The sequence below is a fragment of the Macrosteles quadrilineatus genome, unplaced genomic scaffold, assembly GCF_028750875.1.
Source record: "Macrosteles quadrilineatus isolate MER2022 unplaced genomic scaffold, UCM_ALF_1.0 Scaffold_4__1_contigs__length_99947679, whole genome shotgun sequence".
Classification (NCBI taxonomy): Eukaryota; Metazoa; Arthropoda; class Insecta; order Hemiptera; family Cicadellidae; genus Macrosteles; species Macrosteles quadrilineatus.
In genome coordinates, this window is record NW_026542597.1 from 1,492,049 (window position 1) to 1,636,227 (window position 144,179).

Genomic DNA, 144,179 nt, shown 5'->3' on the forward strand with positions numbered 1-144,179 from the left:
TCAGGCTCTTTGGATATCTGGTCGAGTGCCGGGTGATTAAATCCCTTCCTATCATGGTACCGGCCTCCTGTCAATGACTTATTGTATTCCACTATGTTTCCATCCTTCTTAGTTCTGTGGTCATTCTCTTTCTGAAGCTCAATGTTGAATAGTTTCAACCATTCCCTTCCAAATACACTGTCTACATTTCCCCGAATAACGTATAGGTTGCCCACAGACATCTGATCTTTATAACAAATTTTGACTGTTGCAAAACCTACGGGGCGAATCATTTCTCCTGTATATGTCCCTAACCGTATTCTTGTTCTATTTAGAATCTTTTCTGGAAATAATTTTCGAAACAGATGTAAAGGTATTGTACTGACCGCAGCACCAGTATCCAACTCAAAATAGTTACGCTTGTCATCAATGGTGCATTCTAACATAATTTTCCTCGGCCTGTTGACAGCTTCTGGTTGATAAATACTATCACACAGTTTAGATAGTTTACTACTTTTTTTCTGTCTATCTACAATGGATAACATAGACATGAATGGTACATTTTGACACTCACCCTCATCGTCATATTCATTATCTGGTGAAGCGTCGTCAGTTTGTAGCATGTTTTGCTTCTTTCTCCAACAAACTTTGCTGAGATGTCCCTTTCTGTCGCAATTCCAACAATTTATGTCTTTAGGAATTTCACAGATACTAACGTGATGGTTTCCTCCACACCTGAAACAAGCTGTAGTACCCTTTCTTCCTTGCGAATATCCAGTGTTCCTCCTTCCTTGAATCTGAAATTGTTCTTCCACTTTTGAATACAAATTTGATTCTTGGATTTTTGCAGTTTCACTTTTGATCTGTTCAAAGTTACTAGCTATTTCAATACACTGGTTAAAGTTTTTTATTTTCATGAATTTCCATTAATCTTGACAACAACTTTTCATCATGAAGCCCCGAAATAAACTGCTGCCGCAAGTGGACGTCAGTTGTCGAAGATAAACATTGTGGACATTTGAAATCACATTTACTGGCTAAGTTTTTTAGGTCTTTGGCAAAACTACCCACAGATTCACAAGGTTTCTGGACTCGTTTAGTGAATTTGTGTTGCTCCGCGATAATACTACCTTTAGGCTCAAGTAATATTTGTAAAGTTTCACACAATTCATTGTAACTTTTATCTTCTGTGTTAGATGGGCTTAGTCTAATCCTTAGATCATGGAATACTTTAGGTGTTAACAAATTTATCAGATACTGCTTTTTCTTTACTTCTGATGTGATTTCATTTAAGTCAAAAAAAGTATCTATTCTCACCATGTAGGATGTCCATGTCTCATTGTCTTCATCGAATTTATCAAAATTAGAACAAAACATTGGTTTGTTCTGTATCACTATGCGTTCCTCCTCTAGTTCCTGATGTTTTCTACCGTTCTTCCTCATCCTCGTCGCCATTGTAAGTTGTTTGAAGATAAAATAAAACCAAGATAAGATCAACCCTGTTTTAATACCAATTTTCCAAAACTCATCACATAAACAAAAACAAACAAAAAGTCAGCTGATAAATATTACAATGAAATATGGTATTTAAAGACAGTACAGTCACCCAAACTGAAAAACAAAAGCAAGGTCAAACTGAAAGCAAGACGAAAGTCCAAGCTCAAAGCCACCCAAACTGGAAGTCCAAACTCAAAGCAATTCAAACTGAAAGCCAAACTCGAAGTCATCCAAACTGAAAGCCAAATGCAAAGTCAAACTGAAAGCAAACGAAAGTCCAAACTCAAAGTCATCCAAACTGAGAACCAAACTCAAAGTCGTCCAAACTGAAAGCCAAAAACAAAGTCGCCCAAAATGAAAGCCAAAAGCAATGTCAAACTGAAAGCAAGACGAAAGTCCAAACTCAAAGCCACCCAAACTGAAAGCTAAACTCAAAGTCATTCAAACTGAAGGCCAAACTCAAAGCAACCCAAACTGAAAACCAAACTCAAAGTCACCCAAGCTGAAGGGCAAACTCAAAGCCACCCAAACTGAAAGACAAATGCAAAGTCGAATTGAAAGCAAAATGGAAGCCCAAACTCAAACCCACCCAATCTGAGAACCAAACTCAAAGTCGCCCAAACTGAAAGCCAAAAGCAAGGTCAAACTGAAAGCAAGACGAAAGTCCAAGCTCAAAGCCACCCAAACTTAAAGTCCAAACTCAAATTCATTCAAACTGAAGGCCAAACTCAAAGTCACCCAAGCTGAAGGGCAAACTCAAAGCAACCCAAACTGAAAGCCAAACTCAAAGTCACCCAAACTGAAAGCCAAATGCAAAGTCAAACTGAAAGCAAGACGAAAGTCCAAACTCAAAGCCACCCAAACTGAAAGCTAAACTCAAAGTCATTCAAACTGAAGGCCAAACTCAAAGCAACCCAAACTGAAAACCAAACTCAAAGTCACTCAAGCTGAAGCCCAAACTCAAAGCCACCCAAACTGAAAGTCCAAACTCAAAGCCAGCCAAACTGAAAGCCAACCTCAAAGTCGTTCAAACTGAAGGCCAAACACAAAGCAACCCAAACTGAAAACCAAACTCAAAAAGTCATCCAAACTGAAAGCCAAATGCAAAGTCGAATTGAAAGCAAAATGGAAGCCCAAACTCAAAGCCACCCAAACTGAGAACCAAACTCAAAGTCGCCCAAACTGAGAGCCAAAAGCAAAGTCACTCAAACTGAAAGCCAAAAGCAAGGTCAAACTGAAAGCAAGACGAAAGTCCAAACTCAAAGCCACCCAAACTGATAGTCCAAACTCAAAGCCACCCAAACTGAAAGCTAAAACTCAAAGTCATTCAAACTGGAGGCCAAACTCAAAGCAACCCAAACTGAAAGTCCAAACTCAAAGCAACCCAAACTGAAAGCCAAAGTCGCCCAAACTGAAAGCCAAAAGCAAAGTCAAACTGAAAGCAAGACGAAAGTCCAAACTCAAAGCCACCCAAACTGAAAGACAAATGCAAAGTCGAATTGAAAGCTAAATGGAAGCCCAAACTCAAACCCACCCAATCTGAGAACCAAACTCAAAGTTGCCCAAACTGAAAGCCAAAAGCAAGGTCAAACTGAAAGCAAGACGAAAGTCCAAGCTCAAAGCCACCCAAACTTAAAGTCCAAACTCAAAGCAATTCAAACTGAAAGCCAAACTCGAAGTCATCCAAACTGAAAGCCAAATGCAAAGTCAAACTGAAAGCAAAACGAAAGGCCAAACTCAAAGTCACCCAAACTGAGAACCAAACTCAAAGTCGCCCAAACTGAAAGCCAAAAGCAATGTCGAACTGAAAGCAAGACAAAAAGTCCAAACTCAAAGCCACCCAAACTGAAAGCTAAACTCAAATTCATTCAAACTGAAGGCCAAACTCAAAGTCACCCAAGCTGAAGGGCAAACTTAAAGCAACCCAAACTGAAAGCCAAACTCAAAGTCACCCAAACTGAAAGCCAAAAGCACGAAAGTCCAAACTCAAAGCCACCCAAACTAACAGCCAAACTCAAACCCACCCAATCTGAGAACCAAACTCAAAGTCGCCCAAACTGAAAGCCAAGGCAAAGTCGCCCAAACTGAAAGCAAGACGAAAGTCCAAACTCAAAGCCACCCAAACTGAGAACCAAACTCAAAGTCGCCCAAGCTGAAAACAAATCGCTCAAACTGAAAGCCAAAAGCAATGTCAAACTGAAAGCAAGACGAAAGTCCAAACTCAAAGCCACCCAAACTGAAAGCTAAACTCAAAGTCATTCAAACTGAAGGCCAAACTCAAAACAACCCAAACTGAAAGTCAAACTCAAAGCAACCCAAACTGAAAGCCTAAGTCGCCCAAACTGAAAGCCAAAAGCAAAGTCAAATTGAAAGCAAGACGAAAGACCAAGCTCAAAGCCACCCAAACTGAAAGTCCAAACTCAAAGCAATTCAAACTGAAAGCCAAACTCGAAGTCATCCAATTTGAAAGCCAAATGCAAAGTCAAACTGAAAGCAAGACGAAAGTCCAAACTCAAAGCCACCCAAACTAAAATCCAAACTCAAAGTCATCCAAACTGAGAACCAAACTCAAAGTCGTCCAAACTGAAAGCCAAAAGCAAAGTCGCCCAAACTGAAAGCCAAAAGCAAAGTCAAACTGAAAGCAAGACGAAAGTCCAAACTCAAAGCCACCCAAACTGAAAGACAAATGCAAAGTCGAATTGAAAGCAAAATGGAAGCCCAAACTCAAACCCACCCGATCTGAGAACCAAACTCAAAGTCGCCCAAACTGAAAGCCAAAAGCAAGGTAAAACTGAAAGCAAGACGAAAGTCCAAGCTCAAAGCCACCCAAACTTAAAGTCCAAACTCAAAGCAATTCAAACTGAAAGCCAAACTCGAAGTCATCCAAACTGAAAGCCAAATGCAAAGTCAAACTGAAAGCAAAACGAAAAGCCAAACTCAAAGTCATCCAAACTGAGAACCAAACTCAAAGCCACCCAAACTGAAAGCTAAACTCAAAGTCATTCAAACTGAAGGCCAAACTCAAAGCAACCCAAACTGAAAGTCCAAAACTCAAAGCCACCCAAACTGAAAGCCAACCTCAAAGTCGTTCAAACTGAAGGCCAAACACAAAGCAACCCAAACTGAAAACCAAACTCAAAAAGTCATCCAAACTGAAAGCCAAATGCAAAGTCGAATTGAAAGCAAAATGGAAGCCCAAGCTCAAAGCCACCCAAACTGAGAACCAAAAGCAAAGTCGCTCAAACTGAAAGCCAAAAGCAAGGTCAAACTGAAAGCAAGACGAAAGTCAAAGCTCAAAGCCACCCAAACTGAAAGTCCAAACTCAAAGCAATTCAAACTTAAAGCCAAATGCAAAGTCAAACTGAAAGCAAAACGAAAGTCCAAACTCAAAGTCATCCAAACTGAGAACCAAACTCTAACCCACCCAATCTGAGAACCAAATGCAAAGTCAAACTGAAAGCAAAACGAAAGTCCGAACTCAAAGCCACCCAAGCTAAAAGCCAAACTCAAAGTCATCCAAACTGAGAACCAAACTCAAAGTCGTCCAAACTGAAAGCCAAAAGCAAAGTCGCCCAAACTGAAAGCCACAAGCAAATTCAAACTGAAAGCAAGACGAAAGTCCAAACTCAAAGCCACCCAAACTGAAAGCCAAATGCAAAGTCAAATTGAAAGCAAAATGGAAGCCCAAACTCAAAGCCACCCAAACTGAGAACCAAACTCAAAGTCGCCCAAACTGAAAGCCAAAAGCAAAGTCGCTCAAACTGAAAGCCAAAAGCAAGGTGCAACTGAAAGCAAGACGAAACACAAAGCCACCCAAACTGATAGTCCAAACTCAAAGCCACCCAAACTGAAAGCCAAACTCAAAGCAACCCAAACTGAAAACGAAATCAAAACGAAAGTTCAAAGTCAAAGCCGCCAAACTAAAAGCAACCCAACCTGAAAGCTAAACTAAAAGTCAAGCTGAAAGCGAAACGAAAGTCCAAACTCAAAGTCACTTAAACTGAAAGCCAAACTCAAAGCCTCCCAAACTGAAAGCAAAACTGAAGGCAAAACCGAAAGCACAACTTAAGGTAAACTCAAAGCCAATCAAACCGAAAGCCCAAACTTAAAGCTGAACTCAAAGCAATCTCAAAACCTCCCAACCTGAAAGCAACCCCGAAAGCACAAACTGAAAGCAAAACCAAAATCACAACTCGAAGCAAACTCAAAGTCACCCAAACTGAAAGCCAAATGAGCGTTATGTATATAAAATAGGTCAGTTGAGTAAAGACATTAGGATATGACTGTTGACAAAATAAACAGGCGATGAAATAAGAAGATGGCAATTTGAATTTAAAAGACACAAAGACACCCTTTTCAATTCTAATTTAGCATGTAGATTTTCTAACGTAAAAAATGTTAATTCCAATTAACCCCGTCATTCATAAAATGCAATCTATATAATTAATACGCTACATGAAAGTTTGTCGGTTGAACTCCTCCGCCATTTCTTAACCGATTTTATCCGTTGACGTCTCATTGAAAAGAGCGTGTCGCTTAGATTTGCAAACTGGCCTTACGTTTTTGAAAAAGTCCCTTGGGCTCTGCCCCAGTGGCTTTGAAAGTTCCCATGTTATCCTTATGGAGAACATAATTGTTTACATTTTGATCAGCTGTATAATTTAATTGCTGTTATTTATTATTCAATTCAATGAAACGCATTGAGTACATATTTGAGTTTGTGTAAACATAAACCCCAAGACGGACCGTGTTACTACGGTTGTATCTTAAATTTGTGTATTTATGGTTGTTTTGTGTTGCTATGACGGATCGTGTTATCACGATTGTAACTTAAATTTGTGCATTTATCGTTGTTTTGTGTAGCTATAATTTGTTTATTTGTGTTTTTTTTCTTTTAAATGCCTCCGACGCGACGACAACGAAACATATAGAAAGGAGGCGTAATCGTGATAACGACCGCAGCTACAAAACAGTGGCGCTTAATAGGCCTAACTCATCACAGTCAGCACCTGACCCTGGACAATCTCAACTACTATTAGGTTAAATGCGCCCTAACCCTATCCCAAAATGACTTTTCGTTCTCAATTGGCCCTCTATCAATAACCTGTGTTGCCTGTACAGCGAGGCATTTAGAGAAGGAGAAAACCGACCGGAATGCTTTAGGTTTACCAATAACGAAGATAAACATGGTCTGAGTTACACACCGGTAATATTTGAGTTAACTCTTTTAAATTAATTGTAAATATGACTGTTATTCGTTTTGAAATAACTACTGTAATACTTTGCATTTGCTCGAATCCGAGCAACATGTACACTAGTAAGTTATAAATATGCTTCCAAATGTTTAAATTTTGTCTTAAATTGTACAAGATCTTTAATGTTCAAAGATGACAAACTCGTCTACGACACAGATTTTTCTTATTGGAAATCTTTTGTGAACACATACAATGATGGTTGATTCACTATACAAATTCAACTATCTGTGCGTTCTTATAAAGGTCTCTTGCCTGTATTCGACAGGTGAGGACTGGTCAGAGAAATACAAACAGGATTTACCCATGCTTTTTATAGATTAAACTAACAAAAAAGAAAATAGCTAGAATAGATTGAACAGTTTAAAACAACTTTCCTATATGTGAAAATTGTGTAGGGTACATGTTTTATTTTTTAATTTGTTTTTTCTACTAAAAAAATGCTTTAATTTTTTTTGTCAATTATTTTTTTTACAATTAATTGATTTGTAAACATAAATTTTCCTCTATTAATATGACAAAATAGTAAATTGCATGCTGCATAATTCACATTCAGATAATAAATCAGTATTATTTGGTCACAACTCAAACATGCTTCAGATTCGAAAATAGAGCGAAAAGTTCACTTTCACAGTCCGTCAACTATAAATAGAATTGGATTTAATACCTTGTTGTACAAATCCCTGGACAATTTAACATTACGTAATATGATTTGTCAAGAAGTAATATTGACCTACGTAAAGTAATGGAACTGTGTAATCCTCACTTCACCATTGTGCGGGATCTGGTTCATATATCAACATGAGTAATGGGCGTTACTTCGTCCATTACTTTTTATCTGCATCAGTTGTAGCATGTGTTAAGTAATTAATAACGGTACGATTGTATAACAAGCATATACCATTTGTAAAATAAACGTAAATGTAAAATGTATTGAAAAAACTGAGTCACAGAACAAACATTACACTATTTGTCTGAATCCTACATAACACTTGTCTGCAAGAATGAACTTTGTGTATGATTTCTTCTATGTTCTTTTTTTAATTTTGAGCAAACCATTTGGAAACTCTTTAGTTAAAGTTCATTTTTGGTGATGGTATTTTTTGTTTCCACCAAGGAAACAAAAGGAATGTCGCGAAAACGGCCTTTTTCCGTTAATTCACAAGTACTACATTTTTATTGCAATTCCGTTTATTTACTACCAGAATGTTTTCATAATCACCAAATTTGGTTGGTTAGGTAAGCTTAGAATAGTTTCATTTTATAATTGATAAGTATATTCATATAGGCTAACTGTTAAAAATCGGAATTGCAATAAAATAGTAGTGGTAGTGAATTAACGGAAAAGAACCATGGTTTTTTACTGATTGTGTTGTGAAATGTCCATAATATTCCCTCAAATACCATTTGGGAACTTTTTATTTATTCCCTGAGATGACTTTACCAAAAGTACAAGTACTTTAACTAGTATTCATACATCATATAACCTTTAGGTATATTCTCTGATATGTAATTGTAATTTTCACACAACACACCCTGTTTAAATCAAATGAATAAATTCAAAGTACATACAAAATAAGTACGGTAATACCTTCACTCTTAATACGTGGAGTTATATTACAACATTAAAATACATGGTAAAGAAATGCTACAGTAAAACTCAATTAAGAAATTTAATAATTACTGGACTTTTCATTTAAATAGGTTTACGCTCATTGAAAAATTGTCTGAAGAAATATTTACATTTGACTTTCAAGTCATCCAATTTGAAAGCCAAATGCAAAGTCAAACTGAAAGCAAGACGAAAGTCCAAACTCAAAGCCACCCAAACTAAAATCCAAACTCAAAGTCATCCAAACTGAGAACCAAACTCAAAGTCGTCCAAACTGAAAGCCAAAAGCAAAGTCGCCCAAACTGAAAGCCAAAAGCAAAGTCAAACTGAAAGCAAGACGAAAGTCCAAACTCAAAGCCACCCAAACTGAAAGACAAATGCAAAGTCGAATTGAAAGCAAAATGGAAGCCCAAACTCAAACCCACCCGATCTGAGAACCAAACTCAAAGTCGCCCAAACTGAAAGCCAAAAGCAAGGTAAAACTGAAAGCAAGACGAAAGTCCAAGCTCAAAGCCACCCAAACTTAAAGTCCAAACTCAAAGCAATTCAAACTGAAAGCCAAACTCGAAGTCATCCAAACTGAAAGCCAAATGCAAAGTCAAACTGAAAGCAAAACGAAAGGCCAAACTCAAAGTCATCCAAACTGAGAACCAAACTCAAAGCCACCCAAACTGAAAGCTAAACTCAAAGTCATTCAAACTGAAGGCCAAACTCAAAGCAACCCAAACTGAAAGTCCAAAACTCAAAGCCACCCAAACTGAAAGCCAACCTCAAAGTCGTTCAAACTGAAGGCCAAACACAAAGCAACCCAAACTGAAAACCAAACTCAAAAAGTCATCCAAACTGAAAGCCAAATGCAAAGTCGAATTGAAAGCAAAATGGAAGCCCAAACTCAAAGCCACCCAAACTGAGAACCAAAAGCAAAGTCGCTCAAACTGAAAGCCAAAAGCAAGGTCAAACTGAAAGCAAGACTAAAGTCCAAACTCAAAGCCACCCAAACTGAAAGCTAAAACTCAAAGTCATTCAAACTGGAGGCCAAACTCAAAGCAACCCAAACTGAAAGTCCAAACTGAAAGTCCAAACTCAAAGCAACCCAAACTGAAAGCCAAAGTCGCCCAAACAAGTCGCCCAAACTGAAAGCCAAATGCAAAGTCGCCCAAACTGAAAGCCAAATGCAAAGTCGAATTGAAAGCAAAATGGAAGCCCAAACTCAAAGCCACCCAAACTGAGAACCAAACTCAGCTGAAAGCCACTCAACTGAAAGCCAAAAGCAAAACTGAAAGCCAAAAGCAAAGTCAAACTGAAAGCAAGACGAAAGTCCAAACTCAAAGCCACCAAAACTGAAAGCTAAACTCAAAGTCATTTAAACTGAAGGCCAAACTCAAAGCAACCCAACTGAAAACCAAACTCAAAGTCACTCAAGCTGAAGCTCAAACTCAAAGCCACCCAAACTGAAAGTCCAAACTCAAAGCAACCCAAACTGAAAACCAAACTCAAAGTCGTTCAAACTGAAGGCCAAACTCAAAGCAACCCAAACTGAAAACCAAACTCAAAAAGTCATCCAAACTGAAAGCCAAATGCAAAGTCAAACTGAAAGCAAAACGAAAGTCCAAACTCAAAGCCACCCAAACTGATAGTCCAAACTCAAAGCCACCCAAACTGAAAGCTTAACTCAAAGTCATTCAAACTGAAGGCCAAACTCAAAGCAACCCAAACTGAAAGTCCAAACTCAAAGCAACCCAAACTGAAAGCCAAAGTCGCCCAAACTGAAAGCCAAATGCAAAGTCGAATTGAAAGCAAAATGGAAGCCCAAACTCAAAGCCACCCAAACTGAGAACCAAACTCAGCTGAAAGCCACTCAACTGAAAGCCAAAAGCAAAACTGAAAGCCAAAAGCAAAGTCAAACTGAAAGCAAGACGAAAGTCCAAACTCAAAGCCACCCAAACTGAAAGCTAAACTCAAAGTCATTTAAACTGAAGGCCAAACTCAAAGCAACCCAACTGAAAACCAAACTCAAAGTCACTCAAGCTGAAGCTCAAACTCAAAGCCACCCAAACTGAAAGTCCAAACTCAAAGCAACCCAAACTGAAAACCAAACTCAAAGTCGTTCAAACTGAAGGCCAAACTCAAAGCAACCCAAACTGAAAACCAAACTTAAAAAGTCATCCAAACTGAAAGCCAAATGCAAAGTCAAACTGAAAGCAAAGCGAAAGTCCAAACTCAAAGCCACCCAAACTGATAGTCCAAACTCAAAGCCACCCAAACTGAAAGCTTAACTCAAAGTCATTCAAACTGAAGGCCAAACTCAAAGCAACCCAAACTGAAAGTCCAAACTGAAAGTCCAAACTCAAAGCAACCCAAACTGAAAGCCAAAGTCGCCCAAACTGAAAGCCAAATGCAAAGTCGAATTGAAAGCAAAATGGAAGCCCAAACTCAAAGCCACCCAAACTGAGAACCAAACTCAGCTGAAAGCCACTCAACTGAAAGCCAAAAGCAAAACTGAAAGCCAAAAGCAAAGTCAAACTGAAAGCAAGACGAAAGTCCAAACTCAAAGCCACCCAAACTGAAAGCTAAACTCAAAGTCATTCAAACTGAAGGCCAAACTCAAAGCAACCCAACTGAAAACCAAACTCAAAGTCACTCAAGCTGAAGCTCAAACTCAAAGCCACCCAAACTGAAAGTCCAAACTCAAAGCAACCCAAACTGAAAACCAAACTCAAAGTCGTTCAAACTGAAGGCCAAACTCAAAGCAACCCAAACTGAAAACCAAACTCAAAAAGTCATCCAAACTGAAAGCCAAATGCAAAGTCAAACTGAAAGCAAAACGAAAGTCCAAACTCAAAGCCACCCAAACTGATAGTCCAAACTCAAAGCCGACCAAACTGAAAGCTTAACTCAAAGTCATTCAAACTTAAGGCCAAACTCAAAGCAACCCAAACTGAAAGTCCAAACTCAAAGCAACCCAAACTGAAAGCCAAAGTCGCCCAAACTGAAAGCTAAAAGCAAAGTCAAACTGAAAGCAAGACGAAAGTCCAAACTCAAAGCCACCCAAACTGAAAGACAAATGCAAAGTCGAATTGAAAGCAAAATGGAAGCCCAAACTCAAACCCACCCAATCTGAGAACCAAACTCAAAGTCGCCCAAACTGAAAGCCAAAAGCAAGGTCAAACTGAAAGCAAGACGAAAGTCAAAGCTCAAAGCCACCCAAACTGAAAGTCCAAACTCAAAGCAATTCAAACTTAAAGCCAAATGCAAAGTCAAACTGAAAGCAAAACGAAAGTCCAAACTCAAAGTCATCCAAACTGAGAACCAAACTCTAACCCACCCAATCTGAGAACCAAATGCAAAGTCAAACTGAAAGCAAAACGAAAGTCCGAACTCAAAGCCACCCAAGCTAAAAGCCAAACTCAAAGTCATCCAAACTGAGAACCAAACTCAAAGTCGTCCAAACTGAAAGCCAAAAGCAAAGTCGCCCAAACTGAAAGCCACAAGCAAATTCAAACTGAAAGCAAGACGAAAGTCCAAACTCAAAGCCACCCAAACTGAAAGCCAAATGCAAAGTCAAATTGAAAGCAAAATGGAAGCCCAAACTCAAAGCCACCCAAACTGAGAACCAAACTCAAAGTCGCCCAAACTGAAAGCCAAAAGCAAAGTCGCTCAAACTGAAAGCCAAAAGCAAGGTGCAACTGAAAGCAAGACGAAACACAAAGCCACCCAAACTGATAGTCCAAACTCAAAGCCACCCAAACTGAAAGCCAAACTCAAAGCAACCCAAACTGAAAACGAAATCAAAACGAAAGTTCAAAGTCAAAGCCGCCAAACTAAAAGCAACCCAACCTGAAAGCTAAACTAAAAGTCAAGCTGAAAGCGAAACGAAAGTCCAAACTCAAAGTCACTTAAACTGAAAGCCAAACTCAAAGCCTCCCAAACTGAAAGCAAAACTGAAGGCAAAACCGAAAGCACAACTTAAGGTAAACTCAAAGCCAATCAAACCGAAAGCCCAAACTTAAAGCTGAACTCAAAGCAATCTCAAAACCTCCCAACCTGAAAGCAACCCCGAAAGCACAAACTGAAAGCAAAACCAAAATCACAACTCGAAGCAAACTCAAAGTCACCCAAACTGAAAGCCAAATGAGCGTTATGTATATAAAATAGGTCAGTTGAGTAAAGACATTAGGATATGACTGTTGACAAAATAAACAGGCGATGAAATAAGAAGATGGCAATTTGAATTTAAAAGACACAAAGACACCCTTTTCAATTCTAATTTAGCATGTAGATTTTCTAACGTAAAAAATGTTAATTCCAATTAACCCCGTCATTCATAAAATGCAATCTATATAATTAATACGCTACATGAAAGTTTGTCGGTTGAACTCCTCCGCCATTTCTTAACCGATTTTATCCGTTGACGTCTCATTGAAAAGAGCGTGTCGCTTAGATTTGCAAACTGGCCTTACGTTTTTGAAAAAGTCCCTTGGGCTCTGCCCCAGTGGCTTTGAAAGTTCCCATGTTATCCTTATGGAGAACATAATTGTTTACATTTTGATCAGCTGTATAATTTAATTGCTGTTATTTATTATTCAATTCAATGAAACGCATTGAGTACATATTTGAGTTTGTGTAAACATAAACCCCAAGACGGACCGTGTTACTACGGTTGTATCTTAAATTTGTGTATTTATGGTTGTTTTGTGTTGCTATGACGGATCGTGTTATCACGATTGTAACTTAAATTTGTGCATTTATCGTTGTTTTGTGTAGCTATAATTTGTTTATTTGTGTTTTTTTTCTTTTAAATGCCTCCGACGCGACGACAACGAAACATATAGAAAGGAGGCGTAATCGTGATAACGACCGCAGCTACAAAACAGTGGCGCTTAATAGGCCTAACTCATCACAGTCAGCACCTGACCCTGGACAATCTCAACTACTATTAGGTTAAATGCGCCCTAACCCTATCCCAAAATGACTTTTCGTTCTCAATTGGCCCTCTATCAATAACCTGTGTTGCCTGTACAGCGAGGCATTTAGAGAAGGAGAAAACCGACCGGAATGCTTTAGGTTTACCAATAACGAAGATAAACATGGTCTGAGTTACACACCGGTAATATTTGAGTTAACTCTTTTAAATTAATTGTAAATATGACTGTTATTCGTTTTGAAATAACTACTGTAATACTTTGCAATTGCTCGAATCCGAGCAACATGTACACTAGTAAGTTATAAATATGCTTCCAAATGTTTAAATTTTGTCTTAAATTGTACAAGATCTTTAATGTTCAAAGATGACAAACTCGTCTACGACACAGATTTTTCTTATTGGAAATCTTTTGTGAACACATACAATGATGGTTGATTCACTATACAAATTCAACTATCTGTGCGTTCTTATAAAGGTCTCTTGCCTGTATTCGACAGGTGAGGACTGGTCAGAGAAATACAAACAGGATTTACCCATGCTTTTTATAGATTAAACTAACAAAAAAGAAAATAGCTAGAATAGATTGAACAGTTTAAAACAACTTTCCTATATGTGAAAATTGTGTAGGGTACATGTTTTATTTTTTAATTTTTTTTTTCTACTAAAAAAATGCTTTAATTTTTTTTGTCAATTATTTTTTTTTACAATTAATTGATTTGTAAACATAAATTTTCCTCTATTAATATGACAAAATAGTAAATTGCATGCTGCATAATTCACATTCAGATAATAAATCAGTATTATTTGGTCACAACTCAAACATGCTTCAGATTCGAAAATAGAGCGAAAAGTTCACTTTCACAGTCCGTCAACTATAAATAGAATTGGATTTAATACCTTGTTGTACAAATCCCTGGACAATTTAACATTACGTAATATGATTTGTCAAGAAGTAATATTGACCTACGTAAAGTAATGGAACTGTGTAATCCTCACTTCACCATTGTGCGGGATCTGGTTCATATATCAACATGAGTAATGGGCGTTACTTCGTCCATTACTTTTTATCTGCATCAGTTGTAGCATGTGTTAAGTAATTAATAACGGTACGATTGTATAACAAGCATATACCATTTGTAAAATAAACGTAAATGTAAAATGTATTGAAAAAACTGAGTCACAGAACAAACATTACACTATTTGTCTGAATCCTACATAACACTTGTCTGCAAGAATGAACTTTGTGTATGATTTCTTCTATGTTCTTTTTTTAATTTTGAGCAAACCATTTGGAAACTCTTTAGTTAAAGTTCATTTTTGGTGATGGTATTTTTTGTTTCCACCAAGGAAACAAAAGGAATGTCGCGAAAACGGCCTTTTTCCGTTAATTCACAAGTACTACATTTTTATTGCAATTCCGTTTATTTACTACCAGAATGTTTTCATAATCACCAAATTTGGTTGGTTAGGTAAGCTTAGAATAGTTTCATTTTATAATTGATAAGTATATTCATATAGGCTAACTGTTAAAAATCGGAATTGCAATAAAATAGTAGTGGTAGTGAATTAACGGAAAAGAACCATGGTTTTTTACTGATTGTGTTGTGAAATGTCCATAATATTCCCTCAAATACCATTTGGGAACTTTTTATTTATTCCCTGAGATGACTTTACCAAAAGTACAAGTACTTTAACTAGTATTCATACATCATATAACCTTTAGGTATATTCTCTGATATGTAATTGTAATTTTCACACAACACACCCTGTTTAAATCAAATGAATAAATTCAAAGTACATACAAAATAAGTACGGTAATACCTTCACTCTTAATACGTGGAGTTATATTACAACATTAAAATACATGGTAAAGAAATGCTACAGTAAAACTCAATTAAGAAATTTAATAATTACTGGACTTTTCATTTAAATAGGTTTACGCTCATTGAAAAATTGTCTGAAGAAATATTTACATTTGACTTTCAAGTCAAGTGTAAGTTAAACAGCTAATTCAAAAAGGTCAATTTAGCTTTCCTTTCATTTAAACCAATTAGGCCCTACTGTTGTAGTAATGCAAACTAAATTATCTCTTAATCTCCGATATTTAAAGCAATAACACAATCATGTTTATTTGTGTGTTTGTATAAATATGTATTTGAATAATTCTTTAGCTAAACTGACTTGATAAAATCAAACATATTGTACTCAAGCTACCACATAGCAAAAAGCCTGGCCGAATTTAGCGATATAAGCCTAATAATACATGATTAACCTTGGCAAGAATGTGGATACAGTTTGGAGAATAAGTGTAATCATTTTCAAACGTGGTTGATGGATTGTACCCAGTCAAGTGAAATAACATATAATCTGTATAACTCAAAGCAATATCAAAACCTCCCAAACTGAAATCAAAACGAAAGTCCAAACTCAAAGCCACCCAAACTAAAACCCAAACTCAAAGTCATCCAAACTGAAAAGCCAAATGCAAAGTCAAACTGAAAGCAAAACGAAAGTCCATACTCAAAGCGGCCCAAACTGATAGCCAAACTCAAAGTCAAAAGTCATCCAAACTGAAAGCCAAATGCAAAGTCAAACTGAAAGCAAAACAAAAGTCAAAGTGCCTAAACTGAAAGTCCAAACTGAAAGCCAAAAAGCAAAGTCAAACTGAAAGCCAAACTCACAGCCGCCCAAACTGAAAGCCAAACGAAAGCCCATACTCAAAGTCATCCAAACTGAAAGCCAAATAAAAAAGTCTAAACTCAAAGCCACCCAAACTGAAAGCCAAATGCAATGTCAAACTGAAAGCAAAGCTAAAGTCCAAACTCAAAGCCGCCCAAAACTGAAAGCAACCAAACTGAAAGCCAAAAGAAAGTCAAACTTAAAGCAAAACGAAAGTCCATACTCAAAGCGGCCCAAACTGAAAGCCAAACTCAAAGCCGCCCAAACTGAAAGCTAAACTCAAAGCCGCCCAAACTGAAGGCCAAAAGCAAAGCCAAACTGAAAGCAAAACGAAAATCCAAACTCAAAGCTTCCCAAACTAAAAGCCAAACTCAAAGTCACCTAAACTGAAAGCCAAATGCAAAGTCAACCAAACCCAAAGCCAAACTCGAAATACCCAATTGAAAGCCAAACTCAAAGTCACCCAAACTGAAAACCAAAAGCACAGTCCAAACTCAAAGCCAAACAAACTGAAAGCCAGACTCAAAGTCGCCCAAACTGAAAGCCAAACTCAAATTCATCCAATCTGAAAACCAAATTCAAAGTCATCCAAACTGAAAGCCAAATGCAAAGTCATCCAAACTGAAAGCCAAATGCAAAGTCAATTTGAAAGCAAAACGAAAGTCCAAACTCAAAGCAACCCGAACTGATAGCCAAATACAAAGCACAAAAACTGAAAGCCAAATGCAAAAGTCAAACTGAAAGCAGAACTCAAAGCAATCTCAAGCCCTCCCAAACTGAAAGCAAAACCTGAAAGCACAAACTGAAAGCAAAACCAAAAGCACAACACGAAGCAAACTCAAAGCCAAATGAGCGTGTTGTATATAAAATAGGTCAGTTGAGTAAAGATATTAGGATATGACTGTGATATGACAAAATAAACAGGCGATGAAATAAGAAGATGGCAATTTGAATTTAAGAATAAGAAGTATAAGAATAAGAATATTTATTTTCTCCCAGTAATACAAGTATTACAATAATTAAAATTACAATGCACAACACAATACAAATAAATTGATATAATATTCTATTAAAACTAAATTTCCCACGTGTCAGACTGACTAAGAAGAAAAAAACACTGGCCTATTCACAACAATATTAACGACAATGATTATTGTTATAACAACAATATTAATCCTATTTAAAAGACACAAAGACACCCTTTTCAATTCTAATTTAGCATGTAGATTTTCTACGTAAAAAATGTTAATTCCAATGAACCCCGTCATTCATAAAATGCAATAAGTTACAAATATGCTTCCAAATGTTTAAATTTTGTCTTAAATTGTACAAGATCTTTAATGTTCAAAGATGACAAACTCGTCTACGACACAGATTTTTCTTATTGGAAATCTTTTGTGAACACATACAATGATGGTTGATTCACTATACAAATTCAACTATCTGTGCGTTCTTATAAAGGTCTCTTGCCTGTATTCGACAGGTGAGGACTGGTCAGAGAAATACAAACAGGATTTACCCGTGCTTTTTATAGATTAAACTAACAAAAAATAAAATAGCTAGAATATATTGAAAACAGTTTAAAACAACTTTCCTATGTGTAAAAAATGTGTAGGGTACATGTTTAATTTTTTTATTTTTTTTTACTAAAAAAATTGCTTTAATTTTTTTTTGTCAATTATTTTTTTTACAATTAATTGATTTATAAACATAAATTTTCCTCTATCTATGACAAAATAGTAAATTGCATGCTGCATAATTCACTTTCAGATAATAAATCAGTATTATTTGGTCACCACAACTCAAACATGCTTCAGATTCGAAAATAGAGCGAAAAGTTCACTTTCACAGTCCGTCAACTATAAATAGAATTGGATTTAATACCTTGTTGTACAAATCCCTGGACAATTTAACATTACGTAATATAATTTGTCAAGAAGTAATATTGACCTACGTAAAGTAATGGAACTGTGTAATCCTCGCTTCACCATTGTGCGGGATCTGGTTCATATATCAACATGAGTAATGGGCGTTACTTCGTCCATTACTTTTGATCTGCATCAGTTGGAGCATGTGTTAAGTAATTAATAACGGTGCGATTGTATAACAAGCATATACTCTTTGTAAAATAAACGTAAATGTATTGAAAAAACTGAGTCACAGATCAAACATTACACTATTTGTCTGAATAAGCCTACATACAACATATTTCTGCAAGAATGAACTTTGTGTATGATTTCCTACTATGTTATTTTTTAATTTTGAGCAAACCATTTGGAAACTCTTTAGTTAAAGTTCATTTTTGGTGATGGTATTTTTTGTTCCCATGTTAAAACGGGTCATTTCTGTTAACGGAAAAGAACCCTGGTTTTTTACTGATTCTGATGTGAAATGTCAGTAATATTCCCTCAAATTCCATTTGGGAACTTTTTATTTATTCCCTGAGATGACTTTACCAAAAGTACAAGTACTTTAACTAGTATTCATACATCATATAACCTTTAGGTATATTCTCTGATATGTAATTGTAATTTTCACACAAAACACCTTGTTTAGATCAAATGAATAAATTCAAAGTACATACAAAATAAATACGGTAATACCTTCACTCTTAATACGTGGAGTTATATTGCAACTAACTATTAAAATACATGGTACCCTAAATAAAACTCAATTAAGAAGTGTAATAATTGCTGGACTTTTCATTTAAATAGGTTTACACTCATTGAAAAATTGTCTGAAGAAATATTTACATTTGACTTTCAAGTCAAGTGTAAGTTAAACAGCCAATTCAAAAAGGTCAGTTTAGCTTTCCTTTCATTTAACCCAATTAGGTCCCACTGTTGTAATGTTTTTAACTAAATTATCTCTTAATCTCCGATATTTAAAGCAATAACACATTCATGTTCATTTGTGTGATTGTATAAATAATATATATTTGAATAATTCTTTAGCTAAACTGTCTTGATAAAATTAAACATATTGTACTCAAGCTACCATATAGCAAAAAGCCTGGCCGAATTCAGCAATATAAGCCTAATAATACATGATTAACCTTGGCAAGAATGTGGATACAGTTTGGAGAATAAGTGTAATAATTTTCAAACGTGGTTGATGGATTGTACCCAGTCAAGTGAAATAACATATAATCTGTCAAGTGTCATGTTTGGGTGTGACGTATAGTACTTCCCAAGTTTAAAGTGACTTAAAGATTAAATTCAACCTAACCACAAAACCCCTAACACTTATTTAATTTCCCCACGAAAAAACATTACTACGCTCAAAGTTATTTATTGAATGTAACCATGTCAAATATTAGTCAACTTATTCACTGTTAAGGTTGCGCTTCTTGGCATTTTAAATTAGTATGCATATTCTCAACTAACCCTTTGGGTTTTCTTCTGTAATAAACTTAAGTTCACCAACCACCATGTTTGAAATAGCAGTTTTAATTGAGCGGAAACCATTTTACAATGCATTTTAGATGGATAAAACAATTTTTTGCAATCACTATCTTTTGACACGGCCCTTAAGTTAATTTTGCAACTTAACAAAATTATTCTGAATACGTAAACATGCCAAGCTCCTAGGCTTAATGTTTACTGTATGTTTCACTTTAAATATTTTCTGGTAATGAATTTTCCAAGTAATAATACTTTTTTAACTAACGTTCATGAAATGTCACTAATATCTTCTTTAACATCCGGTGAAGAGCTGGGACAATTTGTGGGACTGCTGATGTTATCTCATGGTCAACTGGTAATCAGTTCCCAAACATTGTCCAGAAGTTTTCCTCCATTATCGTAGACACTGACACTGAGTCTACATGAGGACAAGTTCTGTAAGTATGTTTTGTTCAACTTGTATTAGCTCTGATTATACGTACTACCATAGAAAAAAGGAGTTAGTACTACCGTGAAACGCCTCAAAAAACGGCACCGATAACCTATACTACCATACATATACACTTGTATGGGTCAATAAATGAAAGAATTAGCTTTTTAGCTTGATTTCGGAAATATGTGATGATTAGTAATATTTATATGTAGGCAAAAATCTGGATTTTCGGAATTAGTGGCAAAAAATGATCCCCATGTTATTCTTATGGGAAAAAACGCCCCAAGTGCCGTCTCCTTCCTATATTGTATCTATGACACAAATGTCATAGATTTTTACTACCAGCCCAAATAATTGATTTAATAAAAATAGCTGCCACTTTTTATATCGATTGTTCCTTATTCGTAAAGTGGTAACACCCCTTTAAGGATAATGGCTGATCCATAATTATTGTAAATCCGTGAACAGAAAATCACAAAGAACTTTGTTTTTGTAGAAATTATAGTTTTCACATCACAGTTCACATGTAGTAAACTCCTACATTTCCTAATTTTCCATGTCGCTTTTATTTTACTTTTTTATCAATTCACAACAGAAAACAAGCTATATACTCCACATGACCGAAACAAAACTTTATTACAAAGCGTAAACGGTAAGATATCGCTGCATGTAAAAGATCGCTTGTAAACATTGTTGTCCAAAAATAACAAGGGACAAGTCCGTAACGCCACGTGTAGCATCCTGAATGTCTTACGGTCACCGCGTTCAAAATGTCTTCCATATCTTATCTTAGGGTGAATGTAGCTAAGGGGTTTTCGGAACGATTAAAACCACGAGGTAACATTTTCGTTTGTTAAATAAGCATAAGTTTTGAGGACTTGTAAAGAGTTTGGAAACACCCTCTGTAACACTAACTTGGGTGAAGTTAATGTAAACATGGACAAGGTTTAACACTTAGTAACTTGCAAAAGGCTTGACATCTGTAGTAGCGACACAAGTCAGTTTTGCAACATGGTTAAATTAAGTGCTACATAAGGTTGATTTAGATGTATTACAACAGTAAAATCAATTTTGAATTATGTTAGAAATTCATTACGGGACTTAAGAGTACGCTTTATATGTCAAAACTGTACTTATTAAAATAAATATGTTTGGAAATTGCTGATAGAGCCGCTCTTGATTGGTTAATCATGTGTTCGTGAGTTTCGTGTTCGGTGTGTGAAAATCATTTTATAACATCGAAATATAGATAACTTTAAGCCTGTGAAAGAAATTATTATGGCTTAAGAAGAGCAAAAACCCAGGTCATGCACTCAAGAACGAGTCAGAGATTTTACAAAAAATTTGGAATGTACATTTTACACAAAACAGCTATGGTGACTAATTACAATGAACAAATGAACAATAAATAATGAATAATACCCCCTTGAACATTGAACAACTTATGGTTGCTGAAAAACTATTCCAAAGTACGTTTCTGTCAGACAAATGTAGATTACCTTTAAATTTAGAAATTTATTAACATTATTTTTAATATTCGTTTCCTTGAACCGTTGACATTTTTTATGTTATCTAAAAATGGATGATCCAACCCCTAGTCTTTTCATTGTCTAACTTACCATATATAAGTTATAGCTTGTTCTCTGGTGATATAACCAAAATTAAAACGTAAACAATAACATTTTCCCCTTCAAAAGAACCTTTTTCGTCAATATCACTTCAAACAGACTTAAACATGACCTGACATTACAGGTTAACACTTTATAAAGTCTTTATATGTCGAGCGTTATTCATACAGTATTTTAATTCAATGCAATCGTGCAGGATGTTCTTTACCAGTTGTTAAAATATTAGGCTGCCATTAACAATTCAGCTCACTAATTAATCACCCTGGGTGTGTCTTGTTTGTGTTATCATTGTATCTAACAGAACAGCTGATGTCACTGTCACACCATGTGCTGGACATGTCACCGCCTCCACAGGGACCTTCCCCTCAGGCACCTCGAGGCTCAATCTCACCCAGCGTTGGTCTGGAGACCGAGCCAAGGGACGACCGGCGGAGAGGACGACTCAACGCTGAACTGCTAATAGAGGTCTTGGCTGGAAACACAGATTCAGTAAAAAGGTAAAGTTATTATTATTTTTCAGATTTTTTTGCTATTTACTGTTTGTCTTTTCATTACCGTAATAGTTTAATTTGTCATCAGTGATCATCAGAGCTGTTTCATATAGATGTTCCCTCATACAAAAATTTCTGTCAAAAGTGAGACTTGTTCTTGAAGTGGATTACCTGGGTTTCGGCTTCTTTAATTCCATTCTTGAATGCTATGGAAGTAATTATAGATGTTAACTTTTTCTTCTTGCTTTAATTAACTTTCAGCTTGGAATATCATGTCCGCCATGATATTATTCTTTAGTGATTTTTTAATAATTCATCTCACACACGACACAACACGAATATAGAGTGAATTGCTTGACAACATTGTAAGATAGATTTTGTTAAAGATCATAAAAAAATCTAATCTAAAAAAAAATTAGTTTCAAAAAGTGACATCCTTTTATTGTGTTTGGTTCAATCTGTGAAGGATCAATGTTTTAAATTAAGAAACATGAGTGGTCTGGTATGAGGCTACTCAGATATTGGAAATGAGTTTTTGATTGTAATTACCACCCTTGTCTTTTTATATTGTAACCACCCTTGTCTTGTAAAAGACTTCAAAATCTCACTCCAAAACATGATGTATGACCCCTAACTACGGAATTGTTTCCAGTCTGTCATCGTTCAATTCATTTTGCAGATGTCTAGAAACAGGGTCATCAGTCAACGCCACTTGTCGCCCAACCCTTACCTCCGCACTACATCTAGCAGTGGCTTGCAGACATGAGGACATCGCAAGACTGCTGCTGTCCTCGGGGGCAGACGTCCAGCGACGTGACCTGGAGGGTAGACAGGCCATCCATGTGGCAGCAGCTGTCGGCGATCCAGTGTTGTTACGTCTGCTGCTGCAACAAGATTCCGACATGGTCAACAGTCAGGTGGTGCCCTCATATGAGGCTGAGGACACACTGAGTCTAGACTGCTGGAGCCACGATCATAGCTCTGTCTCTGACAAGGTTGGTATGAATTGATTTATTATTATATTAATACTAATTGAAAACCATACTCCCAAATTATTGGTGGTTAAGGATCCAAAGCCAGATTTCCATCATTCGAGCAGTTTCGCTTAGGCTTTGAGGAACAAAACACAAAATTTTAAGCATTCAGTTTGAAGATGGTGCAGAAATTCCCTCGTTGCTCTATTAAGCCTTCACTTTATTATTTTATACATATAATTTGTCTTACCAATATTAATTGATTTGTATTAGGGAATTATTAATAAAAAGTTTTGGTTTGTACATATAAAAAAAAAAAAACAATATAATAGATATACAGTGTGAGTGTGTATTTGTTACTGACCACTACCATCCAGGACCATTTTTATGAAAAGTCCAATGATGAGGACGGTTGGGCTTTATTTTGAACTATTAAAAAGCTATCGAGTTTAGTCGTGGTTGAGCCAGACGCGTTTTGATTACTTAGCCTACTACCTGTAAGAGAAACGACAATTAACTATTTTTCTTTCAGGGATGTTACTCTACTAAAGACAGTGACACAAAGCCATATTTATGTGCAATCAATGTGCGAGGCATATGTAGATGGACAAATGCAAAGTAAAAAAGACCCCCAACCTCTTAAGAGAAAAAATATATGCCTGGTTATAGCTTTCTTTACACAATAAAAAATGTTTCTTTGGTTGAGGTAATTTACTAAAAATCCCAATTGTCAATAATAACTGGGCAAAGCTAAAACAAATGAAAGATCAATGACAACTTTGTTAGGGTTTAACTTATAATTATAGGATGAGTAATGTCTAATGATTCAGCTATCCACCCATCTATATTAAGATACTATAAAACTTTTTTAGCAAGATTGTATAGTTTGTTCAAATTTAATTTGCAGATTCCTCAAGTTGCACAAAAATCATCTCCTCTTCACCAAGCTGCTCAAAGAGTCAACTTAACTTGTGTAATACTTTTGCTTGAACAAGGAGCTAAAGTTGATGTTAAAGATGGAAGAGATTTAACTCCTTTGGATGTGGTGGGAGAAATAACAATAGGAAAGGCAGTTGGCTTGTCTAAGTCCTCAAAAACACCTAGTGACATGCAAAACATTATTAACTGCTTATTGCAAAAAGGTGCTAAATTTACAATACGGAAAAGCACTAAGTCAAGGAGTTGAAAACCAAGTTACAATGGAAGTTAACTGCCTTCACACTGCTGTATTGCAAGAGGATTCACAGCTAATTGAATTTCTCTGCTTGATAATGAAGCTAGTCTGAGTATTTTGAATGGTGATGGCCTTACACCACTTCATCTTGCAGTATCTAAACGTCTTCTTGAGCCCCTCAGAATTATATTGGAGAAAAATCAATCCGTACAGGTAACAAGTTTTAGAATTGATTGCTAAAGTGATTGTTTTATACTCCTTGAATAATATTTTTTACTAAGCTGCATCTAATAAATATTTTATAGCATTCCCTTTTAAAAAACAGCACAGGTAAAATTAACACTCTAATTAGGTCACTTTACATAAAGCCTTACGTTTCTTGCTAAAGTTTAATATTCCAAAAATGAAGTCCCTCTTTACATTAAGCGGTTTTTAGAACTATTCGAGGGAACCAGGGAACCAGTTAATTTAACTTGGAAGGTTTTAGAACAATTGAATACTTAAAAATTTGACTTAATTTTATGTATGCATTTCCATCACTAACTCTAGAAACAATCTGTTTCTTATCACTTTATCACCAGGTACTGGATGCCGTTGACTTCCAAGGGCGTACTCCATTACATCTCGCTGTTGCCCAGATGTGGTTGCCAGGAGTCAGTCATCTGTTGGAGGCTGGAGCTGATGTAAAGGTCACTTCTAGTGATGGTCAAACAGTGTTACACATGGCTGTGGCTACTCATCAGCCAGATCTGCTGAAGGAGCTACTTACAATCAGGGAAGCAGTCAATGTAAGTACCGTTCACCAATAATGTCACTCGATAGTTTAAATTGTGAAATCAAAAGTAATAACCATAGGTAAAGTTATTGGTTACTATATAAGAAGATGCAATAGAGTTTCTTTATTTTGTAGACATGGTTTTTACATTAGTTCAAGTAAACATTCATTACAATTTGAATTTAATTTCATCATCAAATCATCAAATTAATACACTGTGTACAAGTTGTTGTTTAATTTATGGTTTAAGCTTATGAGTTAAGGAAGAAGGGAGGATACTGTAACTCACATTAGAAAATAGTTTTAATCAGTTGATATCACACAAATGTTAATAAAACTCATCTTTTTTTCTCATGAAGAAGCCCCGTGGAGAGTTGAATGGGTAAAACATCAAGTTAATTGTGTTTTAATATGTTTGTGCGCTGTTACCACGTGGAACCTATATTAGGTTAGTTAGTAAAGTCGCTTCTGTTTCCGTAATTTTCTGAAGACTCGCTTAAAAACTCTTCCACAAAATCGTATGGAAGTACTGTTGCAATCTTATGTCTAAAGTTCCTTTTATCTGTCCAGATGATCGATGCACGCAACAGACACCATGAAACACCACTAAGCTGGGCTGTGTCCATGGGTCAGTTGGCCTGTGTGGAGGTTCTTCTTGCCAAGGGAGCAGACGTCACTATCAAGCTGCCTGGAAAGTGCAGTCTCATACACTTATGTGCCATCAGAGGTCACAGCTCAGTTTTGGCAGAAATCCTGAAGTACCCTCGCATGGCAATGTTCAAGAACTCACAGACCAACGAGCAGAATGGTGGCTTGACTGCCCTCCACCTAGCGGCTCTGGAGGGATCCACATCCTGTGCGGATGTCCTTTTAGCTGCAGGATGTGATGTGCACAAAGTGTCCTTCCAGTGTCCTTACCGCAAATCAACGCCCTTACATATCGCTGCCATGAAAGGGCATTCTAAGATAGTCCTAGCAATTGTAAATCACGATTTAAGCACCCTCAAGGCTAAAAACGAAGATAAATGGTATCCATTACACGTTGCGGCTAGGTTTTCAAACCATGAATGTGTCAAAATAATGTTACTCAACGGAGCGAATTTGGCGACAACCGTTTTGGATTCAGATTTCAAAAAAAGAACAGCTTTTGACATAATTGTTTGCAACATACTTGATCCAGCTGCCTTTGTTAATGATGTGTTTGACTGCTACATTCAAGTCAATGAATACCCGTTGAATAGCAACGAGTGTGAGATAAAAGTGAATTATGACATTCTTCAACCTCTCGGACCAAATAGGAAACAAATGAAAGTGTTAGACTCTTTGTTGAACTGTAAGAAATGTGCAGTGCAAGAAAACGTGCTGTTACACCCTCTGATTCAAACCTTTCTACATCTAAAATGGAGGAGGATGAGAGTTCTTTTCTTCGTCATAATGGCACTGTATATGATGTTTACCTTGTCACTCACCTCAATGGCAATGTGTTATTATGTTCTCTGGGGACAGATACATTCAAGATTCTTGTATTTGGTAACCTGTGGTTGTAGCTTCACTTTGGGAATCTCTCTCCTCATCATTACCATACAGGTTTGTTAGTTTATAGTAAACTAATATGTTGAATAACAACGTTCAACAGTGGCACTGCACTAATTCTTGTATACTCTCAACTCTGTGTCATTTGGGGCAAAGGGAATCAGGCTTCCAAAACTCTTCTTAGTCCTTTTAGTAATTTTCCTTTTCACTTTCTTTGGCACGATTCAAGAAGTGTTCTCTAAATATTCATCTGGGGGGGACTGAAGCTTCTATTCACCAAACAAGGTATACTTTTTAGACAAAAAAAAATATAAAACTTCTAAAAAGCTGAAACCCAAAATTAAAGTTATGGCTTTTATCAATCCTTCCTCCAAATGAATCATCCTTCAATCTTTCTTTACTTCAAAAGAAGAATCATGAAAATCTGTCAAGCTTTTACTAAAGAATACAGAAATTTTCTAGGTAGCCAAGTGGTTGATAGTGCTCGCCTTAAATCTAAAGGTCGCTGGTTCGATTCCAAGCGAAATCATTTCCACCCAGATGCCATTTGTCATCGGGCTAAGAACTAATGGTGCTATCCAACAAAAAGGATAATGTAGATAGTAACAAGACGAGGGTTGGGTCCGTTCCCTTTCAAAACGTAAAAAATACCATTGGTGTAAAAAAAACACTAAATAAAAAAGAATTCTTGAGTAAAAACCCCCTTCACGTTTTAATATACAGGACGGTTCAGATTAAAACCTAACTAGGTAATACACAATATCTAGTTTAGTGAAAATCAAATACAACAATTTATAAGTTAAAAATAACTGCTTTAAATACATTAAAATAAGTTTATTTACTGTAAACCATGTCTGTAATTTTTCATCAGGAGCTTCTCCAGGCGTTCAGAATGCAGCGTTACTACTTCAAGGACCTGGAATCCTGGATCAAGTGGTCTTCCTTCTTGCTGTCCTTCCTAGTGCTACTGGGCGATCATCCTGCCGAATGGCTGGCCCAAGTGTCGTCAGTTGCTGTGCTTCTGTCCTGGCTAGAGCTTCTTTTTCTTCTTTCCCGTTGGCCTTCCACTCTTGGATTCTACATCGTCATGTTCTTCACTGTTGCCAGAAATGTATTTACGGTATTGCACCCAATATCTTTACACACAGCATAAGGACTGAACAAGTCTTGTCAATACATAAGATACAATAGAAGATTGGACAGTACCTATGTGAAATTAAATTAAATTTACTATTTGTTTCTTGCAGACAACCCATTTTTCATTTGACATGCTGGTAGGATCTCCAAGAGATGACTGCACCCACTACCCCTTCCTTGCAGAGAGTCTCTCACGTTCTTGCGCCCCTAGGCCCTGGAATTGAATTTTGAATATCACTAAAATATATTCCTTTCACACATTTTAAGATTTGGCATAGCATAAATCGTAAACATATTTTGCAAGATGCACTAGTCCTATGTGTTCTGTTCTAGGTGTTGGCTACGTTTCTGTTTGTCATCCTTGGATTCATGTTCACCTTCATGATCCACTTCCGAGACTCCGGTCAGTTCACAGACGTGTGGGGATCGTTCACCAAGGTCCTGGTCATGACCTTTGAGTTAGACTATGAGAAGATGTTCCGGACAGTAAATGGTATGAATGCTGTGGTGGGCCGTGGCATCTTTCTGTACTTCATGGTGTTGATGGCGATCGTCTTAATGAATCTTCTGGTTGGTATAGCGGTCAGCGACATTGCCATGCTTCAGAAGCAAGGAAGAGCTAGACGGCTCGCAAAGCAAATTGACTTCCTCAGCATGCTGGAATCGTATGTCTACAATAGATATTTATTTGCGTTTTGCCCAAACAAACTTTCCAAAATTATTAGAAGATTTAGAGCTGTAGATCGGGTGCTAAAATTTTCCCCGGGTAGGCCACGAAAGAGAGGTAACCAATTGACTGAGGACTTGATACAATCATTGATTGACAATGTCGTAAGGCAACGCAGCAACTGCAAAAAGAAAAACTGTGAAGTTGGTTGCATCGGAGATGATGTCTCTGTACTGAGAACGCTGTAATTGTAAAAAAAGAAACATAGCTGTATATTAAAATATTTTTTTACTACATTATACATACTATTGTACAATAATAACTAAGTAATCTGGCTATGTAAAATTACTGTTGAAAAAGTCTTTAAATTTCTGAGAAAACATAGGTTATACTTAGAAAAGTAAGTAACTTTGGTATTATCAGTGGTAATCCAAAATAGTACAATTTTACCGATAATCTGATCTTTATATTTTATTCCAACATGCGCTAAAAGTAGGATCAGAATGTAACTAACTAGTGCTCAAAATTTTTATTATTTAAAAGATTAGCTTTCTCACTATGACTCTATCATTAATAATACTTTTATAAGTTCTATTCTTGTTAATTAATGAACAAAAAATTAGAAGAATAAGTGCTTTGGAATACTATAGCTTAGTAGATCTTTATTTTAAAATATCGGTAGGGAAGTAATAAAAAATAATACCTTTTGAAGAAACAGTTTATTAAATATACATAAAACAGGTTTTGTTTCATTCCACATACTTTTTTACAATAATTGCTATACAAGCAGTTATATAACATTAATCATAATACAAATATTGTAGGTACAACTAAACACTGCTCAATCGTTAGGGTTAGTTAAAAAAATCAAAATATAACTTAATTAAAATCTTAACACATTCAGCAATATATATGACTAGCTGTAACCCGCGGGCTTTGCCCCGTTTAACTTCTTAATTTTCAAGATTATCTTGTTCGCATGGCTCAATCACGTCCTGGTTGAAGTTTGTTCGCTACGCTAACTCACCTTTAGGTTGGAGCTCGTTCGCTGCGCTCACTTGCCTTCAGGTTAGCTCGTTCGCTACGCTAACTCGCCTCCAGGTTGAAGTTCGTTCGCTACGCTCACTCACCTTTTGGTTGCAAATTAGCTGTTGTCATAAATGTTAAAGAAATAATAGTGCTACAACCTGTTGGTAATCCTTGTAACTTTAATGCTATTGAACATCATAGAACAGAACAAACTTGTTTAATTGAAACAGCTGTTAAGATTCAATAATTCCATTTCTCATAAGGTTAACATGGGAAACTCCAGAGCCACTGGGGCGGAGCCCGAAAGGATTTTTGAAATAAGAATATGCCTATATGTTAATCGGGAATGTGAGCTATCATCATGCCAAATTTCAGCCCAATCCAACCAGTATTTTTCGCGTTCACTTGTCACAAACATACATCCATACATCCATACATCCATACATCCAAACTTTCTCATTTATAATATTATATATATATATATAGTAGGATTATACTTCTTCTTTCTGACTAAATTATGTTGTGGCACACAATTACTTTAAATCAGACATAAAGAATACAAGAATACAAAAATAAATTATGATAACCGATTCTTTTGGGAATTGATGATAATTTTGTAAAATCAGTTTTAGAAATTATTATACAGGGTGTTTTTTTTTAAACTTGCATCTTTATTTATGTAAAAACCGCAATAGATAGAAATATGCAGTTGGCGGGAATCATCTATTGACGTAGGGGGGCACAATTTTTTTAAATTCAACGTTACATTTACATTCCCCCCATTTCCCCCCCTGCCCCCAACTTAATTTTTTTAAATAGCAAGATACCCCTTGTGACATATCAAATTAAAGAGCATGAAAAAAGAAAACGTTTGATGAAAAAAAATTGAAAATCGGTTCATAAATTTGTGAGATTAATGACCAGATTAAATTCAAAGTACTGAACTTTTTATTCTCTCAAAGTAATTAAGGGGGTTCCCTACCTCGAACTGTTTTCAATTTTCTGCGACCCTGGTGAGTTTAGTTGGAACTACAAGACGACAAAATATTCCCTAGGATTGCTGTCTGCTGGTCCATTTAACATTATTGTGGTCCCTCCGCGAGACAGTAGTTTCGATAAAGGCCGCTAGAGTCCGTCAGAATCATATCACTTTTCGCCGTGCAAGGTTTTACGCGGTTTCATTTTGCACATACAAAAAATAATCTTTTCTTGAAACTAAAAGTGACTTGATATTTTTAGTTAAATTTCGCACTAATATTGCTTGATTAAAAATCGATAATTTCATAAAAAGATATTATTATTTAACTGTAAAGTTCACTAACTTTGACAAGTCGTTGCCCTTGATTGCGTAAGCATAGACATTTTTTAAAAAGCAAACTTAGTAGAACCACTCTTTATGTACAAAATAGTGTTTGGTTCATAATTTAAATGTTAAAACTAGAATCGCTATATGATACCGCGCGAAGCGGTTTTCTGACGTTTTTCGGCGGGGGTAGGGAACCCTCTTAACTGTTCTAACAACAATAAAACAATTATTATCAACAAACCTACTGATGAATGGCTGATTGGAAACATCTTGGAGGCAGCTAGAACTTTGAGTTTAAAATTCCCAAAAACGAATCTTCTTCCACGTAATTTATAAATCAATCAAAATATCTTAAAAAGATTAACTCTTAATACCCTTTAAATAAAACTTTCCCTCAAAAAAAACTCCCAGCTAAAGGGCCTAACCCTAAGATAGAGCAACCAGTACTCACCCAACTCTTCTGGGCACCCTGCCCTGGCCGACTGACCCCTTTCTCTACCTCTGGTGGCCTATTTATTGAACCCGATAGCTACTCGGTGCAAAACCCTCAGTGTTTACGAAAACACCTCCGGCACGCTTCCGAGGTAGCAAGGACTGACAACAGGTCATCAACCTAGCTTGCCTAGGCTACCCTCCATTGCAATACATATTATAACAGTATAATCTCATTGCCTGACGATAATTTATTCCTTGACACTATCAATTCAAATCAAGACAAGTTCACAACAATTTTCTATTCATCAACACCATAAATGCATATGTAAAATTTAAATTACCAGTATTTTTTACAGACTTCTTATGGACAAGGTTACCATATCCGTACTTAAATATGGAACACAGTATAAATTATTTATATTATTTTTTTAGAAAATGATTTACTAAGAGAACATTAAATTTTAGCCTCTGACATCTCAGCATTTAGACCAGATCATAGTTTCTCCACGTCCGCCAGATATTCAATAACAAATGTTAACAGCACCTGAACTCCAGAATTTAGTTTCGCCAAAGTCAACTTGTAAGATTCCTCAGGGAAAACTTTTGTGAATTACCCTCTAATATCTTCCCAGGGAAAATCCATATTTTTCTTTTTTACATTTTCAAAACTGTCCAGTGGTGTATTCAAAGCAAAAATAAATAGAAGCCAGTTTTCTTTTTGTTGCTGTCCCCAGTTATTTACCACTGATGCAATTTTGAAACATTTAAGTTAAAAAAATATGTGAGTCCTCTCTTGTGTGAATAATAGTAAGGGGATCTATAAACTAAAGCAATAATTTTCCTTGTAGTAACTCCGTATATATTTTCATTTTCAGTCTTCTTGCTATGGACCCCTATTGTTCCTGAATAAAGCTAAGCCCTCCTATTTCACCTAGCTATGACCTTGTAGAATTGATTATCTTGCAACTCCGATCAAATTAATCTAAGACTAGATCTTAAAAGTCTAAGTCTGCCCCTTTCAGAATTGGTAAACTTAATTATTCCAACTCCCTGCTTGTTCTCTGGCTAAACTTTTAACCTTTGGTAAACTTAAATCTGCTGCTAAAACTTCTACGGTAAACAATCCTCATCACAGTAGCAGCCTCAACAGCCTAGCCCGACTAAGCAGGTTGCCCATAGTGACGTAAGCGCCAGTGATAGTGCGAGCCCCAGTGTAGGCTGACCTGCCATGCAGCACTCTCCAGTTGTTGATGAAGACTACAGTCCCTGGCACTAGAGTGAGTCTCCACTGATCTGCAGGGTTCACTACTGCAGAGGTGAGGCTGCGGAGGGACTTGTAGAACTGTGATGTCTCACTACTTGGCTGAACCTGCCTGGCACTTCGGTCATACAGGTTGTATCTGTAATCAACCATGAATCATGCATATAGAACAAATACCCCCAACACAGCAGACCTGCAGACTAAGCGAATTTTCATTTAAATTGCTATATTTCCAATAAAATAGTCCTTTAAAATTGTCAGATTTATCTCCTATTTATATAACATTATTTTAATTAGTACTTCGGTTTGCTGCAACAGAGGAATGAGGTGTTTCTTCTTAATTAAAATTTTGATAGCTTAGTATGAAATAAACAAAATAGCCAAATTTCATTTCATCTATAAACAAGCAAACTACAAAAGTTTCCATAAGAATAACATGGGAATTATTAATAATTTACACTTTGAATTTAATCACAGCCACCTCTAATAAAAGGCCGCGACGTTCGAACTGGCAACGCCGCAATCACACCCCGTCTGGGTCTATCTTCACATGCGCTAGACTATAACTTAAATGGGAGTTTTGCTGTTTTCACTGCTCTATAGAATGAATGAAAGATATTTAAATGGCATATAATAGTGATTTTTGTACTAAAATACAAACATAATGTTTGTTTGCTTGTAGGCCTATTTATCGTATTGTAATAAATGCAATGAATGTGAAAAAGTCTTGTAAAACTTCCAATTACAAATGAAAGAGTAAAATTTAAAAAAAATTTGGATTGGTTGAATAAAATTATTTCAATTTTAAATATTCATAATATTGTTTTAGCCTACCTGACGAACCATAAGTCTAGATAGCTACGACAAAATTTGAAGTTTTCTTCACTTGTTTGAAGGCCTACTGACGGAATCATTTATTTTCTTTGAATAATTATTTAGCATTACGTTTGCCATTTATTTTTTTTAAGGTCAAGACTGGGAAACTCATTTTTACCTTAGAAACCCCTCCATAAAATCCCGTTCAAAATCGGTTAATTTTTGCTTGAGTTATCGCGACAATCATATATTCATTGATATATATGAATTTGAACGGAGGAAGTTTTTGGCCTCAGGGGACCTCAAATTGAAGTAAATCGGTCTAGGGTCCAGGTCTTACCATGAGACCTACGGTAATAGCTTCCCTATATGGAGCTTAGCTTTTGCTGTGAGAGTCAGTAGTTTAAATTATTTAAAAATATCTTAAAGCATTTTGTTCACGTTTAAAAAATAATAATAATAATTTAAAACTTACCTAATTTGTTTAATCTTTCCTTCAGGCCAATGGCTGATGACGGGGGACATTTGTGACAGGTGATAGCCCTTCTCTATGTACTGGTATTCTGTGTGAACAGTCTTCAAACACTCGTAATGTTGAGGATGCTCAACCTCAACTTGTCTTGCGGCTCTAAACCCATCCACCAGAATTGTTTGACCTCCTGAACAGTTCCTTTTGATACAATGGAAGATTATCAATCTGTAAAAACAGGGAACAATAAAAATAACGATAAGAACCCACTACCAAGTCCCCCTCAACTTCATAGAGGGTTACAAGGTCAAATGTACTTACTGTTCTGACTTTTATGAAGGACCCATTGGCCCATGAACAGAGATCCAGGGCTGTATTTCCCTAACGGCTGACACGGCAGTTGCGGGAGGCCTCAACCTAGAAGGGGCCTCACTTAGAGCCTAAAAATTTTGTATTGATAAATTTATTCCACCGATAATCTGTTTTGCCGTAATTGCAGAAGACATTGATGAAATCTCCGCAACCGCAAAAGATCTTCACTATTTTGCCGTAAATGTAGAAGTTGTCACTATTCAGACTACGTCTCAGCGCTCGCGCAAGATGCTAACTATTTCTCTGCGGCTACAGGAGACGTTCATGATTTGATTTCACTGAGATTGGAGGAGACAAAGATGATGATGATGTCTCTGCGATCGTGCAAGATGTTCACGGCCACATTAGTTCATGATTACGCCACGATCGGAGCAGACGAAGATTACGTCTACGCGTTTGGGCAAGATGCTTTTTCTCCACGGCCAAAAAAGACTTTCATGATTCCACCGTGATTGGAGAAGACAGATGAATATGATGTCCCCGCGATCGCGCAAAACGTTCACTGTTGTCTGCAACCACAGGAGATTTTGCCGTGATCACAGAAGACAAAGATGTTGTCTCCGCAATGGCGCGATTGTCTTTTAGTCTTTTTTGCCGATCGGATTGTTCAAACAAGAAAAGGTCAGTTCATAAAGTTGAAGCAATACCACGTGTATTTCTTAGCACTTAAGTTCCGACCTTAGAAGAATTAGAAAATAAAGAGGGGCCTCTCTGATGAGAGCCGCTCGGGGCCTCATAGATTCTAAATACAGCCCTGCAGAGATCTAAATTTGCCCAACTTGTCATTGACAAACATAATACCTTTGAAAAAACTGTCTCAAAATATTATTTGTATTTTGCCACCTGATGATGCAACAGTCGTAGAGAAACGTAAGATAATAATCACGGTAATAAAACGACAAGAGGTAAGTAGTCTAGTCATTAAAATTACATCTGGAAAGATTGGCAAGAAGGGCCTACCCTGCAGGCTCTATAAAGTAGCAAGTGTCAGTGTGAGGGTCTAACGCTAGGTTTGTGTAGGCTGTGTCCAGGTGATCCATCTGGTCACTGAACTCCCACATTGCTCCAAACAGGGTGTGCTGCGGAGGACCAACATGGCGGATCACTTCCTCAGTGGCAGCTACGCTCGGCTCCACCTTGGATCAGAAATGTGAATTTTAAGAAGATATTTAACAATGGCAAATTATGAGATATTCTTTATTAAATCGGCCCATTCAGGCCAGTGTAATCCGTAACAATTATCTGGTATTTATAATTACTTACTACAACCTAAACAATAATTCAATGAGGAGGAGTTGTATTAAATTTTCGTCAAAACGTCCACTGCACAAAAATCTACAAACCAAAGACTTCAATTCACTAAACAAACGAAGATACTTAGCTTTTTCATGATCAGAAACAAATTGTGTAAAAAATCTCTGGCTAAAATTAATTTCAAAGTAAAAATTTTATTTCAATGTAAAAAAAACTGTTTAACTAAAAGGTTGAAGGGATACATACAGGAAACATTTGATTTTTCTCTAAACTAATGTTACAACAATTAACACCCCCCCCCCCCCCCCCGCCATATCATTAAAATTCTGTATAACTGTAGGCTTAGTTTTTTGGAGTAAAAGCACTTAGATGAATAAGGAAGAAATTATGGATAAGGAACTAGCTTAGGTACCAATAAAACAGTTCCACACCGCTGACAGCTCACAAAAACTTAACAACACAATTAATTTTAACGACTACTTTCGTCTGAAGCCCCATTGTATCATTGTAGTCGTGAAATATCTAATTTTATCGTTTATTAATTTTATCATTAACTTTTTGAGTGCTGCTATCAGTCTGAACTCTGGTGCTCTTTTCTTGGGTAAGTTAGTTTGTGTATATTTTCCTAACTGTGCACTTTAGAATCTCATGATAACTTGCTCACATCAGTGACAAACCCAACTCCAAACCGCAGAAGTGACTTGACCAGCCTAGAAATGCCATGTTGAGACTTCACCTCATTGGCCGTCACATGTTCTACCTCTCGTGACACGTCCCCGGACCACAGTACTTCTTGAGGTCCACTTTCCACCTTGGTCTGGCTTGTGATCCATTCCAAATCATACACAGATTTATGTCCATCGCTCCCTGCGGGAAAAATTGTGAGTTTCACATAGGCATGTGGTTGAGGATTTGCTAGTTGGGTTTTCTAATTTTTTATTCTACAGAAATAGAAATTAAGGGTTTATTAACTCTGTCTATTTATTTTTACTACTACAATTTCAAAGAAACTAAGGATATAACTTTAATTTACATGACGAGTTAGTGTCTGTTTCAATTTATCTGCATGAACAGTATAACATAAATGAGTAAAAACTAAAAACTATACAGTGGATCAAACAAAAGCGAAAATAGTCAAAACAAGTAAAATAAAATAATTTAAAAAAGCTTTAGAACCATATTTGTGTAGGCCTATTTTTTTTTTCAAAGAGTTCAATAAGATGGGATAAAAACTTGTAGTTTTTCCTAACACAAAAGTAACAAGAAAATATTTATTGATTAATCAAAATGTTTGCCCAGCTAAATTATTAGGTACGGTTAGCTATCATATTTTAAAATTACAATATTCCAAAAATATCTTTAAATATCTTGACAAATACCTTGAAATAAAGATCTTATAAATATTTCTAAATTTTGTAAACAAATTCAGTTTAAAGTGTTTTTTGTTAATATTCTATTAGGCCTTTTTAATGTTTAATAAATATATAAACCAGTCATTAAAAATACAGGGCGATTCAAAAAGGACTTAACAACTTTTAAAATTCATATAAATCTTATTAAACAAGGTACAGAGCTGGTTTTAGTGTTGTTTTAAAGGAAAACACTTCAAGTTTTTTTACCTTAATCTAAAGGTGTTCTATGTGACTTCCGTTGTATTTGGGGAAAATAATTATTTAGGTATGAAAAAATAGTGAAAACCGCTAAAAATTTGAGAGAAATTTACAAAATTTTGAAAGTAGGGCGTTTTTTGACGGTGAAGGAGTGCGATTTTTGAAAAACGCATAGTTAGTGTCTTGTAGGAAATTTAATTCCGAACCTACGTTTTATCCTCAAATCTTTTATAGCTCTTACCGTTTTCAAGCTATAGCCGTTTGAAAAAAAACGTGTTTTGTCGTTTTCAGAGGTACGCCATTTGGATTTTTGGGGGGGTTGAAATTTGAAAATGCAACTTTTTGGAATTTTATGGGTGGTTTGGGACCAAGAACTACAAGTGTGCTAAATTTCAACTCCCTAGCACATCTAGAAGTGGGTGTATCGCAATCCTTCACCGTCAAAAAACGCCCTACTCTCAACATTTTGTAAATTTCTCTCACATTTTTAACGGTTTTCACAATTTTTTCATACCTAAATAATTATTTTCCCCAAATCCAACGGAAGTCACATAGAACATCTTTAGTTTAAGGTAAAAAAACTTTAAGTGTTTTCGTTTAAAACAACACCAAAACCAGCTCTGTACCTTGTTTAATAAGATTTATATGAATTTTCAAAGTTGTAAAGTCCTTTTTGAATCACCCTGTATTACTTCAAGTCAACTTGATTCATATGTGTCGGTTAATCATACCAGCTATGGTACTAAAACTTGTTTACTCACAGTTAACAACAAATTCTTTTCCACAAGTAGAAAAATTGAGCGGCTGTATACTGGGATCTATGTCAATAATTCTTATGTTACGTTGGTTGGTTATATTGTTGTAGCAAATATTGCACCTATAACAATGAATTGTTCAGACAGGTGAGGAGAGTGCTTTGAATACATTTGTGGATCTCCCAAAGACGATTCTCAAACAAGGGAGTTTTAAAAGGAGATGAGAGTTCAGCTGGCTCATCCATGTGTGATCCTATTGCAAGAATAATATCATAGACTATATTCAGAAGATTCAAAAATATATTTTTCCTCACATTGCATGTTGATGACACTGAGGATAACATTTTTTAAATCTCAACTGATATTTCTAAATAAAATACTACCTATGACGGCCAATACAGTAGACAAAAAATATCAGTGGTTTTGTTATCTGAATTTTACATATTTTTCATTAAAATACTCCCTAACATGTTACAATAGTGTTTGTTACATTGTTTTCCCTGCTATGATCTTACAAATCAATTTTTTGCTTTTTGAATAGCTTTTTATTTTATATTCCCATAGGCCGCTAAGTGATTAAAACCTCTCCAAATACATAATACCAGTATCAACATATGATATAGGCAACTAAAACAGGTTTAGCATAAAACAGTTAGGCCTAACGCATTTAACAGTTATATACCATGCTAAAATGCAATTATTGTCTTCAGACAGAGATGTCAAACAGGCTAGCTGTGCATAAAAATCATGTTTTTATGGTTCTAGCCAACTACCAAATCAAGGCACAGAATACATACAATATATCCTATAGACTTGCTATCAGCTATAGTCCGCGCACGATAACTTTGCACTTGGGATTTTTGGTGTTCCGTGTGAATTTTGTATCGGCAACGTCGCACCGCCGAGGCGAGCGCCCGCTTCTTGTCGCTTTGGCTCGATATGTGACAGGTATAGGATGGGGTAGCGAGCCCTGCAGCGTTGCCAAGTTGTGCAAGTCCCAAGTGAAAAGTTATCGCGCGCGGAGTATAGCTTCAGGGTTGAAGTAGCAGCTTGAACTACAACTTTTTGTTCATAGGTCCTACAGATCATATAAGGTAAACTCCATAAAAAATTTCTAATATTTTTGAAATGCATAATTAAAAATACTAGGGTCCATTTTGTTGTAAGAAAGCACACACGTTTATACAAAACTAAATGATCAAGTAATGAACAAAAATTATTTTAAGCTTGCTAATTTATTTTGATGGTCGACAACAGAATTTGACTAGAATATTTGAGTCATTTTCCGTAAGTTAGGACCTACCTGCAGTTTTCACGCAACCATTCAAAGCTCAGCTTGACCTTAGGATTTGACACTTCCCTTTTGAATTCAAAGAACGAGTCAGTTACTGAAATCATTTCCTAAAAATAAAAGTACAGACATTATATTGATGTAGGCCTACGCATAATACACTCACCTAAAAAACTGACACACATCTAATCTAAGTTTTAACCCATCCAAACAACCTGAACCAAACTTCTATAACAAGACCATCTGGATAACAATTAAATGGTAATAGACAAAACGATGGGAGAGAGTGAAAAACTACTCATTTTGTAAATAGAGGAGATTAAATTAATGAGCAGAAAAACAGTATGTTAGGCTCTCAATAAACACTTTACCCAGGGGATAATATGCAATGACAAACAACAAATCCAAAACTCAAAAATATTTTCTTACCTCCGTCACAAGCATTAAAATGCAATGGAAAGTAAAACGTGGGTAGGAGTTGATGAAATTCCTCCCGAAATGTTGAAGATAATTAGCCAATATGTCTAAGTTAGACTGTTATCTCACCAAGTAAACACAGCTTTGTCAAAGGGACATTTTGATTATCCCTGAAAGTAGTTGTTGTTAAATCATTTTTTAACAAAGGATATGAAACTATAGATAAATTAATTAATATAGTAGATCATCTATGATGAAACACTTTGCAATAACTATATTCACAACAGTTTGTCTTATAAAATGTTGAAAATGTTTTCAATAGCTGAGGAGGTGATTTTGAATTTCCTGTACTTCCTTGAAAAACGTAAAACTATTTGTCCCCAACTAACATGGATATATAAAAAACTAGCTGTGTAGCCTACCCGTTCTACAGACAGGGAACTTGTAGTCAGTTGAAACCTTCTCAGAACAGCAGTTGGTTTGCATATTTCATGTGAATTTTTCCAGATATGCAGGCACAACAATTATAGGAATACACATAAACCTATTAGGTAAATACAATATCTGACAGTTTCAAGCCAAAACAAATGCTTAGCAATTAAATGTCACCCGGATATAATTATTGTTAGTCTATATTTATATGTGATAGCTCAGTCTAATTGAGGCCATTGGAGAGGGAAGTATTCGAGTAACTAAGTATGAATATATCAGTAAAAACCGATACATCACAGCTATAGAAAATGTATGATGTTCCCGAGCTAGGAAGGAACCTGATGTCAGTCAGCACAACAATGAACAAAGATTTGGTTTCAACATAACTAGAGAAAAATGTGTCTTCATGAAGAATAACGTTGCTCAACTGTATGGACATTGTGTGTGAATGGACTCTATGAAATTGAAATTGATCATTCTGTTTGCAGAAGCTGAACCAGTAGCAAACAGAAAGAAAACCATCCAAGATTGGTCTGAATCTCTGGCTCATCGGCTCTTCAAAATAAGACACACGTTAAAGTATTAAAAGCAGAGGAATTACCGTATGTCAAGGCGGAGAATGAATTTGTGAAAGTTGTGTATAAGGCAAGCAACACAGAGAAACACGCCATTCTCGGACTGTAAAGCCAAAAATGGCAGGAGAAATAGTGGAGATCTATGCGGTCCTATCAATCCAGTCAATAAAGGGGTTGTAGAGGACATGGAGGGGGGGATTTTTTTGAGGGAATGTGTTTGGGGTAGTTAGAAGATAAAAATACTTACTAAAAGTCCCCGCCCCCAAGCCCTGCTGCTTCAGCAAAGAGGGGGGGGGGAAAGACACATTTTTTAGTTTTACTTCTACACTGAAAACTGTGCATCGTACGGAAAAAAATAAACTATAAAAATAAAGATGTTAAAATTTTCTACAAAAAAGGTTATATTCATTTCTTCTCCATCATTCATTTCTTCTTGCCTTAGTTTCCAAGATATTCTCAAATGGATATACTAAGAAATTCTTTCATAAATGGATTTGTCCGTCCACGCTTTTCGTCCAAAGCAAAAGACTGCTATGCAGTTCGTATGGTGGCACAGCATGTGACTAGTCCAACCATCAAAAACTTACACCAAGTCAAGAGAATTCTTTGTTACCTGCAAGGTTCTAAGGAATACCCTAAAAGCTTTTACAGTGTCCGAGGTTTTTTGGACTGGTGCTGGTAATAACCTGTAGGAAACAGTTTTACAACCTTATGAAGTAATGTATATTACTTTTATGTTGAAATGTCTAACGTTGATTGTATAGTATGGTTGATTTGGATTAATAATAATGAGTTGTGAGTAACCTGTTAACCTTTATGTTAATTTGTGACAGCACTTAAATTAGGTAAGGTAAAGTTTAAGTTATAATGAGCCAAGTTGATGGTTTATGCTACCTCCTGACTGTTTCTTGTACAATTAAAACACTGGAAAATAGAATTCCAAAATACCAAGAGCTACCTTCAGGCTGCTGGTGTTATTACAAAAAGTTACATGTTTCAATTACAATGTTCATGTTAGTTAACAAAGTTAGGTTATGTTTGTTTGTTATTGTTGTGAATTGTGATTGACATTGTGGCATTTTGTTGCCGCGACCGTGGCCTTTAATTCAAGTAGCTATGAAAATCTAGTAAGGCTTAGCATAGATTAAAAATTGCAAGCTAATGCGATTACCATTTACTGACGACACCAATCACCATTAAGTACCAAATTGATAAAACTATTTAAGAAACGGTCCTTCTGGTAAAATATTTTCAGGTAAAAATGTTCGTCTGGAATCTGGACAAAAACCTTGATACAAATTTCTCATATAGGGAATAAGGCGTTACCTTTTGACTGTATTACCGTAAGTCTCATGGTAAGCCATAGACCAAGGTGATAAGGGTGTAAGAACCAGGACCAATTTAATTTTTTTAATGATGGAATGGCCTCTAGATCGTCTGAATAAACTAATATAGGTTTAAATCACCCGTTTTCTGTCAAAACGATCGTCTTGGTAGTATGATTACTACCAAGACGATCGTTTTTACAGAAAACAGGTAATTTAAACCTATAGTTAATTTTTGTGTTAAATTTACCAGAGGTAAAAACACCATCTGTTCAAAAATCGATTTACAGAATACTATATTAAGTTTGCGTGTCCATTAGCATGGTTAACCGAGTACGAAATCTATTTATGGCATTTCTTTTTTGTAAAAACGTGTAAACCTATATCCTAATGAGTTTGCGGTGGACTATGGGAAATGTTAAATGTTGCAATATATTTCTAAACCATTTTGTAAAAGATTAAAAATGATATTGAAGCGCTGTTGTATGACTATTGGTTACAGAGAAAATAAAAATGTAAATTAAAAATTCTTATGGATAGGTTCTTATAAATAGTGGAAGGAATTCCACCATGATTCTTATGAATGGTAAATAAACTGCGTCCTCCCAACCAGTTGCGAAAGCCAGTATATACATATTCTTAATCTATGGCATCCGAAAAGGAGGGGAATAGAAGGAAAAGCTGCATAGCATTCAGTTAATGCTGTTAAAAGCAGCGAAGTACAAAAGATTTTTCTGTATTCTTTCACTTTCAGATCAGATTGGTTTGGTTTAAAGGTTATGTTATCCTATCCATCCAACAACACCGACGTCACCTCAATAAACAAAATATTATATTAAGGTAGGCCTACTTATATTACTTCAGCAAGAGCTTATTGGTTATTTAGGCATATATGTTAAAAACGTAACTTCTTCGCCAGCATAAGTCGAAATCAAGCTTGACTTTTTAGTTGAGTTATTTTAAGGCATAGGGTAGACTAGGCCTATTATAAACATGAAATAATATGATATTAACCATCATATGTTCAAGTTCTTTTTACCATAGCATCTGCTAAAAGTTAATTATACTTAGAATTTCTAATCCTGTTTTAGAAAAAAAACATCATACAGTACAGTAGGCTCTATTGACACACGTTTTATTTTCCCACAGGATAGGCCTATCCTCACACTAAGTTAGTCCAGGCCTAAGTTATCTTGTGTTAGTTTGGCCTTGTCTATTATTAATGGTTAGACTTCTATATCTGTTGGCACAAACAACCGAATGAAAATATCGATTGTTTCATTCGATATAAGTTATCGATCGATATTTTAATTTGGTTGTTTGTGCCACAGATAGAGAGTGGTACCTACATACTGGGACTAAAATATTAAAACATTTTTTTTCTTCAATATTAGTTGACTTAGAAGAAGAATCTTCTTACACAAAAGTAAAGCACACTTTTAAAACACTTTTAATTATATTTTTTTCAAAATTATTATCTTAGGCCTATATTTAAAAGGCCAAAAACCGTTTGTCCCGCTTTATACCACTTGTCCCAACATGTACCGACCCTGGTACAAGGTGGGACAGCAATATTTATTTATTTATTTATTTTTACGGCAAACGTAGCTGTAGAAAGTCACCCGACGGTTTTTAGGAGAATATGACCGTAGTCTACAGTGTGTTTTGAAATTCATTAATGCGATCGTCATAGTTTAATTTTTAAGATGTCTATTTGCTCATGACAAACAACAGGTGAAATGGGAGTTTATGGACAGTTGGGCACGGTTTTAGGTGTTAAAAATGGCTTTAGAAAGTCACCAAACGGCTTTGAAAATTCCAAATGCTCCACACCCCCCAAGCCCCCTGGAGGACCCCCATTTGTCCCCCCCAAAGTTTTGATGCTGACGACGCCAATGGGTGGGATAACAAGAGAATAGGCTGATGAACTCAATTTGGTACTTCCGTTTTATACGGAGGCCACCCTTTTATACAGTGCGCTGCGGCGGTTATGTTAGGTTGGGTTATCATAAATATGTTTTTAGGACTTTCCTTGTTTCGTTATGATCAAACGATGTCAGATGAGTCATACTTTTGCCCGCCAAATCTCCTAGACTTATCATTGCAAGTGTATGGTTTGTAGGGACAGTTCCACAACTTACCATAAATTATTGGATAAAATATTGGTTGTTTAAATTGGATATATAGTTTATATGTGATATAAATATTGATTGTATGTTTGGCGTATTATATATGTACATTAAAGATCATAGGGTCTTTCCAAAAAGACTCTTTCGCCATTGTGCTTTGGCAGGATGATTAGCTTAGTTCAGTTTCAAGCTAAGTTTAGATTATGATAATAACAAACAAGGTTAAAAATAGCTAATCATTTTAGAAAAACTGTAATTGATGAGTTAAGTCGCAAAGTTTGTTTAAGATATAAATTTACCTAAACATCAATTCTATTCATGTCTAAACTGAACTAAACCAACCAGCCTAACCTAAATGCCGCAGCACACTGTAAAAGAGTGGCCCTCTTTAACAGAAAATCAATATCTATATTTAATAGGTATGGATTGAATTAAAATTTCACCTTAAACATATCATAGGTTTGTTTGTAGTTATATCTGTGTTATTTTTAATGTTGATTACAACTAGTGACAAAACCCCTCCTATAGGCACAATGGAGGATCCTGTTGGGGTGTTGGAAGACAGAGTGCGGTTGTTGGAGTTGAGAGTGTTTGGGGAGAGCCAGGGAGAGGATGTAGCTCTTCCTCAGTCTTCTGCCGTTGACTCTTTGTTGGAGGTTCAACGTGTTGTGTCATCTGCACTGTCCGGCCGAGAAAAGATTACTGCTGCTGTCAAACGTCTGGACCAGCTTGAAGCCGTACTTGATCCGATGTTTGAAGACTCGGTAGGTTTTTCAGACTATCTTCTTGTATTGCTGTGCTTTAGACAGACAGCAAGTGATGGACTGTACCGCTTTATCTTGAATAAGAGAATGAGATACTTTCTGCTGAAAGTGTTAACAGTTGTAATGACTTCACGCAACTCAAGCTAAACATTTCACTTGATTAGTGAAAGTAGAGATATAGAAATGTTATATACAGGGTGAATAAAAAGTCAAGACCCCCCCCCTCTAATATTTTTCCAAGTAAATATACAGAGATATCCTTTTGGTGGTCAAGCAATCTTAGCAGGAAGTTTCATTTTATCATTTTGAAATTTTTGAGTGTCCCCCCAAAAGGGGGGATTTGGGGGGCAACTCAAATATTTTAAAAGTAAACCCCCTTCAAGTGACACCTCATTTTGAATTGTTTACAAAAACTTAAAGAATGGTGAAAACTAGAGGTCGCTATCTCTTCTCTATCCAAAATGGTAGCCCGTCAAATGTTGTGGAAAATCAATGGTAAAATTGTTAATATTGGCTTCCATTTTGGATAGAGAAGAGATAGCGAGCTCTGGTTTTCACCATTCTTTAAGTTTTTGTAAACACTTCAAAATGAGGTGTCACTTGAAGGGGGTTTACTTTTAAAATCTTTGAGTGTCCCCCCAAAAGGGGGGATTCGGGGGACAACTAAAAATGTTTCAATAGAAACCCCGATCAAGTGACAACTCATTTTGAAGTGTTTAAAAAAACTTAAAGAATGGTGAAAACCAGAGCTCGCTATCTCTTCTCTATCCAAAATGGCAGCCAATATTAACAATTTTACCATTGATTTTCCACAACATTTGACGGGCTACCATTTTGGATAGAGAAGAGATAGCGACCTCTAGTTTTCACCATTCTTTAAGTTTTTGTAAACACTTCAAAATGAGGTGTCACTTGAAGGGGGTTTACATTTAAAATATTTGAGTTGCCCCCCAAATCCCCCCTTTTGGGGGGACACTCGAAAATTTCAAAATGATAAAATGAAACTTCCTGCTAAGATTGCTCGACCACCAAAAGGATATCTCTGTATATTTACTAGGAAAAATATTAGAGGGGGGGTCTTGACTTTTTATTCACCCTGTATGATTTGTGTCAAGTTGACTCTCTTATCATAAACCACTCCCATTCGTGTATTTTATGTACAACAGTAATTATAGATAAACTCATCCACGGAAGAAAACTCTTTTATCTTGACGTTCGACAACCTAAAAATATGTGCCTCAGCGGCATGAAAAAGCTGTAGTTGATTTTAACTATATCAAGGATCGTTTGACACAAAAGGAAACGTAAATCATTTTTATATTGTTAAACTATTTTAGTACATGTACGTAGTAATTTCAGGTGACAATTTCTGTGTAAAATAGAGTAGCAGTGGTATTAAACTAATACAATGTAAGTTAGATAAATCACTAAGACATAATAAAATCAGAGAAAAAAATTAACTTGGGCTCATTGACATTTAAAATGTGTTTTTGAAGAAGTGCGTACAGATGATATGAATAGTTTTTTTGCCACCATGGGAACTGGTAATAATATTAACCCTGATGTTCTAAACTATTACAAATCTAACATTGCTAAAAACGTTTCTGGGACTTTTAGTTTCTCTGAAGTAAGTGAAGGCCAAGTAAAAATGGCCATGAATAGCATAACTTCAGCATCTGCTGGAATAGACGGAATCAACATTCATATGATTAAGTCACTAAGCCCTTACTGCCTCCCTGTAATAACACGCCTAATAAACATGTCATTAAGAACGGGTAGTTTCCCAGAATGTTGGAAACATAGCCTGGTAATCCCCCTTCCTAAGACGAACAATGCATCCATGGTTTCACACTTTAGACCTGTATCATTGTTGCCTTCGTTGTCAAAACTCCTAGAGAAGGTTGTTGTGGACCAGATAACGCATTTCATTGATGCAGAGCAGATTTTAGATGTTAACCAATCTGGTTTTAGAAGGGGACACAGTACATGCACAGCTTTGCTTAACATGATTGATGAAATTTACAAAGCCAAAAATAATAAGCTGTGCAGCGTATTGTCGTCGTTAGATTATACACAGGCGTTTGATTCTGTAAACCATAGCTTGTTAATTTCAAAGTTAAAATATTTTAGATTTGATTGTAAGGCTCTAGAGTGGATGACCACATATTTGAGTGGGAGATCACAGATTACAAAGGTGGGCAATCAGCTCTCATCGTCACTGGCAAAGACAGTCGGTGTTCCCCAGGGAAGTTGTCTTGGTCCTATCTTGTTCAATCTGTATATAGTAGGTATTGAATCAGTGTTGGATTTCGGGATTATGTATTCTTATGCTGATGACTGTCAAATCTTCTTATCATACCAGCCTACTTTGGTTGGGGAGGCATTACAGCATATGAGTAGTGACCTTTCAAAGGTTTGTGAATGGTCTAAGGATCATGGATTAAAGCTTAACCCTGAAAAATGTTCCGCCATACACTTTGCCAATACAGCAATCTATGAGCAGCTGGAAAAAAATAGCATAAAAGTTACAGTTGATAACTCAGAGCTTTCAACTTCCAAAAGCATTAAGATTCTTGGTGTGACAATTGACTCACAGCTGACATTCTCTAGCCATGTAAAACAGATAAGCAAACGTGTTGTTGGAAAATTAAAAGTGCTTAATAGGTTTAGAACATTGCTCCCAGCAAACATCAAGTTGAGGTTGGTCAAATCCCTGATTTTCCCTACTTTAAATTACTGCCTACCTGTTTTTGGATACAGCTTAACACAGGAACAGATCACAATACTTCACAGGCTACAGAATTGCTCCCTAAGGTTCGTATACAAACTTAAAAAATATGACCATATAACAAGTCACCGTAGGATCTCAAATACAATGTCCATCCGAGAGAGCTGTGATAAGCAGGTTGCATGTATCGTCCACAAAACACTGGTCACTCAGGCACCACAGTACTTGAAGGAAAAACTGAAAGCGAGGTCAGCCGTGAGAGAGCGCAGAACTAGACAGGACTTGTTGCTTGACATACCAAGGGTTGTTCTTGATGCTGGGAGAAGGGGGTTTTCTTACTTCGGGCCGGCTCAGTACAATGCACTTCCTTGCAAGCTAAAAGCACTGTCTTACAACAGTTTTAAGAATCACCTAAAGAGTTTGTAACTAATCTTATTTTGTTTCGTAGTTATAAGAGGTTTTATTTAGTTTAAGTCCTGACTTGAGTCAATTTGTAAAACAGTTTTGTAACTGAAATTCGCTCATGAATAAAGACCTTATTTATTTTTATTTTATTTATATCCAGTCTTGTAATTTGTCTGTTCTACAGGTTATAGACAGTGCTGCAAAAGTTGCTTTTATTCTCTCTATGGAGTCTCACCTGGAGGAAGTGACACGACAACTTGTCCGATTGAAGGAACTGAGCCCCAGCTTGGAGAGTGAGCAGCTGCGTAACATTCCATTGCTGCTGAGGCAACTTGCGAAACTGACCACTACGATGGTCGAGCAGCGAGAAAAGTATGAGTTGGTTGACGACGGGATACAAGACCTTGTGTCAAGGTAATTACTATTGAGTAGACTGTAAATAGTTTTCATTAACTTACTTATTCTCTAAGCTCAGTTATATAGACTAGTTATTTGTGTAACTAGTGCACGGTTGAATATATAAATTGGTGTAAATACCTGCTTCTATGTAATCCTAATTATAATATTTTTTTTTTTTATTATTTTTATGCCTACTGAGGCTTTTCTACACACTGACTATTGCACACTCAATAATTATAATTCTGTCAGTTTAAAACCTTTTACATCCCTCAGTGTATCATGTGATCTCTCTTCATATGCACTCAATTCCTGAAGCTATTACAAGAAAAGTGTAGCTCTTAAATGTCCCGTACTGCAAGATGAATATGGTATTGATTGTAGGTATTTAAGTTTCTTAAGTTAGGTTCATTTTAATTTCTTTGCCCCTATTTACCTTGTATGGTTTCCAGTGGCCCTATCATAACAACATAACATATTTATATGAGAATTACCATACGTTTTGATGACAAAATTTTGTTAAACCCAGTAAGAGCACTAGGACAAGTAGCCTACAACAGCTAAACTGACACTATTACTAGACCGAAGTAAAATAATTATCGTCAGTCATGCAGGTTGCATCAACTGTCCTCGTGGACTGTGTGAAGGCGCTATAATAGGGCCATATTTAAGGACCAATACGGCCCCAGGCCTAGGAGGATCTCCTAGGCCCCGCCCCGGCGGGTCAAACCAGAGCCCTGCTCTATAATGATTCAACTAAATGCAACGATGTAAAGAACTACATCGTTGTTTATATCGTTATAAAGTTGTTTATATAGTTGAATAAATGAACTTGACAATTTTTTTACGATAAAATCGGTGAATTAACCTAGGTGGCTAGGGCACTAAGCTAATAAATAATTTCTTTCTTTCATTGACGCAAGGAAGGATTTTCATTTCATTTCTAACTATTAGGAGTATGCACTTTAGATTTGTTTACTTCGAGTCAGGTAAAAAATGTTACCTAATAGGCCTCGAGCTCCATTAGATCGGTTCAAAATCGGTTGGCTTTGGATTTGCTTATATAATGTTGATTTTTAGGCCGAGCAGAGCCTGGCCTACAAGCTTGAGAGATCAAGCTCAAAGTCAGAAAATCAAGCTCATCAAGCGGATTTTCTCAGTACTCAATACAATGCCCAATTTTAAAGTCCCAATTTAAAGCTTTTATGTCCGCGAGGATCACACTCACGAAATTGAAAGATTAGGCCTACGCTTTTACCGCAATTGCCATGACATTGTCTCCGCGGCCGCATGAGATGTTCAATATTATTCCGCGATTGCGGAAGACGATATTCACGTTTCTTTTCCTGCAAGAGATATATCTAGGATTTTGCTGCGATTGCGGAAAAAATGATTTTCGCGTCACCACAGGTCGTGTAAAATATTAGAGATTGGGACGTGAACGTGGGAGACGATGATGTTTTTATCTGATGATGTCCTAGGTTTTGGTTGCAATCACGGTAGACTATGATAATGTTTCCATGACTACGGGAAGTATTCACGATTTTGCCGCAATCATGTAAGATGATGATGACGCCTCGGAGATGGCGTGCCAAGCTTAAGTGCAAATTTAGGTGGTAATACATGTGATAATATTTTTAAAGATTATTGGGAGAGGGGGGCCCAGCAAACAAACTTGCGGGGGGCGGGGCCGCGGGCTCTTATTGCCGCCACTGATGGTTTCTAAATCCATGATCTTTGACATGCAGTCTGATTTTACAAGTGTAGTACATTGTTACATACATGAATATTTTTTCAGGTATACGGAGGTGATCAATGGAATTACTGCAGTGTTTGCCACTCTGGATAATTTAGTCACAGAATTAGAAATAAAAGCTCTACCAAAACCTGTCATAGATTAAAACTCAGCGTTATACTACCACCTTAACCATATTTAATAAACTACACGTTGATAAATGTTTGTATTATTTAGCTTTTAATATTTATTTATGTAACTGTTTTTTAATAAACTTCTTCTAAATATATATATATATATATAATTTGAATATATTTCCCTGAAATACTAATAAAGGCTTAAATGTGTCTTCTGATAGGAAAAAATATCAGAGGACAACTGTGAACACGGCTAACGGACCAATGAGGTTCCGAGATTGGTAATGGGTGTTGGGATTGGTAGAGAAGAAGTAATATTGTAATGATTCGAACTTCCACTAATAAGTTGTTCAAGCCAATTTAATTGTTGAGTGGTGCAATTAGTGGTTGGTACAATGTTACATTGTATCACTGTCAGTGGCAGTGAGAGGTTATAAACAAAAACTTAAACCTCTCTTAGAAGTTAAGATTAGTGATTTTTTTTAGTAATTAAAACACTGTTGTAGGTAAAGTAGTGTACGCAACTCACGTAAATAGTGTTAAGGACACTCGTCTAGAAGTTCTTAAGGCACTCGCCATGGCTCGTACCTTAAATTTTCTACTCGTGTTGTTAACGCTATCTTTACGCAATTGTTGCAAAAACTACTAAATCAATTCATTAATTTAATTATTAAACAAGCCATTCAGTTAAAATTAATTACCTTATTGACTAGCTAAATTCATATCATTAGTACCTGGGGACCGAGCCATGGCTCGGTATAGTTTATTTCCATTGTACCCCTATATCGAATAATATTCAGGGTAATCTTAATTTGCTTAATAGTAACAACTGATGTTTTCCCTTTGTACTGTATATTGTAATTTGCTAGTATACTGTGGATGGCTCGTTATAAACACATGTATAACAAGTCTTTTTCCTACAGTTACCTAACAATGTACATGTTCTCTCACTGATTTGAGAAAGCAAAGTGGCCAATTCGCTCATCAGTGAGACAATGTTAACATTGTCTCACTCTAATTACTTTGTCTCACTCCAGATTTGCAACGTGAAGGCACGAAATAGTGAGCGCGTAACATGCAGGCAACGTCGTATGCGCGCGAAATACGTTGGCAGCACTGGCTGTAAATCAGCTGGTCAGCTGTTGTACTGTTGTATTTGTCACTTCACATTAAATGTTATATTAAAAGTTAACTTCTGTGGAAAAATAGGTAATGTTTCTTCACCAATTTATTTGTTTTATGGTAACTGTAGGAAAAATATAATGTGCAACTCGAGTTCAAAGTACAATTGCCTCACTCGAGAAACCATTCCTCACTCGCCTACGGCTCGAGAATAAGGATTTCTCTCGAGTGAGTCAATTGCTCACTTTTCTCACTAGTTGCACAAATAACTTTTGTCTACCTTTTCCTTGTTATTTTGTTCAACCAACATGGCTAACTTACTTGGCAACAAAGGCCAATGTAAAATAATGTTGACTTTCAATTTAATTTTTTTACGTAATTAGATTTTTGTTTGAGGAAATCGTCGAAGCCATTTTTGAGATATTTTTGCAAGCATACATACAAGCAAACATTGTTCATATAGAAGTATAGGATATTGTAAAAATATTCTAATGCTATCTCAGCAAACATTGTATAGTCAGCAAATGAGGTAGTTTGAAACAGATTCAGAAATCAGGAAGGTTTATTGTTTATTGTCTTTACACAACGTAGAATGTTGTGATTGACAAGGTCAAACTTAAAACTAAAGACTTATGCATACCTCTGATCAGTGTCCCAGTGAATCTCCATACCAAATAATAACTTCTACGGAAACTACTCTTTGAATTGGATCTAGTGAGAAATGTTACTTATCAACAGGATAAAAATAACAAGCCATTAGTGGTTAAAAAATGTTTTAATAAAAAGTTGTAGATAAAATAAAAAATCCTTAATTACAAGTGCTTTGACTAGATTCATGTAGTAGCACACTTTTAAACTCATTCAGCATTTTATCCTGAAACAAAAATATCAAGAAATAGAGGTAGAGACTCAGTAATCTGGCATAGATTGGAACAAAACCAAAAGAACGCTAATGGAACAAAGCTAGAGCAACGAAGGATTTCATTGAAATTCAATTATGTTTATTCATCTATAGACATTGTAGACATCCCATCTATATGGACCAGCTGTCAACACTGTGCAATAGACAGATACTGGTAATAACAAATCAGATATGTAAGTACAGGCAGAAATTGGCATAGAAAGCTAGGGTTGTCAGTGTATTATAATGGTTTATCTTACTCACCTGATAGTGTTTAGCAATATGCCTGTGCACTCGTACAGCCCAGAGATACAGCTGGTCAGGGGAGGGAGACTCTAGAGTAGCAGTCTGACTGGACAACCACACTTGACACATCTCTTCCAACATAACCTGTATACAAATAAAATACCTCAATACAAATTAATGTAAGAACGGTTGGCTCCATTATCATCAACAAAAGATAAGGGAGGGGGTGGACAAGGAACTGCAAACCTTGATAACGCCAGTTCAGACTAGCTCCTAGCACGCGTCGAGCACCAATGCCAGAGAAATGTTTGTGACTCTAATGTGTGTATTCGTTTAATGTTTGTGTCCGTGTCCGTGTTGTTTTCTCGAAGTTTCAATATGACGAATTCATGTTAACCCATTGGCATACTAATATTACACTACCTGACTACATGTGGGAATTCCTATTTTTCTGGCACTTTTGTAGACTTTTATAAAAACTGCTATAACTTTCTTATTTATTACTATAATGCCTTGAAACTTTTAGATGTTATTACTGACATTTTATACTTGACAAAATCATATTTTAAAGAAATTATATATATATATATATTATATATATATATATATATATATATATATATATATATATATATTACCAATTCAATTTTATTTTATTCATAAATCTTTTTAACTATAATAACCATTTAACTACATCAAATAAATAATCTTGTTTGATAAATAAATATAAAATCTATATATAAGCTACACGACAAATCTGCAAATACTAACAGTACCCATCACCGTAAAATAAAATGTTGGACTCACCATTGCTGGACTCCTTGGATGTTCTGTATACTTTTGTACTGCACTACACAAATCTCTAACAGTACTTCGCAAAACTACACTAATATTTACATATATACACTTTGCTACTGATGCCTTACTAATAGTTCATTACCGTGTGAAATACCTCAAAACACCCGTCCATGTGAAGAGGCACTTTACACTGTTTGCACTGAACTCGTACTTCCTTTCTCAATCCATGGTCACTGCACACCTTGCACTTCTTTGATGGGAAGGCTTTCTTGTCAGTAGCAGGAATGGTCTCAGGGAAATGTCGCCCTTGAAGCCTCATCGGATTCGACAGCGAAGGTCGGCCAGCACCTTTTTTCTCTGGGAGCGTAACTGTGCCCAGCATTTGCTCAGCAACAGCAACTTTGAAGTCTGAGAAATGGTATCTCTTAGGATTCTTTAGCTGAGAAAATATCACATAAGCGTTGAAGAGAACCATATCGAAAAGGTAAAAAAAAATCTTGTGATAACCCTTTGAGTAGCGCCGCATAATTGGGTTGTAAGCTAACACCTGGTCTTGTCTGTCGACCCCTTGCATTCCGTTATTATAATCAATAATCAACTTAGGTTTACAAACCTCATAGCTTGGATCATTCTTTGTAGGCCTTACACGTTTTCCTGTGGGCTGAAAGTCCAACTCACTATGCAAAGTGCTCAGTGTATTCACATTTTTCTTATCCACCCATGAACAGAATGCCCTGACTATTCTTCTGGATTGCTTCTCCTCTCTTCAATTCTACATCATCCACTTTTGGCATGTGTTTCCGGTTCATCTTTACAGTGCCTACAGCATAAGTATACCGCGATAACAGCCTAGAATACAAAGAAGGTGAAGAATACCAATTATCTAAATATATTGTGTATCCTTTGTCCAAAAATGGTTCTGCCAGTTTCATAACAATTTCTTCACTTGCCAGAACACCTTGGGGCATTGTTTTCTTGCCTGTGTATATTTCAAACGACGAACAGTAGCCTGTCTTAGACTCACAAAGCTTGAAAACCTTTATCCCGAAACGAGCTCGTTTTGTTCTAATAAACTGTATATACGAGAGTCTACCTCTAAACTTCATTAGACTTTCATCTACCGAAATGTCTCTGTCAGGAGTATAGTTCTTGAGAAACTTATTTTCAATGTATTCGATGATTGGACGAATTTTACCCAGTTTGTCACTTGGGTTGGCTTCTTCATTATTAGAGAAGTGTAAAAACCTCATTATAATTTGGTAACGTTTCAGAGACATGACCTCGGAAAATATCTTTGTTTCCAGAATTTTCCTTTTCGTCCAATAGCTCTGTAATGTAGGTTTCTCAACAACGCTCATTATTAGCGATAATAACATAAAAGCTCTCATTTCATCAACAGTGACGTCAAACCACTTGTCATCTGTTTTCAGTGTTTTTCTTGTTGGATCCTCAAAGCACTGTTGTGCATATATATTTGTTTCATTAGTTACCAACTCAAAAAAATCTTCCCCCAAAAATGTATAAAATACATCAAGTTCTGTCAGCAGTTCCTCTTTATTTGGTATATTTATACCAACATCTTTACCTGAAAAGACAATGTTATAGGGCTCATTAGGCCCACCTTCCCACACAAAGGGGCTTTCTAAGGACAATCCTATTTCCCCTCTAACAACCTGTTCGATTATATCTCTAACAGAATCATGCTCAATAACATTATCAAAAGGTAATTCAATTTCATCATTCTGTGAAGTAAGAGTTTCTACAAGGCTACTAGGCCTACTACTATTACCAGTAACAACCTGTTCGATTATATCTCTAACAGAATCATGCTCAATAACATTATCAACAGGTAATTCAATTTCATCATTCTGTGAAGTAAGAGTTTCTACAAGGCTACTAGGCCTACTACTATTACCAGTCGATCCCGATGTTGGTAGGTCGATTTCATCATCATCGTCGAAGAGATTATCAACTGTGAAGAGATGATCAAGTGTAGCACGATCTAATTCATCACTTTCCTCTTCAGATTCACTCGAGGATAACTCACAATTATCGAGAAATTTATCAATTTCACTAGATCTCAAACACGGACGCGTCATTTTTGCGGCGAACACAACCTCAAAACTACACACCTGTTGTTTACTAATATTTTTCGTTCTCAAAAGCAGGTTAGCCAACGAACGAAACTGAAAAAACCGGCAAAAACTAATGCAGATTCGTAGACAAACAATATCGATCCGACAAGTGCTGCGATCCCTCGGATAAACGTCGAACTACTAGCAGACGGAACGGTTCCGTCTAGGAATGCAGGAGCTCGTTAGCGGCGCGACGGATATGATCCGTCCAAGTATGCCAATGGGTTAATGTAAAACTTGACTTCCTTTGTCACCTGAAGAAAGCCCTCTGAGGGCTGAAACTGCAGTAGTGTATTACTACTCCAAGGATCACCAGACAAGTAAAGGTATATAAACCATTTATTAATTCATTCATTTTTTATTCGAGACCGCAATCTTGATTACCCTCACGTCCAAACTTTCGACCAATTAGGGATTTCTACTATTGTACATAGTGTGAGACTCATGTATCCCAGTCTAAATGTCCACAAGTAGGTATAAAACGCAAATGTAATGTAGGCCTACTGTTTAACTATTGAAATTTGAGTTCTGTAGTTTGCCACCAGGGTCGCTCATATAGGGTCGTAACCACCATGGTGCACCACAGAAATGGGGTTCCATAAGACAGATGTCAAAATTGTTCACAGTTTCCTGCGACTTCTATGTTGTGCCAAGATGTGAGATCCATACGGATTAGTGCTTGAGAATTAGAATCTTGGGGTAGACTCCTGCCAATGGCACATATCCGAGATGAGAATCGTGAGCTACAAGTTAACAACCAGAATCTTTATGGTAATGCTATCTAACAAAAGGAGTTTCCCTAACAGTTTCTCTGCAAAAAATGTAAAAAAAAACCTATTGCGTAGATAAACACAAATTTAAAAATTACCTTGAATGTGTGGCACAAGTGTGTGATGGGTAACAGCCTGAAGGCACAGCCGGGTGGAGTGATAGCTAGGTGAACATTGTGAGATGCTGCACTCTCAGTCACCGATGGGGTCATGTGCTTGTCAAAGCTGTCCAAAATAACCACTCCTGCACCTGGCCTGCAAAAGTATTTCATCGCCTCTGTATAGCAATTGGAGCAAAATCTGTGTCCTCTAGGCTAAATTAAAAAGTACACTGGTCTCGGATTTAGGTCTTATAAATTTTATTATACTGTCAGTAATATGTACTAAAACAATTTAAGACAGGAACAAACTCGTTGTGTGTTTCAAGCTGAATATGAATGAAGGGTGAGAGTAGAATGGAGTGAGATAATCTTGTGTATCTTTGTAACTGAGAAACCAGCTGTTTCTTGGCTAGGGCCATTTATTTACAATGATGAAGGGCAGCTCGGTCCAGTTCTGAACAATCAAAAAGCTAGGTACTTTGGTGTTATTTATACCGACCACACCTAATAATTATATCCACGGTGGTTAGGTTAGGTTAGGAAGATTGTTATTTTATCTAATTACAATCTAATTTGGAAGTCAATTTATCGGTGTGGTCTAGGGATGGTCAAGTCTCGAAATTTCGGGAAATTTTCGGGAAATTTTCAATCTCGTTACACGAGACGAGATTACTTTTTGGCCGAGATTTTTATCGAGACGAGAATAAAAAAAAAAAAAAAAAAAAAAAAAACGCCTGCAGAAAGTCAGTGCAATACCCGCAATACAGGAGCGTGTTGTAGTTGCGTTTCCTTTTCGAAGGCGTTCTTATTTAATTAATTCTTTTAATGTAAATATTACTTTAATTCTTTTAATGTAAATATTACTTTAATTCTTTTAATGTAAATATTACTTTCATTATTTTAATAATATTACTTTAATAACATTTGAGAAGTTTTGTTAAGTGTAAGCAGTGTGAGGAATGTTTTATTACTATAAAAAAGTCAAAACAAGTAACTATTTTATAAAAATTAATATTGCTTTTATTTTATGATTTATTTTATTTTAGGATAAGTTGAACTCTATCCTAACTGATATCACCATGTTTCCTAATCGTAGGCATTTTTAATAAGTTAGGCGTGATTAATAAAAAAATGTTATGCTGATGTTATTTAATGAAAGATTGTAAATATTCTTGCCTATTATCATTATTTTAGTATTTAAACAGTCATCTAACAATGTTACAAAATCAGGTAAAAATTTCGAACGTGCATTTCCCGTTGTGTATGAGAAGAGAAATCTCGTCTCGATCTCGTCTCGATCTCGTCTCGAAATTTTATGAGAAATAAAAAATCTCGTCTCGTCTCGTCTCGAACTAAAAATCCAATCTCGTCCATCCCTAGGTCAGTATAATACCAAAGTACCAAAAGCTACACTATTCAGGATCGCACCGGCTAAGATACCTGTTGATTAATAGAGAAGTTCACTAACGTTTAGAAGAATAGGATACTGAAGGCAAATTAGACACCGAGTAAAAGAAGAGTAAAGTAAGCACGCCATCTCAATCACATTATACTACATGGTTTTTTATATATTTTTAGATAGATATCAACATAATGTTACAAGTTGAAAGTTACAATTCTTATTAGATTAAGAAAATCATAAGGGTAGTTTTGTTTCTAGCTGTCTAGGCTGGTAACAGTTTTCAGAGGATATTGTAGAAAAAGAGTATTCTAACTCCTTTAGGGCAAGTAGTCCAAACCCATATGTTTTTGGATGAGCCAAGAATCCAACTCGTCCCTCCCACACCAAAGTCGGGGACGCTAACTACTAGGCTAGCACAACACTCGATTAGTACTAAGCGCAAAAACTGTGTTATCCTGCAAAGTTACAGATTTTTCTAACGGACTGACAACAGAGCGCTAAGAGTTAAAAGCAACAAGTCCAATCGGTACGGACATTGTCTGTTGGCAGAGAAAACTAATTTTATATTGTGAAAACTTAAAGATTTTGTAAAAGGTAAAAGCAACAATTTGCCATGGGGTCTGACATAATATTGTATTATTAGCACAAAAACTAGACTAATACTGTAAAAACTTACAGATTTTTGTTACAGACTGAAGACAGCCATTCTTGCACGACTGTGTCTGTTACTTGTCCAGTATCATTAACAAACGCTACCACTCGTGGATCACTGACATTGTTAGGACCAGGCCCAGACCCCTACAGAACAGGTCACAACTCTTTATGGACAAAATTTGACAGTAAGGAAACAATTGCTTTCTGGATTACTTTACAATTAAATATCTACAACAGGCTACGTTATTTTACTGTCCAAGGGACTCAAGAGTAAAAAGTAACTTGCCTCTTTTAGATAGTTACATTTTATTATTTTTAATTTTCTTCCACTTTATGTTTGTTAGGGTCATGCAACCGTTTTTATGCTTACAATAACTATTTATTTAATATATTCTCTTAGTTCAGATAGCATGGTTTGAGATAAAATCTCATTGTCAATGAAACCCGATGTGTTATGCACTATTGATGTTGATTTTCCAAAGAAACGTGTAACCTAAGTTTATATTTTGTAAATTAAAAAGTTACCTAAGCCAGGTAGGAGTTGATTGCTAATGTTTGTTTCAATCATCCAAAATTTGGTAGGCTATACAATTACTTTCAAAACAAAGTTTGCATTAACAACAAAACTGGATTGGCATAGAATTATGATAGCTATGTTAGTTAACTTGTTACCTCCATAATAAGCTTACAGTGTAGTCGTTCTTATGAACCATCAATCATCGGATACAACTGAATTATAATTATTATCTAAAGATAATTTAAGGTCAATACAGCAGATGAAGATGAATGAAGAATCGGTACTAAATTAACAGTGGGAATTGGGAATGCTTTGTTACAGACTAAAACCACTTATTACCATCATCAATTGAGATGAAGACACACCCTAGGCGCGTATTTTAACCCAAATATGAGTGAAGGATGAGTGTAGAATGGAGTGTGATGCCTTCTGTAGCTTTTGTTACTGGCTAAGACCAGCTGTGACCTTGACGAGCACTATAACTAAGCTACAGTTGTTTTAATGATTACCTTCAACACAATCAATGTTGGCAGCAGAGTTCCATTGGCCAGGCATGAGATCATGAGAGTCGCCTGGCAGGACTCGAACCCAGGCCGTCTTATTAGCAGCGGTTTCTTGGCTTTGTCTGCTTACAACAATAATTATTTTAAATCTACAGTAACTGATACAAAAATATTCCTCAGCTTTTCTAAGTTATCGAGGTTTTAAGCGCCTCTAAGTGATCGAGGTGACATTCCTACGAGTTCAGCAACATTGTGATAATCTACTACCTGACCGATTGTTCAAGAAGAGAAAAATTACCATTAGGTGTAAGCTGCGTAATCATAGACCCTACAGTACAGTGTTGAAAACATACCAAAAATGATTGATATTTCCCTTAAACCACAGAAATTGCTAAGCCATCTACTAGTGGGTAATAGCCCCCAGTTGGAAGGGTTGAGATAAAAAAATGTGTATCAGAGAAGTTCAAATACAAAATAAAATTATTTTACCAATATTGTATATCTTACCCTTAGGCAGGAGGTGCAATGGTATCTCGTCCAAGGCTATGATACAGTCTTCTGACAACTGTTGTCTGCTGATTAAGTCATGCAGTTTCTGCTTGTACTCGCTGACCAGCTGTTCGAGTTCTACTGGCAGAGGGGTCTCTGGCGCAGGAAGAGCTTGTAGTAAAGCACTGTACTTTTTGCAAAACCTGAATGTCCACCCCCGAGACATCTGGCAAACAACACTTTCATTACCAAATATTTTCTCTCTGGCTATCAGAAGTGAGTGAAATATTTTTGTTCATAGAGTGCAACATAACGTTGCCAAGCATGTTTAGGAAACATTCTTCTCCAACCAAATAAGGTTCAAAATAAATTCAATAAAATCAAAATGACTGTATTGTATAAGCTGGCTAAGTAAAAAACTTTTAAAAGTTTGAATTTTTGGGTAACAAAATTAAATGTACATGATTAATGATTTTTTTCACAGTCGGTGATTCAATTAGGTAGTCAACCTTTTAAGGAAATCATGCAGCTACGTTATAGTACACAAACTTGGTACCATACTCATCTAGATTGGAATTATCAATATTATTAATATCAATCATTGAGATGGGGTCGCCACCTTGGTGAGTATTTTAATTCAAATAATGAGTGAAGGATGAGTGTAGAATGGTGTGAGATGATCTGTGTAGCTTTGTTACTGGCTAAGATCAGCTGTTTCGTTAGCCTGGATCATTTATTTAAAGCCCAATGATCAGGAACAGCTGGGCCCAGTTTCATTAACTGGCTACTGACTTATCGCAGGATCAAACCAGCGATTGTTAGGCAAGCACAATAACCACTCGGCTACCCAGCTACTTATGGAATGGACTCGCTAACAAAACAAGGGCTACTGTGCTCCTGATTGTGTTTTTTAGTTCCAGAAAAATTCAAATTTAAATTATTAGTTTCCATTAAAATTCTATTTAGGTACGTATTCAATAAATTAATTAATTACGGTATTAAGTATCCGTTTACTCGTGAGACAGCTAAATTTAAAACAGTTCTTACCTTTTTAAGCCCAAGTGAAGCTGCCTGTGCTGCTAGTGCACTCTGACTGACAAATTTGTTGTTGTCCAACTGAAAAAGTAAATAATCATCACCATAACAAGAGTTTATCTATATATATATATAAGGCAAAGCCCTCACTGACTGACTGACTCACTCACTCACTCATCACTAATTCTCCCACTTCCCACTAATTTTCCTAGGAGGCTGAAATTTGGTACACTGATTCTTTAGGCATTAAATAGGAAAACTAAGTGGTTTTTATTCTGATCGGACTCTCGGGCTCCGCCCCAGTGGCTCTGGAGTTTCCCATGTTAACCTAATGAGTACTCATATTTAAATGGAATTAATGAATCATAACAGCTGTTTCAATTAAACAAGTTGGTTCTGTTCTATGATGTTCAATAGCATTAAAGTTACAAGGATTACCAACGGAGTGCAGCACTATTATTTTTTTTTAATATTTGACAACAGCTAATTTGAAACCAAAAGGTGAGTGAGCGTAGCGAACAAACTTCAACCCGGAGGCGAGGTAGCGTAGCGAACGAGCTAACCTGAAGGCAAGTGAGCGCAGCGAATGAGCTCCAACCGTAAAGGTGAGTGAGCGTAGCGAACGAACTTCAACCAGGACATGTGAGCGCAGCGAACGAGCTCCAACCTAAAGGTGAGTGAGCGTAGCGAACGAACTTCAACCAGGACGTGATTGAGCCATGCGAACGAGCTCACATATGAAGTTAAACGGGGCAAAGCCCGCGGGTACAGCTAGTTCCTATATAAATTTTAAAAGGGGATATAAGTAGGAATGTGTTAATTCACAGTACCACCAATTCCTGGACATGGTATCTGTATCAAAGATTGATTGTCGAGAATCGATACATGGCAGAATCAAATTAATTACAGCTTGGAGAATAATCTGACCTGCGACAGTGTCCAGATCAGCAGTGGAGTGACACTGGCACAGAATTGATCACGGGAAGCTGGCAGGTTGTGACGTGCGCGCCACCTATAGTACCAGTTGGCACCACACTGGATACCCTGGTGGCCGGCAACACGGTACAGTTCTACAGCCTTGTTGCGAACCTGTACAGAAACCATTAATCAAATTAAGTATATAATTACGTTACGTTGTTTACTTATAAAACACATTATTAGAAGTGTAGTTTTACAGTTTTAAAGCATGTCTGATTTAGTAACCAGTAAAACGCAGTAATTATTCTTAGCATAAATTTGGTGTATTGTGCATCTATGTAAATATCAAAGTTATTTTTTATTTTATAAACGTCCAAATCTTTCCAACTACTTTCAGTACTTTGCATGTGTTGTATACCGAAATCCACACAGTACCATGATTGTAATGAATGACATTTCAATTATCTTTCTACTTTGGCAAATCGTGATCAACTCCCATACTCGTAGAGACTTTATTATTGACTCACTTAGTCACAGAAATATCTTAAACATCTCCAGCCATTGCAGGGTTATCATTATCATCCCCTGCCATCAGCACAAAATTTAATATCTCCACGATTGAGACATCGTGAATTTTCCAACGTGAAATCTTGACAGATGCTTTCTACAACCGCAATAATATCGTAAGAGTCACAGGTCGGCTCAGCTCGATTCTCTGTATTGGTAGTCAATCACGTAACATTTTTAGGGTAGGATTAGCTTAGCTTAGTAATCAAGCCATTTGCACACCTCTAACAGCTTTGTAAAGAACGTTAATCTCACCTCTAACAGCTTTGTAAAGAACGTTTATCTCAGATCCCACATTAAAAAATATTTGTAATGTGCAGCAAAGCTATGATACTTTTTTATTTTTAACAAATTTTGTACGTTTAAAAAGTGAATTACTCTTACCTCTCTGCTGGTAGGCGTAATCTCTTGTTTACAAAACCATTCATAAACTTGTTGATCAACTGTTCCATCAGTAACATTGTAGGCATTTGTGGACTTTGATGATTTTGTAACGTCACCTGCAAGGATGAAGTTGAAAATATGAATAGGCTATTAACAACTTAGGCTAGGATAACAACTCTTCAAAGTTCATAAAGTTTGTACTTCATTAATATTCTTTAAAAAAATCAAGTTTTATTCACCACTATGCTGGGCAGGCCATGTGTTAAGAAAGGAAGAGGGCTCCTTAGTGAAAAACACCCTAACCAACAACCCCGAGGGTAGAAGGCCTCCTGGAAGGCCCAAATTGAGGTGGAGAGATCAAGTGAGAAGAGACCTGAGAAGAATGGGAAGAAGAGAGGAGGAAGCAATGGATCGTGGAATCTGGAGGCAGTGTGTTGGTGAGGCAAAGTACCACCTTGGGTACCAAGAGCCACGGCAGTAAGTAAGTAAATACTATGCAAGAGGTAACATAAACTAGCTGAATTGCTGCAGTGTGTTGTATTGATTGGTGTCCCAACTAATAATTATTAGGCAGGCACTTGAAAAAAACAACACAACTAGCTTTATATTTTCAAATGAGCCACTGCAATTAGACTAATTAAGGTCTTAAAGAAAATTTAAATTATCGGTAACAACAACTGTTGGGCCTATTTGCTGCATTCTACTACATTAAATTACATTTACATTTTATATTTACAAAGGTTTCGGGTTCTAAAATCGGAGGAAGATCAGTGTAGAGTTGCAATGATTAATTGATTAAATCACAATTTAAAATAGTCTTCTACTAAAAATACTGTACATAAAACATAACTATTTAACAAATTAATATTGCTCAGACCAATCCTGACTTACTTTTCATTTCGACATTCAAATTCTGTTGCCACTCAATGACCCGCTTACGAGCAACACCAAACACTCGTGCTGCTGCCATGTTGGAATGTGTCTGTGCATGAAACACAACTGCACGTTTGAATGCTTCTGGATACACAATGTAGCGCTTCTTCACACCAACACTCTCCATACCATTCAATCTGCAATCAAACAAACAAGTCATAATGTAGGGAGTTGTATTTTTCATGTTTATATTTTTGCAGCACAGTGCTGTACTACAACCATCCCATTGGGCTATCCATTGTGAAACTAAGGTCATGTAATACAGGGTGGTCATAAATTATTGGACACATTTTTAGATTAATTAAATGACAACATAGAAAAATGGGAATTGTTTAATTAAATACCAAATTTAAATCAGTTTCATACAGTAACTGCAATGAAATAATTAAGAAATTGTCAGTAGTTATATAAAGTGGTTATAAAAAGTCTGCAAAAATCACCTAAATTGTGAGTGTAAGTTTTATTTTCTTCTCAATGACTTGTGTTGTGACATAGTCAGCTGGCCAACAATGGACCTTTCTATACCAGCTGTGTATGACATTTGACAAACCAAACGTTAATATAATAATTTAATTACAACTTACATCAATCAATCCAGTATATCTATGGTGGACGCACGTTTCGACCTTTAGGTCATCTTCTGCTCAGCTGTTGCACTAGGTTACTCCATACTTAGTTGCATTTATGGTGTAGCAACCGCATCAAATATTTTACATTGAGAAACATAGTCTGACGTAAACATTAAAACACAAAAACACGACACTGACGAAAACATTTAGTAAAACTATCATCGTGCGCACGGCTGAACGGGCTCGGGACTGCGGCGGCACTGACTTGTTTAAGCACCCTACTTTGGACTTTGAACCGTGACGTCACTCACTCCTTCTTGCATTATCTGTCAGTCGAATAATGGTGTCATATAGGATTGGCGTCTGAATGAATTTTTTAATTTAAAATATTTTTATTTAGCTTGAAATCCTTGTATATGGCCATTTCCTCTAGTCTGTCAAGCCGCTGTCCTTTCTTTTCCCTCGCTAAGATTTCCAAGTTACTACTTATATTTGTATAAGTGTGCCCCTGTTCACTTAAGTGCTCCGCATATTTGGAAAACGTTAAACTAACCTCAGGATAAACAATTAAAACGACCTCAGTATCAAAATGACTAGTGCACAAGAAAATGCAAAGTGTGTTCTAATTAGTTTCATGAAAGCAGATCTGTAATAACTGTTTGAAGAAGGCATTTTTAGAGTATGGCCGTAATTCTCCAAGAAACATCTCTATAAAATGGTGGTACGAAGGGGAAGTGTCCATCATATAGTCTAAAAGGTCCTCACCTCAGAAGTAAACATAACTTACAATAACAGTTTAAGTGATTTTTACAAACTTTTAAAACTTATTTGATGAGTAAAGGCATTTTTATAATTATTTTTTTGCCGTTACTGTATAAAACTGCTTTTAATTTGCTATTTAACACGTTCGCTGCTGACAGCTAGATGCCGGGACGGCGCCAGGAGCTGAACTAACGCTTGTCGCTGCATAAACATTGCTGCCGACACACTGATTTACAGTAAAAACAACAGTAGTTATACTGGATGGCAATGTTCTGCAATAAAACTGGCTTTGGACATAGTACCAAGCGATTCTGATAGATAGTAGCGTTACCCAGGTTGCAGTCGGTAAAGTAGTGTCGCTATCTAGCAGAAAAGAGGTGGGGACAAAGCCCTGTTCTAAACGACCCTGGTGGGGATTTTGGGAAACTATACTTTTTATTGTCAGAAAAGTACGTCCCCACGAGCTGCAAAGAAATATAGGACGCTCGTGACAAGCTGGCTGATCCATGGAAACGTTAAACAACAATGACACAGCGTTGTATATGTACAACGCTAGCTCCTGGCGCCGGGTAGGCACGTTGTAAAAATACAACGCCAGCAGCGAACGTGTTAACAAAACAATTCCCATGTTTCTAAGTTGCTTGGTTATTCATTTATTTAATAGTAAAATGTGTCCAATAATTTATGACCACCCTGTACTACTAAGTTGTTTTTGGGATTCCATAAGCCTAGTAAAGCAGTAAAAGTTTTACCAAACATAGGACCTTACTATAAAGACTACGATAAAATGCTAATTTCCAGTGCCAATTTTCTAGGAGAAAATTTACCAAAAGCTTACTAGAAATACTTAAAATTGCGTCTGACCTGTGAGCGTACATCCACAACCACCGACTCTGCCGACAGTTGGTGTGATCAACGGTGTGTAAATACTCCAAGGCTTTCTGTTTTACTAATTCATTAGTCAGGTTGAACTTTGATCCCTCCAGCCAAGCCAGAAACTCTGAATCACTTGCAACCACCTGAAGCAGTATAACGAATGCTTGGAAGTAGAACAATCTTCTTCAGATGAGCGTTTTATTTCAAGAATAATTATACAGTTACTGTTAGTCTCATATGACACCTTATTTAGCAATTTTTTCACATTTGACCACCAAACATGGAAGACATAAAATGTGTATTAAAATCAAAAGCTGGTAGGATTGAAAAATATATACAAAAACAGATTGTTTTGGGTTTTTGATCCAACTAAATTACAGTTTTATACTCTGTTCACAAAATTTAGGCGGTTTGAGGTGAAGTTCCCCACCACTTTGTGTCCTTAATGTATGCTTAAATCAGCTGTTGAGCTACTATCATATATATCAAAACGTGACAGGGTTTTTTTATTTCACGATTCTGAATCAACCACTTGACGGATTTCATGATTTTGTGTTGAAAGAAAGATAATTTTCAGAACTAGTTAATGTCGAAGCCATTATTTTAGTTTAGTTTTTTAGAAATTAAGTTTAAATTTTTTTTATCTAGCAGCCAACGCTAACATTCTAGCTTTTGGTATAATACAATTTGCTTAACTTAACAGCTGTGAACATTCAGCGTTTATGACACAAATTCAGCATTTGGATAAAAATGAAATGACTTACGAAGGGTTGACTTACTAATACTATGTGCAATGCTATATAATCATTTATACGCTCATTTATTCAGTAAGAATATGACAGATTATTTAAATATACTAGAGATTCTAATTTTTTTTTATGTCTTTAAAATCTTGGGTTTGTTTTAGTGCAATATCATTGACTATACACAGAATAGACTTCCCATGTGATATAAAAGTTTGAAGCCAAGAAAATAGATTAAGTTCAGGACCATATCACCAGAGTTTACTAGTGTATTGGGTAAAATCTATATAAATAAAATTAGAGTTTTGCCTGTACATTGCTCAGAATCATAAATTTTTAGGTTATTTTACGTTTTATACATTAAAGAAGCCGAAACAAGTCTCATCTAAATTTCTGTCTGTCTGTCTTTCAGTCTGTCTGAAACACTCAAGACGGCATTTTACGCAATCTTCTCCAGGAAAACGAGAGTACCTATCAAGATCCAAGTCATTTTAATGTATTCACTGGATTGGCGAGGGTGTCTTTAAGGAGATACAATAATGATTTCTACACGGCCGAGAGGAATGATCAGAATTATGCAGCGATCGCGCAAGACTACGATAATGTCCACATGGCCCCAGGAGATGATTACTATTTTGCCTCGGGAGGCGATTACTATGTCCAAACAACCGCGGGGCGGGGGACGATATAATGATGTCTTCACGGCCGTGAGGGGTGAATCAGAAGTTTACAGCGATCACATGCAAATACAACCACCAATTTGCTATCCCGATTTTTGGAGGCCCCCCAAAAAAGCCAATTGTCTCATGCCCAATTCGGTAAATCAGCCCTTATTTCTGGTACAACATACCAGAGCTGAAAGGGTACTGTTGTCCCATAAAATTACCTCTGTACTTTACTTCTGTGTGATTAAGTCTAATTGAACATTACATAGTTAAATTTTGTTGTCATAAAAAAACCTACCTGATTAACATGTTTCACTTCAGCTGAATATCTGCTATGTTCAGCAAGCCATTCTGCAATGGTGTTTCGATTGACTTTGAACTTTTCCCCTGCTAGTTTTACACTGTGTTTTAAGGCATAGTTTACTACTTGATTCTTAAACTGCTGTAAATAGCGTTTCCCTTTCGGCGCCACCACACTGGGATTACTGAGTTGAGAACTTCCAGTGTTGATTCTACTGTTGGTTGAAAAGCTCCCACGTTTTATATTCACGCACGACAGACTAGCAACAGAAACTGATTCTTTCTTTTCTAAAGCACAGCTCAGCAGAAAATTATTTCTCATTTCTTTCTTTTTTTTACAATCTACGTGTGGACTTTTTTGACGAGGATGGAAGTCTTCGCAAGAATCACAAAACAATTCATGATCATTTTCACTGAAATTAATTTCATCATGTTCAAATATTGAGGACAATATAAGCAGATCAGATGTTGTTTCTACAGTTTCCCTTGAAGGTACAGAGATTCCACTGTCAGCTTGAGAACATCCTGGATTGTCGTCAATCAAACTCGTACCAACTTGGTATTGATTAACAAATGTCCACAAGTTTTCCACTTCATCGTTTTCAATAACCTCTACTGTTTTTTCTACACCATTTACGTAAACATGTTCATCTTGATTGAGATTTGTTCTCACTTGTTCACCAGCCGAGACCACAATAACTTTGTCAAAGTCAAGTGTAGTAGGCCCACCTATACAATTCTCTGCTCCTGATAATTCATCTTTCTCACAAGAATTTGTCGGTAATGTTTGTTCTGAAGTGACTGTATTTGGATTACTAAAAGTTGAAGAGTTAGGAGATAGCGGATTACAATTCAGTTCTTTTGAAATCTTGGGTTTTTGAACTTTTACAAAATTCATGTTTAATATGAATGTATCCGGATTAGATTCATCTGATATCAAATTATTTATTTTTGCATCCGCAACTTGTGTTTCTTCTTTTTCTGATTGGCATGAGGTGGTATCATCTGGTAACACAAATGAATATTGAGGATTTTTTATAAGTTTTTCTGTTATTCTGTTATTTTTGTTGTTTTCCTCAATTTTCATTAGTTTAAATGTTTTTTGCTTGTTAGTTTCAGGGCACTGTCTTTTTTTTGGAAATTTCTGTATTGCAACTTTATCTCCGGTGCTTGTTGAGGCTGTTTCATTTTCTTCATCCACTTCAATTGGAGTTTTGTCCTATAAAGATTAGATTTGTTAAATAGCTTAAATTGCAAATAATTACAAACATTATTGATTTTAATGGTCTTGTTCTGTATTGTTAATAGATAAACAGTTACTAATTTATTAAATAATTAATAAGAACCCAGCCTAGTTAAAATATTGTTTGAATCCTATTAAATCTTTTAGGAACGTAGGATATTAACTCAAAATATAAACATAAAAATAACTGTGAAATAAGTTTTGAATTGGTTTTTAGTTATGAGATGGGATAGTTACACAAAACTCATAGACTGATGACTAGATTGTGTGTACCACAATATTTTCAAAATTGACAATCAGTCATTGTAAAATAGTCTATTATGCAATATTAGGCCGAACTGAAGGATATTTAATCATGTTTCACATGTTTTTCAAAAATATGAACCACAGATGTATTTTAACACTGGGGAAAACATTGATTAGATTATCATAGCAATGTATAGATCGTTAGTCACTGAGATATGCTAAAAAACTTAAGGGACAAAGGTCTGACTTATGGATAATACGACGCATCTTCCTAAACGTTTTATTTTACATTAACAACAGAGGTGCATCAGTGGGCCTTAAACCTCAAATCAGAACACCAAACAACATTCAATTCAACACTTACATTGTTTATATTTGTATCAGAGCTTTTCCATCTTTGCCGCCACCTTCTGTACCATCCGTCACTTGCCTGAAAATATAACCAGGCTTAGCATATTCCAAGACTTGATTGGTAAATTGAGGACAGGCCTGAGCTTTTGGTTGTCTTCAATCAGTGTTGTAATCATGTCATGTCATCATGTCTTTGTTGATGTACCTATTTATTTTTGTTTGTTTATTTGCAAGTAATCAATATTGCAGAAAACTCTGGAAACCTTTGCCTAATAGCTGAAAACTGTATTAAAGAATGTTAAGTTTAAGAAAGTAGGATTATAGAGCTAAGTTAAGAAAAAACTAAAATTATTCACTTTGGCCAAAACACTAACAATAGATATATAAATTTCAACATTGCTAACTATTCAATAAATTGTGTGGATAGCTTTAAAAATTTAGGAGTTACTGTTAATAGTTCAAATTCTGAAGCTTTTGAGATTCGTAGTAAACTAGCAAAGACCAATAAGAGCGTTGGGGCCTGTACAAATCTTTTATCAAGATGCTCAAAATTAAGATTCTATTTTTTTATGTTGATCATAAGGGGGTGGATGTGGTTATATAGGCTACAGCCAGTGTTATTGTATGGATGTGAAACATCGGTTCTTTCCAAAAGAAATTAAGAACGTTTGATGTTGTTTTAAGAAAAAGTTACCGTACTTCAATAAATACCTATTCGGCCTAGTCAATGAAGGAGTTTGGTGCATAAGAAAAAATAGAGAGCTACATGCCCTATACAAAGAGCCTGGATATAATAGCCCTTATAAGAGCCAAAAGAATTAACTGGTTAGGTCATGTACTTCGGAGACAGGAAGGCACAAGACTGAAGGAGGCAGGACTGAAGCACCTTAGAAACTAGCACCTAGACACCCTGACATAAATCAACACCAGTCTGTCACAATGAGCAAAACCTTCTAAAAAAAATGTGATCCAGTTTCTCAGAAGGACTTCAAAGGATACACTTAAGGCCAAATTGCAGAACTTAAATAGTAGCTGAGTGGTTGTAGTTGCTCGTGTATTATAGAAGGTTTGATCTTGAGATAGGTCAGTAGCCTAGCTTTGAATTATCCTGTTAGGGAAACATTTGATTGAATTGAATGATTTTTTTGTATTTTTTTCTCTATATTTGCATGTGCAGAGGTAACCTGGAGGGTGGAGGCCCAAAGCCGCTATGTACTTGATGGTACGCCAAAAATTCACATTTAGCAATCTAAATACTAAATATAAATTGCACATGTAAGTTAGGGAAATAAAACTTGTGTAAACACCTAACTTTTCATAAGTTTACTATACCCTGGTCAGTGCAAAGTGTCGATTCATCCACCATGTTACCATCGGCTATGAGTGCCGCCAAAGCCTGAATGTGGCACCAAATTTATTTTTTTTGTTAGGGCCGGTAGGTCAATTTAGAGGCAGAGCTACTGAACTGGATGCTACAACCTGAAGGTTTTAAGCATGTTGTGGAGTTTAATAATAGTTTTCCCTACAAATTTCTTTTACAAACCAACTTATAAATTAATGGTAATATTAATCTCAATTACGTTAACTACCTAGTAATATTATAGTACCTGTAGGAAGAAAATATAATACAATCTAGTTTACCGATTTCAATAACTTCTACAATATTAATTTACTAGGCTATCAAGTTTAAATATTTTTTTTAACTTAAGTTAGGGCCTAATTTACCACATACCTTAAATTTTTCAATTCCAGCTAACTTGTAAGATTCCAAAGCGTAGGCCTGTACTTCATTTTTTGTGACTCTTTGAGAACCATTTTGTTCCTCTAACCTGGTCTTCCATTTCCAAACCTCATAATCCAAAGCTGCATGTTTCTTAACAAGTCCTCTCCTACTAATAATTCCTTCCTTTTCTCCCATTACGTTAGAATAACTTTTCGAAAAGCTGAAATATGTTTACAGACTACACAACTGTAATGCAATGTGTTTCCAAAAAAACAAAAAAACGATAAGTGAGCGGAGCGAGCAAAGCTCTAATAAGTTAAGGATGTTTTCAGAAAACAAGAAACATAAAATTCAAGCCCCGCAAGGTTAGGTTACGGTAGGATAGGTTAATTCACACGATAACAGTTGCTTGCGGGAGACGCGCGGAAGGCCAGTTGTGACAGTAAGGCCTACTGTTATGTTAGGTTGGGTTAGGTTAAGCCTAAAAAATGGGTTAAGTAGCAGAAAATAGGATCTCAAAAGTCATGACAAAAGCAGGTAACTTAGTTAAGCATTTTTTAAGATAGGTTAGGGGAAAATTTTAAACAAAATTAGGCTAGGCCTAGGCTAGTTGAAACCAAAGAAACACAAACCTCCCTTCCAACACCTCAGGACCATTACCCACCAAAGACCCCTCATTTCCCCTCACCCCCCCTTTTTACCTTCCATATAAGCTTGCACATAGAAAAAGGAAAAAAAAAAAAAAGAAAAAAAAAAAAAAATGGTACGGACAGAAAGTGAAAAATCTTTGGAACTAAACCCAGAAACCCTTGACGACTCTGAATCAGAGCTAGCCTCCTGCGCTGTATGTAATGTGTCGATAGGAAAAAATGACAAGGCAGTGGAATGCGACTGCCCAAAGTGGTATCATATCAGATGTGTAAATATAACTGACAAACAGTACAAAGCTATGCTATCAAATACCTTTATTTTGACTTGGGCATGCAAAGAGTGCCTGAAGCTAAACACCAAACAAACAACAAACTCTGTAAAGACCAATGTAAATAAGGACTTGCAACTAAACGGAGTTATAGAAATTCTTATGACTGATATAAACGATCTTAAGGAACAGCTGGACGGAAAAAATGCAGAAAACTTAAAGCTCTCAGAAATAATTGCAAAAAAAATGCAAGTCATATATAAACTCGAAGAAACTTTTCAAGACCTAGTTAAAAACACAAACATCAAACATGTCCCACTTAAACCACTAGGCCTATCACCTCAAAAATCTACAATAGACAAGAACAAACACTGTGTGAAAACACAGGACAAAGTGAACGGCAAACCTGAAGAGAAACCCATAAACCCAAGGAAACACATCGGTACTAGTAACCACCCGCACGAAGAAAATGCACATACGCCTACAGAAAATGAAATACCATCCATAGACCTAACTGCAACAAACCCACACAAATCAGATAACCCAGCTTTATTGCATCAAACTCAGCCACTTGATCCAAGCCGACACTACTACAAGCATAGGCCTGAAGCCTTATTTGTAAGTGATTCACTGCTCCGTGGAGCTACAAATATTATGAAAACCCACCACAAAGCTAACATAACTCCGAAAATAATGCCTGGAGCCACAACTAGTGAATGTAGCCGCTACCTACACTACCTCAAATACCCTCCCCCCAAAATAATACTGAACATAGGATCAAACAACACCACCTTTTCTAAAACCCCAAATCAAATCATGAGACCAATATGGAAAATGATAGAGGCAAAAATGAGCCAATTCACCACCACAGAGTGGTATATCAATAATATCCCATACAGAAAAGATGTCAGGGATAAGTTTATTGACGATGTGAATGAAGCTATTAAATTCATGTGCTCAGAATTAAAAGTAAATTATGTAGACATCAACAGCCTACTCACAGATGACTGTATGGGACTTGATCAGATACACCCAAATAGAAAAGGAGCGCACAAACTAGCTAGCAGTATCCTGAACCTAACCAACATAAAACACCACCAAATCGGACAATCAGGACAATCGGATAACAACAGCAACTCATACAACTTTCCTGGGCATAACCATTGATCAACACCTGACCTGGAATAACCACCTGGAAAAACTTGGGAAAAAATTATCATCCTCACTTTTTGCCATACGAAGAATACGCTCTATAACTGATAAAAATACTTCTAAAATAGCCTACTACGCACTCTTCAAATCTCACTTACGCTTCGGAATAGTAGCCTGGGGGACAGCGGCGGATTGTTACATCTACATAATCCAAATTCTTCAAAAAATGGCATTAAGAATCATTGAGAACCTACAACCACAAGAGCATTGTAAACCATACTTCGTTAAAAACAAAATCCTTACCGTTCCAAACCTATACATCCTTGAAGTTGTAAACCTCCTAAAACTAAACCCCCCAAAGCTTAGGGAAAACTGCCACAAATATAGCTTGAGAAACACAAAAACAAACTTCGATATCCAACAACACAGATTGTCAAAAACCAGCAAAATACCCCAAATCATGGGGTCAAAAATCTTTAATGCTCTCCCAGAACATATAAAACAAATCAAATCTCCAAAACCTTTTTTTAAATCACTCAAAGAATATTTAGTCCAGAAACCATTCTACAAATTAGATGAGTTCTTTGAAGAGCACACTGCTCACCACAAAGATAGGCTTTAAAATAAACCCACTTTACACCATACACACACACATTAACACTACAATAACACAACAAAAAAAGAAGATGACGATTCCCTAGTCTCTACGACTACGGAGAAGAGGACCAAGGTAAAAGGTAAAAGGTAAAGGTAAGGCTTTTTTCTTATAAGATTTAAGTTAACCCGACATATTATATACCAAAATGTTCGGCTAGGTGTGTAGATTTGCAAACTGAACTTACATTTTTGCAAAAGTACCTTGTGCTCTTCCCCAGTGGCTTTTAAAGTTCCCATGTTTTCCTTATGAAGAACATTTTGTTTACATTATGATCAACTGGATACTTAATTTAATTGCTGGAACATTGTAGCCTACTTAGTTGCAAAGGAAACATGTGCTACAAAGAATAAAAAAATTTCTAGATTTTATTGTAGGCCAATATATGCGTATCTACCTATTTATATGAAAACAAAAATAAAATAAATTCTATAACTACTTATACTTATACATTGTATAATTTTACCCGGGCAAAACCGGGTTTTGCTGATAACTTAATATTTATATATCCACATTAGTCTAACTTAGTTCACAGCAGCGGTTAAGGGTTAAGTTGAGAGAAAACTGTTAGTTTGAGTGATATATGGAAGAAGTTAAAGTAGGCCTAGGCCTACTCAAAAGCTAGCTAGGATCTAAGTTATAGCCTAATTGAACAAAAATGAATTTTATTGCAACAAAACCTACCTTATCTGTTGGATACTCTAGAATGTAACTTAATTAATTATTATCATAACGTCTGGTGATAATTTAGCAAACTATAAAACAGTCTATAAGTTTAGGATGCCTAGCCTAGTAAAAGTTTTGTCTTAAAATCGTGTGCAGAGACTTTCCTTTATCACAAACCCACGGAGCCTAGGCCTGGTTAAATTTTTACGCGCTACCGGTGATAGTAAGCTTAATTCAATTAATCATAAAGTTTACATAGATGTACACAGTCGTTATGTTTAAACACTAATATAAGAATTAATTTTCAAACTTTATCAATAAGTATAATGCTAAGTATTTATAACCTGCTAAACTGTCAATGTCTATATTTTGTAAATAAAATAATTAACTATGACAGTGTCTGTTATTTCTGTACTGTAACCAAACCGCATTGGCTGGTGATTTGTAGGTGGCTAAAGTTAGTCGCCATGAAGCTGCACTAACTAAATTCAGTTTAGTTTTCTAACTTGTTTGTGGTTTATGGCAATGGATGGCAATCTGTAATTTATTAAGGATAAATTTAAAATATCCTGCATATTGACCCAAAAAAGTTTTTATAAATTTTAGCTATGCCACCAAATTAATACTTAAATACTTTTCAATGAAATGGCGACCATACAAAGTAGCTGTATTTTATGCCAAGTGAGGTGGTCCATTCCAAAACTCACTTTATCCATTTTTTTCGAAATTGAGTTGTTGGTATCACTGCAATCAGCAGAAAAAGGCGCATTTAATGGTTATAAGATACCGTGTCAAAGCTTGTGTAATCCTACTAATATTTAATGTTAAAAAGTGCGTGTGTCATTTCCAAAACTCATTTTATTTCGGTTGTACCATTCGAAAACTCACATAATCAATCACATAGCAGGAAGGTATGGGGGTTTAGTGAGTGGGAGAAAATTTCGCGCCGTTCCGGCCAAACCTCGCATGCGGGGTTGGTTCGGCAGATTGGCCACAACCTAAACCCCAACTCTCACTTGTTAACTGCGGAGAGCTACCTTCTGCCACTGGGTGTTGGTCCACCTACAGAACCAAGTGAGGGGGGCCCTAGACTAAGGTGTAATGCGATCCGTGCCAAGAGTCTTGTGGCACTGGGGGCCTAATATTCAGTGTCTTAACGGAGCCTTCTGGGAACCAGGGGTAACCCAGTCGTACACACCCCTTACCTCTCTAATCGGGTCACTGGGGAGGTGGACTTAAATACCCGGTATTCGTGAGAACAATGTAGACAGTCTGACCCAAATGGAGGAGGAAGGTCTACTGAAATTTGACGATGACAACAAGCTCGCAGAAACCGGAAAGGAACGAAAAACGACTTTCCAGGGGCGATTTGCAAAGATGGAGGATAGCGGATGCTTTAGCCAAAGGCGAAAAGATGCTATCCAGAAGTGAGAGGAGGCTGGTGTGGGCTGCCAAGCACCCTAACTCTGCTGCCTGCAAAGCCAGTTCCTCCGGGAACTAGGATGGTGGGAAAAAGCAGAGCAAGGGTGGTACCCCCAAAGCTGACTCTAATGAAGCCTCCAGGAAGAAAGGTGGAGGCTGTGCTGACGCAGCCACAAAGGATTGGCTGGTCAAGCAAGTTCAGGAGCTGAGACCTTTCAGGGAAATCTCGCTACGGCTTGCCCCAGCCAGAGACCTTGTGAAAGCTGTGAAGGTATATCTATGTGCCCAGCCCTACAAGGTCTGCGTATGAGATCCCTCGTACGAAAAACGACTTTCCAGGGGTGAGTTGCAAAGACGGAGGATAGCGGATGCTTTAGCCAAAGGCGAAAAGGTGCTATCCAGAAGTGAGAGGAGGCTGGTGTGGGCTGCCAAGCACCCTAACTCTGCTGCCTGCAAAGCCAGTTCCTCCGGGAACTCGGATGCTGGGAAAAAGCAGGGCAAGGGTGGTACCCCCAAAGCTGACTCTAATGAAGCCCCCAGGAAGAAAGGTGGAGGCTGTGCTGACGCAGCCACAAAGGATTGGCTGGTCAAGCAAGTTCAGGAGCTGAGTCCTTTCAGGGAAATCTCGCTAAGGCTTGCCCCAGCCAGAGACCTTGTGAAAGCTGTGAAGGTATATTTAGGTGCCCAGCCCTACAAGGCCTGCGTATGAGATCCCTTGGACTATTGATGGGGGATCAAAGGGAAGAACAGGTCACCATAGTCAAGAGGCTCTCATGGTTCACCAAGGACCTGGGATTTGACGGAGAATGAGGACCTGTGAACGAGGGTGCACAATAAGCTGTTCTAGCTGCGATGCAATCCCATGGTAACTTGTAAGCCTGGCCCTCTGTTAAAAAAAAAAAAATCACATAGCAAATAGGAGGCTGTATTTTGTGTTTTTTCCAAAACCATCTTTATCCTCTTACCCATCGGTGGGCGGAAATCGGCCAAGTGACTTTGTTGTCATCATTTTGACTCTGTCGTCTGACTAGTGGCTGAGATCTTCATTCTTTCAGTGCAATAATGCTCAGATGTCAGTTTTGTAGTTTAGAAGGGTGCTCATGCTCTTAAAGTACCAATCAATTAATTTGAAAGATGTTAAAATAAGTAATTTTCTCACTTTTCATTTTAACATTAGTCCAGAGAACGTCTAATGACCTGTACTTCTGTATGGTAATTCTTTTACTGTAAAATACAAAAAAATCATGAAACTGTAGTATGTTTATAATCTTATAACTTTTCCAGTAAGTACCACCCACGATTACTAGAAAAAACCCGGTATGGATCATAAACATCAACAAATTACGTTTTTGGCACGAAAATAAACATGATTTAACATTGGTTAAATGGAACTGCTAAAACATATGTTCAATGCTATTAGTATTGGACTCGGGCCAACAACGTCATTTTGTTTATGTTTATGATCCATACCGGGTTTTTTCTAGTAATCGTGGTACCACCTCAATTAGAAAAATATACGAGAACATAAGGTTAATACAAGCCATAGCATTAGGTCTATTATCTTAATATTTTGTTTTATTGTTTAAAACCAATAACCAAACTGATTAGTGCTATGCAATCCTAGTGAATACTGTCTTTCCAAAACCAACTTTATCCATAGGCGTCAGAGCAAAACTAACTTTATCCATTTGTGTCAGGGCATAACTTACTTTATCCATTCTTAAAACTTATTTTTCTCAAAAACTACACATATTAGGACGTAAAGACATGCAATAATACACAAAGACACATATCTTTCACTTAGGATGAAACAAAACATAATAATTCACTGTCAGGATAATTAATGACACGTTTTTTTATTTATCTTGTAAATTTTAAAGATAAGGACAATGTGAGTTTATTTATTTATTTATTTATACATGCCAACGGCTAGCTGAATTTTTATTTCAGGATTAGTGTTGCCTACAGTATTATTTTGAGGCTTCTGATTGGCTGAGGGAACATCTTTACCGCAACGATACGGTTGATTTTCAACGGCCTCGGTGGTGTAGTGGATAGAGTGTTGGGCTGATGATCCGAAGGTCCCGGGTTCGAATCCCACCCGTAGTACTATTTTTTTATTGGATTTTTTTCATTATCAACAAGTTTGGTTGGTTTGGTTAGGTTATGACGGTTTAATTTTATAATTAAAACATTATGAAATTGAATTTGACCCATTTATAGTTTTATTTTATGAACAGAAATATTTTTTCGGTTAAACCTTCATTTGACTTTTCATTGTTAGCAAGTCTGGTTAGTTTGGTTAGGTTATGATAGTTAAATTTTATAATAAAAAAATTATAAAATAGGATTTGATGCATTTATAATTTTATTTTATGAACAGAACTATTTTTTCGATTAATAAACCTTCATTAGATTTTTTCATTGTCAGCACGTTTGGTTGGTTTGGTTAGGTTATTACGGTTTAATTTCATAAAAAAAAATATAAAATTGAATTTGAGGCATTTATAATTTTATTCTATGAACAAAAATAATTTTTCAATTACTAAACCTTCGTTATAGTCAATCAGAAGCCTCTAAATGACACTGTTGGCAAAATTAATCCTGAAAAACAAATTGTGCCAACGGCTAAGCCAATACATAGATGAAAAACAAGCTGAACAATAGTCAATAATTCAATCAAGGCCCCACTAGGAATTCAATACTCAATGGAATACAAAATATACATAGATAAAAAAAAACAAGCTGAACAATACAATACTAAATAGAATACAATAAATAATCTGACAATGAATAAGTTAACAATAATAGATATAATAATAAATATAACAAAGAGCAAATACAACAATAAAAATTGTTTAACAAAGAATATATATAACAATAGAGGCGTTGAGGCTAGTCCAACATCTCCACCAGGGTTGCTTCGGTTGTCCTCCTTATGGAGGTGTAGCTGTCGGCGAAGAAGTTGACATCACGAGCAACTCTGTTGCCCAGCCTGAGGATTCTTGCCAGAGGTACTATGGGATGTCCCTGGGATAAAGTGTGCTGTCTGGGACTATAGTTTTCCCCTTAAAGTTGATTCTATTGTTGAACCCATATGTCCCATAGTAGTCCCATATGTCCTGAGAATGTCTCGGGATATGTACGCTATCCTCAGGATATCCCGCAAAATCCCGGGGCGAGTACGAAATCTACAGGATATCCTACAATATACCGTAATGTCCCGGGATTTGTAAGTTAACCTCAGGATATCCTGTAAAGTCCCGGGATATGTACGAATGCCATAGGATATCCCAGAATGTCCCATAACATCCCGGGACATGTAAAAAATCCACTGGATATCCTGTAATGTCCCGGTAACAAATTGAAGAAAAAAAATACTACCACTGATGAAATGTATATCTAAATTTAAATGTTCAACAAGGCCAATATATAATAATTTGTTTTTTTCACTAGCGCTTTCAGAAACTTGGTTTCCATCTTCAGGCTGTGTTTACAGTAGTACAAAAAGTAAATATTTACTTAATAAATTAATTTCCAACAAAGTTAAAACAGATGATTTAAAGTATATTGGAAAAATAAAAAAATAATATTCGAAAAATTAATCTTTTGAATTTTGGATATATTACAGTGTGTAATTATTTTCAGTAATTCCGAATTTATAATTGGGCCGTCTTCATTATTAACAAATAATTTTGGTCTGTTTTTTTTCTCTAAAAATAAGATTTCCACGCATTAAGATGTTGAGGTTTTATAATTTGTTTTAAAAGTTTAAGGTTTCCCAGATTGAAAATATGTCTTGTTAATACTGTGGCTAGCAAGGGCTGACTTAACTTTACTGGCATATTTCTACCACTGAGTTCAGAAAAACTAGAGTTCTATCATAGTTTTGTGAAATGCGAATTGAATTCTAACTTTAAATTAATAAAACAACCAAAAACTAATTTTAATCATATAACAATCAATTATATGAGTGCTAATCTAATGGTATTTAAATAATCTATATTCAAATACCAGTATCCTCTCCAACTACCAGAAAAACAATTCAACTACTTGAGGCCTAAACAGATTAACAGAATCATATTATATACTGTAGTATCAAAAATATTTTAAGTATTGCGACCATTGCAACTGTCGGCTACTCTTTCACCACTTGAAAACACCTATAATCATCAAGCGCAGATAGCTCAGGAGGTAAGGTAAGAGGCTCATAAGGTGAAGGTACCAGGTTCGAGACCCATCTGAGCCAAAAACTTTTTTCTCGTTTTTTTCTTCAAAATTTGTGTTTATTAACTATTTAATCAATTTACTAAACTTATAATTAAGCTTTTCATACTAAATCTATATTATTTTGTGTTTTTTATGTTCAGGCCCAGACCACACTTTATCCCAGGGACATCCCATAGTAGTCCCATATGTCCTGAGAATGTCCCGAGAACTACCCTGGGATGACCTCGGATGTCCCACGGATATGCGTGTGAGCTTATCCGTAGGACATCCCCGGGCGGGGACATTACGCATTCCTGTGGATATCCTGTGATATCCCAGGTTGACCATAGGACCACTATGGGATATCTTGCATATCCTGTCGCAATATCCGTGGGATGTCCTGAGGAGAAAGTGTGCTGTCTGGGAGTGATAGTGATAGGGCGGTAATATCACTGTGATCACCAGATTTAGGAAGGGGAACGACATACCCATGCTTAAAGGCTGCAGGAAATATGCCTTCGGCCAAGGACTGGTTGAATAATAATTGCAATGGTTCAGCTAGCAGATCGCAGCCGAAGCGCAACAATGAAGGTGGTATGTTGTCGGGGGCCGCACCCTTTGAACCATCCAGTTGAGATAACTTGAGCCTGACCTCAGCGAATGAGAGACTAACACTGCAGATGGTATTCACTGAGTAAAAGTCAAAAGAGGGGGTTGTGTCTGATGCAGTAGAGTAAACCGATCCCAGATGCTTCGCAAATAGTTCGCATTTTTCCTGTTCATCCTCGGTGAAATCAGCTGATTAATTCGCACATATTTGATTCAAATTTAATGTATGAATATACATTTACTAGCTGTACCCACGGGCTTTGCCCCGTTTAACTTCATAAGTATTCGCATGGCTCAATCACGTCCCGGTTGAAGTTCGTTTGCTACGCTCACTCACCTTTAGGTTGGAGCTCGTTCGCTGCGCTCACTTCTTTTCAGGTTATCTTGTTTTTCGCTACGCTATTTTTTTACTACGCTTGGAGTTAAAGGTGGCCGTGTATGATATGGTATCAGGGAGAGAAAGTGGAAGTATTAAAAAAAGTATGTCTCTATAGGGATTATGCTGCGCACCTCTTATATGGTCCGGAGGCTTCGGCTATCAATTTCCTGTCTGGCCAAATAGTGCGCATACTAAAACTATAAATATAAGAGGTAAATTTACCTTTTATTTATATCTTTAAGTGATCCGATACTACACAAAAACGAATTGATAAAACTGTTTACATACACAAGTTTCATACTTTTTGGAAATGTTAAGTATAAAAATATCGCCTATTATAAAACACGCAACCTCATAAAATATTATGCTGATTCCATAATTATTCATTAAATGTGTTGTATACTTGTATATCAGTAGTGTTCCGCCGAATCCTTCTTTATCGTCTTCTCCACGCAATACAACAGTGACAACGAAAACTGAAAATTAAAATGGTCGTGTTCTATTACCTCACAGCTGATTTAACAAAAAAGTAGTTCTTAAAAGAATGTAAAATACTCTATGTTTTACATGTTTCGTTCATCAAGATTGTAATTTTTCATTACAAAATATACTTCAAATTTTCAAATCTCCCTAAAATGTCATGTGAAGTACTTGATCTTAAATTTGGTGAAAAACGATATTGTATTGTGATTCCTACGCCCTTGTCCGCCGGCTCCAGTGGCTCCACCACACCAGTTAGTTAAGTCAAAAGAAAAGTTCCTTTTGATCAAGTGTTTACAGTGTGTTAGTAACGTCAAATATACTTTTATTTAATGCTGCTGATGTGTTAAGGTAAATTTTAACGCATTTGTAACTTATATTATAACATTTTATTGCTTTGTACTCAGAGTTATTTTCATTTTACGCACCATGATCTATCCAACAAAGTTTCAATTTTTGTATTAATCATCTTAAGTAGCGGCCATTTTGTGTGGGCTCATCAATATTATTGCAGAAAAGATTTTCTTATAATTCAATAAAAGGCGAAATATACACCTGGATTGAATTTAATTAACACGAATTTACTTCTAAATCAGTGTTTCCACAAGAAGTAGCGTGAAAATCTTAATTATATCAGGTAACTTAGCACATTAGTCATATTCCGACGGTGCTGAAAAAGGTATTTTAAGCCATGAACATTAAATAGGTATTCTTCCTGGATTGTATCTATCACCGGTGTTTGCATTACTTGAAAAAAATCTTCTCTTCATGCTTAGACAGCTTGAAGATCCATGTATTTACAGAATTATAACGTGGATAGCCTTAACTTACTTAACTTATTGAACCATTTTTAAGCTCAGGCCTACCTAGGCCTTGGCCTATTGGATCATGGTGTAATTGGATTATTCATGTTAGCCCTATGAATTCTAAATATCGATGTCTTAATTTATCTTGATCTGTCTAGTCTAAATCAGCTGTAACTTAGGCCTCTTCTTAGCTCTAGGCTCAATTTCTGAATCTTAGGTTAAGTTAATAAGTTAAAAATAGCCTAGGCATAGGCCTAGGCCTACTTAAACAGTTTAAACTTATCTGGTAAAAGCTAATACTTTTTTAGGCAAATAGGCTATTTACTGTATTTACATTGGGATATGATGTAATTTGGTACGGTATTTATTGCGACGAACGTGACCATGGGAACCTATAGGCCTAGGGCCTATAGATTTATATATCACTAGAAACTAGATTTTTAGCTGAAAATAATGGTGCAAAAATTTTTCCGCGCTCTCAAATATTAACAGAGTGCCGGCTGTTTTAAGTTTTATTTACCGGTACTTTGTTTTTTTGACCTAACCTATTTATAAGCCTATGAAATGTTCTCTCCAGATACTTGATATATTACGTTAATTGTAAGTAATTAAAGTAGAAGACTCACTTTTTACCAGGAAATAACATAGCAAAAATGTCTCCGAGGCCACGAATATTAACTAAGGTAACTTAAGATAATTTGTTTTGATTTCCTTTATCTACCTACCATCTATTCTAACTTAGTCTGCTACTGCTTGCCGCATTACGTAATTACGTAACGGACTAACTGTTACTTGTAAAACTATAGGTCTACTGAACCTGAAATGAAAATGAATATACGAAATTGAAGAGAAGAGAATAAAAATAGGCCTAAGTCAATCAAGTCATTTAAATTACATACGTGCTACAAACATCTAAGAAACAACACGGCACTGAATAGGCCTAACTTATTACAGAATGATTTTGTTTAGGCATGTGTGGAAGGAAAGTCGGGCTTATGCGGATTCGTGACTGTAGGCCTATTAAGTGTTTTGAAGTTAGGTTAGATTAGGAAGGTAAAGTGTAGGTTATAGTGAACTGAGTTGATAATTTATATTACACACAGGCAGTTAGTTGTTGTGCAATTCAAATAGTGTGTTAAACACAATGAAATAACGATTTCAAAAATGCGATTTCAAGGTCCTTGGGGGCTACAATGGGAATTTCTTCATCCTGGGAGTCACTGTCACTGTCATCTTCTGGTGCTGTTGTCGGTCGTTTGTTGATTCTTCCTTCTTGTTTTATCTTTTTCTTAACTTCGCGTAGGCCTATCATTCGCCGCCCTTCCTTTTCTTCTTCCATTTCCCTCTTCTTAGCTTCTTTTTTCTCCATGTAGGCTACTGTCTGGAGCTTTCTCCCGTAACCACAGCTGGGTCTCTTTTCTTAATTTTTTCTTGATTGATGTTGGGGAGGGATATTGCAGGCACCTTTTAAAAGGTGATGGCATACTATTGGAAGGACAGCATTTTGATGAAGTGGTGTACGTAACTTACATGTTGCTGCAGAGGCATTTATTTATTTATTTATTTATTTATTTATTTATTTATTTATTTTCCAATAATCACATAACATCATATTCAGACAGGTGATTTGTCATTGTTACAATATTTTATAGTCTCTATTATACTAAAATTATTCTAAAATAAATTTCATTGCTGAGCCTTAACATCTACATAGCTTCCATATATTCCTCCAATGAGAAGAAGGCCTTCTCCAAAAGAAAGTTTTTTAACTTCTTTTTGAATTTAGGGAATGAATCAGTGTCCCTAATTGAAGAAGGTAATTTGTTATATATTTTTGGGCCCATGTACTGAGGAGATAAATGGAATACTTTAAGTCTGTGTTGAACTGGTTTTATATTGTTTTTAAATCTAGTGTTGTGAGGATGGGCATGTTGATCTTCCATGAATGTGTCAAAATCACTTTTAACCATTAAAGCTAGTTTAAAGATATAAGAACTATACAAAGTAAGAATTTTAAACTGAATGAAAAACTCTTTACTGTGAGTAATTCGAGACACTTTCGCTAAGACTCTAACTGCTCTTTTTTGGAGGATAAAAATTTGTTCGGCATGACTAGAAGAACCCCATACCGTTAAACCGTAATTCATAATGGAAGAAAAATAAGCGTGGTATACTGCTAATTGTGTGTCTAAATTTGTAGTATGTCGAATTACCCGAAGAACAAGTATAGCTGATCTGAGTCTCTTTGATAGATTCTTAATGTTTGTTTGCCAATTAAGTTGCCAATCTATATCAATTCCAAGGTAATTAACTGAGTTTTGAGAATATATTGATGTTTGGTTTGAATTTACAACAATGTCTCTATTCTCATTAGCAACTGAAAAGTGAATTAGTTGTGTCTTTGACACATTCATAGATAGACCATTTACTGTGAACCAGTCCCCGAGGAGTTGAAACTCATTAGTAATTAAGTCTTGCTTAAAATCCAATGTTTTTTGTTCGGTGCAGATTAAAGCAGTATCATCTGCATATTGAAAAGTATGCATTTTTGTAACATTACATAAATCATTTACATAAATTAAAAATAAACAAGGTCCAAGAATGGAACCTTGAGGAACTCCGTAGGTTGTGTAACCCCACTCTGACTTATATTTGGTTTGGCATTTCTGTAATATAATTCTTTGTTTACGGCTTTTTAAATATGAAATGAACCATTTTAATTCCACATTTTTTATTCCATGTCTACTTAATTTTTCTAGCAATATATCATGATCAACACAGTCAAAAGCCTTGGACAGGTCACACAGCACACCTATTGTGCGCTGCGACCCGTCCAAGGCCTCCGCAATGCAGTTAATCATCCTGGTAATAGCCTTTTCAGTACTGGATTTTGAGCGGAAACCAAACTGAGATGGATTTAGTAAATTATTTTGTTCCAAATAATCTGTAAGTTGAGTTTTCACAATTTTTTCAAAAACTTTGGAAAAACAGGGCAAAAGAGCAACTGGTCGGTAGTCAGAAGGATTGTTAACATCACCCTTTTTAAAAAGAGGTTTTATCTCTGCATATTTAAGTTTTTCAGGGAAAATTCCTTCCTCAAGGGACTGATTCACTAGTGTGCAGAGAGGTTGTTCAATAAGTTTAAAAACTCTACTAATAATAAAGGGGGGAATTTCGTCCCAACCTGAAGATTTAGTATTGCTAAGACTGGTAAAAACTTTTCTTAGATCCTGAACTGAAATTTTCCTAAATTTAAATTGTAAAGCAGAATTTTGAAGTCTAATTAAATGTTGACTATTGTTTAGTAGCTGAATGGATTTATCTTTATCTGTCATTTGGTTAGCAATTTGTGAAACATTTATAAAAAAATTGTTAAATTTATTTGCTATTGCCAATGCACTACCATATTGGTCGTTTCCATCATTCAATTGGATCTCAACCGGTGTGTCCGAGTTTTTTCTATTTAATCCAATTTCTTGTTTTACGACTGACCAAGATGCTTTACTTTTATTTTTGGACCTTTTAATAAAATCATCATTTGCCTTTAATTTAGCTAATGCAACGACTTTTTTGAAAGTTTTCCTGTAATTGTTGTAGTAAGTTAAAAATTGTGGGTTTCTATTCCATTTAGATTCCTGGTGCCATTTTCTTTTATTTTCTGCTGAAATTTTGATTCCTAAAGTAATCCAATTTTTCCTTTTTTGTGTTTTATTTGATCTTGTATTAACTGTTTTTGGAAAAACCTCATTAAATATATTTAGAAATGTATTAAGAAAGTTGTTGTAGTTTGTATTTACATTTGGTGTGTTAATATCATAATGTGCATTCTTTAAAGCCATTTCGAAAGTTTTTAAATTTTGTTCTGTAAATTTACGAGTTAGTTCTTTGTTTTTACATCTAAGTAGGCCTATTGGAGAAGACCTTTTCTCAAATGACAATATCAATACTTTATGGTCTGATGCACCGATGTCTACAACTAAGCTACTAGTATTCTTAGCTCCGAGGTTAGAAAATATATTGTCAATGCAAGTACTAGAATTTTTAGTTACTCTTGTAGGTATAAATACATTTGGTACAAATCCAAAACAATCACAGATTTCAAAAACTTTACAGGTACTAGCTTTGTCAGATAACAGATTAATATTTAAGTCAGAAGATATAAAAACATTTTTAGATTTTGCCTCCAATGCCAATTTGTCGAGTAATAACTCAAATTTTTCTAAAAATATTTTATCAAAATTATCTCCAGGAATTCTATATATTGATACAAAGACCGAATTCCACTCCTTAACTTCTATAAATGACCCTTCAAAACAATATGGTTCATTCAGAAATTTCAAGTCATTTCTAATTTTGAAACTTACATTTTTATCTATCATTAAACATGAGCCTCCTCTCGATTGATCAACTCTAGCATAAAAATCAGCAATTTTAAAATCATCTAAACTGTTTAATAAATTTATACATGTTGAATTTAGCCAATGTTCATTTAAAGATATTACCTGAACCTTTCTTTGTTGACTTTCCAGGAAGAAAACTAAATCTAAATAATTATTTAAGAAGCCCTGGATATTAAAATGTAACAAAACAAAACTGTCATCAAGATTCTTTCCTAACTCATATTTTTTCTTGGACTCCTCAACCTGAACTACTTCTCTAAAAAACATTCTGTATTATTCCTAAGACTACTATTTACAATTTCACTCTCAAATACCATGGAATTAATATGTACAGGGGACTCATCTTCATCTTCACTCTCCATATCTACACTCACTTCACCAGACTGACTTTTTGCACTGCACAATACACTTTCTAGTGGTTTGTTGGGCTGCATCGATGCTTCAGGCTGCATCATCGTTTTCGCTGCTGCAACATTCAAGACGTTAGCTGCATTGTGTTCCTCCGTTGGTCTTTGCCATTCTTCAAGTTGATTTGAGATTTCATTATGTAATGCTGTGACAAACGCTTCATGTGACCGCCCCCTCCAAAGAGTTCTTTGTGCTTTTTGGTCATAAGAAACTATGCAGACCTCAGCACCAGTAGCAAAATGAAATCTTACTAGGTTTTTAATGAAGTGACGAGGCTCAATCATATCCCTAACGCAACCCATTGCAGAGCAAAATAACTTTTTTAAACCATTTCTTTTGAAATCTAGTTCCAGGTCACTGAAGGCTGCATCATAGTCCTGATTTCTTGGTTTTCCACAGTAGGAGTCTTTAGTTACCAAACTGTACACTAACGGGCCATTTTCCACCTTCTGGAGAGCTAGATTTTTTGTGACACAGTCAGAGATCTGAGGTCTGCCGTATCGTTCCCTGAAAGCCACTGCCACTCCCGCTGACATGTGTCGGGGGTTGTTAAAATCAGCAGAAATTGTATGAGCCAGTGCTACAGAGGTGTCATTTTGTATTTGATCAAACACAAGTCTCATATCTTTCTGAAGAACTGAGATTTTAGCATTTGGTGGTTTAGCATTTGGGTTGACTGTCTTTAATGAAGTTGAAGAAGAAGGCAGCAAAGGGAAGGCATTTGTGTCTTGTATATTGCCATTAAACTGCAATGTGGCTGGCTCAATACCAGGAGAGTCTGATGTATCTGGGCAGGTGAAGGACGGAACAAAGTTCACCAGTTTGGAGCATGAACTGCATTCCTGAAATCAAAAGTAATAATCATTGTAATGTAAAATAAACGGTATCAGCATTCTGACACATACTTTCTCTATAGTCTATTTTTGAAGCGACTAGTCGCTGGTAGCCGAGAAACTCATTGAATTTGGGTTCTATTTTAATATTGTAGTACGATTACTCGCTAGTTCTTTCATAAGTGTCTCCTTCCATACTATCAAATACCATACCCACTTCATTCTTCTTATTCCTTGTGTTACGAAGCAACTCCTCGGTCCTCACAAATTTTTCTTACACCTAAAAACAAGAGAAGTCGTAAGGCCTGTCGGCTTATCCCTTTTGATGACATGGCAATGCTTTAAAACACTAGAAGCTCAATAGAAGCATTTCACTGTAACTCGCTACTACTAGTCGCCTAGTGTGACTGCAACGATGAAATTACTGGCGAGTGCGTACGTGTGACACGGCCTTTAGCAACTAAGTGTTGCCCCGACAACACCCACATGGGATACATGTGTGGTGCCAGGCTGTCGTGATGGCATGTTGTCAGGGTGGCACCTTAATGCGCTCCCCGTAATGGTAAAAAACTCATTTAAAAGTGGTTCTAAATTCAAATTCTTATTTCACCTATCACTACGGTAAATATGAACTTACTGGATTATCTTTTAAAGTATTTCCCATAAACAATACTTATTATTTTTAAGCCTCCCCGTGGATGGCTAATTTACACTCTACAGTAACCATGTCATCTCTATATTCATAGTTTCTCCCCCCTTAATGGACTAAAAAATCCATAATATATTTGGATAGGCCCTACATCCTTATGAAACATTTTGAGTGGACACTAACTAAGCAACTTCTTGATAAGCATTGTACGTGTTATTAAATTTACGAAAGTAAATAAAAGAAACGTTAACCACTTACCATCCGTTTTGTATATTTACCGTCTTGTGAGTAACAGTATAAGCGTAAATATATGTTTTAAGTGTTATAAGACGTTTCTTTTATTTACTTTCCGTACTAACTAAGCCTACAGATATTCATTCAAATCAGTCTTAATTGTCACACAAATACAAAACATTGATAATGCCACATTTCGAGACATTGCAATATGTGGTGCAAATTGTTAGCAGTAGATTAAGTGCAAGTTACACTTAAGCTATTTTATACAGTATTAAAAGTAAATGACTGATCAGAAGTTGTGCAATTAAAAAAGTCCATCTCCTATTAACATTCACCTATCATGTATTAAAGGTGGGCATCTTTTCACCAAGTTTTTTTAAGTAATGAGTTGTACACCATATCTGACTGAGATGAGATTTACCTTAGATCTTTGGTCAAAGAAGTTAGATCATTAGACTGCTTAGTCATTGATTAGACCAAAACAGTAGCTTACTGTCCAGTTGACAGTAGGCCTAGACTGGCTAAAACCCAGTGTCCTACAATACATTTTAGTTAGGTACTCACTTGCCTGGCAAGCTACAAAATGTAAGTTTACGGGTACCTGTAGTTTTGTAGAGCTATCCACTCCCATTAAGTTAGGAAGGTTTAGTCGTATTATGCCTACTCATATTTGTGGTTTATTTTAAAATAGAGTACAATAGATTCAATACTAATTTTGTATGTCCAAACAAATTTTGGGAAAAATGTAGGCTAATTGGGCTGTTCCCATAGTTTTAGGACAGTAAATATACAGTAGAGCTCGTGTGTTTCCTGGTGGAGCCTGGAGGTAGGTGGTTAGAGTTGCTCTGAACCGGTTTTTTAGGGGTGGGGGTACGCCAAAAATCAGTCTGTGCTCTCACCCTGACCAAGCAACATTACGGATACACTCTTTTTAAAAAACATTCGGGATGCCAGTTTGATTATTTTAAAACTTAATTAGTTTATTTTTAAGTTTACAGGGGTGTGAAAATACAATTTCTTAGGTATGTTTAAGCCTTAGTTTTGCATAATAGTAGTGCATAATTTGTACTGGTTTTTGCCCAAGAAAAATCTCTGGCTCATTAAAGAGTAATTTTGGAGTAGGCTACCTATTAAAAATAGCCTAGGCTAGGCCTACTCTAAATTTTAAAATAGAGAATTTAATAAAGTAGTAAATGCTATCCTCCGTTCATAAACATTTTCATATTCCTCTTAATGAGGTAAAAAATTATATATTTAGGTATTGAAAATACTCATTTTTGTTATGGCCTTAATTAGCCTACATTAATATGATCACACAACTCGTGCAAGCAAACTGAACCACCTCCGCACCGCGATCCCAACTCCGAAAAATGCTGAGAAATGTCTTTAATCAGACTAGTAGCAGAATAGGACGACGACGTCAACTTCCCCTCTCGCGCTCGGCTCCCCACTTGCCACTACAGCGCTTCACACCAAGGCTTCACGAAGAAACGCACAAACTCTAACTAAACACACCATAGCCTAGAATAACAAGTGTAAGAAATGTAAATCCTAAGTCATATTCTGAAAGATATCACATTTAAATCTAAAACTATATTGTCATTGAAAGTTTTCTTAACATTGTAAGTTATGTTGTAATTTAACACTAGAAAACTGTGTCACCTAGCATGCTGAAAAATGTCTGGGTAGTCATAGTGTACGTTATCAAATTTATCTTATCTGCATGTTGCACTATCAATCTGAATATTTGGTAGGTACAGAGTTAAAAGCAATTGCTGAGCTTGGAATAAATAAAGGTATTGATCCATCTCAATGGCTTGTTTGTCAAATATGGTTGCATCTGTTACCTCTCTTTCCTTTGAATGTTCCGTTTGTTTTGAAACGTTCGTGATTTTCTTTAGATTAATTATTTAAATATATTTTTGATTACTGTATTTATTTTATGGAAGTTGTGTCGTTTGTTTCTTTTAAGGAGGACTATATTTTCCTTGTTACTGTAGATGCCATATTATAAATTAATACATATAGGCCTAGGCCTAGTAGACCGATTTTTAAAACTAGGTACTGGTTAGGTCTACTTGATTTTCCTAAGTTTTTAAATTGAAATCTATTATAAATAGCACGATTAATGTTTTCTGCCAATTGCAAGATTTTATATTTAGTGGAGATTTGCATGCTTGAATTAACTGGTCTCATAGAGAACTTTTTGTTTCTGTTGATGACATATCTCAAACTGGTAAAAACTTTATGTGGGTTCAATGTGTTATTTTTTTGCAAAAACCAAGACTTCATTATTTGACAAAGTTAAATGAAAAAAATGTTAATAAAAAATAAAAATAAAAGTCTTAAGTGTCCAGAATTAGCATTTGCCCATTTTATCTACATATTTTGTCTTTAAAATGATGAATTGTATATTTAATTTAAAAGCAAAGTTATTGGTTAATCTCCACAAAGTGCCAGCTAAAAATGTGTGTTTGTTTTTGCAGATGCCATAACCATAGGGTACTGTATTTAATTTTCTTATACTCTTTGTAGGGGAGTTTTTGTACCTGATTCACATTAAAAACCCCAGAGATTATCTTATATTGTACACTCAACTTTTTGTTTACGAAAATTGTACAAACTCAACTTTTGTTTACATGCAGATAATTAAATTTAAATTGTTATCAAAGTGCTAGAATTATAAGAAAAGTTGTTTTAAAACCTTTGATAAAGAAAAAAAAAATTTAAATTGTTCCATATTATAAAAGTGTAGTTTTTAAGTTTCACATAAATAAAATTTAGAGTTTGTGAAATGAGTTATGAAATGAAGTTAATCTTCTTTCTTCTTCAGGAAAATAATATCTGTCCTCAACAAAGACTTTATTTCGGTACTCTTTTCAATTGCAAAGGTTTTAGGCTTCTTAACCAGTCTTTATCTCTTGGGATAAAGATTTGTTGCGATTATGGATATATTTAATTAGGAAAATACTGCCAATTTTATTATTTTGACCTGTTTAGCTTACGTCAATATAAAGGGTTTAGGACAATACTTTGATTAACTAAGTTTACGTCAGGGAACCACTACAGTAGACTCCCTCTCATCCGGACACCTTTTAACCGGACATCGGTTTAACCGGACTACACCCGACGGAAATGAAATATCTTTAACGAGAAAATTATTATCAGCACATTGGTTTAACCGAACTAGATCGGCAGGAAGTGGGCGGTACTGTAACGACAGTTCTCGTGGGAAAGATTTGAGACCAGTGATTACATGTCTAAATACAATGCTCTCCTAAATTTAAGTTGAATATCATCGTAAACGGTCCATTTTATTGAGTTTTTGGGGACGTCGGCTTAACCGGAAAAACCGTTATCTGGACTGGCCTCGGTCCCGAGGAGTCCGGATATGAGGGAGTGTACTGTAGGTACATTCGTGTTTCAAAATTTTCATGTTATTAGCCTAAACTTTTTCTTCTTAGCTAGGCCTATTTTTTTTATCTATTGTTTTTTTCATACAACAAACAAACACAAAATTACATTTACACAAGAAAAAAGAAAAATACCCCCGCTGCAGCAAACCTGCAGACTAAGCGAATTTCCATTTGCCTGATTGGATTTACACTAAAATGTCTCCTTTAAAAAATCACATTTATTCCCTATTTAAATAGAATTAGATTAACGAGTACTTAGGTTTGCTGCAACAGGGAGGGTAAAAAGGTGTTTTTTGTTGTAAAATGTTAATAGTTTAGTAAGAAATGAATGTATTTAACATATTCTATCAAAATATGTTCATAAACAAGCAAACAAGGAAAGTTGACTTATTCTCCATAAGAATAACATGGGAAATTTTAAATTTACAATTTTTTGGAATTTAGGCCATTCCAACCATTAACCATTAGGCGCATAATAACGCTTCAGTAAGCCCTGTGGAATGCCATGTAATACAGTTCCTTGGTCACTTATCACGCCGTTCGCCCGTGTACGTTGAGTACGTCCAGTGAGATGTAGCCTACTCAAATTTTAGGAGAATTTGAAACATTGAAGGCATATAGGCTAGTTAGAACAAAGGCGGTATCATTGGATAAAGGGGATTCATTACTGAAAATAGTGAATAAGTTACTGTATACCAGCATTTCCTAAACTATGGGTCGCAATTCAACGGTGGGTCGCGGGAGGAGGCAAAGCATTAAAAATGTTTTTATTACTGGGACTCGTAATTTTTCATATAGCCTACTGGGAGCGGTCTAGTGAGCACCAGAATAGGACCGAATGCGTATAGGGTTTTTGAGCAAGAATAACGCTGCTCTAGAATTGTGATCAAGGAAAATTTCTTCAAAGTTTTAGTTTGACTTTTAATTTAGTACCGTACTAGTGGCTTGTAGAGACATAAGTCCCTAAAAATCTCGAATGAAAAAAAAAATTATTGTAATATTTAAACAAACTCAGAATCAAATTATCTATGTGCCAGAATAGGTATCCCTGTACAACATATCTTTTGTGTAAAAAACAGTTTGTTGTTTTTCTTTGTTTGCTTTTTGTTGATGTTATTTTCAATGAATAATTCGAATGCCTCCAGAGGTTTAACTTAACTGCAATAAGCATTTTATACTAATATTCCAACCCCGTACGAAGGACGGGTACTCTGCTAGTTTACAATAAGCTCTTGTAAATAGTAGGCTTAAAACTTGGTGTAAATCATTAAAAATTTCTAAAGCAATAGTGTTTTGGACTAGATTTTTTGCTAGCATTTTTTTAATAGCATCATCATCGTTACAGTTTTTATTTAGTTGTATGTTTCTCAGTTTCATGATAATAATTAGGCCTATAATAATAAATATTTATGGCCTAATATTATTATTTAATAGGTGGGTCGCCAAACCAAAAAGTTTGGGAACAGCTGTTGTATACAAATACAAATTTTAAAAGTTAGATTGGATTCCCATTGTATTTTTTGTAGGTTTATGTTTTTGTGATAAAAAATTGTTTAAATTATTAAAAGTAGTAGGCCTATAGAAAAACAAGACTACTAGCGTAATATTTGTAGTATGGATTTCACCTTCTTTATCCTTATTAAACAACCAACAATTCATTTGCTTCAAAATGCAGTTATCCTTGCTCAAAAAATAGTCATGAGCAATCAAAATAGGTCTACTTCACTTTAAGGTCTAGATACTTTTACACATTTTATAACCTCATTTTCAACAGTAATATGGACATAGGGTAATGCAACCTAAATTCCAAGAAAACACAGGGAACATTTTGAACCCAATTTTGTTTAGAAAAATAGGCTTATCGATTGTTTTGTTGAAAAACACAAATATTACAAATTTTTTTTAGAATCGTGTGTTAAACTTATCACAATCAGCACTTTCAGTGTATGCAACACTACACTGAGGATTCATTGTTTGCATATCACAGTTAAAAATCATAAAGTTGAATATATTTTCTTAAATTATTCGTAGAAACAAAAGCTCATTAATTTAATGAAAAGTTGTCTGAAATATTTTTATTTAAACAGTAGGACAGCATAATTAAATTTACTTTTTTAGCTCTTGTCCTCTTCATATCAGTACGAAAATATTTTTCTCCGCTCAATTTAATGGCTATGATACCTAGCCTACAATTAATAATTACTCTAACACAAAACAATGAAAATCTTAACATAGGCCTACCGGCCTACCTTGAAAAATGCACTCAAGATGTAAATATGCACTTCCTCTTCGAATAAGTAGCCTTACATGTTTAATTTAACTGTCTCTTCACTATAGGTTTTATCCAAAATTGTAAGAACTTAGTTCTGCTACTGCTTCAAAAGAGGCCTGGTTCTGTTCACCTATTAAAAAAATGTGTTTCTTAACAAAAAATTGACTCTTGTATAGTGTTATCATTTGTATTTTGTTTCAGGTGTGATGATGTAGAGTAATATTAAATACAAGACTTGATTTGCACACTAGAAAACGTAAGAGACTCACGTGTTAAGCGGATGGTATTTAGAACTGGGGTGTAGACACCATGACTATTGCTACGAGAGGACAGGGGATCGCTGTGGACCCGCCTCCTGATGGCCAGAATAATGTACAGGTAACTTACATGCTTACTGTCAAAAACTCTTTAACATAGCTCTAAATAGTTTTTAAACATCTCACAAAATGCCTTGATGATTAAACATAATCTGCATGTATAAGTTGCTGTTTTGATCATTGTTATTATTATATTAATAACATTAACTTGATGTTGTTACTAGATCAATAAATGGGAACCACCTGCAGTAGTTGCAGGTAGTTTTATCGCCTTTATATTTAACCGACCTCAATTTTTTAAGCTGTATCAATTAGGGTACATAAAGGAGATGGCTGAGATATATTTGTTATGACTAAAGCAATAAGTTAGATGTAGTCCCAAATTAAACAAAATAATTCAGTTTTAAAAATCTTTGTACAACTAAATCTAGGGTTCTACTGGACCGATTTTATTAATTAATGGGTCGTTGGAAAGGTTAAGTCGTTTAGATTTGCAAATAATTATAAAAGTTTGTTTTTGTTATGATTTTTGGTGAAAAGTTTAAAAAAAAAACATGTTTTCCATAAGAAATACATTGAAAACTGTATTTTTCACACTTTAGCGTGCGACTTTTAGGTGCCATTTTTGAATATTTCCAAGAAGTGCATGGTAACAATTTGTAGGAAATTTTATTCTCTTTCAGAATATCACCTACCACTTTGGTCGATTTCCTCGAACCATTTAGGTAAAAGTTATTTGCAAAAAATCCAAGCAACCTCCGAATTCGACAAGTAATGAGAAAATATTGAGTTTGGGATATTTTTGTTAAACTTTGTACAACTAAATCTAGACTTCTACTGGACCGATTTGGTTAATTAATGGGTCATTAGAAAGCCTAGCTCGTGTAGATTTGCAAATAATTATAAAATTATGATTTTATTAAATATTTGTGGTAAAAAAGTAAAAATAACAAAAATGCATTAAAAACTGCTTTTTTCAAGTTTCTGTTTTCAAGATTCTATTTGTAGCCAGCTTTTGGCTGCCATTATTAAGTATTTTCAAGAAATGCATAGTAGTTATTTGTAGGCCTAGTAAATTTTATTCTCTTTCAGAATATCACATTCAGTTTGGTCGATTTCCTCTCCATTTAAAAGATATTGGCAATAAACTAAGTGATCTCCAAATTTATAGTGGTGAGAAGATACTGAATTTGATATATTTTTGTTAAACTTTGTACAACTAAATCTAGACTTCTACCGGACCGATTTTGTTACTTAATGGGTCGTAATGGAAAGCCTAATTTGTGTACATTTGCAAATAATTATGAAAGTTTGATTTTATTAGATATTTGAGGTGAAAAAAATAAAAAAAAAAAATAATACATTTAAAACTTCTTTTTTCCAAGTTTTTATTTCCAATTTTATATTTGTAGCCAACTTTAGGCTGCCTTTATTGAGTATTTTCAAGAAGTACATGATAGTAATTTGTAGGAAATTTTATTCTCTTTCAGAATATCACCTTCCACTTTGGTCGATTTCTTGGCCATTTCAAAGGTATTTGCAAAAACGATAAGCAACCTCCAAATTTATAGTAGTGAGAAAATACTGAATTAAAGATGTTAAGCTTTGTACAATTAAATCTACAGTTATACTGAACCGATTTTATTAATTAATAGGTCATTGGATAGCCTGATTTGTGAAGATTTGCAAAAAATTATGAAAGTGCTGTTGAGGTTGCAAGCAAGATTGTTTGGCTATAAATTGATGATAAATAACTCAATTTTTTGAACAATTTGTGTTGGTCGTGTATTAGCTGTGTGCTTTAATGAAATGGAAGCTGGTATTTCAATGAAGGTTCTTAGGTCAAAACAAATAGAATAACGTAATTAGAATTAAGTAAATATATCTATAAAACTAAATTCCATTTCAAGATATAGGCTAATCAAATTTATATTTTCTGATTGAGCGATACAGTATCTTGAACTGATTAAAACTATCAATATCTCAAGTGAAAGTCTTTGAAGTATTTTAAGACAAAGACATATAAAATAACTTAAATAAAAATAGAGTTGCGTATCATGATTGCAGATAGGTACTAAAACGATTGTAATTATTGTTTATTTGTGATTCAGCAGTGTGCTTTAGGTAGTCCGATCTTAATAATCAATAGCTCAAATTGAGAGCTGGTATTTCACTTAAGGTTTTTAGACCAAAATGTATAATGTAATTCGAACTGCTGGAATACATCGTTAATTGAAGTGAAAAAAAAATCTTTTGCCGAGTAATACATTAGATAAATTAATGATGATGCTTGATGACAAATATGAGCTTGCATAGCTTTAAGACCAAAATTATAAAAATCAGGAGGGTAGAAGAGCCCTCCTGTAAACCATCGCCCGCCTGCGAAACATTGAACTCGAAAAAAACCAAATTTAACTCCCATAAGAAATGTACAGGGAGGCAGTTTGTGCATAACTCGAATGATACGTCAAAATGAATGCCGATGCTTGATGGCAAATCTGCGGTACGTCCATACCTTTTTAAGGCCAAAATTATGAAAAGCGGTCGGGTAGAAGAGCTAACACGACTCGGAAAATAAAATCCATTTATTTTTATAGATGGCAATAATTAGTTTACCAGTTTGCATAACAGCATTAATTTTTTTTTTATTAAATGTTGTTGTTAATGCCATGTGCTTAAACTGTACCATTAATATTAGTGACTAAAGTGGTGTATGGATTTCATAACCATTATTTTACTAGAGACTGTTTTATTTAAACACAACGGGCACTGGTGCTAGTAAGTTACATAATTTGAGTTACATGTTGAACTACAACTGTTCCAAAAGAAACAAAAAATCTTCGCCTCGTTTGTAAACTTATTTAGATCAATTTAGTTACTGACTTAAAGATTGGTCTGTTTGTCTGTGTTACAGCCGGGTACATTGGGAGTGGGAGTGGGGGTGGGGGTGGGGGTTGGTGTTGAAGGAGAAGGAGTAGAAGGAGAGGCTCCACCTTCTGAAGATAAGAAGGAGCCATGCACAGAGCCGTACTGCTCGTGTCAAGAGCCAGACTTCCCTCATGCAAAGTTGGCGATGCTAGATGAGAAGATCAGCAGTCCTCGGTGGGTGGTGCCTGTACTGCCTGAGCAAGAACTGGAGGTCCTCATGCAAGCTGCTATCAATCTGTGCAGAACTGGTAAGAATCATAAAATACTGTACCTTATGTTGAGTAACTTTTGAAATGTCCTTCTTTCACATCACAGGACACTAGGTACTAGCTAGAGCCTCTTGAAATTTTCTTTTAGCTAAAGCCTTTAAAGCTATTTGATCTCAGGACCAAAGCCCCTATAACTAGACGATCTCGCTGAAGTGGATTGGAAATGAACGACATAGGCCTATTTGATTTCTAACATGACTCAAGTGAAGAAATGTTATCTTTAGTTAGTCATTAATGATTTGGAAGTTCTTTAGTATAACATATAAATATGAGAACTTCACTAACATTCTATTTAAACTACAGTCTTAGCACACATCCAATGTTTAAAGACACTTATTTTACTATACTAGCCTACCACAGCTTGGTATTCCTGCTATAATTTGAAAATTATTTATTGCAATTTTGTTTTAGTTTGAATTGTAATTGGTAAATTCTAAGTTAGACAGTAGGTAAGGAATCCCCTCCAGTTTTCAACTGGCCCTACATTTAACCATCTAATCAACCTACCCAGCTTCCTGATTCGTTGTGTGTGACGTTAAAAACACTTAGCAATAAAAGAAGTTAAAGTAATTTACCTTAAATACAAAATAAATAGGGCCTATCCTTAAAAACATCGAACTTTAAAAAGTATTATCTTATAAATAGTAGTGAATATTGTAGTAGGCCTATTTTAATAACAAATATCAAATCCTTGTTGCAGGACAAGATGTCCGTAGTGAAGCGTGTCAAAGGTTTTTCCGTGAAGGGCTGACCGTTTCATTCACCAAGATCCTGACAGACGACGCAGTCAACAGCTGGAAGCATAACATCCAGCTGTGTATACTGCAGAACTGTGAGAGGCTTGTGGAACTGTGTGTCATTAAACTTAGCCAAGACTGGTTCCCACTGCTGGAACTGCTAGCCATGGTCTTTAACCCAAATAACAAGTAAGTTGTGTGCAATTTGTCGCTACTGTAGTTAATTACCTCCATCATCTTAGTTGGAACAGTAGATCAATCTATCTATATAATTAATACGTGAACACGAAGTTTGTCGGTTGAACTCCTCCACCATTTCTTAACCGATGTTATCGAATGACATCTCATTGGAAAGAGCGTGTCGCGTATATTTGCAAACTGGCCTTACATTTTTGAAAAAGTCCCTTGGGCTCAAGTGGCTTTGAAAGTTCCCATGTTATCCTTATGAAGAACATAATTGTTTACATTTTGATCAGCTGTATAATTTAATTACTGTTATTTATTTTTCAATTCAATGAAATACATTGAGTATACATTTATTTATTAGGTTTGTGTAAACATAACCCCCAAGACGGATCCTGTTAGCATGGTTGTATCTTAAATTTGTGTATTTATCGTTGTTTTGTGTTGCTATGACGGATTGTGTTAGCATGATTGTAACTTAAATTTATGCATTTATCGTTGTTTTGTGTAGCTATAATTATTTGTTTATTTGTTGTTTTTTCTTTTAAATGCCTCCGATGCGACGACAACGAAATATAGACAGGAGGCGTAATCGTGATAACGACCGCAGCTACAGAACAGTGGCGCTTAATAGGCTTAACTTATCACAGTCAGCATCTGACCCTGGACAATCTCAACTATTAGGTTACAAATGCGCCCTAACACTACCCCAAAACGAGAACAAAATTTTTGTTCTTAATTAGCCCTCTGTTAATGACCTGTGTTGCCTGTACAGCGAGGTGTTTTGAGAAAGAGAAAACCGGCCAGAATGCTTTAGGTTTATTAATAACGAAGATCAACATGGACAACCTTTTATAAGTCAGGAAATGTTTGTAGAAAACATTAAAAAGCAATATCAGGTTATGAAATATGATACAATATTTACAGGAAATGTTGATTACTGTTCTATACAACGTGAGTATCTCCATGAGTTGCAGACCGGTAATCTTTGAGTTGACTCTTCAAACTCATTGTAAATATGATTGATATTCGTTTTTAAATAACTCCTGCAATACTTTGCAATTACAATTGGATTAAATTAAAATTAAATTCAAGCAAAATGTACACTTAGTAGAAGATAAAAGTAATAGGCCTACTTAAATTCATAAACAAGAAATGTATATTAGATTTGTTCCATTCAGTTATTTAAACTTCAATTGTTGTCCTTTTTTCCAACTATCCAGATCACCCTTAGGAGGAAAAAAATCTGACTGAAGAAATAAGTTAATTGTCGTGTTTTTCTGGTTTGAGGTCATCTGTAACGTGTTTGAAACATGTGTGCCAAATTTTGTGTCATCTGTGCAGACGCACCTAGGCCTATTGTAGCATTGAATGGAACGGCCCGAAATGAGTCATCTGCCTAGTTCTACTGTCTTATAATAGACAGGATGTCTCGTAGCCTGGAAAAACGGGAAAGTCGGAAATTAGTATTGAATTTAAAAATGGTTTTGAAAAGTCAGGATTTAGTCTTTATTTAACTGTCGCAGTCGGGATTTTTATGGATCATGTAAAATTTAAACAAAATTTCAATGTTTTGCCACGATTGCGCAAGACGACAATGCCGTTTTCGTGACCACGAGAATCGATGATGATGTCTACACAGCTAGGAGAGATAATTAGAATTTTTTCGATTACAGGACATTTTCATGATTTTGCCGCAACCTTGGGACGGTGATGATTTTTACACGGCCGCCAGAGATATTGAGATTATTGCCGCAATCACTGGAAACGATGGTGATGTCTATACGGCTAAAGAATTGTAATAAATTTGCCGCGATCTCAATGAAAAATTGTGCAAGACGAAGATGACGCTGGCTTCCAATATCGCGGGAGATGATGATTAGGCCTATGTCCACATATCCATAAGAGATGTTCATGGTTTTGTTGCGATTTCGGGAGATAATGTCCATATGTCCGTAGGAAATATTCTTAAATATGCCACGATCGCATGAGTGGTTGATAAAGTTTTTGTGACCACAGGAGACGATAATGGTGATTCTGTTCATTTAGGATTTTGCAGTGATCCCAGAAATTGACGATGATGTCTCTATGACCGCCAGAGATGATCACAATATGGGGATAGCACACCGCTAGTTATAATAAAATTTATTTTTTGACGTTAGATCTTTACTTACTTTTGATATGGTAGTTATTTAATGTGTTAAGAAGAGTTTAAACCCAAATTGGTTAGTTAGAAATTTTCTTCTGTATTGTATTGTTGCAATAGTTTTTTCTTTAAAGGAAAAACACCCCATTATCTCAAAAATACTTCATGATATAAAGACAGGGGTTGGTGTAGTATAACCAATTCATTTAGAAAATTTGGTAAAACTAAAAAAAAATTATCGGTATCAAGAATTGAGAAGATTTTTCAGATATCGGTAGCGATCAATTTTGGTATCGACACTTAACTAATTGTTAGAAGAACTAGTCTTGAATAGTCTGGAATCAGTCTTGAATTTTAAAATGGAAATAAACTAGACACCCTGGCTAGAAAGATTTTCTTGAAAATCCGATTGTCCAGTTTTTTATTAGGCTATGGAGGTATGACAGTCCCAATTAATTAGGATAGTAGGAGTTCTAATGTATTTTACCTAACCCGCCATGTTAAACTTCCCTATCCCAAGCGTGATGTATACAACTTCTATATTTCACGAGCGATGGAAAGTTGAAAAAACTCACTTGGTGAGGTAATGAAACCAATTTAAATAACATCGAGTGGTTAACTTTAAAAATATACCTCTATGGAGCCAACGACGTTCAACCCTAGAAATCAGCTATGCGCTTGAATGTTATTGTTATGCTTTGAAGAATTTTCCAAACCTAGTTTTTGCTTGTAAATGAACGTTACTGTTAGAAGATGAGTGAAATGGATAATGACAAATTTTGTTCGTAACCTCCTGTATATTGTCGGGTCAGGTAAAATCTTGTGCGTTACACGTTACGCAAGAGCTTGTTTACATCACTTAGGATAATTATGCAACTCGCTTCCGCTTGTTGCACAACATTCACCTGCGTGATGTAAAAACGCTCTTACTACACTTGTAATGTAAATAGCTATTAATCAGGTTCTGCTTTACTAAGCTTCTACTTGTATCGTCTATGATAACAAATAGTTTAAATGATTCTGTTAATAAAACTATTTAAGATTAACTATTTAACAATTGGTATTTGGATACACCTTATTTTACAACTGATATAGGTTGAAGCACTTTTATGTGAAAACTATCTAGGCTATTGTAAATGATTACACTTAATCTTTAAAATATAAGATAAAATTACTAACTTATGTTTACCGTTAGTGTTAGGTAAATACAAACTTAATCTTATAAACTAATCAAATTAGCACTATGATGATAACATATATCATTTATATATACAGTAGACTCCTTCTTATCTGGGCTCCTCGGGACCAAGGCCAGTCCAGATAACGGTTTTTCCGGTTAAGCCGATGTCCGGTTAAAAGGTTCCCGGATAAGAGGGAGTCTTCTGTATATGTTAAATATTTTTATGTTATGACCTAAACTTAACCAAAAGGATAATAATAAAATTGATTAAACATTATACATCTGCTTGGTAGGTTCCACTCGTTCAATGCTTCTCGAACGTCAGAGTCAGTTCCGCCCAACTCCACTGTGCCAGATGAGGACATCTACGCTAGACCTCCACCCGACTCCCGCACTCCCCGCGGGTGGCTGGTCGACCTCATAAATAAGTAAGTAAACAAATGACAACGTACTTTTTGTGTTTTTTTGGTCTTCACAATATTTTATTATTATTGCATCAAACCCGTTCTAATTATTTGAAGTGTATGTGTTCTATTAATGCTATACTAGAGATCCAGTGGTCAAAACTCTACCAACAGTTTTTAATGTACAGACTTCTCTATTTTCACCCCACGCTGTAAATAAAACATGAGATTGGAATTTCCTCTTTTTGTTTTGATTTCCTGTTAATATTTCGTTGTTACTTTGTCACCAACCATAAGACCAATTTTAATTTTTTTAAATTTTAAATTCATTTTTTGTGTTTATTTTTGAGCTTATCTGAATTTATAAAGGGGTTCTGCACATCTACAGGAAATTATATTTCTAACAATATGCGTACATTTTCCCTGCAATGTACGTGAGCTGAGAAAAAAGGTTTCAAAGAAATATGCGCTTGCCTATTAATATATAGATATCTTATTTTCTTTTTATATAGGCAACATTATTATAATAATCTAACTATATTATGACTAAGGTACAATCATATTTTTGGTAAGGACTTGGACTACCAAATTCGTCAAAAGTGTAAAATTACAAAAATGACCTTAAATAACAGGTATGATTGAACATGAAGACTTTGAACACCTATAATAAATTTTACCACATTTCCAATTACTATTTTATTGTACGCTTGTAGCATTTAATACCAAATAGAGCTTGTTCAACGTGAGCTATTGTTACCTGTAGATTCGGCAACCTGGGAGGTTTCCAAATTCTACTGGAAAGGTTCCAGTCCGGCAAGAATCTGACAGTTCCTGTGATCTACGCGTTGATACGTCCCTTCGGCCTGTGTCATGAACTGCTCACCGTGCACACAATCATCAAGTACCTCATGCCGATAGTGGTGAGTAGGCTACAACCACCTATTAGCGTTGACTTGTGTACGTAGTACGTAGTTGTGTAGTAGGTCGTATAATTATTGACCAGCTAGTCAAATTTTATTTAAAAATAACATATTTGTTGGTGGGGCTCAATTCTACTAGGAATACGTTCATTTTTTTACTTACCAAAGTTCGTTACCAAAGTTTTCCTAGTTAAATTTGTCTAGCATACCCCCTAATGTTGTCTTTACTGTATGTCTTATCCGTTGTATGATTAATTTCTTGTTTTATATTGCAGGAAATGGTGCCGGATATTTTGGATAATTTAACAGATGATGAAATTAAAAAGGAGGCAAAAAATGAATCCAAAAATGATGCAATATCAGCTATTATAAAAGCAGCAAAAGCATTAGCGTCACGAGTTCCAGATCAAGAGGAAACAATAAAAAATTTGGAGATTTTTAGATTAAAAATGATTTTAAGGTAATAAAATCTTGAGTTGATCTCTGTGTATTAAATAACAATAAATATATTTTTATAATAGGTAAGTATTTAAGTAAACAAGATTTATCCTTCCTAGCATTATCACATTAATCAGTTCTGGTGTTTATTGTTTACTCATATTTTAATATCAAATCAAATAATTTTTATTGTTGCACCAAATGTATCTAGCATCATTACAATAAATGTTTAAAAATATAGACCTAAATAAAAAGACCTTTTACATCATTCATGTATTAAAGTTTTGTTTATTATTTGCTCCAAATTATTGTAACTTAAAAATATAGGCCTACTCTTTTGGTTGTGTAAGAATACAATTCTGTAATTTCTTAGTTTATAATTTACTAAGTTTGTTTTACTGCCAGTTTATTTAATAATTTATTTTTGTAAAAAAATACGACCGACTTCAAAATGCTCTAAAAAGAATGAAATAATTTCAATAAAGTAAACTTTTGTATTAGGCAAGCTCACGTATTTCAAGTCGGCGCGGCTCAAACAGCAAATATGATTGAAATTAAATATTGTGTGTGTATTTTGAAAATCAATAAATTGTAGCTGGATAACATAAATATATAAAAAACATACTGAACTGTTTTGTTTATATATTAAAGGAAATATTTTCTTGTATTTTATGTTTACTTCAGAATAAATGCATTATGAAAATAACACACACAAATGTTCTATATGAATAGAAAAATAATTTAGTTTGATATTATGATAGGGAAAAGAAGCTAGTTTAGTATTAAAACGTTACTTTTCCAAGTTAGAAACATTTAAATGCGTTATAATCTTTTTAAAGATACTCGTTAATACCACTATAATGTCGATCTCTGATGACGGTAATAAAATAACACTTAACGCATAACTATGAAAAAGACATGCAGATTAACACCTTTAGTTATAGATAGTCACCTGCAATATGGACACACTCTTTCAATTTTGTATCAAAAATCATCATAGAGCCGCGCCGACTTAAAATACGTGAGCTTGCCTAATACAAAAGTTTACTTTATTGAAATTATTTCATTCTTTTTAGAGCATTTTGAAGTCGGTCGTATTTTTTTACAAAAATAAATTATTTCATGATTTTTAGTGACTGTATAATTTGTTATATATTAATTACTTGAAGTTTTTTGATAAGCAAAACTGCATGAAACAATCAAAAGTGCCACAGAACAATCATTATTTTTAAACTGCTTGAGTCACCTGTTCAGTTTACATAATCAATGGGTATAAAAATTAACATTTTTGGATTTTCCTTTAAAAAAACAAAGAGTTGTCCATTACATTAGGCCTGATGAAAAAAGAATGTCTTTCCTAGAGACATTGAAATGCCAGACATCGTTTCCTGCAATTGGTGTACTTCTACATTATAAAACGAAATACAGTAATGTCTCAAGCCTTTTGGAACAATAAGAAAGTTATTCCTCAGCCACCAGCACTAAAAATCTCTTAAAAGTAGAAAATTGGTTGTTATCACGTATATTACCTTTGAAAAATACGTGTATGAAAGATTGGTTCAGCTAAAAGTGGTGTAAGGGGTAGGTGGTTTTGTTTGCTCAAGATGTAGTCGAAATTAATTGCAAATCAGCTTCCCATTTCCGAAGCAGGCATAATATTATAGACAGTGAAGAATATTAATAAACACTCCACGTCTTCAAATGCATGTTTAGTAATAAAAATATTTAACACTTTTAAGACGATTGACGATTATGCAATCTCACACCTCTTATGTCGTTTAAGGAATAATTGCATCTAATTTATGTTTAGACCTCTTTTACGAATGCTTTGGTTTTCACACCTTAAATTGTCAATATCATACAGCTATTCACTATGTTTTTATAAGTCAGAACATTCAATACTCAAAACAGAATCATACACAAATCAGGTCAAACGTTGAAATACCTTTTTTTATAGTCACCAAAACAAAATGCATTTTTTCAATGTAACTTATTTAGTCTCCATGGCAAGAAATAGTTTATTAATCAATATGAAGCAACTGTTTCATGAAGAAACTGTCTGTAGCTTCATTTAAATGGTTTTAACTAACAGCTGTAGGAATGTTATTATTATTTATTGCCTTCTCTGCACAAATGTAAACAATCTGCACAAATGTAAACATAATGAATGTTGAATATTTAAGGTTTTCAGAATTTTTCACCGAAACAAATATTATACTTAAACATAATATATAAGGTACCAAATAGAAGCTCTCCTGGTTATTTTGGTGGTGGAACCACACTGATCGGTAAAAGAATCACAGAGAAATTGGTGAACATACATAGAAAAAAAAACATCGCCACAAACAAATTGAGAACCTCCTCCTTTTGTTGGTAGTGGGGAAGTCGGTTAAAAAAAGGTTCATGCGATTTGTGAATAATCCGGTGTTTTCATAGTCTTGATAAATTTTCAAAGCTGTATACAAATTAATCTTTTTCTTCAATCTTTTTTTCTTTGATAATTTTTTATCTACACTGGATATTTATTCTTGATTGGTGTTTAATTTTTTTCAGATTATTACAAATATCATCATTTAATGGTAAAATGAATGCTTTAAATGAGGTAAACAAAGTAATAGCCAGTGTTACGTATTATCCTCATAGACATTCTGGCATAGAACAAGAGGAAGAGTGGCTAACACCAGAAAGAATGGCAGTAAGTATCGTAAATAGATAGGCGTAAGTAATCGTTACTGAAATAAGTGATTAAATATGCTTGTAAGGTGAATCACTTCAATTGTTGGAAACTTGAATTAATAAATAGACCTACTTTCCTAAAGTTGATTGGTATGGCTTAATAAGTATTGGAAAATCTCTTAAGCATAAATGAACACTGACAACAGCTTAAGATTTTGCAATTTAGCTTAATAAAGAGGCTATACTCCAGGCAAAGATTCGTGGTGGCTGTGGGATTAGGGTGATCGAGAGGTGCCCCTAACCCTAATATATCATCGCAATTATTTCAAGTTTAGTCTCAATGTTCTTGTTATTTGATGCAGGTTGAAGAATTACGTTATTGAATACAATTTATAGTGAAATGAAAAAATTTTACCAACAATGCATTGAGCTCAGTATTACGTGATACTGGCTACTCATGGCCAAGACCCAGAGCGGAGGCTGACCAATGGCTAGGACACTTCTCGACCGTCCAAATCCCTCAGCAGAAATGAATCTTTGTGCGGAGTATAGCTACAAAAACATATTGTAATTTTAGGCCTATAAAAATAGTCTCATAAATTCTAAACTTGTTTTTAAAATGTTTTTGTTGGTCTAATATGTTTTAAAAATTCAGTGATTAGATGTTATGCTATGTAATTTGTTCCATAAATATTCTCTTTCTATTATGCTTACAACACAGTTTCCTTGATTCTCAATCTCTTATGATATTGTTTCAGAAATGGATCAAAGATAATAATGTGTTAGAAATAGTGCTTCGAGATTCCTTACATCAGCCGCAGTATGTAGAAAAATTAGAAAAAATATTGAGGTTTATAATAAAAGAGCGGACTTTATCGTTAGAAGACTTGGATGCAGTTTGGGCAGCTCAGTGTGGAAAACATGAAGCAATCGTCAAGAATGTTCATGACCTGTTGGCTAAACTTGCCTGGGACTTTTCACCTGAACAACTGGACCATCTCTTTGAGTGTTTTCAGGTAAGAAATGTTAATTGAAAAATATAGTGTTGATTATTATTTAGCCTTAGCATGTCTCACCAGTTGGAATAGGTCTACTGGATATTATGATAAAAACGCTAAACATATAGCTGGGTCTGGGCAGTGCAGTGCATTTAAAGGCGCACTACAACAAGCGAAAGCCCAACCACGAAGATAAGGATCCTCCAGTGCAATGTAGATCGATCCAGGACGGCTGACGCGCTTCTCAGTCAGCTTGCCCTCGAACACGGTGTTGACGCGCTCTTGGTCAGCGAACAGTACCAGTACCGGGACAGGGACCCATCTCTTTGGTTTCCCGATACACTTGGTACTGCTGCGTTCTGGGTTCGTAATACAGCTAAAGTGCAGGTAAGGAGTCACGCGAAGGGCCGAGGATTCGTTTGGGTCCGGTGCGGGGATGTCACTTACTTTAGTGTATACCTCACCCCCAACGAGGCTATCCGTGACTTTCGTGGAAAGATAGACCGCCTGGAAGAGAGCGTGCGCGATACCGCCGGGCACGTTGTCGTGGCGGGGGATTTCAATGCTAGGGCTGTCGAGTGGGGAATGACTCTCACTAATTCCCGGGGGAAGTACATCCTGGACTTTGCTGCCAGGGCTGGACTTGTTGTCATAAACGAGGGCAACACGCCAACTTTCCAGCGTCCCGGAATGAGGGGAACGATCCCAGACATCACGCTTGCATCTGAGTCCCTCTTGCCGAGGATACGAGCCTGGAGAGTCCTAGAGGATTATACGGCCAGTGACCACCAGTACATCATTTTTGATGTCATGGATAGTCATCAGAGACAAGCTACCGTGTCTCGGCAGGTGCCCGTTCGGTGGAACACCAAAAAGCTGGACGTGGCCAAATTCACCGAAGTCATACTACGGGGAGAGCCAGTGGTACCTGCTGCATCTGGGGTGGCTCACGCAGAGACATCAGTTACATCATTGATGAGGCTGATAGTCTCGGCCTGCGAAGAGTCAATGCCTCGCAGGAGATCCCGGTGCGATAAGCGACCTGTGTACTGGTGGACAACCGAGATCGCAGAACTACAACGGGCAGCATTGAGAGCCAGACGTCTTGCTACCAGGGCCAGAGAACCTGAAGATAGACGTCTTAAGTCTGACGCTTATAAGGTGGCTAGGAAGTCTCTTCGCCGGGCCATTAACCGGAGCAAACGCAGTTGCTGGGAGAAATTAAGGGACGATGTCGATTCCGATCCGTGGGGCCTTGGTTACAAGATAGTAACCAAGAAGCTTGGCACCCGCTCTCCACCTTCCGTTATGGACGGGGCCTCTATGGAGAGGATCGTAAAGTCCCTTTTCCCGACTCACACACTGCGCCCATTGCGGGAGTTCGGAAGGGTGGACGACGTACCGCTTTTCAGTCTCGAGGAGTTGGAGGCGGCCGTTCTGTCCCTGAAGAACAACAAGGCTCCTGGACCGGATGGGGTACCTGGTGAGGCCCTGAAGAAAGTCTTTTCAATAAACCCACAAATCCTTTTGAGCACGTACAATGCCTGTCTGGCCGAGGGGAAGTTTCCCTTCTGCTGGAAAACAGCTAGGCTTGTGCTCGTGGGGAAGGGAAAAGGAAACCCAGACCTACCCTCCTCTTACAGACCTCTCTGTATGTTGGACACTGCTGGGAAAGTCTTGGAAATGTTGATCCGTTCCCGACTGAATTCAGCCGTGGTTGCTGCAGGGAATCTATCCCCTCGTCAGTACGGTTTCAGGAAGGGACGGTCAACGGTTGACGCTATTGAGGAGGTAAAGCGAGCCGTAATGAGAGCGGAGGAGTTTAACAACTATTCTCGTCGGGTTGTGCTGCTTGTAACACTTGATGTGCGAAACGCATTTAATTCCGCGAGGTGGTGCGATATGCTCGACGCACTGGAGAACACTTTCCACGTCCCGGCATACCTCATGCGCATGATAGAGGACTACCTCCGGTACCGCCTCATCATTTACGACACTACAGAAGGCTCCAGGACGATGGATGTAACTTCTGGTGCTGCTCAAGGATCCATACTGGGCCCGGACCTCTGGAACGTCGCCTACGACAGCCTCTTGAGATCCGAGATGCCTGAGGAAACTGTCCTAGTTGGGTATGCAGATGACGTTGCGGCTTTAATAGCTGCACGTAGCATTGAGCTTGCCCAGCTGAAACTAAATCGAGTCATGCGAACCATTAACGCATGGATGGCAGAACATGGTCTCTCGCTCGCTCTGAGCAAAACTGAGATTGTCATTCTGACTAAAAAGAGGATTGACACCATCGTGCCTTTGATGGTGGGGAACGTTGAAGTCCAAACCACTCGTGCCGCAAAGTACCTTGGGGTCATGGTGGACAGCAAGCTCAGCTGGCGAGACCAGATCACCCGTACGGCGGACAAGGCCGCTAAAATGGTTTCTTCCCTTAGTCGGTTAATGGCCAATGTCGGAGGTCCACGGTCCAGCCGCAGAAGGCTGTTGATGTCTGCGGTCCAGTCAGTGCTCCTGTACGGTGCGGAGGTCTGGGCAGACGCTCTCAATAAGGAGGTATATAGGATGCGGCTCGCCCGAGTGCAGCGTCAGGCAGCACTAAGGGTAGCATCTGCCTATCGAACAGTGTCCGAACCCGCCGTCCTGGTGGTTGCTGGAGTCATCCCCGTCAAACTTTTGGCGGTGGAGAGGAAGGCAATTTATCAGCGCCGTGGGGAGGACCAGGCAAGTATTGAGGAACGCACCCGGACCTTCCAGCTGTGGCAGGAGAGCTGGGAACAGGAGACAAGGGGGCTCTGGACCAGGCGACTGATACAACAGGTCCAACCTTGGGTTAATCGGCGGTGCGGAGAGGTGAACTTCTACCTCACCCAATTTCTGACGGGTCACGGCTTTTTCCGGTCGTACTTGTTCAGGATGGGCAAAGCCGTGTCACCCGATTGCATATACTGCCCAGGCATTCCCGATGACGTGGAACACACTTTCTTCCACTCCCAGCATTGGGAAAGGCCCCGCCTAGAGGCTCAACAGTTCGTAGGACTGCTGTCGGTGGACACGGTCATACCGATGATGATGGAGGGTGAGGACAATTGGACCTGTGTGTCACTTTACATCCAGGGTGTTCTCCGCGCCAAGAAGCTTGACCTCGACCGGGATGCGGTGTAGGTCAAAAAATAAATAATGCCAGAAACGGTGCGAGCCCTGTGGGCTTAGGTCACATGTTGGCCTGACTTGAAGTAATGTGACAAACAATTCCAGGTCTGTGTCCAACAGAGTAGAGGGGTTTTTTTAGTGAGTAGTCTGTGATAAACTCAGGAGTCTCACACTACAGGCTGGCTACCTGTGTGCGTAAAAGCATTTTCCCTCCTCACCCTAAAAAAAAAAAAAAAAAAAAAAAAAAAAAAACTGGATATTATATTTGTGAATTTGTAAAGTATTTCGTTCAGAGTCAAAACCATGTGGACCGATGGCATCTGCTTAAAACTTACTAAACGCTAGGAAGTACTAAACGTGTTACATGCATTGCCTTGACAAGAAAAGCTTCACCATTAATCCCTCTAAATATTATACTTGAAAGCTAAAGAGGATGTCTTGGTAGCTTGATTGAAATGGTTGATTACTTTTACAGGCAAGTTGGACTAATGCAAATAAAAAACAGCGGGAGAAGCTTTTGGAGCTGATCCGTAGGCTGGCTGAAGATGACAAAGATGGTGTCATGGCACATAAGGTGAGCTATTTCCACCATTTTTATTTAGTGACAAATCATTAGAGATGATTTATCTTAGTAGTTGTGAGAAACTTGGTTGCAAAAATGTGCAAAATCTGTCTTTAACTCTCAACAATATTTATTTAAGGTTTGCATTTTTCACTTAAATTATCTGTGTTCACATAGGTAACAGTTTTACGTATTAGCGAATTTCCCTATAGGGAAGTAGCTATTACCGTAGGTCTCATGGTAAGACCTAAGCCCGGGACCGATTTACTTTTTCATTTTGATGTCCCCAGAGGCCAAAAACACCATTCGTTCAAATTTTTATATATCTATATATAGAGAGAGATATATATATATATATATCTAATATATAAAATTCTCGTGTCACAGTGTTTGTCTGCAAACTCCTCCGGAACGACTTCACCGATCGTTATGAAATTTGGTGTGTAAATTCTGTAGGTATGCGAATAGGAAGTAAACTATTTCCCGTTTCGAAATTCTTAAAAGGGCTCCGCCCCAGTGGCTCTGGAGTTTCCCATGTTAACCTTATGAGAAATGGAATTAATGAATCTTAACAGCTGTTTCAATTAAATAGCATTAAAGTTACAAGGATTACCAACAGGGTGCATCACTATTATTTCTTTTACATTTATGACAACAGCTAATTTGCAACCAAAAGGTGAGTGAGCGTAGCGAACGAACTTCAACCTGGAGGCGAGTGAGCGTAGCGAACGAGCTAACCTGAAGGCAAGTGAGCGCAGCGAACGAGCTCCAACCTAAAGGTGAGTGAGCGTAGCGAACGAGCTCCAACCCAAAGGTGAGTGAGCGTAGCAAACGAACTTCAACCAGGACGTGATTGAGCGATGCGAACGAGATCATCTTGAAAATTAAACGTAACGGTACTTTCTTTCCATCGGTCTGTCTTAGGGGAAACCTATAACTTAGGCGATACGAAGTTCGCTGGGTCAGCTAGTATATATATATATATGTGTCCATCCGCACGATAACTTGAGTAATTTTTGTCCGATTTTGATAAAATTTGGTTTGAAGGTGTAAGGTGGGATAAACTTGAATGAGTTCGCGAACCAGCATGATCGGACTATGGGAACGGGGGTTTATGGGGGGTTTTATGGGGTAAAAATAGGTTTTTCCCATTTTTGACCCTAAAAACACAAAATTTCACAATTTCTTTTTAAACCATTTTGTAGAGCTTAAAAAAACAAATAATTTAGTATATTGAAGCGTTATTATGCGCCTAATTGTTACGGAGAAAATTTAAAAAAATTGTAATTTTAAAATTCCCATGTTATCCTTACGGAGAATAAGTCAAATGTTGTAGTTTGCTTGTTTATGAACATATTTTGATCAAATTTGGAAAATACATTAATTTCTTACTAAACCACAGTACCTTTTAACATTTTACATAAAAAAAAAACTTTTTTACCCTTCCTGTTGCAGCAAACCTAAGTACTCATTAAACTAATTCTGTTTGAATAGGGAATAAATGTGATATTTTTAAGGAGACATTTTAGTTTAAATCCAATCAGGCAAATGGAAATTCGCTAAGTCTGCAGGTTTGCTGCGGCGGGGGTATTTTCTTTCTTCATTAGTAACGAGTTTATGAGACATTTGTTATTCCAATAACCTCAGTAATCCGTGATATCTACAATACGACTTAAATTTTGGTCTCTACATCAGATTATGGTAAATATATTGTAATTTTATACTAATGTGTTTTTTTATTCATTGTAACATGCTTAGTTTAAAAATTCTTGAGTATGATTTTTTCTCTTTGTGATGGATTTAAAAATAAATACGGACAGTTCTACACCGTGTGGATACACTAATACAATACAAGTGATTTATAAGGATGCTCTAAATTTAATGCGTTCTTTTATTTTCAATCAAGTTGTAGATCAAATGAGTGGCTCTATTCTACGATCTATACTACCTATGTCAAACTAGGGGTCTTGGAGCCCCCATATTTTTGGATCGCAAACCTTACAGTTTTCCCAAGAGCTCAGTTTTTAAGCCAGAAATAATTTTCAGACCAAGTTTGGGTCAGGTCGTAATGCTTGAGATGTGTGAGCTGCTTGATTTTACGAGCCAAGCTTTTAACCTTCTTACTGAAAGGATGTATGATAGAAATCGGGATGTGTTCGAGGTTATGGCAGGATCCCATGAGACCATGATGTCCCTGCGACCACAGGATATGTGTATTAGCCATCTGATATTTCAGGACATTTCTTCCGTATATTGATTAATATGTATTCAATGTTTGTCAATGATGTCGACAGGTGTTAACGCTGTTTTGGAACTTGGCACACTCTGAAGATGTGATGACGGACCACATGGACCAGGCACTGGCAGCTCATATTAAGATCCTTGACTACAGCTGTTCCCAGGTAAGTCCGAGTACTTGATTTTAATTTTTTAACTTCAGTTTCTCTAATTTCTGGTTCTCAGAAAAAATAGTCTGATAACAAACCTAAAAACATTTGATTTAACAAGACAGTGTAACGTTGTCAATTTTTCCATCCGTTATCACTGACGAATACATTTGTTTGGCAGGAACGAGATGCCCAGAAGACAGAATGGTTGAACAGATGTGTAGAAGAGTTGAAGACATCAGAGACGTGGGTGCTGCCTGCGCTGAAGCAAATACGGGAGATATTCTGTCTGTATGAGCCAAACCCCACAGTGAACCATGGCCAGAGGACACACCAAGTCTTCTACAGGTAAGCTATGTTGAATATAATATAAGAGTTGAACTGGTTAAAAAACCTTTGAATGTCAAATATGGTTTTAATTTTAAATAATCAAGTTTTGAATTAGAGTTGTAAATTTGGCTATAAATAGAATGATAAAACTAGAGATTCTGATTCTACTTTCATGTCAAAATTGTAGCCAGTTTTAGGAAAAAATTGACACACCTATTAGGATATTAAATAAATCTCCCAAAAGTTTATTTTCTTTCCACATAATCAAATGGTATAATTAGAAATTTATAAATCTGCAGAATAAGTTGTGTTGTAGCTGAAATGAACTGAAACGAGGAGTACAAGTTCAGTGTTTACAAAAATAGGGATACACCAGAAAATCAATAAGTGGGTTGTGGAAGGAAGTGTAACAAATAGATCAAAACTATTCAAATCTATATTCCGCCCTATTTAACTGATTCTTACGATTAAGGTGTCATTTCAAAGCTTATCAGTGCCGGATTTACCACTAGGCCGATTGGCCGCAAGCAAAAGGGCCGCATTGAGAAAAGCACTTTTTTTAGATAAAAAATAATTTATTTTAAACCACCATTTGCCGCTATCACAGGTGACCATAATGATGTCTCTGCGAACCGAGGGAGATGTTCACGATTTTGCCGCGGCGGCGGGTGTCGGTGAGGATTTCCCCGTGATTGCGGCCCGCGGGAGACGTTCAAGAATTAGCCATGGTTGCAAGTGTCGATAATGTTTCGGAATTCCGGCTTAGGGAGATAGCCTAGTAACAATTTCGCCGCGGCTGGGGGTGTCAATGAGGATGTCTCCGTGATGGCTTCCCGAGGGGGATGTTTACGATTTGGGCACGGCCGCGGTTTACAATAATGATGTCCTCATGATCGTAGTCCACGGGAGATGTTTTTAACACGACTTTGCCGCGATCGCAAGTGTCAATGATGATGTCCCCGTGATTGATGCTTCGCAGGAGATGTTTACGATTTTGCCACGGTCGTGAGTGTCGATTATGATGTGATTGCGGCCCACGGGAGATGTTCACGATTTTACTGATGCAGTCGCGGGTGACGGTGATGATGTCCTCAAGGTCACAGCTCACGGGATATGATCACGATTCCGCCGCGGTCGCGAGTGTCGAGGATGATGTCCCTTTTTTGCAGCCCGCAGGGGATGTTTCCGATTTTGCCGCGGTCACGGATACCTATGACGGCTTTGACTTGGTTTAGGAGAGATGTCCACGAATTCATCAACGATCACGGGTGTCGATGGTGATGACCCCTTGATGCATAGGAGATATTCATGATTACTTCCACTATCGTAAGGAATTTCCACCACAGGAGGAGAGCCGCTCAAGTAATTTGGCCTAGGGCCGCAAGTACCCTAAATCCGGCACTGAAGCTTATAATCTAAGAGATAGGAGCAATGTTAACTAAAAATAGCCCCGCCGCAGCAAACCTGCAGACTAAGTGAATTTCCATTTACCCGGTTTGATTTCTACAAAAATATTCCCTAAAAATTGTCAGGTTTGTTACCTATTTAAATAACATTAATTTTAGTGAGTACTTAGATTTGCTGCTACGTGGAAGATATTGAGGTGTGTTTTTTTATTGAAATGTTGATAGCTTAGTACAAAATAAACAAAATTGCCAAATTTGACTAAAATTTTTAGTTACCCATGTTACCAACAGGGTGCAGTGTTATATTATTATTTTTTTTTTTTTTGCATTTATGACAACAGCTAATTCCAACTAGCAACAAAAAGCTGTGATAGAATAAGACATTTATATTTTTATTGTTTAGGTGCAATGGTAGAACATTATGTCTATGGTAGATGTGCTATATTATAGCATACCGTAAATCAAAAGAACCAAATTTGCTTAAACCGTGTCCTCTCCCATTGCAAACGTAAAGCCAAGTATAACTGCAATAACCATTTTATACTTATACGCCAACCCCGTACGAAAAACACTCTGCTAGTTCTCCATAAGAATAACACGGGAATTTTCAATTTACAGTTTTTTTTAAATTATCCCCGTAACCTTTGGGCATACGACAAAGCTTCAATATACAATATTATTAATTTTTTAATCTCTTACAAAATAGTTTATAGAGAAATTATGAAATTTTGTGTTTTTATGGTCAAAAATGGGAAAATCAATTTTACCCCATGAAACCCCCCATAAACCCCCGTTCCCATTGTCCGATTATGCTGGTTCGCAAACTCATTCGTATAAATGTCTAGTTTTACACGTTTGTACCAAATTTCATCAAAATCGGATCATTTTTGCTCGAGTTATCATGCTAACGGACACATATATATGTCTAGACAAGTGGAAATTTCAGTAGCCATGGAGCGTTGGAGAAGTGCAGTTTTTTTTTTTTTTTTTTTTTTTTTTAGGACGCTAGGCACGAGCCTGGGATTGTTTTTCACATTACTAGACCTAGGGGCATTATCACCTAGATAAAATCCATTGGTGGCTTGGCGGGGATCGAACCCGGGACCTCAGGGACTGAAGTTCCGCGCTCTAACCACTACGCCAGCTCGCTCTCCCCAAATGGAGGACAACAGGAGTTTGCTGTAAAGGCATATTACAAAAACGTGGATATTATGGTTTGTGCTCAGCGCACTTTCCGTTATGAGTTGAGTCTATCGCTGCGGGCTCCCGTGCCATCAAGCAAAGCTATCCACCTTTAGGTGAATAACTTTGAAGAAACTGCTAGCAAGACAAAGCACTATAAAACGATTGCAGATGTTATGCAAACGCTAAAAAACGTCATGGGCTGATATAAATTCATAATTCAACAATGTGTAAAAAACCAAGTACGCCATTTTACTGACACTTACAAAAAATTATTATTTTTAAGGTGAAACATTAGTTTCTACTCATGTACTTTTAGGATTTATGTTAAAACAACCATACATTTTTTCTAAATGAATTATTTGTAATTTCACTGCCTCACCCTGTATTTTTGATGTAATCTTATTGTTTGTTTCAGACAAGAAGTGATAGATCGCTTGCAAAACCAACATGGCCTTGTAGTTTTAGTGACCACTAGTCTTACATGTTACATGGACAAAGTCAGACAATTAGTTAAGGGTAAGTAAACTGAACTTTGCTCGGAAAATAATTGCAGTGTATTTTCACCACTTATAGTTACATTAATAAGTTCAATTTGTATGATTTCAGGAGTTTTATTCCGTTGGTTAACAGAAGAAATCACATCCTATGTATTTAAATTAAAATAAAGCCTTAAGCAACAAAATATAATATCGTTCATATATAGGTGATAATATTTGTATTTAATATTCTTGCATGCAGTAAATTCTTGTATTTAATATACACTTATATTTTTTTATACAGGGTGTCCCGTAAGTAAACAGCCAAACTCCGGGAAATTGTTCTATGGGTCAAAATTAGGGGTGTGCGATGCATCGAAAATGCATCGAAATTTCGATTCGATTCGATTCGATGCATCGAATCGCGATTCGATTCAGTGGTGGTCAAAAAACGATTCGATTCACGAGGGAGTCAGTATCCATATACGAAAAACGCCTGCAGAAAGTCAATGCAATACCCGCAATACAGGAGCGCGTTGCTGTTGCGTTTCCTTTACGAAGGCGTTCTTATTTAATACATTCTTTGCATTAAATATAGCTTTAATTGTTTTATATTTTTTTGTTTTGACATTGCAAATGATTAGAGGTTTTGTTTTTTGTCTTGATGTAAGCAGTGTGTGAAATATTTTACTACTGTGAACCTAGCCAAAACAAGGTAGGTTACTCCAAAATCATTTTAAAAATAAGTCTGAAAAATTGTTACTTAATACTTAACTAGTAAGATCAATGTTATAGACTGATACATTTGGTATTTTTGTTAGGTGTCTGTCGGTCCCCGTCCCCGAATTTTTGTTGGGGCAAAAGAAAAAAAAGAATAATTTATTTCCAAAGAAACACTCTTATATTATTATATCTATTACAGAGGAATTAAAATGTTCAAATGAGAATTAAAAATTAAGTTGGCTCACGACCTTTAAGAATAAAGACACAACAGAGCAATTGCCGCACTGCCACTAGCCAGAGCCAGGTCTAGTCGTCTACTGATAAGAGTAACAAGACAAAAGCCGTGACGCAACACTAACAGTGCAAAGAAAACAAAGTCAAAAGAATAGAAAGACTATTTATCCAGACATACTAGTATAATCATTTATTGTTCATTCAATACCTAATTAAAAATATATTTTAGTATTTTACATAATAAATTATAAACAAAAGAAATATCTGATATAGTGAACAGATCTGTATCTTGGTTAAATAGGGTTAAAAAAATATATTTCTAAGATCCAATACAATATTTACAACTCACAAATTACATTGAATTAATTTCTTTGAAAATAATCTCTAACAGTTTTGTGTTTTTGAATAAAGAAATATATTTCTTTGTCTCTACTTCCTTGTTTCATCACTTGCATTTTGTCAGCAATTGAAGCAACTGGGTAGCAACCGGGTGGTGTAAGAGGGGAGGGGGAGGGTCTATGACCTTGAATTCACACATCGTTGCCCGGGCCTGGCTGGTGAGACTGATTCATTGTTTTTGTTGACATACTACTACCCTTCCTTAAGAGAAAAAGGCCCTGCTGTTCCAAAAACATTGAGGGTAGTTTAAAAACATTGACCTGTGTTGCCAAGGGCACTAGAAGATAGCATTTAACTTTCTTGCCTCTTGATTTAATATTATTTTAATCTTCTATATATTATTTAAGAGTTACTTTTCGGGTACCTAATTAGTTGTGATATTGTTTAGCTTCATTTTATGGATTTTTAATTCTTTTCATTCATTAGCTATCAAAATCAGTTGTTTTAGGATTTTAATCTCTTGCAGTACCGGTAGGTCTATACTACTGTATGACATGATATGCATTTTTTAGTCCTTATTAATTATACCATAAACAATGTTTGTATGTTATTTACTGTTTTTGAGTTTTATAGGAAATTAGTTTACACAATATCTTTTCTTCAATGAGTTCTCCACTTGACATGTTGCTTCTAGCCTATTACTATTTTAGGCCCTATAAAAATAATGCCTATGTAAAGCTGTAGGCCTACTGATGCCAATAATAATTCTTTATTTATGATGATGTAACAAATAATGTAAGTGTGAGGTTATTATACTAAGGAGGTTAGGAGGCAGGGAATGAATGATACATGTTGCATGGTGGAAACATATTATTTTTATTTTCTTCTTGCTTGCAGTCCTGAAGCCGGTCCACAGGCCCTAAACTTGTGATATGTAAATTTATTTCTTAATGGTCTTTTTATATTAAGTTCCATTCAAATTTGTTGTAATTTAGCTACCGGCACCTATTTAGTTATTTAAACAGTTATTAAAATGAGAATGAATGTCTTGATAAAAAAAATATTTTCTTCTTTCTTGCAGTTGAGCCAATTCCAAGTAAAAATTATGAAACAGGCAAGTAAAGCAGCTCACTGGTATTTCCAGCAGTTATTCTAATACATATGATTGAAAATAAATATTTTTTCACCTAAAATTCATATGTAAGTATGAATAGGCCTAATACCACATCAACAAAAATTTGTATTACACAAATGTGATAAATTTTAATTATTGTTAATCCACTCAATTGACAATTATGAATAGAAAAATACCGTATTGCTTCGAATCGAGTTGCATCGAATCGAATCGAAAATCTTTTGAATCGAATCGTTGCTTCGAATCGAAAATTTTTTGCTGCTTCGCACACCCCTAGTCAAAATAAAGAGAAAATCAAGAATACAATTTTTTTTGTAAATGGATTTGTTAACCAGATATTTGCCATTTTGTTTTTTCACATAACATTTTTATCTTTAAAGTTTTTCAACCGATCATTATGAAACTTGGTATGTATGTTAAGGTAATAGAGACCCATGTTAGAAAAAAAATCATCTTGATTCATCATAAAATTTCAAAATGGCGGCAATTTTAATTCTTTTACCCTAAATTACAAAAAATGGCTGATTTGATAAAAAAACTACAAGAACACTTTTATTTGGTATTTTTAATTCCCTATCAAACGATACCAAGTGCAAAAAGATCGAATAAGAAATAGCTAAAATATTAAGAAAAAGGCTAAGCTACAGACACACTAGGTTTTCCCCATTTTACAACTAAAAATCTTAATATTTCAGCTATTTATTATTCAATCTTTTTGAGCTTGGTATCGTTTGATAGGGAATTAAAAATGCCCAATAAAAGTGATCCTGTCATTTATTCACAAAATCGGCCATTTTAATTTTGTAAATTTTTTTGAATTTTTTTCTAACATGGGTCTTTATTACCTTAACTTACCAAGTTTCATAATGATCGGTGAAAAACTTAAACGATAAAAACATTAATGTGAAAAAAACAAAATGGTGAATATCTGGATTTTGGAAAAACTGTTATTCTCAATTTTCTCTTTATTTTGACCCATACAACCATTTCCCGGAGTTTGGCTTTTTATTTACGGGACATCCTGTATAGTACTTTCAACTACAGTATGTTTATGTTGTTATGTTTTTGCAGTTTCCAAACTTTAACTTTACCTTTAAACATTTTATTGAATAAGTGTAGGTCTACATTAAATTTAAAAAATTTGATTTTTGTCTTTTTTGCTGTATGAGTAGGCATAAATAAGTTTACACATGTTTTGTTTTAATTTTTCAGATAAGCCTGATTTGGATCCTAATGCTTACTTCCCAGATAAAAGATACAACCATGTTGCACAGGTCCAAGAAAGGCTGAATTTCTTAAGGTTTTTGCTCAAAGTAAGTAAAGATCGTAAACAATGCCTTGTAGTGATAGTTACAATAACAATTTTACCTACAACTGTTTTTAAGAAGCCTTAAGTTGAGCTTTTAAGAAGCCTGATCAGCTCTTAGAATTGAAAAGTTTCACATAACAGCATAGTTGTAAACAACACGGGTAACGGACCAATGAGGTTCAAGGATTGAGAGGGAAGAAGTAAAATTGTAATGATTCGAACTTCAACTAATCAGCTTTTCAGGCCAATTTAATTGTTGAGTGGTGCAGTTAATGTTTGGTACAATGTTTTTTTACATCACTGTCAGTGGCAATGAGGGGTTATAAACTAAAACATATCCTTTCTTAAAAGTTATGAGTAGTTATTTTTAGTAATTAAAACACTGTCCAAGGTAAAGTAGTGTACGCAACTCCCGTAAATAGTGTTAACGACACTCATACAAGTTTTTAAGGCACTTGCCAAGGCTCGTACCTTAAATTTTCTACTCGTGTCGTTAACACTAACTGTACGCAATCGTTGTGTAAACTACTATAAGGAGTGCACACGGCTGTATGATTGTAGAAATGCTGAGTAATAGTTCCTTTAACAGTTGGGAGATTCCATGCTCATTTTACTAAGTAACTGTTTCTGTTACTTTGAAACAATATCACGCTTCCAAAGTGTCCCACTGGATTGATTATTTGGTTTTTGTTAAGTTAGGAAGTCAAGTAATTAATTGGGTCAGGTTAGGTTAAGTTAGCCTATATCATTTTTAAAATTTCCAAAGAAAGGTAAATTTGTTTATTACATTCATCAAATAACTTTTCTTATCAACCTAACTTGATATAGCATTTAAAGGGAAATTAGAGGCATGTGACAGATTTTGATCTGATGAGTATTTGTTTAAATAAAAATACTAATTAATTACTCATATAAATTACAAATTACTAATCCAATCCTAGTAGTTACTTACTTAATCGTGTAACTGGAGGCACAACTGTGATTATCAGCAACAGTAACACAACGGACTTAACAGTTGCATAAAGTAAATATGCATAAATAATCTATTTTTATGAATAAAAAATGTGTAATAAATAAAAATATGCATAAGTTAAATAAAATTAAAACTGTAATGTGCCTTAGTTTGCATGCCCAGCATTCCTGCACGCAGTCAGTCATATATTTTTGGAAAATGGTGTTAATTTTTCAATTTATTACTGTTCACTATTATAACCTTCTGTTTGCTTTTTTAACCTTATATTTTGTTTTTGCTTATTTTTAACATTACATTTATTTTTATTTAACATATAACTTGCTTTCGTTTTACATTTCATTTGCTTTTGTTTAACATTGAATTTGCTTTTGTTTAACACTGTGTTTGCTTTTATTTAACCATGCAAGTCTTTTATATTATAGGAAGGTATAAAACAACATGACATGTTGTGTCAGGAGGGGCAACTGTGGCTGTGTAAGGACCAGGCTCGTCAGATCTGGCAGTGTCTCGCCGAGGACGCAGTCTTCATGTCCGACCGTGAAGCCTGCTTCAAGTGGTTCTCTAAACTGATGGGAGAGGAACCAGACCTGGACCCGGCAATCAACAAGGAGTTTTTTGAGAACAACGTCCTACAACTGGACCCCACGCTGTTGACTGAAAGTGGAATGAAGTAGGTTATGTTATCTTTAAACAGCAGTGACACATTAATGCTGATTTGATGATTAGTGAAGGATGAGAGTGGAATGAAAATAATAACCTTGTGTTGCTTTGTTACTCACAGCTCGTTTAGTCAGAAGCATTTATTAAAAGCCCAATGATCAAGGACGATTGGGTACAGTCTCAAACCATTATTAAGATAACTTAGACCAGGATTGAACTAGTAACGTTTACTGATTACTAGGCGAGCAGTATATCCACTCAGCTAACCATCAATCTTGATGGTTTTATTTTACGATCATGTTCAAAACATCGTCACAATCATAATTTTTAAAGCTTTTGACCACATTTTTCATTCTATTAGCCAACAATTGTAATAACTGGTAGATAACTTAATGTACCAACAAATACAAGATAAGTTACTCATTAGTTTAAATATTTTGTTTACGTGATTATGAGGTACAAAACAATGTCGTAATGCTTGATTCATTTACAGGTGCTTTGAAAGGTTTTTCAAGGCTGTGAATTCAAAAGAAGGTAAACTGAAAATGAAAAGAAGAGCTTTTATGATGGATGATGTTGATCTTGTTGGCATGGAGTATATTTGGAGGGTAAGTTTATTTGGTATGTCATAGCTGTGTTTGACAGTGATAATATTCCGTAATAACATGTCAATCGGGGATTTTATTACCACCTTCTCTCGTTATTGAAAGGCCGAAAAATAGATGGCTAAAAAATACTATCATAGTTTATTGAAAGGCCTTAAAATAGATGGCTAAAATATACAATCATAGTTTATTGAAAGGCCTTAAAATAGATTGCTAAAAGATACAATCATAGTTTATTTAAAATTACTTGTGATATTCGTAAGAGTTTGCATAAACAATCTAACTATATTATTGTTTGGTTCACAACCCCCAGTTTTCAATGCACTTCTTTGAGAAATGATGGGACACTTAGATTTTGGTTGCATTTATAAAACTCAAAATTAAATAACCAAGTATCACGGTTTTCATTTACACTTAGTGTCGTTGTGCCTTCTATTGTTATTTTATACTGGCAGAAATTCATGAAAACCTTTTTCGGACATATATCTTCACTGCTTTTAAGCTGTTTTTTCTCATGGTTTCTTCCAAATAAAATAAAAATATGTGTTGTTATACGAAACTTACCCTATTAAAAATTAACAATCAGGTTTTAAGTTACAGCTGAAGTGTAGTTGAGTTAAAGTAAAGTTTTAATAGAAAATTACAAACTTATGTTTTCACATATTCCACAATCACAAGTGTGTGTACCGTGTACAGGTAGTGACCAACACAAGTGATGAGATAGCCAGCCGAGCCATAGAGCTGCTGAAGGAGGTGAGCACCAATCTGGGGCCGAAGCTACAACAGAACTGTGTACTATTCCATGAGAACTACATCTCCGAGTGTCTGGACCGTCTCAACGCTCACTACAGCACGGTGCGCATGTTGCACTCACAGACCAACAACGTCCAGCATTCTCCTCACAGGTAAACACTCAAGCTTCTATGTGTGGGCATCTGTAATCACTTTCTACATTTGAACTATAGAAATGGACATTCCTTTTCTACGATTAAGTCTAAGGGTGAAAAAAGAAACCTTTGTTCATTTGAACCATTGACTGGCTTTAAAGTAAATGACTGATTCCTGTAGAATATGTTAATCAGTAGGATCAGATTTCAGATCTCAAATCGTTGTGTATTGTATTTTACCATTGTGATTTAAAATGCCCGCATTAAATCTTTAAATAACATGAGCTGAAAGCACAACATATTTTCAAGTTTAACATCTTTTATGTCACAACAAGTATCAAAGGAACAAAAACCAATTAATACAAACACTTTAAGAAACGCAATGCCTTTGTAAAAAATTCAGTCTGGAAATATTTGAATGTTCTATAGTTCCCGCGGCGGCCGCTAGGTAGACTATCGCGAGCACGCTGCCAAGTCATATGACTGATTGAGAGAGTGAGACAAAGAATTGGCAACTTAAAAAGAGAGAGAGATAGAGTAGCGCGGCGGATGCGCGAGCAATCGTAGCGGCGGCCGAGCGAAGCTCATTTTGGCAGTAAAATTCCAGTCCGACTATTCAATTCAAAGATACTTTATTCTCCACAAGCATTTTGCTTCTTAAAGGGTTTGTATTCATTGAAAAAACTAAGGTAGAAAATATAATTAAGGACTGGAAGTGTGTTGATATCCTAAATTTATCAATTCTCGACACCAGTACAATTTTTTTATAAATCTGACAAAATTTTCTAAAATTATTGGTTATATTACACAAACCCTTGTCTTAATGCCCTTATAAAAAGTCATTTTGGGGTAATGGGACGCAAACAATTAAACAGGCCAATTTAAATTTAATGGTCAGTGGAACATCATCATCAGCTTTTTTCCAAAAGCTCAGCTCGATCGAAAATCTCAAGTTTGCTCACCTCTACTTTCAAATACAATCCAACAAAAAGTGCCAGTTATACAAACACTACTGTGTATACAACAGTAATAAAAATAAAATGTTCAGTGAAAATGAGTGAATTTCTCCATCACCCGCATTTATGTATGTTTCAGTTGTTGCCGGCAATACCAACAAAAGTCCATCACCATGTGTCGGGTCATGAAGGTCCTCCAGGAGTACATCAGTGAGTGTGACGGCGAGTTCTCAGGGGAGAGAAAACTGCTACCTTTACATAGGTAAAGAAGCAAAACTTTATCTTGAACTCTCTTACTTTATCTGATTTAGAGGTTTCATTTGATGTATTTTGGCTAGAGCAAAATACTGTGCGTTAAGAGTACAGCAAATTGTTCATGTTGTAAGAAACTTAAGTTATAATAAAATGTGAACTGGAGTGGAGTGATTGATTATATTATCTGTGAGTTTTGACTCTTTTAAGTCATCAGAAATTATAACTGTGTGTTATTCGTTTTGAAATAACTCCTGTAATACTTTGAAATTGCTTGAATTCGAGCAACAGGTGCAGTAGTTTTTTTTTTATATTTTGCCACGAATCAAACTTTAAACTGATTTCCCATCCTTATCTGATTTTATGTTCTTGTTAACTAAAAGTGCACCACATCAGATCCTAATATAAGATTGTCTGTAGGGCCTGCCGAGGCAAGCATCTGGGTCTGGTGGTGAGGTTCACCACGCCAGGCCGCCAGGGAGGGGATGATGTGGATGTTCACACTCACAGCAACGACACTGTGGGCTCAGTCAGACGACAGGTGCTCAGGCGCATCAAGGTAAACCTGCGAACTAAATATGGTGGAATCGCATAAAATGATTATTCCAGTTACACCTTTAAACTGAAATTTGTTAACAGTACTAATCTTTTTTTAAATCAACTTTGCCAGGCGGCACCTTAAGTGAAAATATCACAAACACTTTTAATAGAAAGCAGTCCAAACCCCCTCTAAGAGTTTCAGTATGTTGTGGATTGAACAAACTAAACACGCTATTGCGCTATTGCACCCAAGTCTGGACGATTACTATTAGGCTAGCAGCAACACGGACCCACTTTGACATCACTTTTTGACAATTTATTTCCATTAAAATAAGCTGCAAGCTGATAAATATGTGAATTATTAAAAAATTTGCTAAAAAGGAAAAGTGAGTGTCAACATAAAAATTACTTTGATAACTTTACATTAAATAATGTTTAGTTACATTTTAAAAAAGCGTTTAAAAACATTTAGCCTAATTATAATTATTTATTTTTATTTTGATCTGCTCAGAAAAATATGAAAACTATTATAGCTGATCAACTCTTTTAATAATAATATATCTTACTTTATCTACAGCTCAGGGTTATGGTAAACTATGTTATGAAACAAACAATATGACAACATTACATACAACTTTTATTGAATTCTTTTGCCAATCTACAAATACTTCATTTTATACTAAATTTAAGATTGGAATGCATTTATAACTGTGTTATTCCATATGAATTGATCAATATTGTTGTGGTGAGTATTTAGTTGAGTTGAGGTAAGTTAAATATTGTGGATGGTTGCAGGCAGCAGGGTCGAATGTGAAGCTGGACCTGTACAACAATGGAGACCTACTGGATCCAGGGGACGACCGCCGTCTGCTCTCACAACTGCCAATCAGAGACAAGACGGTAAATATTCAATAGATGCGTCTGTCTGGCCAATCCTTTTTGTTTAACATTATATCAGTTAATTGAAAATAACCCGAATAATTTAAAGCAAAAAATTAAAAAAAATGTTCACATCAATTAAAAGTAGGTAGTGCTTATTTTGGATTCTTTAATGACTAGTGACTTGGTAAATAATATCACATATTTAATTTCTTTGCGCAAAAGAGCAAGTAATTAATCTAATTTCTAAAATATTTTCATAATGCATCAATGGATCTTTCGAAACACCAAAATTGTCCCAAAGAGTCATGTTAAAACTTTTTTTATTTCAAATAAACCCACTTGATTTTTTTTCGTGTTATTGTACACAGAAAAATACTCATCTAAAGTGATTTTCCCATAAACGATTTTTAAGAATTTGCCTTGTTCATTCAACTATTAAGGTAGATTTAAAAGAATATTATTTTTTTTTAATTATACAAATAGGTACATTAAACAAATTACAATGAGTTACTATGAGTGTTGTGATGGCAGGTGTTGTCAGCCAAGCTGAGTCAAGCCAATGCCAACATGGCCAGTTCTCCTGACAGCAGTTCTGACAGTTCCACCAGTTCTCCTCAACACCCGTATGACGGTCCCAACTTGGAGGCCGAGAACACACTGCCTGGAGTGGTACTGTACAGCTTAGTCACTATCACTAAAGACGTTCTTAGAAACTTGTATTCCCAATCGTATGTAATTAGTACAGAATGCCTTACACTTTACATTTGATAATTGATAATGGGACTTCCAGTATTATCATTACTAAAAATGTCTATATATTCCTGCTTGTTAAGATTTTTTTTTATTGAAAACTAGTGATGGATCGGTACCACTTTTTCAATGTCGGTACCAGACCCCGTTCCTAACAAAAATCGATTCTCGGTTCCGATACCATCGGTACCTCATTTTAAATTTGGTTACTTAATTGTTTTATGTTTGGAACAATACATAATCCCTATTTCAATTTTAAAACTGATATTTTTTATTTGTGTAGGTTTTAGGGTGTCTAGTAGTTGGGAAAATCGGGAAAGTCGGGAATTAGTATTGAATTTCAAAATGGTCTTGAAAAGTCGGGATTTAGTCTTAAATTTGATTTCAAAGTCGGGAATTTACATGTTTTGCCGCGATCGTCGTCTTTCGTTTACGTAACCGCGAAAGCCAATGATGATGATATCTGCTCGGCCGCAGGAAATGTTCATGATTTTGTCGCGATCGCGGACGACTACGATGACGTTTCCGTGACCGCGGGAGATGACGATGACGTTTCCGTGACCGCAGGAGACGACGATGATGTCTACTACAGGGCCGCGGGAAATGTTAATGATTTTACCGTGATCGCGGACGACGACGATAACGTTTCCGTGACCGCGGGAGATGATGGTGATGTCTAAACAGCCATGGGAAATGTTCATGATTTTGCCGCGATCGCGGACCGTGACCACGGGAGACGACGATGATATCTGCTCGGCCGTGGGAAATGTCCATGATTTTGTCGCGATCGCGGGAGATGATGATGACGTTTCCGTGACCGCGGGTGACGACGATGACGTTTCCGTGACCGCGGGAGACGACGATGACGTTTCCGTGACCGCGGGAGACGACGATGACGTTTCCGTGACCGCGGGAGACGACGATATCTGCTCGGCCGTGGGAAATGTCCATGATTTTGTCGCGATCGCGGGAGATGATGATGACGTTTCCGTGACCGCGGGTGACGACGATGACGTTTCCGTGACCGCGGGAGACGACGATGACGTTTCCGTGACTGCGGGAGACGACGATATCTGCTCAGCCTCGGGAAATGTTCATGATTTTGTCGCGATCGCGAGAGATGACTTCGACGATAACGTTTCTGTGGCCGCGGGAGATGACGGTGATGTCTAAACAGCCGCGGGAATTGTTCATGATTTTGCCGCGATGGCGGACGATGACGATGACGTTTCTGAGACCGCGGGAAATGTTCATGATGCGATCACGTTTCTGTAACCGCTGCAATCAATGATGATGTCTAAACGTACGGTACGCGGAAGATTTCATGATAAAAAAAAACCAATTTTGCTAGTTAGAATTTTTTATTGCTGCATTATTTCTTTACTTGAAAACACAACATTATCATAGTACTACTTTATGACAAAGACAGGGGTTGGTGTAGATTATTTAGAAAATTTGGTTAAGCTATAAAAAATGGTATCGGTATCAAGAATCGAGAATCGATACATTTTGGTATCAACACCCACTTATTGTTGAAAAAACTAGTCTTGAAAAATCTGGAATTAGTCTTGAAAAGTCTGGAATTAGTCTTGAATTTTGTAATGGAAATAAATTAGACACCCTGAGGTTTGTTATATTAAGGGATTAAGAAAATAAAACTTAGCCTATTTTTACAAAAACACCACAATCGCAGACGACGACAATAGCATTTGCGTGACTGCGGGAGAACAATGACATCTACACGGCTTGGAATATTTTAGTGATTTTGCCGCCAATGATAATGTTTTCATGAACAAGGGAGATAATATTGAGGATTTTGCTGCTATCGAGATAAACAATGTTTTTATAGCCTTAAAGAATGATGATAATGAAAATAATTACTTTAATAAAGATTATTATTTTTTCAACACTAGCTCACTGAACTTAAGATCTATTAGAAATATACAAATGCGATGAACAGTATATTGATGTATACTTTACCTGCTGTAAGTCTTAAATTGGTCTTATTTTTAATGGAACTAAAAACTAAACATGTACACGAGAATTAATATAATGTTCATGTGGGAAACATTCACACGGGAATTTTGAAAAACTTTAAAAACCCAGGAAAAAACCTGGAATTTCCCCTAAAAAAATATTATACACCCTGGTAAGGTACCCAAAGTCTTTAAACCTATCCATTACAATATCCTGAATTTACTGGATCAGTTACGTTATGTATTGAAGTTTGTCTTGGCCCTTTCTTGCATGTCAAATTTTATCAAGGTCCTAAAATGTTTAACAGTGGTTTGTCTAAGATTGTGATTCTGTATTGTCCAGTTGATGTCGCAGAGAGGTCATGCTCAGTTCTTCTTCGCGGTGGCAGACCTGGGCTGTGAGCTGCATGACGAGAGTTTGCGTGACGCCGCTCGTGCAATCCTCAAACTGATCCCCCCGGACAGTGACACTGTGGCCAGACTACAGCTGTTGTTTGGTGACTCCACTGTCACTGTGGAGGATCCCCAGCCTACAGTGGATAACATGTTCTTTTGTGACAGTCCATCCCGGGTGCTGTACAACCTCGAGGTCAGTTATTGACTTGTACCCAAGCTGGTACTTGGCCTCGCCAACTTGTTGTCGCCAGTTCTCTCGGTCCTCCGAATCTTCCTCTACTAGTCTCATCTTTTCCATATATTGACATTATGTACAAATTCAAATTGCTGTAATTGGAAGTCCAAGATGTAAAAAAATGTATTCCTGGGGGTTCCATGATAGAAATTAAGCATAAGATAAAATTTTAATTTATAAGTTAGCATAACAAACTTAAATACAATTGTTTAGTACGAAAAGGTTAAGTATTTAATTTCCATTTTTGTCATACCTAACGGTTTAATCTCATTATTTAGCATGGACGACTTTATGTCTGCTTTAAAAGTTGGCGTATAGGATTAGGATTAGGATTTCAAAATTATATGAAAAATATAATTTTGGAACAACTAGCCCCTTCTTCAGTTGCAAAGTCTTTCTTCTTGTTGTAGACTGTTCTGGTTGTGTTGTAGGCTGTTCTGGTTGGTGCGCATGATGACAACCAAAATATTCCTACGCTCATGAGATTAAACAAGAATGCAATCCTTGATGCCACTTAAATTTTACAGGATATTATAGACTTTAATCCCTGATTTGAATGGTGATTTCTTAGATACTGTTACTTCCCCATATTTTCTATTTAAAAGCAATCTTATTGCATTCACCAGTTGCAAAGTACTGTTCTGTGAAAAGTAAAATTAATTGTACATTTTAGATCTAGTATAAGAATTTTTATCATACATCTAGTTCTGTGTTGTAATAGGCGAGTGTACTATACATAAGTGTACGTTAGGTTAGGGTTAGGTTAACTTGTGCACCTCATTAGAGCTTGGTGAGTATTTGTAGCTCATCAGGTGTCGAAAGAGTGCTAAATAAAAGTGTGTAAAGTGTTTTATTTCCTGTTAATATTGGATAATATAACTTTAACCACAACAATGCATAGAAGTAGGTTTATTATAAATGTACAAAAGCTGTGATCGCAGTTAAGTTTTCTAAACCAAGTACTTGTTGCAGGTTATGTATGCCCTGTTGATGCCAGCTGCTGACCCTTTATCAGAGAAGGCATTCGAGTTTCAAATGAACTTCCTCCGCAGTCCAGATGCTCATGTTATATTAGAAATGCTAACAAAGAATAATTTTCTGCCTAATGCCGACGTTGCTACTAAAAGGTTTGTAAATATTATTGTATAAAAATAGCAATAGTACTGTGTCATTTTGTGTATGGGAAGTAGGCTTTATTTGTTACTCTCTGTCATCATCTTTGTCACCCAAAATGCAAACACAACTTTGAAATTCTATGCTGTTGTTATCTGGCTCTTATAGAAATAATGTTTGTGTTATGTTCCTTTCTATGAAAATTTGCATTTTCAAAAACTTAACACAATTCTCTGAAGGAATTTTATTTTTATTTTGAGTAGTGATGGGTCGGTACCGGTGCCGGTTCCTAGCCAAAATAGATTCAAAGCCAAAGTAATATTGAACTGTTTATCACGGTCGCAGCAGGATCATGAACATCTTCCGAGGCCGTATAGACATCATCATCTTCCGCGATATCGGCAAGATCATGAACATCTCCTGCCGCCGTGTAGTCATTATCATCGTCTCCCAGAATCAGAGTAACGTCATTGTCGTTGTCTGTGATCGTGATGTTTCTGTTACTGATTGAGAAATTCAGGATTTTTCAGTTATTGCAGAAAACGATGATGGTGTCTCTACGACAGTGTTGTTAGATGATAAACGATATAACCTCGAGTTTGGCTTGACCGAAAATTTCAAAATGGCACAATTCTTGAAAGTTTTATTTTTATATTTCTTTTAATATCTTCATTTACCTTTAACGTGGTATTTATTTAATTTGTTTAGTAGGGCTTGGTTAGAACTTTAAGTTGGCTACGTGAATTTCTGTAGGCCACTTGAAAAACAACCCATAACTCCAAAATTACATACTATATGAAAGTACATAAAGACAGGGGTTGGTGTAGTAATCCTTACAGAAAGTTTGGCAAAATTTAAATTATCAGTATTAACAATTTATTTTTCAGGTGTCTGTATGGAGATTCGATAAATTTTGGTATCAACATAAAAATCACTACCTATTCATTTTTTTAAGAAGTTATTGATGAATTGCAGGTTTAAGGATTAGTATTTAATTTTAAAATGATTTAATCAGTAATATATAAAAATTGAATAGAATCGTGTCAGGCAATATTACAGTAATCATAAATTTTGTTTCTTTAACTGAGAATGCTTTTTCCGATAACCAAAATAACGACCTGTGTTAGTGCTAAAACAGAAAAGTTTAGTATAAAAAGTACGACCTGAACTACCTTGGAATTTTTACTCATGAATTTTTTCTGGTTGGCCTGGTGGACACCCTTACACAAACACAGTAAAAATGTATGACATCAACACGTACCATCCAATACACCTCCCTATTCTAATTTGAGGACATAAGCTGTGGACAGCAATCTTGTGTTAAGTCATCTCCAAGGTTTCAACAACAATAATTTTCTGTCCAGGTCGGCGTACCTAACAGTGATGAGGATCTGCAAGCTGCTCTTGGCGACACTCGGTCATGTGACGTTCCGTTGTCTAGAGGACCAGTGCAGCAGCAGTGACAGGCTCAAACATGCGCTGGCCTCTGTGCCGAACAACAACACGGAGTACATGCTGCGCAATGTGGCGTGCCAGCTGGCCGACAACTACGCTGCACAGGTACGGCTTTTATACAATCTACAACTCTGAACTGTCCGTGTAGTGGTTCAATCCACTACATGTTCTGGATTGAATTGAACGTTGGTTTTAGCTTCTATGAACACATAATTACATTGACCTTCAGGGCCTTATACACATATTGAGTCAGTAATTATAAAAGATTTTGTATTAGGTATTAAATTATCATACTAACAATGTGAATATACTCTTCATCAAAAGGGGGTAACAGAAACAGACAGAATTTTATAAATCTGTCACAAAAATCCTACAACACACTCTTTGTTAAAAAATAATCACATTTTTTCAAGAAAGGTATCTATGTGGGTGCAGTGATATCAAAATTCTTTCCTTCTACTGCTCATTCAATGCTGCTGCTATAGTATTGGGGCCAAAGAATTATTGAATGTTAAGTTTCAACTGTTTTAATTTGTTCTCAAATTTGATTTGCAATTGGTCAAGCACTGCATATTTGGAATAACACCCTCTAAAGATCTAGCATATTTACTAAACCTCTCTAAGCATATCTTAAAATTGTCATGCTAAAAAATGTAGGCCTAGAGTTTTGTCGCCAATGGAACAAATTGAACAAATTTTGGAATTGTGCAATACTGCATGGTTGGTGTTTGTGTGGCAGGTGACGTCAGGTCAGCTAGGAGACTGTCCACTGGTAGCGGCCGCAGTGGCAGGGGAGATACCTGGGCCAGACACGATCCGTGCAGTGATACGACTGGCGTGGGCGTCCTGCGCTGGTAACCTTCATCTCATGGACCACGTGCTCATGAACCTCAGGATCGGCGACACGCAACTGTGTCAGGACGACGTCCTATGTGAGTCTAAATGTGAAAAACAACAAATTTGTTATATTCGATATTTGAGTGCTACCAAATAATCAATTACATTTTAATGTTTATAAAGTACAAGAAAATTTGAAACTGTTAGACATGTAATGTTTTATGTTTTTAGGTTCATTACCAAGATTTGATTATAATCAGTTTACGTGAGAACTACTGGACATTGTTGGTCTTGTGTGGTTTTTCATAAACCTCAAAAGGTTTGGTACAATAGAAAATGTGTTTTTTATGTGTCTTCCTTATTTATGATTTAATGCTTTGATAGAATTTGTATTACTACTTTATGTTTTATCAGCCTATGAAGGAGGTTGACAAATGCAATAGAAACTGGATAGAATTATTATAAATGTGTGTACAAACTTCTAAAGTTTAATCATTTCACAGAGCTTGTATTTTCCTGGGCATAAAAGGCCTGGAATATTGGGTCTTTCTTCTCGTCTCAATCTAATCATGGTTATTATTTTTTCAGTATGTAAAGAAGCGTTAGAAGTATTAACAGTGGCTCTAGTCCTTAGTCCTAATACCCTCGATGCCTTGAGCAAGGAGAAGATGTGTGAGAAGTTTATCATAGATCTAGTCCTGCGTTGTAGTAATAGGTGAGTAGCCTAACCCTAGTTAAATGTGCACCTCATTAGAGCTTGGTGAGTATTTGTTGCTCATCAGGTGTCGAAAGAGTGCTAAATCAAAGTGTTGAAAGTTATGTTTCCTGTTAAATGCAGTAAATATTACTTTGACCAACAGTGGATTACGGTATACGTTCTACCATTGAGTATACACCTATTAGATGGGTTAGATAATGCTAATAGTTGTTACCGATTTTGAAACGTAGCTTGGGCCGCAAGTATTTGACCGTGTTTTGGTTGTTAGTGTGACTTTTCTATCGTCAATACTTAAGAAAAAAGGAGATAGTGTACTTAATTTGTAAATAATGCACTTCATTTTTAAAGATTTTAGGGATTGCCCGTTTTAACCGACCTGTTGAGTTATCCGACTTAGGTCTGGTCTCGTTAAGAGTCGGGAGAGGGGGTCTACTGTAAGTAAGTGTAAGTTTAGTTAGGTAAACTTGTGCACCTCATTAGAGCTTGGTGAGAATTTGTGGCTCATCAGGTGTCGAAAGAGTGCTAAATAAAAGTGTTGAAAGTGTTAATTTCTTGATCATTCTTGAAATATCACATCAACCGACAACAGTACAAATAAACTAAAGTTAAAGTTAGATGATTGAAAATGTACAGTCAATTCAGTAGGCCTATGCTATAATTCAATTGAAAATATGTACACAGTAAGAACTAACATTGTTGTGGTTTGCTTAGGTCCATTAGAGTAGCGGCTGCAGAGCAGTTTCTCATAATGTCCAGTCTAGGCTCTGCGCAGCAGTTCCTGCAGCTGTGTATTGCTTTGTTGTTCAACGTGCTGCACACACAGGTCATCGAGTATGCTCACAACTCACACGAGTATTTTCAGGTATGTCTTTCGTCTTAAAATTGTGTCATTTTTTTATTACCGCATTAGGGCGTTATCTAATATACTGTATCTAAATGCTTGAAAAGAAGAAATAGGGGAGTTAACAAAGATGTATTGGTAAAAGCAAGCAGTAAAGACAAGTCTCAACTTACTTTTTTAGACGGTAATTAGCTATCTACACTACAAATTGTATACTGAAATTTGTTGACTTAATCTCTAACTGTTTTTAAACTTAATTATACCAAAATTTATGTTTGACCAAGAATAGCTTATTTTTATTTTTTTTAAATTAAAATATTAACAGCTTAAAAATACATGGATCGTCAGGTCCAGTTAGATGTGTTTAATCTGGTAAAATTAATTTCATATAGTGACACCAGACCTACAGGCCAAGTAAGTTGGTTTGACAATCTATGTGTTATTATAAAATAGTAATTTAAAGATTTCCTATCATATTTGATTTACTTTGTTTTTTCAGCTGCTGTGTCAACTGTTGAATTTTGCTTATTTGTACCAATGCAACATCAACATCGCAGAACAGTTACTGGCCGCCGAAATAGTCTGGCTTAAGAAGATAAAGGTAATTGGCTTTAGTACTTTATACTGTTCTTAGTTGTTGGTGATGTTGTCTTTGCAACCATTTACAATGGATTTTGTTTATTGTTAAAACAATTTTTCCAGTACTTACAGTAGTCTCAATCACTCAACCTTCCATGTTACCCGACCCTCCCTTTTAAATATTGATTACTGTTAAATTGTGTGCTATTTCCATGTAGCAGATGCGTCAAGATGACCCCTTATGCCACAACTAGGAAATATGAGCAAGACTAGAACATACATTAATTGGCTGTACTTTTTTTGGTTTTTGCATGCTGCATACCTCACACACCTGCATATCCCTCTGCTACCTTTCACATGTATAGCTATGATGTGAACCAACAACCAAAACCTTTAGCTAAATGGACCATGCCTGCCTTCTTTCTTATGTTAAAACTACCTTCTTTGAACTAACATATGTTTTATTTTATTATTATGATTTTTGTAAACATCCAATTTAAATACACATCTTTTGTCAAGTCCTATTAATTTTTTGTTTATTATTTTCTGTGTTATCCAGCTTTTTTATACTTATTTGAACTTGCCACAGCCGGCTTAGGTCATAATAATTGGGACCACACTGTGACTCAATAGTTTAGGTGTGCAGTTTGCAGTAATTGTATGTTGTGACACAGGAGACAGTGAGGGAGACTGGGGAGACAGGTGTAGAGGAGGCAGTGTTGGAAGGACATCTGGGCATTGCCAAGGAACTGCTCAACTTTTTGCCTCCAGACAAGAAGTACCAGCTGGGCTCTGACGAGAAGACAGGCGTCAATCTCATCAAGGTTTGTTGACTAACCAGATAAACACTACTTTCTTTCTATATAATGAAGAGAAAATAAAAATGTTAAGAGTTGTGGTGGAGTTATAAGCTTCAGTGTCCTTAAAGTTTTCCTTTAAAAGTGGTGTTTGTGTACACATGGGCAATTAAACATCCCAATAGTGGGTTCACTGTTTGGGAATTTTGGTATGAAAATAATAGACCAGTGGTATTTTGTGGTGTAACTTTCTGTTATTGGAATACACCCACAATGGAGTTGATAAAGTAATTTTTTTATTGAATTAACTTTAGGAAACTTCCACTTAACTTTAGGAGAGTTCCACCTCATTCAATTACTAACATTTATTCAAATACAACAAAAAGAAAAGAATGAACATTTTTAAAGTCTTAAACTAAGTTCTGGTTGAATCTTTTTTATCAGTTTTGTAATTGCTCCAAAACTATTAGTGATTTGATTGATCTGGTAACACATTGCTCACAGGAGCTGGTGGAAGACTTCATTTTCCCAGCCAGCAAGTTGATGCTTCACCTACAGAGGACAGGGGAGCTGATACCTGACCAGGCTGTGGCTGTGTGTTCCACTCCGCAGACTCTCAACTCTGCGTTTGAACTGCTTGTGTCACTCTGCGTAGGCTGCGTACCCAACATGAAGCTACTCACCACCATGCTCACGGACATGTTCTACTCAGGTCTGTATCACTTGTTTCGAACTCTTCTAACTTGAGTAAAAGGAGTGTTTAAAGAAGAATTTTCGAATATGTTATTTCGGAAAATATAATAAATGTTCTAAAATATAGGGTCAGCTCATTTTGATTGTTAGGTTTAGGGTTGACGTTTTCAGTTTTAAAACCTATTATAGAACAGTAACTTTCCTGTTCCAAGTTTATTCCATCATATTAAGTTTTCTGCATAATTATGATATACAAAACTGGATAATGATATAACAATACCCCCGTCGCAGCAAACATGCAGACTAAGCTAATTTCCATTTCCCTGATTGGATTTACACTAAAATGTCTGCCTAAAAATATCACATTTATTCCCAATTTAAATATAACGAGTCTAACGAGTACTTAGGTTTACTGTAGCAATTTTGGCTCTGTTTGATTTGGCATCTGCATGTTTCAGAGAGAGACGAGCCGCTGATGGACTGGGACTACCTGCCTCCTGTGGGACCTCGGCCACACAAGGGGTTTGTAGGGTTGAAGAATGCTGGGGCGACTTGTTACATGAACTCTGTACTACAGCAGCTCTACATGGTGGAGAGTATCAGGGTGGGTCTGCTGGCGGCTGAGGGGGCAGCTACAGACCTCAGTGAGGACTTCAGTGGTGACGAGCGGCCCGACACTGAGGTACACAAGTCACATCATGCCACAAAAATAAAATCCAGTTGAACATTGATAGCCTACAGTTGAACTAGTCCATATACTTTGACATAAAAGTAGCAGCGACCAAGTGTCCTTGCTGGTTTGTGACTGAAGCCCGCATATTGTTTCCGCCAATGTGTGCCACCGACTTTCCTATAAATAACTCAATTTCCCCAACCCAACTTCGTCACTTACACCCCCTTCCTTGCCCTTCACACTAAATAGGTCAAGTCAGATTGTTCAAGACGTTGCAGTCGAGTTAAAAACGTTATTTATTCTTTTGTGATACTCTATAGATTTTTGTTCATAAAACAACAAAACGTACATGAATGGTTTTACTGAATTGTGTTTAGGTCACATATTGTGTTTTAAAATGTCAGATTAAAAAAGGTTGATACATTAATACAAACTGTAAATTAAAACGTAAGCTAAGAAATAAATCTTGACACAGAGAACTAAAAATAAATATTTAAATATTTCTGAACAGCTTTAGTACATCATAAATAAATTCCCACCCTACCCATTACCTTTTTTGAAAAAAAAATCATGAAAATTGTAGAAAATAGAAAAAAGGGGATTAGTTGTAGTTAAAAATAATGTAGGTTTTATTTGATCAGTTTGTGCAGTCACATTGTGAGATGGAAGAGAAGAGCAGTCTCGAGGAGTCCAGGAAGGAGTACAACATTGGCATACTGAAGCAGGTGCAGGCAATATTTGGTCATCTGGCATATAGCAAACTACAGTACTATGTGCCCCGGGGACTCTGGAAACATTTCAAGTTAGTATAGAAATCAACTTAATCTAAAAAAATTTAATTGAAAATATGTTTTCTGATTTTCCTACAGTTTTTGATTTAAAGCAATAACTTCCTTGCTAAGATACACTTTCAAGCTCAGGCTTTCACTTCGACAAGGGGTGGAACAAAACAGTACAGTAAGTTTAAACTTTTATTCGTAAACAAATTTTAATATTTTTTTCCCAGTAGTTTCAATAAAATCTATAACTATTATTGTTTAGAAATGTTTTATGGCAAATTCACTTGATAACTAGTTAACCCTTTGCGGACGAGTGACGGATATATCCGCCAAAGTCTTTAGCGATAAAGGACGGGTGACGGATATATTCGCTTATGGTTTTTGATGTTCCGGACGGGAAGCGGTTATATCCGCCTTCTCTTCAGACAGACTGGCAGGTGCTTGAGCAGTAACCAGATGTTTCGCGGTACCATGGCGCCACTTTCCTGCTCTCTCCATGGCTGCACTCTCCCCTGCACTCCCCCCTCTCACCCGCGCCAACCCCTCTTCTGGGCCTCTCCCCCTCCCGCGCACCTACCACCATTCCTACGCTCAACATTACGTTGTCTTTATTTATTGTTTACATATTGTTCTTTATTTGCGGATATATCCGCATAGTTAAAAACGAATAAAACATTATTTTGACGGTATGAAGTGTTCCATTGTGTTTATTTTATGTATACTTGTATAACAAAATAAAATAAGGAAAATTAATTTTTATTTTTCCCTCTGATTTTTTCTTGTCCTATGTCACGATTTCGCCTGTCCCTGAAGGGTTAAGATAAGTAACTAGAAGAGAACAAAATAAGATGTAAAATCTAATATCTTTTGCAAAGGGTTGATTAAGGGCAGTTTACAAAAGCTTTTACAAACTTCATCGATAAAATAAGTTTAAAAAATAATACCTCTTCACATTGTTAAAAGTAATTTTTTATACTTAACATTTAGCCATACATAGGTATTTTAGGATGCAGTTTGAACTATTAAGGAAGATAATAATATAAAATTGATCGAGATCTTCTTCACTGATTACAGAAACATCATGATATAAGAGCACAATCACAGTGAATTTGTTAATATCGATTGTAGAAAAATATACTCATCCCCAATTTCTTAAGTATTATATCTTTGTCCCGGAAGTTGGCTGGGAATGACTTTTATCCTGTCTAGTCTCAATTTTAAATGTTCCCCAGATACCCCTAATAATTAACTAATATGAACTGAGGTGTATTTCAGCTAAGCAATGCACCATTGTATTTTGATATCATACAATATGCCAATTATCTGATAGCAGTTATTACAAGATACAAGAGATACAAGATTCTTATTTGGTCAATTGAACAATAATACAGTTAGTTATTTTTAGAGATGTAATTGTTATGGAACATTTGTGCAATGTTCCAGGCTTCAAGGAGAGCCTGTGAACCTGAGAGAGCAGCAAGATGCTGTAGAGTTCTTTATGGCTCTAGTAGAGAGTCTAGACGAAGCACTCAAGGCTCTGACACAGGAGCAGATCATGGGCAAGGTGCTAGGGGGCTCGTACTCTGACCAGAAGATATGTAAAGGTTGTCCCCACAGGTAAACAGATGATTCATTTAACTGTGTGATTTTGATTTAGTATGGAATGTTAAACTGGCATTAGTTTTTTTTTTCCACCATTGAAATTTAATGTCACTTGGAAAATTTTTATCATGTAGAGTTTATTTTTATGCATAAAGTTAAATAGTAATGCAATAACAGTAGAAACGTATATCCAGGGGCTACAAACTGGGAATTCCAGCATAGACCTTTAAATCATGTGTGAATTTTAAAATTCACCAGGAAACCCTGATTTTGTTGTAATATGAATCAAGAAAAATTTAAAATGACAACACCCTTCACCCACCGTTCAAGGTATTTGCTTGCGTAAACTCTCACTAAACTCCGTCATTGCGTGGAAAACACAACTTAAAACATTGTGAATATCATCAGCGGTTCTAGAAAAATCGAGAACATTGCAGGAATGGCGAAATTGTAAATACCTTCCATATTTATAGCTGAATTGATAACATCTTATGAAATCATGTGAAATTCAAGAACATCTTCCACTGTAATGTCAAAACCATTAACGTCTCCAGCAGTCTGGAGTCAAAGTTGTGAATATCTTCCACGGTCTGGTGAAATTTTGAACCCCTGTCTTCACAGCAAAATCGAGAACTTCTCCGGGTTCATGGTAAATCAAGAACATATTTTAAAACAACAAGAATATGTTCTGAAGTCACGTGAAAATTGTAAACATAGAAAAATTGCGACGAAATCGTAAATTTTTTGAAACCAACCCCTGAGGCAATGTATAATATACAAAATATTTATATTTTACTCCTTACAGTAAAAAAAAAACTAAACTTAGGGTTGAGTAATGTATCAAAAATAAGTTTTCAACAGAAACATTAGTGGAACATCGGTTCAACAATCACTATCATGCCAAATTATTGTTATTTAACCACAAAAAAAAAAAACACTTATTGACACTATGATTTGTTGCAGGTATTCTAAAGAAGAGCCGTTTAGTGTAATAAGTGTAGATATTCGTAACCATTCAAATCTTGTTGATTCGTTAGAACAGTATGTTAAGGGCGAACTCCTAGAGGGCGCAGACGCTTACCATTGTGATAAATGTAATAAAAAAGTAAGTATTGTAAACTACTTTCTATTCTGTACCATATTATATGATAGAGAAGACTCTTTCTTGTTAGATTGAGGCTTTAGTTTGTTGGGATTTTCATTTGTGTATCATAAACTCACACATCAAATACCACCTTGTTGTCAGCCACACAAAGAAAACTTTAAAAGTAATCAAGGGTAAATAAATAGTCCCTGCCGTCTCAATGCAAGCAATTTCTGTTTTTAGTCAAATGATTGTGTAGTATGTATATATTTCAGGAATAAAATCCCATCCTCAAGTCTTCAAAAATACAAAACAATGTTTTTTGTGTGTTTGTAACGGGTGACTCCTTTTAAAATAGAATTAATAAATTGGCTTATTCAATATCCTTTTACAGCCTAAGTGACTTTATCAAGTGCAATTAAAAAAAGTTATTATTCCTAATTGTATTTTATGTAATATTTTGATCAATCATTTTAGCCTCTGGATTGCTTATATATTAATTGATATTATAAGGCCTTACCTTAGCAATCCTGTTTTTTTATCCGAAATTAATTTCGAGCCCGAAGGTCCATCATCAGTCGGAATCTAGTAGACCAAATTTTTCTAAAATAGAATCCACCCGTTGGGTTTCGTAGAAAGTTTCACAACATTTAAGACAATACAAGTCATAGTCAATGCGAAAAGAGTAAAACAAATAGGGTTAAAAATAGGGATGGACGAGATTGGATTTTTAGTTCGAGACGAGACGAGACGAGATTTTTTATTTCTCATAAAATTTCGAGACGAGATCGAGACGGGATTTCCCTTCTCATACACAACGGGAAATGCACGTTCGAAATTTTTACCTGATTTTGTAACATTGTTAGATGACTGTTTAAATACAAAAATAATGATAATAGGCAAGAATATTTACAATCTTTTATTAAAAAACATCAACATAACATTTTTTTTATTAATCACGCCTAACTTATTAAAAATGCCTACGATTAGGGAACATAGTGATATCAGTTAGGATAGAGTTCAACTTATCCTAAAATAAAATAAATCATAAAATAAAATATTAATTTTTATAAAATAGTTACTTGTTTTGACTTTTTTATAGTAATAAAACATTCCTCACACTGCTAACACTAACTTAGCAAAACTTCTCAAATGTTATTAAAATAATTAAAGTAATATTTACATTTGAAGAGTTAATTAAATAAGAACGCCTTCGCAAAGGAAACGCAACTACAACACGCTCCTGTATTGCGGGTATTGCATTGACTTTCTGCAGGCGTTTTTAATTTTTTTTTTTTATTCTCGTCTCGATAAAAATCTTGGCCAAAAAGAAATCTCGTCTCGTGTAACGAGATTTAAAATTTCCCAAAAATTTCCCGAAATTTCGAGACTTGACCATCCCTAGTTAAAAACCATGTTGCCGGCAACAGGTTCTCTAACCAAAGTGAGGTTATCTGACATTATAAAAACCATGGTTTTTAACCCTAATTGTTTTACTCTTTTCGCATTGACTATGACTCGTATTGTCTTAAATGTTGTGAAACTTTCTACGAAACCCAACGGGTGGATTCTATTTTAGAAAAATTTGGTCTACTAGATTCCGACTGATGATGGACCTTCGGGCCCGAAATTAATTTCGGATCAAAAAACAGGATTGCTAAGGTAAGGCCTTATTATATCAATTAATATTTTGATGTATCAAAAAATTTGATGTATTAAGATAATTATTATGTAATGTATATGACGTGTCCTATTTCTTTGTAAAAAGATTAATGGAATAAATTGTTCTTATTCTTATTCTTATCTTACTTTGTTTCAGGTAGTTACTGTAAAAAGGTTATGTGTTAAGAAGCTTCCTCCAATACTTGCAATCCAGCTGAAGCGTTTCGAGTATGACTTTGAACGTGTCTGTGCCATTAAGTTTAATGATTACTTTGAGTTTCCAAGACTGTTAGATATGGAGCCTTATACAGGTAATTAAAATATTATTTTCTTTAGATTTTAGTTTATATGTTGAATTATTTTTTATTTTTTATTATTAGGGTAAGGATTTTTGTGAGGATAGCAGACTAACATGAATTGGTTAAGGTTCACCCTGGCAAAAGAAACAAAACTTTATACGATAAACAAAAAATTGAGTATTTTACTGCTACTGACAGCATTTACATCCAAGGGAAGATTTGGGTTGGAGAGATTTGTTAACAGTGGCCAGGATGTTGTCAGTGGCAATGAAATTTATTTTTTAATTGTGTAGGCCTACAGTTTGGTGGCTATTGCACCAGAGAGTCTGTCCCATTCAGGTAAGCCTGCTATCCTCTTAAACATGTTTGTAAACTTTTGTATAACACCGGGTGTCATGATTTGTATTTGAGACATTATTTCATGAACAAAAGAAGCAGTCCTACTAGAAATATGTCTTTTTTTGGTTATGCATCAGCTATCAGTTTCATTATCTGCATTTTTGTCAATGTTTGGCAACCATCATAACCTCAAAATGCAATAAGTTGAAGGCCTATTAGAAATGTTATGTATGTGGACTGTGTTTTGTACATTAAAAATTGTTGTCGTTTCTCAATCTTGAGTTTTTTTAAACTTATTCTAAAGCCTGGGCATTTTTAACATTTGTTGTTTTCAGTGTCAGGACTGGCTAAGCTAGAAGGGGAGATGATAGACTGTGACTACAACACCAAGGAGGTTTGCACCAAGTACCAGCTCAGTGGTATTGTAGTACACAGTGGTCAGGCCAGCGGTGGTCACTACTACTCGTACATCCTCCACAGGTAGCAAACATGAAACATTCACATTAGAGTAATAATGTTTATTCAGTGGGTGTAAAAGTACTTAAGCTATTGTGGGATTAACCCACATCACCGCCAACAATTATGGTATAAGGTAAGAGTCAACCCCATCAGCTGATCCAAAGGTGAGCAGACAGTTCTACTCGGAGCGACACTAGCGCTCCGGCCGGAAAGGACCAACCGCCGGCAACCAGGTTTGTCTTGCTTCTACCACACACCGGGAAGGACTCCTTGGTCTACTCTACAGTTGGTAAAGTACCCGTAATGGTTAACTAGCTAATTAATCTATTGGGGGATAAAGGGGGTAAGGGGAATCATATCTTTTTCTAAATTAGACCAAGATCAACCAACAATAAATTAATTCAAGTAACTAAATTAAACTTTACAATTAT

General features: G+C 36.0%; 6 protein-coding genes and 1 long non-coding RNA gene across 8 annotated transcripts in view; 5 read left to right on the forward strand and 2 right to left on the reverse strand.

Annotated features, from left to right (window-relative positions):
• The first annotated feature begins 513 nt into the window (after positions 1 to 513).
• On the forward strand, positions 514 to 10,907 carry LOC128991673 (uncharacterized). The gene is made up of 3 exons (XM_054414766.1): positions 514 to 535; positions 3,810 to 3,872; positions 10,756 to 10,907. The coding sequence occupies exons 1-3, from the start codon at positions 514 to 516 to the stop codon at positions 10,905 to 10,907; spliced, it is 237 nt and encodes a 78-aa protein (XP_054270741.1).
• A 9,643-nt stretch (positions 10,908 to 20,550) lies between these two features.
• On the forward strand, positions 20,551 to 28,407 carry LOC128991674 (serine/threonine-protein phosphatase 6 regulatory ankyrin repeat subunit C-like). Its single transcript, XM_054414767.1, has 9 exons — positions 20,551 to 20,617; positions 21,710 to 21,905; positions 22,579 to 22,894; positions 23,781 to 23,918; positions 24,629 to 24,835; positions 25,393 to 26,082; positions 27,227 to 27,475; positions 27,826 to 28,157; positions 28,329 to 28,407. The coding sequence occupies exons 1-9, from the start codon at positions 20,551 to 20,553 to the stop codon at positions 28,405 to 28,407; spliced, it is 2,274 nt and encodes a 757-aa protein (XP_054270742.1).
• Positions 28,408 to 30,859: 2,452 nt separating this feature from the next.
• Positions 30,860 to 40,853, reverse strand: LOC128992553 (trimethyllysine dioxygenase, mitochondrial-like). Its single transcript, XM_054416184.1, has 7 exons — positions 40,795 to 40,853; positions 38,770 to 38,867; positions 37,473 to 37,588; positions 35,766 to 35,968; positions 34,808 to 34,983; positions 33,482 to 33,703; positions 30,860 to 32,329 (listed from the first exon to the last, which is right to left on the reverse strand). The coding sequence occupies exons 2-7, from the start codon at positions 38,862 to 38,864 to the stop codon at positions 32,059 to 32,061; spliced, it is 1,083 nt and encodes a 360-aa protein (XP_054272159.1). The 5' UTR covers positions 38,865 to 38,867; positions 40,795 to 40,853; the 3' UTR covers positions 30,860 to 32,058.
• A 1,415-nt stretch (positions 40,854 to 42,268) lies between these two features.
• LOC128992691 (uncharacterized) lies at positions 42,269 to 49,919 on the forward strand. Its single transcript, XM_054416396.1, has 4 exons — positions 42,269 to 42,346; positions 44,164 to 44,399; positions 47,717 to 47,946; positions 49,727 to 49,919. The coding sequence occupies exons 2-4, from the start codon at positions 44,169 to 44,171 to the stop codon at positions 49,827 to 49,829; spliced, it is 564 nt and encodes a 187-aa protein (XP_054272371.1). The 5' UTR covers positions 42,269 to 42,346; positions 44,164 to 44,168; the 3' UTR covers positions 49,830 to 49,919.
• A 1,765-nt stretch (positions 49,920 to 51,684) lies between these two features.
• Positions 51,685 to 74,489, reverse strand: LOC128993503 (uncharacterized). The gene is made up of 15 exons (XM_054417458.1): positions 74,164 to 74,489; positions 70,763 to 70,973; positions 69,044 to 69,109; positions 67,189 to 68,409; positions 65,471 to 65,625; positions 63,234 to 63,412; positions 62,343 to 62,458; positions 61,401 to 61,562; positions 60,486 to 60,554; positions 59,457 to 59,664; positions 58,956 to 59,071; positions 57,952 to 58,073; positions 55,871 to 56,027; positions 52,088 to 52,213; positions 51,685 to 51,796 (listed from the first exon to the last, which is right to left on the reverse strand). Exons 2-15 carry the CDS (start codon positions 70,946 to 70,948, stop codon positions 51,731 to 51,733), a joined length of 2,949 nt encoding a protein of 982 aa, XP_054273433.1. The 5' UTR covers positions 70,949 to 70,973; positions 74,164 to 74,489; the 3' UTR covers positions 51,685 to 51,730.
• Positions 74,490 to 81,484: 6,995 nt separating this feature from the next.
• LOC128992651 (uncharacterized) lies at positions 81,485 to 97,515 on the forward strand. Its single transcript, XR_008490729.1, has 3 exons — positions 81,485 to 81,595; positions 94,467 to 94,643; positions 97,497 to 97,515. It is a non-coding gene; the product is annotated as an uncharacterized LOC128992651 (long non-coding RNA).
• A 25-nt stretch (positions 97,516 to 97,540) lies between these two features.
• The window catches only part of LOC128992650 (probable ubiquitin carboxyl-terminal hydrolase FAF-X), a 61,429-nt gene continuing 14,790 nt past the window's right edge, over positions 97,541 to 144,179 (forward strand). Inside the window, exons 1-34 of one of the 2 annotated variants that reach the window (XM_054416336.1) lie at positions 97,541 to 97,758; positions 98,480 to 98,705; positions 102,319 to 102,453; positions 103,193 to 103,349; positions 103,625 to 103,809; positions 106,341 to 106,482; positions 107,222 to 107,479; positions 111,096 to 111,194; positions 113,477 to 113,584; positions 113,751 to 113,917; positions 116,906 to 117,006; positions 120,610 to 120,710; positions 122,102 to 122,349; positions 122,833 to 122,947; positions 123,641 to 123,849; positions 124,927 to 125,049; positions 125,460 to 125,598; positions 126,375 to 126,479; positions 126,993 to 127,130; positions 129,531 to 129,776; positions 130,791 to 130,945; positions 132,296 to 132,491; positions 133,126 to 133,318; positions 133,812 to 133,938; positions 134,653 to 134,803; positions 135,282 to 135,383; positions 136,036 to 136,185; positions 136,663 to 136,870; positions 137,310 to 137,533; positions 138,166 to 138,326; positions 139,747 to 139,920; positions 140,869 to 141,010; positions 142,809 to 142,962; positions 143,625 to 143,769. In XM_054416336.1, coding sequence (XP_054272311.1) covers positions 97,656 to 97,758; positions 98,480 to 98,705; positions 102,319 to 102,453; positions 103,193 to 103,349; positions 103,625 to 103,809; positions 106,341 to 106,482; positions 107,222 to 107,479; positions 111,096 to 111,194; positions 113,477 to 113,584; positions 113,751 to 113,917; positions 116,906 to 117,006; positions 120,610 to 120,710; positions 122,102 to 122,349; positions 122,833 to 122,947; positions 123,641 to 123,849; positions 124,927 to 125,049; positions 125,460 to 125,598; positions 126,375 to 126,479; positions 126,993 to 127,130; positions 129,531 to 129,776; positions 130,791 to 130,945; positions 132,296 to 132,491; positions 133,126 to 133,318; positions 133,812 to 133,938; positions 134,653 to 134,803; positions 135,282 to 135,383; positions 136,036 to 136,185; positions 136,663 to 136,870; positions 137,310 to 137,533; positions 138,166 to 138,326; positions 139,747 to 139,920; positions 140,869 to 141,010; positions 142,809 to 142,962; positions 143,625 to 143,769 — 5,387 coding nt within the window. In that variant the 5' untranslated portion in view covers positions 97,541 to 97,655. The remainder of the gene's footprint in view (positions 97,759 to 98,479; positions 98,706 to 102,318; positions 102,454 to 103,192; positions 103,350 to 103,624; positions 103,810 to 106,340; positions 106,483 to 107,221; positions 107,480 to 111,095; positions 111,195 to 113,476; positions 113,585 to 113,750; positions 113,918 to 116,905; positions 117,007 to 120,609; positions 120,711 to 122,101; positions 122,350 to 122,832; positions 122,948 to 123,640; positions 123,850 to 124,926; positions 125,050 to 125,459; positions 125,599 to 126,374; positions 126,480 to 126,992; positions 127,131 to 129,530; positions 129,777 to 130,790; positions 130,946 to 132,295; positions 132,492 to 133,125; positions 133,319 to 133,811; positions 133,939 to 134,652; positions 134,804 to 135,281; positions 135,384 to 136,035; positions 136,186 to 136,662; positions 136,871 to 137,309; positions 137,534 to 138,165; positions 138,327 to 139,746; positions 139,921 to 140,868; positions 141,011 to 142,808; positions 142,963 to 143,624; positions 143,770 to 144,179) is intronic. The other variant, XM_054416338.1, reaches the window with a different exon arrangement.

Bases quoted from the DNA above. Each gene is read 5' to 3' on its own strand.
- LOC128991673 (XM_054414766.1), top strand. From the start codon at position 514: ATGGATAACATAGACATGAATG. The intron at 536-3,809 runs GTACATTTTGAC...TGAAAGCCTAAG, and splicing joins GGATAACATAGACATGAATG to TCGCCCAAACTGAAAGCCAA. The intron at 3,873-10,755 runs GCCACCCAAACT...TCGAATTGAAAG, and splicing joins GACGAAAGACCAAGCTCAAA to CAAAATGGAAGCCCAAACTC.
- LOC128991674 (XM_054414767.1), top strand. From the start codon at position 20,551: ATGTCTTCCATATCTTATCTTAGGGTGAATGTAGCTAAGGGGTTTTCG. The intron at 22,895-23,780 runs GTTGGTATGAAT...TTTAATTTGCAG, and splicing joins ATAGCTCTGTCTCTGACAAG to ATTCCTCAAGTTGCACAAAA. The intron at 27,476-27,825 runs GTATTGCACCCA...GTTCTGTTCTAG, and splicing joins TTGCCAGAAATGTATTTACG to GTGTTGGCTACGTTTCTGTT.
- LOC128992553 (XM_054416184.1), bottom strand. From the start codon at position 38,864: ATGATTTCAGTAACTGACTCGTTCTTTGAATTCAAAAGGGAAGTGTCA. The intron at 37,589-38,769 runs GTAGGTCCTAAC...TCATTGTTATAG, and splicing joins TGGTTGCGTGAAAACTGCAG to GTGCAATATTTGCTACAACA. The intron at 33,704-34,807 runs GTAGGCCCTTCT...CTGTTTTTACAG, and splicing joins TACTTTATAGAGCCTGCAGG to ATTGATAATCTTCCATTGTA.
- LOC128992691 (XM_054416396.1), top strand. From the start codon at position 44,169: ATGGAGGATCCTGTTGGGGTGTTGGAAGACAGAGTGCGGTTGTTGGAG. The intron at 44,400-47,716 runs GTAGGTTTTTCA...TCTGTTCTACAG, and splicing joins ATCCGATGTTTGAAGACTCG to GTTATAGACAGTGCTGCAAA. The intron at 47,947-49,726 runs GTAATTACTATT...ATATTTTTTCAG, and splicing joins ATACAAGACCTTGTGTCAAG to GTATACGGAGGTGATCAATG.
- LOC128993503 (XM_054417458.1), bottom strand. From the start codon at position 70,948: ATGGGAGAAAAGGAAGGAATTATTAGTAGGAGAGGACTTGTTAAGAAA. The intron at 59,665-60,485 runs GTAAGAACTGTT...GTTGTTTGCCAG, and splicing joins CTTCACTTGGGCTTAAAAAG to ATGTCTCGGGGGTGGACATT. The intron at 59,072-59,456 runs GTAAGATATACA...TGTTGTAAGCAG, and splicing joins ATTGCACCTCCTGCCTAAGG to ACAAAGCCAAGAAACCGCTG.